The following is a 144,179-nucleotide window of genomic DNA, read 5'->3' on the forward strand; positions in this document are numbered from 1 at the left end:
TCTATCAACTTCCATGCCCTTCGATGAAACAATATGTCCTAGGACAATTCCCTTTGGCACCATGAAGTGGCATTTCTCCCAATTCAGTATCAGATTCTTTTTCATGCATTGAGCTAAGACTGCTTGTAAATGTGACAGGCAATCATCAAAAGAGTCGCCAAAAATAGAGAAATCATCCATAAACACTTCTAAAAACTTCTCGTTCATGTCTTCAAAAATACTGAGCATGCATCTTTGGAATGTTGCAGGTGCATTACACAACCCGAATGGCATCCGACGGAAAGCAAATGTGCCAAAAGGACAAGTGAAGGTAGTCTTCTCTTGATCTTCTGGTGAAATCTCGATTTGGTAGTATCCGAAATAGCCATCGAGAAAACAATAAAAATCGTGTCCTGCAACTCTTTCCAAAACTTGGTCTAGAAAGGGTAGGGGAAAGTGATCTTTCCTAGTGACCAAATTCAATTTTCTGTAGTCAACACACATGCGCCAACTCGTCGGAACACGAGTTGGGACTAGTTCACCCTGCTCATTTTTGACTACTGTCAGACCCGCTTTCTTGGGCACGACTTGAGTAGGACTTACCCACTTGCTGTCGGAAATTGGGTAAATAATACCCACGTCAAGCAACTTGAGAACTTCTGCTTTAACCATATCTCTCATTGTCGGATTCAGCCTACGCTGTATTTGCCTTGTGGTTTTGGCATTGTCCTCCAAATATATCCGGTGCGCGCAAATTAAAGGGCTAATCCCCTTCAAGTCGGCAATAGACCATCCTAAAGCTTCTTTATGATTCTTTAGAACACCAAGTAATTTTCTTTCTTAGGCATGATCAAGATCAGATGAGATGATTATAGGAAAAGTGTCCTTGGGTCCAAGAAAGGCATACTTGAGTTCCTTCGGTAAAGATTTCAACTTGAGCTTAGGTGCTTGTTCATGGGATGGTACTATCTTTGTTTCTCGAGGTGGCAACTGTTCAAATTCCTCTATTCTCGGTCTCCACCCATTGACCATCATGACATCCGAATTATCTAAAACAGGTGGGACCACATCATCAGCAGTACCTTCAGAACACCAATCTATTAAATCATCGTCGGCCGATTCAGTAAATGTTTCTTTTAACAGATATTCTTCCGCAATGGTTTCAACCCATTCAACCTCTTTACTTTCTTCATGATCACTGGGTTGTTTGCCTATACTAAAGATGTTCAGTTCCAAGGTCATATTGCCAAAAGAAAGCTTCATGACACCATTCCTACAATTGATCAATGCATTAGAAGTTGCAAGGAATGGACGTCCTAAGATGACCGGAATCTGAGATGGTGAATTGGAAGCAGGATGTGTGTCCAGTACGATAAAGTCAACAGGAAAATAAAACTTGTCTACTTGGACCAACACATCTTCGATAATCCCTCTAGGGACCTTCACTGACCTGTCAGCTAATTGTAAGGTCACAGTTGTTGGCTTTAACTCACCCAAACCGAGTTGCTCATATACCGTATATGGCAACAAGTTCACACTCGCTCCCAAATCAAGCAATGCTCGCTCAATCCTAAAATAGCCAATGATGCACGAGATAGTTGGGCAACCTGGATCCTTATATTTAGGGAAAATGTTATGCTGTAAAATCGCACTCACATTTTCAGCCAGAAATGCCTTCTTCTTGACATTTAAACGACGCTTAACAGTGCACAAATCCTTCAAAAATTTTGCATATGAAGGCACTTATTTGATTGCATCAAGAAGAGGTACATTGATTTTTACTTGCTTAAAAAGCTCAAGAATTTCAGAGTTTGGTTCAAGCTTTTGCAAGGGCTTTAATCTTTGTGGAAATGGTGCAGGAAAAGGACATTTGATTTTTTCAGTAGATGTTGGTGCTTCAGTTTCTTCGTTATCCTTTTCTTTTGTCTTGGGAGGGTCGGAATCAGGTATGACTTGTGTTTGTTCTGGGACTGGTCGGTCAATAACCTTTCCACTTCGCAAAGTGATTATACTCTTCGCTTGTTCTTTATGCAAAGTTGAAGATGATGCATTGCTACCGCCATAGACTTGAGGATTAGGTTGTGGTTGAGCTGGTAGCTTACCTTTCTCTTGAGCACTTAAAGCAGTGGTCAGCGTTGTCAGTTGATTTCTTAATTCATCATTGATTTTAGCTTGACCTTGCATGAAAGATTGCAAAGTTTCTTCGAGACTGGGTTTTTGAGGGGATGTGTGTGCATAATGAGGTTGCGGAGGTGGAGGAGTTGGGTTATATACTTGTTCAGGTTGGTCATTCCTCCACCTGAAATTTGGATGGTTCTTCCATCCAGGGTTGTAAGTACCCGAAAAAGGATTATTAAAAGATTTTTAATAGGTATTCATAACATTGGCCTGATCGTGCAAGACTTCCTTGAATGCGGGTATTGTGGGGCAATCAGTGGTGAGATGGCCAGGCATCTCGCAAATCCTACAACGCTCGCTGTTATGTTCTACGGTCTTGACGGGTTCAATCCTTTAAGTTCAATTTCCTCTACCTTCCTAGTAAGGGCTGCCATTTTAGCCTGAATATCATCCTGAGTACTAAGGTTGTAAAGGCCCCCATGTCCAACGCTAGTAGGCTTAGGTAAAGGTTTATTCACTCTATCCCCTGTATCCCATAATTGTGCAGTCTCTGCGAGAGAGTCTAAATAGTCCCATGCCTCATCGGGTTGCTTTTCCAGAAATAGACCATTGCACATAGTTTCTATAAATTGTTTTAACTGTGGAGACAACCCTTCGTAAAAGAAACTAATGGTTCTCCATGTTTCAAACCCGTGATGAGGACAAGAGAGGAGCAACTCTTTAAATCTCTCCCAGCATTCATAAAATGTTTCATGGTCTTTTTGTTGGAAATTACTAATGTGCCTTTTCAAAAAGTTAGTCCTTTGTGCGGGAAAAAATTTTTTCAGGAATTCTCTTTGCATATCATGCCATGTTCCTAGCGATCTAGGTCTCAAGGAGTTCAGCCACGTTTTGGCTTTATCCTTTAAGGAAAAAGGAAACAAGGTCAATTTAAGGACATCTTTCGGTACGTTTGGCACTCTAAATGTGATGCTAATTTCCTCAAAATCCTTAAGATGAAGATAAGGGTTCTCGGATTCCATCCCATGATACTTGGGCAGCAATTGAATTACTCCTGGTTTGATTTCAAAGTGTCCTACATTTTTAGGAATAATCATGCATGAAGGTTGACTAGTCCTAGTGGGATGTAAGTATTGTCGAAGTGTCATAACTGGGGGTCTACCTTCATCACCATGGTGACTTCCTACATCATCAGAAAAATTTGCCATCTCACAAGGTGTGAGATACTGCGAAGGAATTTCAAGGATGTGTCCTAAGGGATGATCTAAAGTTGTACGACTTAATCGACCGGTGTCATCCCTATTCCAACCTAGCATACAAAATTTAATTAAATTTTTTTATATTTTTTTAAAATAAATATAAATATAAGTACCAACTAAAGATACCCTAAAACGACATCCTAAAACAATAATCTATTCACAATCAAACATGCAACTAAACATTACACCTCAATTTCTAATATTTTTCTTAAATTTCTAGACAGCTCCTAACTGGTTTGAAGAGGGCACCTAAGCCTCCAATCCGGTCTAATGAACCGAGTTGACCAGGTAAGCTTCCAGGTAAGTGGAGGGGTCACGATGCGTTCGCAAAGGTCCCACTTAAAACCCACTTGCCTCGAACAGATGAACTGTCTCCCTTATAGGGACAAAGCTTGCCTAGACATCAACTAAGCCACAGAGCGAAATTGGTGCAACTTTCGGTGGTCTTCGTCCTATTGAGCTCGAATGTCCTTAGGGGCCAACGTCTAGTTGATTTTAGTTAAGCTTAGGATATTTATGCAATGGGGTGATTTTGGGCTAAGGACGAGTGATGAAATTCTGACCTTATCTTTTTAAATGGGTTCAGCCCTTAGAATATTTTATGCTGATGCCTTATATTATATGCAACAATCAAGAGATTTTTTTTTTAATGTTTTATGACATGACATTAAATTTCATTGAATAGGTGATCAAGCAAATTATTTATTTTTTTTTTAAATTTTATGAGTTGAAGTTTGAAATTTGAATTCTGAAATTTGAAATTTTAGGTCTTTCCTCTCTTTTTTTTTTAATTTTTGAATAATCACCCTTGATCTTTTATTCAAGTTTTTTTCTTAAATTTTCAATTAGCAACAAGGGTTAATGAGATATGATAACAATAAAATTCTGATTCTAAAATAATTAAATGCAGAAAATTTAAAACAAAAAGCAGCAAGGTTTTGTATTAATCTAATAGTCTTAAAAGTTTCATAATGTCAATCAAACCGTTCAGATGAAAGAAACACAGGTTCTTCACTTGAAGACTAAAATTGAGTTCAATCAGACGGTTAATTACTCTGATATCAGAGTTTGATGCAGACTATGCAGGGAAAAAAAGAAAAAAAAAGCAATAAAGATTCAATTTTTTTTTCGAAAGAAAAAGACTAACTACTAAAGTACTAATTAAATCTAAAATTATACTAATAACTCAGCCGTTCCCCGGCAACGACGCCAAAAACTTGACGCGTCATAGAAATGCTCTCCCAAGTGCAGGAGAATCGCACAAGTAGTATAACTCGGAAGTCCGAGGTCGAATCCTCAGGGAACGTTCTATGGATTATTAGCGTAATTTTTAGATGTAATTTTTAGTTGATTTTTAGAAATTAAAAACAAAGAATGATATGCAACTAAACAAAGTTCAATGAAATAGATAAATGGTAGGGATCTGGAATTCCTCTTGATAATATTGCATCCAAGAAATAAACTCTAAGGTTCTTGATTAAAGATTAATGGTAGGATAGATCTAATCATGGTATATGTTTCATGAACAAATGAACTAAATTTCTAAGCATTCATCGTGCTTTCTACGTCTACGACAAATCAAATACTAAAGCAATCCATATATCAATAATCTTAATCCATTAAAGAGCTATCTACGAAATAACAATGCATGGATCAAGAATATATCAGTAAATATAAGTCATTCAAAGCAAAAGTTTAGAGTTTACTTCAAAGAGCAATACCTCAAAGGTTCCTCCATCACCCTCCCTAAGAAATTAGCCCTCCATAAAAGACATTAGCCACTTTTCTCTTTTTTTTTCTTTTTCTTTTCGGAAACAAGGCATTCCCTGTTCCCCTTTTCATTTTTTTTTTGAATAACAGGGGCTCCTCTGTTTTTTCGAATGAACTATCCCCCCCCCCCGTTTGCCAGCCGAGAGCCCCCCTATATCTCCCGATGGGTCACCTGATCACACGGGATGCTCCTCTCCTGCTGGCTTCCGAGTATCCCAGACGCTGAGGTGTAGATCTGGGAACGGAAGATGCTTCGCGGATGGCTGAGCTTGAGCACGAATCCGGAAGACGAGCGGATGGATCGGAAGGAAGCACGGACGCGGGTGATGCCTCGCGGGATGCTGGAACGTTCACTGGAAGGCTGGGATCTGTTGGAATGCATGGGAGATGAACCGTGGAAGGCTGCAACGCTTCATAGGATGCTGGGATCATGGTGTAAACGCGCGGATGAAGCGGATGCGGAAGACTGGGAGACTGCGGATTATGTGGCCCGATCGAAGGGGATCAGGATCTCTTCCACACGGGCGGATCGCTGATGTGGCTGGAACTTGGACTTGTGGAAGAAGCTGGGATGTTTGAAGAATCGGATGCGGACGAGATGCTTCATGGGATGCTGATGCTGAAATCACGGGGTCAAGTCAGGGTGACGGCTGGGAGGAAGCTTGAACGCAGATGGATGAGGCTTGGGTGCTGCTGGGAGGATCCAATGCTGAGAGCTGGACGATTGCACGCGGGATAAGCGGACTCGGACGGACGTGGCATGCTGGGAGGGTGCACGGACACTGGATGAGGGGTGACACGTTGGGCTGCTTGGGAGAAGCAGACGTGGAGAATGCTTCGCGATTCTTCCACGCGGGCGGATGGGCTGCACGCGGCTTAGATGCTTGGGCTCATAGAAGACTGAAGCTGCGATGAAGTGGACAGCTGAACTTGACCTCCTTCTAGTGTGCAACTGGGGTTGACACAAGCAGTTGGCTGATCACCTGTAGTGATGCATATTTTTGGACCCAATGTGCATTTTAGCTTTGATTTCCGATCACCTGTGTCACGACCCCCACCCCGTTCCCCGCGGGCCGCCGCGACGGTCCTAGGGTGCGGGTAGGCATAAGGCCACCAGCCACCGCATAGAACCCTACTACCTATCAATCATCAATAAATCTTGGAAAATTTGGCATGATACATGCACAAAATGATCACTTTTCCTATAGTGACCTGTCAGGATTATTTCAATACATACAACAACACTACCTGTCAGAGCAGCAATCACATAATCTGTCACATAATGAACCTGGACAATATATATCAATACTTTATCTCAGGCATATAACTCATCTGTATAAAAATCTGGTTCCCATTCCATCCATGGTCAAACCCATATCCACAACAGGATCTATGACTGTAACTATACACTAAATACAACAGAAGGCTTATAATGCACCAAAAGGGGATAAACCTCTATCTACATTATACTATACTATGGAGCAGCACAGCGAGCATGCAATCTCTAACCCTGCTCCTCTCTATACAATACCTGCCCTGCAATCAAAAACACCAAACTGGGGAGTGAGTATATGAATACTCAGTGAGTGGAGTAGAGAGTACTATGCACATGAGATAGAATATAATCATGGCTCGAGATGAAATCTCAAGATCAATAACAACATGAACATGAACTCAACATAGAGAATATGGAGTAAATCATCAATATCACCACAATCAATATCAACTCATCTGAAGCATATATGGAATAATCACGTAAACATATATGCCACTCATGAATATGCTCAACAGATCATAATGCTGGAACATACAAATCAGGTGTCAATATGCTGAAATCATCACTAGACAGCTGTCGGGAGGTGGGTTTTACGCCCCAGGCGAACCAGCAACAACTCCATACTGTCACATGCTTATGCAGGATAAGACACCATATCGATAATATAAATGCTAGACAGCTGTCGGAAGGTGGATTTTACGCCCCAGGCGAACCAGCAACAACTCCTTACTGTCACATGCATATGCAGGATAAGACACCACACTAATCATGTAAATGCCGGCCAGTATCCAGAACAGAAATCCATCTCACATCTCCATACTAAACGGCACCTCGCGGAAATTCTACATCTGCGGAAAGCCATACTGCACCTCGCGGGGTCTTACTATGCCCGGCGGCAAGCAGAATATAAGTCGTAGGACCGGCCGATCCTATGCCTAGGGCCGTGTCCCCCCTAGGAAGGGACTGGGCTCCGCCCACCCAGAAGGCTACTATGTGCACAAAGGCCGATGTTCAACCCCATCGACTATAGGTGTCCTGCAGATACTGCCAAGCCATGCATAAATGCCATAATGCACCCTCCCAATACTCTACTAAAAAGGAGCATAATCAAGATTACCACTCACTCGGCCACGACCCAATTATAACTAACATCAGGGTTGGGAGTGAGGAATCACGGAAGTACAATGCAACTCAATATACCATGAGAAGGGCTCTACAAATCTTTGAAATAGAGGAAATGAAATCAATTTACAAAAGAAGTCATTTCACAATTCAGATCCAATTTAATTACTCATAAAGGAGTATAATCAAAGCTACCACTCACAAGTCTTTGAAATAGAGAAAATGAAATCAATTTACAAAAGAAGTTATTTCATAATTCGGAATCAATTTGGTTACTCATCAACCCCTCGTAATTCCTCTCAATGTTCCCTCAAATGCATGTACAAAATAATCAAGCATAGAGAATCAAGATTATAGAGGAATCTACTACAACAATTAATCAATAAGCTCAGGTAGAATCAAGTCACACTTGGCAACATTCATGAAAATGAATAAGGAATGTGCTCATGGTGCAAAGTACAAGCTCCCACTCACCTGTCAATCTGGCACAACCCTGATACGCCTCCAAAAATCTACAGCTGGCAGTGGGGAACTTCTTTCTCTTGTTCCCTAGCTTCTTGCCCAACTGATACATGCATTTACAATATATTTAGTTTTGTATCAAGGGCTATAATCTACGTGCCAATTATAATATAGGGGGCTTTAATTGATTCAACTCCTCCGTTCCCTAAATCTTTTCTTTTCTTTCCCTTTTCTTTTTCTATTAATTAACTCATCATTTATGTATACTAGGGATTCCCTTGCATGAGTACAAGGTCCCTTTTAGCTTGATCTAGGCTTAATACTCTATTATAGCATGAAATCCCTTATTTTCCACCCGGATGAACAGTAACCCGGACCGACAGCCGGTTACTTCATCCCGGGTTTGATCCACTTTCCAGACTCCAAATTTGATGAAATTTTTACCTAACATTCTACCCTCATAGGAGATTCCAAAGAGGTAAAATGCATTGCTATCGGAGGTCGTTTGACCCCCTAAATAATTCGCCGAAGTTGGGACTTCGACACAGTTTTTCCGTAGTGCCGGAAAAATTTGTTAAAATCCGATTCTTCCTCTTTTAACCGCCTCTACAACCCTTATCCGGCCCCTCTAGACTATATCCACCCTTTGTATAGCCTAATGTCATCAAAAGACTAGATAGGAACGGATATTTACCTTTTTCTTTTTGGAAATCGAGGTCCTTGCGTAGAGGGGAAGGAGATCTACGTTTTTCTCTTCAGCTGGAAGTGCAACCGGAATTCCTTTCCCTTTCTTTTTCTTCTTCTTCTTCCTCTTCCTTTCTTCCTTTCCTTTCCTCTCCTTCTTTTTCTTCCTCTCTGTCCGTTTGAGACTCCCTCTGTGACTCTCTCTCGGTTTCCATCCAAAAGCACAGCAAACCCCTAATTAAATCACATCAAAACACTATTCACCCTTTGTTTAATATTATTAAATTTCCATTTTGCCCCTAACACTTCAACATAGGGTGGTTCTATATACACCCCCCCTATTGCTCAGGACACCCCCCAAAAATTAAAAAAAAATTAAATACTCTCTACACCCCCCCATTTGCTAAGGACACCCCTAAAAAATTAAAAATTCCTAAATTACCCCCCACCCTCCCCACCCCCTCACCTAAATTGCTCTCTACACCCCCCAAACCCCCCCTCCCACCCCGCTCTTCCCCTCCAAAACACCCGCCGGCTTCTCCCTTCCGCCCAAAAAACCTCGCCTCAAGCACCTCGCCGGCGGCCAAACCCCCTCCGTCTCCCTTTGAACTGTTCCGCCCAAAGCACCTCGCCAACGCCCAAAACCCCCCCGTTCCCCCTTCTCTCTCTCGTCGTCGGCATTCTGTTCGGCTGCACAGAGCCGGACAGAACCCTTCTGTTCGGCTGCACAGTGCCGGACAGAAGCCTTCTGTTCGGCACTGTGCAGCCGAACAGAAGAGTTCGGTTGAGGGTTGCCGAACAGAAGCCTTTTGTTCGGCGATCCAGTGCCGAACGGAGCACGAACCGTGAAAAAAAAAAATTTCGAAACAAGGTGGAACACGTACCTTTGCGGCCGATTCTTCGTCCCAAATCACTAGCTGCTTGTCCATGCTTCGAATGGGGCTTAAATCTCCTTCAAAGATCGCCTAAACGATGTAAATGGATCGAGAGGTTTAAGGGGGGTTTGAGGGGTGTTTTTTTTTTTTCTTTTCAAAACGAAACGGAGGAGGAGGAAGGGGGGGTGTACTGAAAAAATTTCAAGGGCAATATGGTAATTACACTAAAGGTTAGTTTGGGTATTTTTTTTTTGGTTTTTGGGGGGTGTCCTTAGCAATAGGGGGGTGTATATAGAACCACCCTTCAACATATCTACCGTTATGCCATTAACTTTTGATTCCTTCCAATTTTACCCTTACCACTTCAACGTATCTACAACTATGCCATTATCTTCTGATTCCTTCCAATTTTACCCCTATATCAATTTTAAAGGACTATTCTATCCCTTTTTTATATAAAAAAATATTTTGGGGTTATTACATCCTCCCCCCTTATATAAAATTCGTCCTCGAATTTAAAAGAGTAAATTACCTGATTACTCAAAGGGATGAGTATATCTACTCTTCATATTCTGCTCGGTGTGGTATTGGGAATCAAATAAATTGGAAGTGTTTTACCTTCTATTTCTACCACACAGGTAGGATACACATACTTCGCTTTTATACTATCCCCTACAGGTGTACTAATAGCTAAGAGAATATGCATTAATATCTTATCCTTAGCTAACTTTTTAGCAAAATAAGGGGATACAAATGAATGGGTAGCTCCAGAATCAAATAACACTCTAGCTTTAATCTTATCAGTGAGGAGTATACCTGTCATAGCTGCATTCGATGCCTGTGCCTCCTGTGGATTTACCGTGAACACCCTTCCTTGCCCTCTGCCTACTGGAGCTGACAGTTGAGATGGTCCAGCACTCTGCTGTGATGTTTGTGCTTGACCTCTACCTCTGCCTACAGGCTCCCTACTACTAGGCCTGTCCATCTGCACAGAAGGATAGGATGCCAAAGGCACAAACTGCTGGGTGGCACCCTGCGGGCATTCTCTGACAAAATGACCCGGCTGTCCACATCTGTAGCACACTCCCTGACCCATTCTGCATCTGCCAGGGTGCTGCTTCCCACATATGCCACATACTGGCCATGATTGGAACCTAGATTCAGTTCTGGCCATAGTGACTGGAGGACGAGGTACTGATGGTAGAAAAGTATCTTGTGATTGACCTCTTTCCCTCCACTTCCTCTTACGTGGGGTAGGTGGAGCTGAGCGTACAGACTGCACCGTCGGGCCCTCCGAGAGATCTACTCCCTCAGATCTATTTCTACTGCTTTGCCCTTTCCCCATACTCATTTTCCTCTGTTCTCTTTCAGCTCTTTCCTCTTTGTTTCTGGTCTCCCACTATTTTGCTTTATCTATCAGCCTAGACAAAGTGGGGACCTCTACTGCCAGTACTGCATTATACAGCGGGGAAATCAGACCTCGTCTGAACCTTTCTATCCTGGCAGCTTCAGTGGGGATGATGTAAGGAGCATACTTCCCCAATCTAGTGAACTCACGAGCGTACTCAGATACGCTCATTCCGGGCATCTGCTTCAGCCTCTCAAACTGAAGAGCTCGATTCTGCCTCTCAGCCGGAGACAAAAACTCATCCATCACTGCTTGCCTGAACTCTTCCCAGGTTGGAGGATTCCTACTGTACAATCTGTCCTCCACGTGCCTCTGGTACCAGCCCCAGGCATCTTCTTTCATTGTGAGCCCTACAAGTTCTATTGCCCTTGCATCAGAACAGGGCAGTCTCCGTATCATCTTTTCAGTCTCCTCCAGGAATCTCTGAGGATCTTCACCTTCTTCTCCCTTAAACTCTGGGGTTCTAAGCCTCAGAAATTCCTGTACAGTAATCCCCTCATCATCTAGAGCTCGCCTGGCCAAACTTCTTGGCACAGGTACAGAAGGTGAGATGGATACTACTGACGGGGCAGGAGGTTTCCCCCGAGCAATCTGCTCCCTCAGAGCCTGATTCTCCGCCAGTAACCGTTCCATCAATGCATCTCTACTTCCTACCTCTCCTTGATCATCAACCCCCCGTCTATCAGCAGGAGGAGATTTTTCTCTTTGGGGCTCGACATGTGCGGAACCCGCATCCAATGCTAACTGGCTCCATCCTCTTTCCAGGACGAGCAGGTCCTCTCCTTGGAGGTATTCTTTATATGTCTCTAAAGGAGTCAAAAAGAGAGGGCAGTCGTTACACAGAGCCATAATATATTTTACTGAATTGTAAATGACTCATAAAATAACATACAGAAAAATCCTACGCTCCATAGTATAATCCTATACTTAATCCTAACTCATCCTATTGCTCTGACAGGACTCTTCTTAACCTTTGCTCTGATACCACCTCTGTCACGACCCCCACCCCGTTCCCCGCGGGCCGCCGCGACGGTCCTAGGGTGCGGGTAGGCATAAGGCCACCAGCCACCGCGTAGAACCCTACTACCTATCAATCATCAGTAAATCTTGGAAAATTTGGCATGATACATGCACAAAATGATCACTTTTCCTATAGTGACCTGTCAGGATTATTTCAATACATACAACAACACTACCTGTCAGAGCAGCAATCACATAATCTGTCACATAATGAACCTGGACAATATATATCAATACTTTATCTCAGGCATATAACTCATCTGTATAAAAATCTGATTCCCATTCCATCCATGGTCAAACCCATATCCACAACAGGATCTATGACTGTAACTATACACTAAATACAACAGAAGGTTTATAATGCACCAAAAGGAGATAAACCTCTATCCACATTATACTATACTATGGAGCAGCACAGCTAGCAGGCAATCTCTAACCCTGCTCCTCTCTATACAATACCTGCCCTGCAATCAAAAACACCAAACTGGGGAGTGAGTATATGAATACTCAGTGAGTGGAGTAGAGAGTACTATGCACATGAGACAGAATATAATCATGGCTCGAGATGAAATCTCAAGATCAATAACAACATGAACATGAACTCAACATAGAGAATATAGAGTAAATCATCAATATCACCACAATCAATATCAACTCATCTGAAGCATATATGGAATAATCACGTAAACATATATGCTACTCATGAATATGCTCAACAGATCATAATGCTGGAACATACAAATCAGGTGTCAATATGCTGAAATCATCACTAGACAGCTGTCGGGAGGTGGGTTTCATGCCCCAGGCGAACCAGCAACAACTCCCTACTGTCACATGCTTATGCAGGATAAGACACCATATCGATAATATAAATGCTAGACAGCTGTCGGAAGGTGGGTTTTACGCCCCAGGCGAACCAGCAACAACTCCCTACTGTCACATGCATATGCAGGATAAGACACCACACTAATCATGTAAATGCCGGCCAATATCCAGAACAGAAATCCATCTCACATCTACATACTAAACGGCACCTCGTGGGAATTCTACATCCGCGGAAAGCCATACTGCACCTCGCGGGGTCTTACTATGCCCGGCGGCAAGCAGAATATAAGTCGTAGGACCGGCCGATCCTACGCCTAGGGCCGTGTCCCCCCTAGGAAGGGACTGGGCTCCGCCCACCCAGAAGGCTACTATGTGCACAAAGGCCGATGTTCAACCCCATCGACTATAGGTGTCCTGCAGATACTGCCAAGCCATGCATAAATGTCATAATGCACCCTCCCAATACTCTACTAAAAAGGAGCATAATCAAGATTACCACTCACTCGGCCACGACCCAATTATAACTAACATCAGGGTTGGGAGTGAGGAATCACGGGAGTACAATGCAACTCAATATACCATGAGAAGGGCTCTACAAGTCTTTGAAATAGAGGAAATGAAATCAATTTACAAAAGAAGTTATTTCACAATTCGGAATCAATTTGGTTACTCATCAATCCCTCGTAATTCCTCTCAATGTTCCCTCAAATGCATGTACAAAATAATCAAGCATAGAGAATCAAGATTATAGAGGAATCTACTACAACAATTAATCAATAAGCTCAGGTAGAATCAAGTCACACTTGGCAACATTCATGAAAATGAATAAGGAATGTGCTCATGGTGCAAAGTACAAGCTCCCACTCACCTGTCAATCTGGCACAGCCCTGATACGCCTCCAAAAATCTACAGCTGGCAGTGGGGAACTTCTTTCTCTTGTTTCCTAGCTTCTTGCCCAACTGATACATGCATTTACAATATATTTAGTTTTGTATCAAGGGCTATAATCTACGTGCCAATTATAATATAGGGGATTTTAATTGATTCAACTCCTCCGTTCCCTAAATCTTTTCTTTTCTTTCCCTTTTTCTTTTTCTATTAATTAACTCATCATTTATGTATACTAGGAATTCCCTTGCATGAGTATAAGGTCCCTTTTAGCTTGATCTAGGCTTAATACTCTATTATAGCATGAAATCCCTTATTTTCCACCCGGATGAACAGTAACCCGGACCAACAGCCGGTTACTTCATCCCGGGTTTGATCCACTTTTCAGACTCCAAATTTGATGAAATTTTTACCTAACATTCTACACTCATAGGAGATTCCAAAGAGGTAAAATGCATTGCTATCGGAGGTCGTTTGACCCCCTAAATAATTCGCCGAAGTTGGGACTTCGACACAGTTTTTCCGTAGTGCCGGAAAAATTTGTCAAAATCCGATTCTTCCTCTTTTAACCGCCTCTACAACCCTTATCCGACCCCTCTAGACTATATCCACCCTTTGTATAGCCTAATGTTATCAAAAGACTAGATAGGAACGGATATTTACCTTTTTCTTTTTGGAAATCGAGGTCCTTGCGTAGAGGGGAAGGAGATCTACGTTTTTTCCTTCAGCTGGAAGTGCAACCGGAATTCCTTTCTCTTTCTTTTTCTTCTTCTTCTTCCTCTTCCTTTCTTCCTTTCCTTTCCTCTCCTTCTTTTTCTTCCTCTCTGTCCGTCTGAGACTCCCTCTGTGACTCTTTCTCGGTTTCCATCCAAAAGCCACAGCAAACCTCTAATTAAATCACATCAAAACACTATTCACCCTTTGTTTAATATTATTAAATTCCCATTTTGCCCCTAACACTTCAACATATCTACCGTTATGCCATTAACTTTTGATTCCTTCCAATTTTACCCTTACCACTTCAACGTATCTACAACTATGCCATTATCTTCTGATTCCTTCCAATTTTACCCTTATATCAATTTTAAAGGACTATTCTATCCCTTTTTTATATAAAAAAATATTTTGGGGTTATTACAACCTGCACCCCACAAAAATATAATATTAATACAGCACTTCTATCATTATTTGTTAGCAATAATACTAATTTAAGTGATGTATAGATCGCACTTTTGTGCTCTCATCACAAGATTTCCAAACCCTTGTGCAATCTTCTTGCCAAGGACACTCCCTTTGTCTTTGATAAAGCATGCGAGGAGGCATTTAAAAATCTTCGCTTGAAATTAACCACTGCACCTATCATATGGCCCCCTAATTGGATCCTTCCATTTGAACTGATGTGTGACGCATCCGACTATGCCATTGGGGCAGTTTTAGGGCAACGACTAGATAAGGTACCTCATGTCATCTACTACGCTAGTAAAGCACTCTCAGATGCACAATTGAACTACACCACCACTGAGAAAGAATTGTTAGCTGTAGTATTTGCGCTAGACAAGTTTCAATCTTACCTATTAGGATCCAAGGTTACCGTATTCACTGATCATGCTGCCCTTCGACACCTTCTTGCAAAGAAGGACACCAAACCCCGTTTGATTCGATGGATTCTTTTACTACAAGAATTTGACCTAGAAATTCGTGACAAGAAAGGAACTGCAAATGTCGTAGCAGACCACTTATCTAGGATTCTTCTTGAACCCTCTAAGAATACCTCATCCTTACATGATGCTTTTCCAGATGAACAATTATTTGGGGTACAAGGAATGAAAATGCCATGGTTTGCAAACATAGTAAATTACCTTGCCATAGGACGAATTTCTGATGATTGGTCAACTTAAGACAAGAACCGATTCTTTTCACAAGTAAAGTTCTATTATTGGGATGATCCCAATCTATTCAAGTATTATCCCGATCAAGTAATCCGTCGATGTGTCCCCGAATGCGAATTTCAAAGTATTCTTTCATTCTGCCATTCACAAGCTTGTGGGGGACATTTTGGGGTAGAAAAACTGCAGCAAAAGTTTTACAGAGTGGATTTTATTGGCCCACACTTTTCAAAGATGCCCATAACTTTTCCCAAACTTGTGAACGGTGCCAACAGATGGGTACCATCTCCCGTAGAGATATGATGCCTCTCAATCCTATTTTAATCGTAGAAATCTTTGATGTATGGGGTATTGACATCATGGGCCCTTTCCCACCATCCTTTGGTTTCGAATATATTCTTGTGGGGGTTGATTATGTTTCAAAATGGGTAGAAGCTGTCGCCACTAAAACTAATGACCACAAGGTTATGATTAAATTTTTACATGAAAACATCTTTTGTCGTTTTGGCACACCCCGAGCCATCATCAGTGATGGGGGATCTCATTTTTGCAACTAATCTTTCGAGGCTTTGGCTCGCAAATATAACATCACCCACAAAGTTGCTACCCCATACCATCCCCAAACGAGTGGACAAGTCGAGGTGTCCAATAGGGAGTTAAAAGACATCTTAGAAAAAACGGTACGTCCCGATTGGAAAGATTGATCTCAAAGGATAAATGATGCACTCTGGGCCTATCGTACTGCCTACAAAACTCCTATTGGCATGTCTCCCTACCGATTAGTTTTTGGAAAAGCTTGTCACTTACCGGTAGAACAATGCAATAATTATGTGGACTATGTTGCCGATGGGCAATTGATCGAATCCCTTAATTTGACGAACCCTGTTTATCAAAATAATTAAGAATGCACTGTGTCTGGCTGAAGACAATAAACTTAGCGCTTAATGGGAGGCAACCCAATTCTTTTAGTTTTCTTTAACATTGAGGACAATGTTAGGTTTAGGTTTGGAGGTATTTTTAAGTATTTCTAATCATTTTTTGTTTTGTTTGCATCTCTTGCATTCGTTTTCACTTCATAATGTCAGGTTTATCGAAAGAAATAAAAAATAAAAAATAAAAATATCTTTTAAAAAATTGTGTTCATTTTTATAAATTAAAAAAAATTATAAAAAAATAAATAATAAAAATAATAATAAAAATTAAAATATATATATATATACATATATTTTTTTTTACCTAATTTCTATACATGAATGCGAGAATGATAAACACACAGGGTATATAAAATCTAAAAAGCCCAATGACTAGTCGGAAGTAATACAAATTTAAGTTCTTTTTATTAAGTCTCTCTTAGGGAATTGTAAGCTAATTAATACTTTAAAATTTCACTACACACTGGCCGACCTTTCTAAGGTTTAGGCTCGACATTATGTTGATAGTATAGTAGCAACCTTGGACCCTGATGAATCATACTTATCTAATCCAAAAAAAAAAATCAATAAAAATGGATTTAGTCAGGAACATCGAAAAGGGCTACCTATTGTCAAAGATCAAGTGGGCTTGTGATGAGGACTTCGAGCATAAGTCCGTAGGGGAGTCTTGATGCCCGACACCTTATGCCAACTGGTGTGAGAGTTGTTGACTGATTGCTCGTTACACGGAGAAATCACCACAAGAGTAAAAGTGCATAATTTATATATCTTTCTTGAAAAAAATTCTTATCTTCAATGAAAAAAAATTAAAAATTATTAAGAAAAAAATGCTGTATTGACCTTGAAAAAGACAATAGTGTGAAAGCCGTCGTTGTAAAAATTCGAGTAAACTGGAATATTACAGATAAAGCCCATGAGGTACTAAAGTAAATATCCACAACTCTCGAAATCCTGCAGATAAGATGATTTTGAATAAATGAGTAGGTCCCTTCGACCAATCCTTGGAAACTATTAGTCTTTGCAATATTTTGAAGATCCGAACCCTTAGCTTGTGTACGGTCCAGATTTCACCGAGCACTCCAGTATAAATGAGTCTTACAACTCCCTAAACGGAAGCTTAATGACTTTAACCTAGATTGCATACTAACCTAGAATTTGGGCTGACTTAGTAAATAAAACCGTGTGTGCTTTGAAATTCTTATCATTTATGTATCTTAAATTAGATTTTAACAATAATAATAAAAAAGAGTTTTTGAAATTCTTAGCTAGTATGCATTTGGAATTTGATTTCACTTTATAGATCAATCGATCTAATAATAATAATAATAATAATAATAAATAAAAATAAAAATAAAAATAATTATAAAAAATAAAAAATAAAAAATAAAAAAAAATAATAATAATAACAATAATAAATGATTTATTTTAAGATTGAAGTTTGTGGGTATCTTCACTGGAAACCCTCACGAGACTATAACTCGTCCACTAGGGATAACCTATGGGTTTAAAGCCTTGTTGCATATGGTAAATGCAATCGCGATGCCTGTGAAAGTGAGCTAGAGTTTCTTCTTTTCTAATTTTATTTTGCTCGAGGACTAGCAAAATGTAGGTTTGGGGGTGTGATAAGTGCTAAATAATGTATAAATTTATCTATTTTACATGGCACTTATTATTATTGTTATGCACATATTTTAAATTTAAACATTGAAAAATGTGTTTCCTTCATCATTTCATTTTAAATAAATTATTCAAGTTTGATTGATTTTCTATATTGATCTAGTCTAATGTGTGCAGGTCCAGTCACCCCAACCACGAATTAATCCTAATTTGTTACATGTGTGGAATACTTTCTTCCACATGTGCGTAAAACCACCCTTCTAAAAATAATAAAATTCATTCACGCCCGTATTCATCTCCCGCATCATTCTTCTCCTCTTCTCTTTCCCTGTTTCGGATCATCTCCCATCTATTCCCATCCTTCCCAAATCATCTCCAAGCATCCGAGCCGTCCGAGCCCACTCCGTTCATCGCGCCCCAGCGCATCCCCTGCTCCACGGATTCCTCCCATCCGCGATGCAATCTCCCCCAACAGCCCGCGATTCAAAGCTCAACTTCCAGCCTCCCATCAACCGTATCCACGTCCGCAGCCCTCCCATAATCCTCAACCATTCCTCTCCTACCCACGGAATCACCGCGCCCAGAAAGCCTTCCGCATCAGCGCGTATCCCCTGTTTCCGGATTCTTCCCATTCGCAAGGGCCTTCAATCACCAACGAATCAGTCTTCAACATCCGAACTATGGCAGAGATCACCCTCCCAGATTTCTTGCTCCAGACTTGATTTCCTCCCAGCCGATCACGTCCAAAAAAAAAATGGAATCCCCTGTTTCAAGATCAGATCGCGTCCCAGCACATCCGCAGCCTTCCTCTCGGCCGCATCCTCTGTGCATCTCAGCGTGATCAATTGTTATTCACCTTCCACCAAATCCAGATCCTTTTCCGCATTGAAGAAGCATCGGATCACGTCCCCTGCCCGCAAGGATCCAGCCTTCAGCTCTTCTTCGCGATCAACAATTCAGCTGCCGGATCAACACCTTCCGTCTCTGCTCCCATCCGCAAAGCCAAGATCCAGTTTTTTTCCCCATATGAATTAACTTCATATCCCCCGGATCCAGTCACCCAGCTGGAGCAAGTCAGCTCTGCGGGGAATTGAATTTATTTTGAATGAAATCGTGAGGAAAAGGGGGCTATAAAAAGGACCTTCAGACCGAACCAAGGGAGGAGGCTCTGTTCGGGAGAGAAGAAAAGAAAAGGAGGGGGGAAAGAGAATATTTTGTGATATTTTGGGAATAATGGGAGGTGAAGGCTTTCATTTGGAGATGGGAGGTCGTCCGGAAGCCATGCTCGGCTAAACGTCTAGTCTAGGGCTGGATGAAGCCCTAGCAATGTATCAGGGCATTGTAGTTCTTATTTTCTTTATTATTTTGGAGCTTGTTTAAATTCTTATCATCAATAAAAATTTCTTTTATGATGTTTAAACTTTGAGCATGCTTTTTACGATTCATGTTTGCTGAAGTAGTCTAAGATGATCTATGCATAGGAAGATGAGGTGTTCTGCACTCTAGGTTAGTATAATTAGGTAGACACTTCATGCTATACCTAAGATGGATCTTCCTAAAACTCTTTATGCTTTCATTTTAAAAGGCTTGTAGCCAATTTGCATGCCTCTCCAAAAGATAAAAAATTAAGAGCACAGACCCTGATGCAATGCTATGCGGCGGACTCCAAACCCTAGATCCATTTACTTTGATAAATTCTAATTCATACTCATAGTTTAATTTAGTTAATTCGAGTTAGCAAATTCTTCTTTTTGATTTATTTTTTTTAAAAAAATAACTTATTCTTCAATTCCTGTGGACCGACACCCGTAATCACTATCCTGCAGGATACGTGCTATTGCATGGTTTATGTTCAAAATTGAAAGAACCGATCAGGAATAAAATCATATCTTCCCCGATTTTGGGCGTGGGGATGGAAGGGAAGGAGCTGGACGCGCTGAATCTTGGATCTCGCTCGAAATGGCAGCTGTGAGGAGGCGGGGATGCAGGCGGACGCCTGATGCAGAAGTCGTCCGGCTGGCTGGAGACGTTGCTGGATGATACGCACGGTGATCGCGGAAGCTGGGAAGATGTGAGGCGTGCCGGCACGATTTCTGCTGATCTGGTCACGATTAGGAGCTGAAATCTGGGACGCCTCGGCTGTGTTCGAAACGGAAGGATGGCCGGAGATGCGCTACAGCCTTGAATCGTGCCATGGACGCGTTGAAGATGCTTCGGACGAACACCTGATTCGTTGGCTGCACCGTGGGATGAGAGGAGATCTGGGAGGATCTGGAAAATGGCTGGATGCACGGAAGGTGGGCTGGTTCACTGCGTGATACGCTGGGAGAAGAGATCTTTTCCTTGCTTCGCAATGGATCGCAGCCTGTTTTGGAAGTTTGGGGGAGGAGGGGATGCGCTGGAATGGGCTGATGGCGGAGGAGCTGGATCTCGGATGAAGACGAACGGCCGTGATGCACTTCGGGAGGAAGAAGATAAACAGTGCAATGAGTCGAGTTTTCGTAACACTGTTCATTTGAACAGTGTCATCACGGAACACTGTTCATATGAACAATGTCATCTCAGAACACTATTCATATGAACAGTGTTTTCAGCATTTCGGAAAAAACTCTTTTTCTTACTCTATTTTAACGTGAAAATGGGCATATATGGATTTAAAACAAAGGTCTCCCCTATTTTGCTTAGTTTGGAAACATGATGTGGAGATGAAAGTTTCTGAACCGTTGGATCACTTGGGGAGTGTGTCAGGATCAAGCGCTACCATTACACCAAAACCGACCGGTGTTAGTGAAGGCGCAACTCTATTTTCTTAAACCCCACCAAAGGCAGCGCCACGAGTCGACTCCGACCAAGGCCTCACCCAACCTCGGACTCCGACCTGGCCTCGCCATGGGTTCAGAGACCCTCGGTATGAGCCACCTACTAACCAGGCCATCGCCGTTGGCAGGCGGCAGGACATGCTGACAGTGACCCTCCCTGTGCTGCTCAGGGACCCCGCGGGTATGGCCCGCACAGCGGCCGAGTATGTCCAACATTCCCCCCCCAACGCGATGCCTGGGTTTCGAACTCGAGACCTCTGGCTCTGATACCAATTGTCAGGATCAAGCGCTACCATTACACCAAAACCGACCGGTGTTAGTGAAGGCGCAACTCTATTTCCTTAAACCCCACCAAAGGCAGCGCCACGAGTCGACTCCGACCAAGGCCTCGCCCAACCCCGGACTCCGACCTGGCCTCGCCATGGGTTCAGGGACCCTCGGTATGACCCACCTACTAACCAGGCCATCGCCGTTGGCAGGCGGCAGGACATGCTGACAGTGACCCTCCCTGTGCTGCTCAGAGACCCCGCGGGTATGGCCCGCACAGCGGCCGAGTATGTCCAACAGAGTGGTCACGGGAAAGGAATGGGATTGGTTTGGGAATTGGCTTTGGATTTGAGGTGGGTTATGATCGTTGATTTGCTTGAACTTGTTCTCGAGCCCAATGTCATTTAAATTTAATTCTTGCTAAACTGCTTCAGACCGAACTCGACCAGATAAAATAAACAAGACTAAAAACAGGACCGTGACATAATAAAAAGGGTCAATCAAATCTTTTTCCCATACAAAAATAATTAATTATAACTTTCAATCTAATCAGAACCAAAACCCATTTAATTATAACCTTAGCTTGATTACAACTCCATCAGGTTACTAAACCGGGTCAATATAATCTCCTCCTTATATGTTTTCCTGTAGTTTTCATGAAAGATTGCAACCAAGAGAGAGACAAGTTCAGAGTCTGGTTTAAGAAAAGAATTATTTACTTCTTACCATATTTTAAATTTATTTCAATGATTATTCAATTTTATGGTAAAATACGTATTCATCAGTTTAAGAACATTGATAAGTGCTATGGAAAGATAACTAAATTATAAATTATTCAGCACTTATCAAATAATAATCAAGTCAAGTACAATACTATGTTTCAGAATAAATTATGTGTCAACCAAATTGGTTTATAGGGCATACATCTAACACTGGACACAAGGGATGAGTTGAAGGAGCAGTGAGGTGAATCGACCGAAGAGTTGGTGCAGGTCCCCTTATGAGAAGAAGAGCCCGACCGAACCATCTAGATCGGCTCCAGCTTAAGTGATAAGCACCGAGACAAAGTGATCAACTTCCTCACCGTCAACAGAAACATCTTCACCTAGTCGGTTGCAAACATGCTGGGCAGAAGCTCTGAGGTGATGGTTCACGAGCTCAATATGGACCTAACCCACCGACCTGTGCAGTAGAAAAAAAGAAACTTCGCCACAGAAAGACAATAGATCATAAACTAGGAGGTCGACAAACTTCTGGAAGTCGGCTTTGTTCGTGGGGTAAGCTACCCTGACTGGCTAACTAATGTTGTGTTTGTTAGAAATTTTAATGGAAAGTGGCAAGTCTGCACCGACTACATCAACCAGAATAAAATCTGCCCAAAAGACAGCTTTCCACTCCTGAGGATAGACTACCTTATAAATTCTACCTCAGGGCACCAGCTTCTGACCTTCATGGATGCCTTCTCCAAGTACAACTAGATCCCAATGATGCTCGAGGACGAGAAGAAGACAATCTTTCTTACTGACGAAGGCCTCTACTGCTACAAAATAATGCTCTTCGGCTTAAAGAATGTAGGGGCAACCAACCAGTACCTCGCCAATAAGATGTCCAAGGAGCAGATCGGCCTCTACATGAAGGTGTATATGGATAACATGCTCAAAAGCCAAGCAGCAGAGTAACACATTACCAACCTAGAAGAGATCTTTGCCACCCTCAAAAAGTACCAGATGAAGCTCAACCCGACGAAGTGCACCTTCGAAGTCATCTTAGAGAAATTTTTGGGGTTTATGGTGACATAGCACATCATTGAAGTAAACTCGGAGAAGATCCGAGTAGTGCAAGACATGCAACCCCCAAAAACCATCAAAGTATCGGTTTACCCTCACACGCGTTGCGACGATCGCAGCGGAAAGACGCGCGCGGGGTCGTTCATCTCATGAACGTCTAGAGGAACGTAGATTTCAAAAAAATTCTGAGTTCTCTAACTCAGAAGATCATGAAATCTGAAGGAAAGGATTAAAATTAGATACTTGATTAATTTTCAGATCTACAATTAAAATTATAAAGATCAAATCTTTACCTTTGAGCGGGTAGATCTTCACCGCTATTTGATGATCGTGGAAATCAGGTTCGCTTGAAGCCGCACAAGTGTCCGGCCTCTACGGGTATCCACACGAAGATCTGGATTGATCGAGGTTGCGATCTCACCGGGGTGCTAGCTCCCTTGCAGAGATCCCTTTTGATGGTTGGAACTTCTCTAAGCAATCAACTCTTGATTGTTTCCAAGAGGAGAAAGAAGGAGAAGGAAGAAACGCTTTCTTTTCTTTTCTTTACCATGGAAGAAGAAGGAGGAAGAGAGAAACACCTTTCTCTCTTTGTTTTCTTCCATGCATCTGATGAAGAGGAGGAAGAATCAAACATCCTTGCTGCTCCTCTTTTACCTTGCAGATGGAAGAAGGAAGAGAGGGAGAGATGGAGGCCGCTCGCCTAAAAAGAACCACCAAGAATTATCCCAAAGGGGGCTGCCCCCTTTTTTATTCTTTTTCTTTGAAGCCCTAGGTGTGGACTCCTCCTAGAAGTTAGGAGGAGCCGCACCAATGTTTGGCCAAAACGGGTCTCGCGTCCCGGGCATCCGGGACGCGAGTCCCGTCCATCCGGGTGGCGCATCCCGGTCATCCGGGATGCGGATCCCGGGAGCATCCGAGGAAGGGAGGGGCTCTTGCCCCTCCCTTCTAATCCTAATCAAATTAGGAATTAGGTGGCCCTTGGTTCATTGAATCTTAATCTAAGTAGAACCCAATTAGTCTCCCTATTTGATTCACATGAATCCTAATCTAATTAGGAGTCATCTTTATCTATTGGACCAAAATTAATTAGGACTCTAGGAATCCTAATCCAATTAGGACTCATATAATTTTAGTCCTAATCCAATTAGGACTTTTATAATTTTAGTCCTAATCCAATTAGAATTTTAGCAATCCTACTCCAAGTAGGACTCTAATAATTTGAAGTCCTAATCTAATTAGAACTCTAGGTGTCCTACTCCAAGTAGGACTCTTGAACCTTATCATATAAGATCGAGCCCAATTAATTAAGTCCAATTGATTCAATCAAATTGCAATCCAATTACAATTAATTCCTTCTTCAACTCACTAACTCTTAGTGGGTTAAACTAATTATCAATCAAATTGACAATTACAAACTATTGTGATTCCAAATCACAATCCAACCATTAGATCGATCAGATCCTCTATTGTGTGTGACCCCATAGGTTCTATTCTGTCTGGTAGTGAGATATGTTGTGATCCCTATCACAATATCATTGAAACTCCTTTCAATGGGTTGGAACAATTCCAACTCTTCTTATTCGGGTTCACTGATCATCAAGTGAATGCCTCTGAGTCTCACAATCCACCAGTGACACCTAGCAGCATGTAGTGGCAACCCAGCAGAGTAGAATAGATGAACCTCTAGGTGCGGTTAGCGTATGATACAGTCTCTCTATCGTGGATCCGAACAGGATGGAGGTCATGGATAACTCGTCAAACCCCATCATCTGTCATATGTAAAATTTATTCGACTCCAGTTCGAGATTGGAAAACTCTTTTTCCAAAAACTACCTTGGCCAAGGATTTACGAACTCAGTCTCATAAATCACATAGGATCTCTCCTAATCTATCAAGGTCGATAGATTCCATTTAGATGCACCCCTACTCCTGCAATGAACCTACTGCAGCCAATCTGCACCACAAGGACCCAAATGGATAGGGCCCATGTTTATGTGCTCGTCAAACTACAGCAACCTCACTGTGAATAGCCGAGGCATTGCAGGTCAAAGGACCAGTCATACAACTGCAGCATCAAGTAAGTCACTGACGAGTGGATAGACATCCAAGTGACTACTTGCTTTGGTCACGCTCAGTACCCTTGTTCTCTAACAAGTACTTACACAATCACTCCAGTATCCCTACACTGTGGACTCAAGACTCATCCATCTGACTAAGTGATCTGTGCACTAATCTCAGCGGATCGATCACCGTCCCTCATGATGGATCCATCGATCAGGGGCAATTCAGGAATTAATCAGCAATGACACATGCCTCAAATTCTCAACTCTTGAGAATATGCGTCATCATCTTATTAATTCCTTGGACGATTCATGGACGCATAAGAACATGAATGAAAAGAATGCCCATCCTAATAAATTCATTATTAGGTCAAGTACAAATTTATGTCCCAAAACAAAATAATGCGTCAGCCAAATTGGCTTCTAGGGCATATTTCTAACAATCTCCCACTTGCACTAAAGGGTATCCTGATAATCAATGCCTTCGTATTGATTATAACCTTTTGCTACTAGCCTTGCCTTATAGGTCTCTACCTAGCCATTCAAACCCTTTTGTCCTTTTGTAAATCTAATTACAACGAATAGGTACTATACCTTCTGGTAGATCTACTAAGGTCCAGACTTGGTTGGAATGCATGGAGTCCATCTCTGACTTCATTGCTTCCAACCATTGCTCAGAATCGATGTCTAACATCGCCTCATTGTAGGTATTGGGATCCTTACCTTGATCCCTATCTCCCATGGAACACTTCCTCTTCATCCTCTGTAAGCATACCTAAGTACCTTTCAGGAGGATGGAAGATCCTACTAAACTTACGAGGTGGAGGAGATACAACATGTACTGGCTCACTACGAATAGGTTCTATAGGCACAATGACTCGTTGCTCTTCAGAGACTTTCTCTTCGAGCTCAATTTTTCTCCCACTGCCTCTATCAAGGATAAACTATTTTTCAATGTAGATTGCATGTCGGCTCACAAACACTTTGTGATCCATTGGGACGAAAAAATCGTATCCTAATGACTCTTTAGGATATCCAATAAAACGAGTATTAATTGTCTTATCCTCTAACTTGTCCGCCTGTTGTCGCTTGATGTGGGCCGGACATCCCCAAATCTTGAGATAACTAAGACTTGGCTTCTTACCATGTCATATCTCATACGGTATGGTAGGAACAGATTTAGAGGAAATTCTATTCAATAAGTAAATAGCTGAAAATAGGGTATCTCTCTAATGAAACAAGGGTAAATCAGTGAAGCTCATCATGGACCTGACCATATCCAATAGGGTCTGATTCCCCTTCTCAGACACCCCGTTGAGCTGAGATGTACCAGGAGGGGTCCATTGTGAAACTATACCATTCTTCTTGAGATAATCTCGGAACTCTCCACTAAGGTGTTTACCTTCTCGATCCGATCGAAGAACCTTAATGAGTTTTCCTATTTGTTTTTCTACTTCATATCCGAACTCTTTGAACTTTTCAAAAGCTTCAGATTTGTGTCTCATACACATATCAATACCGTGAGTAATCATCGGTAAATGAAGTAAACAATTATTTTTCCTAGCTTGCACATCGAATGGGCTACACACGTCAGTGTGTACTAGGGTAAGTATTTCAGTGGACCTCTTCCCGTGTCCTACAAAGGGTAATTTGGCCATCTTTCCTTGAAGGTAGGATTCACAAATCGGATATGACTTGGAAGTCAATGAGTCGAAAGCCCATGTTTCTCTATCTTCTCCTATATGGCCAAGCCTGAGGAGCCACAAATACTTTAGATTTATCTCATCTCTAGATCTTTTGGATCCTATGGTACTCACTATTTGCTCAGATAATTTTACAGGTACATCCAAATGTAAGTGATAGAGACTGTCAATCATAAACCACGTGGAACCAATTTATTTCTCAAATAAATGGAACAGCAGTCTTATAAAAATCTTTTTGTGCTAAACAAGATACAGAAATCAAATTTCTGCTAGCAGTAGGTAACAGTTCCTAAGTATCCTGAGCATATCTGACATACCTTCTTAAGGTGTGTCACCCTTTCTTGCTTTTTATGCTTCCCATGTATGTAGGACAGTTCCTCTTGCAATGGCCGTCCACAATGCAATGAAAATACTTTCCCTTGCAATCGGCCCTTTTCTTGGAACTTTTTTACTTGGCCTTTTCCTGGTCTTCTGCTTCTTCGCAGGCTTCTTCTTCTTCGCAGGCTTCTTCTTCTTCCAGGTAGACTCTCTCTTAGAAGTAGAAGCCAACTCGACAGCGAAAACTATGCCCCTTGAACTCTTCAAGGTTCCTAAGGTAGTTACCAATTTATTTAACAATTCTGTTTTGGTGCATACAGTCTTGTTCATATGATAGTTTACTATAAACTGTTCATATGAAGCTGGAAGGGATTGCGGGATCAAATCCGTTTGCAATTCCTTGTGCATGGTCATGCCGAGCTTCTCAAGCTCCTCAAAATCCTTTATCATGGTCAAACTATGATTATGGACGAACTGCCCTTCGCGTATCTTGGCCTTGAAGAGCCTTTTAGACACTCAAACCATGCTGCGCGACTCTGTTCACCCTACAACTCTTGCATGTGATTCAATATATCCCCGGCAGTCTTCATGTTCTCATGCTGGCATTAAAGTTCATTGGACATTGATGCCATTATATAGTACCTAATTTTATTGTCATTGTTCGTCCACTTGACATGCATCTTATGCTGATCAGTGATCAGACGGACTGGTAACGCAGAAAATTCATGGTCTAGCACACACCCTAATTTCACACAATTCAAAACTATTTTGAAATTGCAGAGCCAGTCTTTATAATTGGGTTTGGTCAAACGGTGGTTCTTTAGGATATGAGTTAAGAGTCTGGAAGCTGACTTTATAATCCTCAGAGAGTAAAGATTCTAGTTAGAATTTTGTACTTGAACTCTATTTGTTTTAAGGACATTTAAAACAAACACCTCCCACTATTTTCTCGAATCTCTTACACTCCTCCGGTAGAGAAATGGAAACCTGCGACTCTAGATTTCAAGTGGGGTGCTATGGTCCCACCAATTTACATGCCACCTCACCTAACAGTTATTGATGACACATAAATGATAAGTGTACAACTCTTTGTACAATGCTTCTCAAGCAAGTTGTAGCCTACTTGGTCTCCAAGTCATAAGAACCTCACCTAACAGTTATTGGTCCCGTTCCCTGGTTAAGTCAGACCCACCGTAATTCCCGCAGAAGTAAAGTCGTCATTGGGCCCTCACCTAACAGTTATTGGTACCCAACCCCACCTCTACCCCACAACATCTCATGCCAATAGAGAGGTCCAGTCCCCCGATGCAACTTGCCCACTGTATCCAGCCGAGACAAATCAACGCCGGAAAGACCTTAGCAACTCTACTACGGTGGAAGACCTTAAGACTTAATATTAGGTAATCTAGTCTTAGTGATTCCAACTTTGAGCTATTCATAGGAGGTAATCGATCAATTGGCCAGGTAAGCAGGTGGGAGGCTCCCCTTACTCAGAGAGTAAGGTCCTAATTAAGTAACCACCTTTAATGCTTTCCTAGACACCAATTAGATCAATTAATCAAATATGGCTAGCTCAATGCATCGTTCACTCTCGACTGATTGAGGAGGTTTTAGGTCTCAAAGAATTTGCATTTAATGTAACAATCTATCCCAAACCAAATGTTATATAATTACATCTTATGTAAATGTCACATTGGTTCAAGTTTACATCCTATGTAAATATGAAACTCTTTCATATATTATGTGATTACATCTTATGTAAATGACATAATTGTTTCAGTTTACATCTTATGTAAATGTCCTATTTTTAAGAATTTTATTTACATCTCATGCAAATAAATTTTGTTTAACTAATACATACATCAAACACATCCTCAAACAGGGGTCGACTCATGTATGCTTGGAGTCAACTCGAGTTAACCTTAAGTCGACTCGAGTTGACATCCTTTAATTATCATGAATCCATGATTTGATCATATCTTATTCATCTCATGCATATATAATTTTCCTTTTAAGCATAGGCATAAACAGAAAAATATATTTTTATGATCATGAATCCATGATTGATTCTTATCACATGCATCTCATGCATATAATTTCAGATCTGATAATTTTAATTTTAATCATGCTACCAACTGAATCTCTGATTATACAAGACATGATTTTTAATTGTTTCAATCTCATTGTAATTTAAAATCAACATGCAACATCATAAGAATAAAAATCAGCATGCTAAAATTTCTGAAATCTGAAATTTCAGCACGCAGAAAATTTCAGCAAGCATGAATATTAAAATTCAGATCTAATAAAATCCTAATCAAGTCTATTAATGTTAATCTTAATCCTAAAAAAAAAACTTGGCTCTGATACCACTATCGGTTTACCCTCACACGCGTTGCGACGATCGCAGCGGAAAGACGCGCGCGGGGTCGTTCATCTCATGAACGTCCAGAGGAACGTAGATTTCAAAAAAATTCTGAGTTCTCTAACTCAGAAGATCATGAAATCTGAAGGAAAGGATTAAAATTAGATACTTGATAAATTTTCAGATCTACAATTAAAATTATAAAGATCAAATCTTTACCTTTGAGCGGGTAGATCTTCACCGCTATTTGATGATCGTGGAAATCAGGTTCGCTTGAAGCCGCACAAGTGTCCGGCCTCTACGGGTATCCACACGAAGATCTGGATTGATCGAGGTTGCGATCTCACCGGGGTGCTAGCTCCCTTGCAGAGATCCCTTTTGATGGTTGGAACTTCTCTAAGCAATCAACTCTTGATTGTTTCCAAGAGGAGAAAGAAGGAGAAGGAAGAAACGCTTTCTTTTCTTTTCTTTACCATGGAAGAAGAAGGAGGAAGAGAGAAACACCTTTCTCTCTTTGTTTTCTTCCATGCATCTGATGAAGAGGAGGAAGAATCAAACATCCTTGCTGCTCCTCTTTTACCTTGCAGATGGAAGAAGGAAGAGAGGGAGAGATGGAGGCCGCTCGCCTAAAAAGAACCACCAAGAATTATCCCAAAGGGGGCTGCCCCCTTTTTTATTCTTTTTCTTTGAAGCCCTAGGTGTGGACTCCTCCTAGAAGTTAGGAGGAGCCGCACCAATGTTTGGCCAAAACGGGTCTCGCGTCCCGGGCATCCGGGACGCGAGTCCCGTCCATCCGGGTGGCGCATCCCGGTCATCCGGGATGCGGATCCCGGGAGCATCCGAGGAAGGGAGGGGCTCTTGCCCCTCCCTTCTAATCCTAATCAAATTAGGAATTAGGTGGCCCTTGGTTCATTGAATCTTAATCTAAGTAGAACCCAATTAGTCTCCCTATTTGATTCACATGAATCCTAATCTAATTAGGAGTCATCTTTATCTATTGGACCAAAATTAATTAGGACTCTAGGAATCCTAATCCAATTAGGACTCATATAATTTTAGTCCTAATCCAATTAGGACTTTTATAATTTTAGTCCTAATCCAATTAGAATTTTAGCAATCCTACTCCAAGTAGGACTCTAATAATTTGAAGTCCTAATCTAATTAGAACTCTAGGTGTCCTACTCCAAGTAGGACTCTTGAACCTTATCATATAAGATCGAGCCCAATTAATTAAGTCCAATTGATTCAATCAAATTGCAATCCAATTACAATTAATTCCTTCTTCAACTCACTAACTCTTAGTGGGTTAAACTAATTATCAATCAAATTGACAATTACAAACTATTGTGATTCCAAATCACAATCCAACCATTAGATCGATCAGATCCTCTATTGTGTGTGACCCCATAGGTTCTATTCTGTCTGGTAGTGAGATATGTTGTGATCCCTATCACAATATCATTGAAACTCCTTTCAATGGGTTGGAACAATTCCAACTCTTCTCATTCGGGTTCACTGATCATCAAGTGAATGCCTATGAGTCTCACAATCCACCAGTGACACCTAGCAGCATGTAGTGGCAACCCAGCAGAGTAGAATAGATGAACCTCTAGGTGCAGTTAGCGTATGATACAGTCCCTCTATCGTGGATCCGAACAGGATGGAGGTCATGGATAACTCGTCAAACCCCATCATCTGTCATATGTAAAATTTATTCGACTCCAGTTCGAGATTGGAAAACTCTTTTTCCAAAAACTACCTTGGCCAAGGATTTACGAACTCAGTCTCATAAATCACATAGGATCTCTCCTAATCTATCAAGGTCGATAGATTCCATCTAGATGCACCCCTACTCCTGCAATGAACCTACTGCAGCCAATCTGCACCACAAGGACCCAAATGGATAGGGCCCATGTTTATGTGCTCGTCAAACTACAGCAACCTCACTGTGAATAGTCGAGGCATTGCAGGTCAAAGGACCAGTCATACAACTGCAGCATCAAGTAAGTCACTGACGAGTGGATAGACATCCAAGTGACTACTTGCTTTGGTTATGCTCAGTACCCTTGTTCTCTAACAAGTACTTACACAATCACTCCAGTATCCCTACACTGTGGACTCAAGACTCATCCATCTGACTAAGTGATCTGTGCACTAATCTCAGCGGATCGATCACCGTCCCTCATGATGGATCCATCGATCAGGAGCAATTCAGGAATTAATCAGCAATGACACATGCCTCAAATTCTCAACTCTTGAGAATATGCATCATCATCTTATTAATTTTTTGGACGATTCATGGACGCATAAGAACATGAATGAAAAGAATGCCCATCCTAATAAATTCATTATTAGGTCAAGTACAAATTTATGTCCCAAAACAAAATAATGCGTCAGCCAAATTGGCTTCTAGGGCATATTTCTAACACAAAGAGGTTCAATGCCAGACAGGTCAGGTCGCTACATTGGCAAGGTTTGTCTCCAGGTCAGTGGAACACTGCCTTCTATTCTTCAAGACCCCAATTGAAGGAGTATGTCAACTCATCGCCTTTTCTCACAAAATCGTAGGTCGGAGAAATGCTCTACTCGTACTTGGCTATTTCTCCATCTTCTGTGACTTTAGTCCTGCTAGAGGAAGAAAAGTGCCAGAAGCAGGCCTACTAAATAAGCTAGATTCTGCACGATGCCAAGACCAGGTACTCCAAGTTGGAGAAGACGGTCTATGCCCTCATCATCTTGGCTCGAAAGCTCCGGCCATAATTTTAGGCCCATTCTATCATGGTTCTAACCGACCAACCACTACAAAAAGTCTTGCAAAAGCCTGCAAATGTAGGTTGGCTGGCTAAGTGGGCAGTGGATCTCGGTGAATTTGACCTAAAGTACCGACCTCAACCATCGATCAAGGCGCAAGTGCTAGCAGAATTTCTAGTGGAGTGCACATAGACTTTCTACGGAGCCCCCCAAAAAGATGAAGATCACAGAACAACCATGGATCCTACACGTAGACGGGGCATCAAACCTAGAGGGCAGCAGGGCTGGACTCATACTTACCAGTCTGGATGGAGTAATCATGGAGTATGCTTTGCAGAGTTCGAGTTTTCGGCCTCAAATAATGAGGTCGAGTATAAAGCACTCATCATAAAGCTCAAGGTCTCCAAAGAACTCGGAGTTCAGCAATTGAAGGCCTTCAGTGGCACAACTTATGGTCGGCTAAGTTCGGAGATAATTTGAGGCTCGAGGCCCATCGATGATCAAATGCCTGTAGAAGGTAAGAGCACCTCGGCCTTTCATAATTTTGACAAACAACAAATCCTCTGAAATGAGAATGCAAGGGCTAACCTGCTGTCAAGGTTGGCCACCTTGGGGACTGCCGTGCTAACTAAGACCACCTACCTCGAAGTCCTAGAGACACCAAGCATCAACGAGCCCAAAGTAGTGCTAAATACTAATGTCGAGCCGAGTTGGATGGATCCCCTCATCGACTTCTTGAAGGATGGAAAAGTGCTTGCAGATCAAGTTGCAGCTCGTTGGATAAAGCAACAAGCCTCCCACTACAACCCCCTCGATGATAAGTTATATCGAAGGTCATTTTCGCTGCCGCTTTTTTGGTGCCTCCGTCCAACCAAAGCAAATTATTTACTTTGAGAGGTGCACGAGGGCATCTGTGGCAACCATCTAGGGGGTAGATCCTTGGCCTACAAGGTCCTACGGTAGGGGTACTACTGGCCGACCTTGCAAAAGGATGCGGCCAACCTCGTCAAGAAGTACGATTGATTTCAACGGCATGCAAGCTTCCAACGACGATCGGCTGTGCCGTTGACACTGATCAGCGTCCCTTGGCCATTTACACAGTGGGGGATTGACATCTTTGGTCCTTTTCCACTGGCTATAGGACAACGCAAATTTCTCTTCGTGGTGATCAACTACTTCGCCAAATGGGCAAAAGTCGAACCGATGGCTCAGATTATTGAAGCAAAGCTAGAGACTTTGTCTGAAAAGCCATAATCTGCAGGTTTAAGCTTTCTTGTACCATCATTATAGACAAGAGCGTCAGTTCAAAGAGAATAATCAGCACATATGAACAAAGACTGATAGCCCTAATAACCAACAGTTTTGGTAGCCCGCAGTCATGGCAGCACCACAGTCTGCACCCCACCAGCGCTGCTTGCCACCTATATGGACTGACACCTGCACCTCGATCACACTATCGGCCGTTATCTAGCCATTATTGCACGTCACGCTAGACCAGATAATGATAAGATGGGTCACGTGACTTTTATCTGTTTTACTTAATCTAATATTAGTCCATGTGACTTTCATCCATTATGCACCAACTAGGTTGTTAATATGAGGCGTAAATAGGACTTAGTGCAAATCCTTAGTATAAACCTATTGTGATTAGAAATTTATTAGTTTTACCATCAATAGTTCTCACACTAGTAACTGCTCCATCATACATATCTTCATCGTATTAATATATCTAATTGAAACTTCTTTCTTTTTTAATACTACTACCATAAAACTTCTCTAGAGATTTCATTGTATGCTTTTTCTAAATCAATTAAAACTACATGAAGATTTTGTCTCTTTTCTCTGTATTTATCCACCAACCTTTGAAAGAGAAAATAGCTCCAATGGTCAACCTTTTTGGCATAAAACCAAATTAATTCTCTAATGTTTTTTGTATTAGACCTAATCTATACCCTCTCCCTACATTTCATGGTGTAGTTTATGAGTTTAATACCATAATAGAATAACTCTGAATATCATTATTATTCTTATAAATCAGTATTACAATGCTCTTCCTCCATTCATCAAGCATCTTCTTGGTCTTTACAATTTTATTATTTCTGAATCTTGTGAACATTCTCAAATATCAATAGAGATTCAATCATACTCAATCATTTTTCCTATTTTAGCTTTTCATAGCATCCTTTTTTTAGATACTCTAATTTTAAGTGCATGTTTAACATTTTAGATGTTCTAAATTGTTTACATGATTTCCATTGAATAGCTTGTCAAGATAACTTCTCCATCTTTCTTTGATTTCTTCCTCCCTTACTTTTGATCTTCATTTTCGATGGATTTGACCCAAGTATCTTGTTTCCTTTCTCATAATCTTATAATTTTAAATTATCTTTCTCTTTATCCTTAGTATCTATCTTGTAATATAATTCTTCATCCACATTAAATTTAGTATCTTTTATCACCTTCTCAACTTTTTTCTTAGTCCTCATGTAGCTTTTATATGTCCTTATTCTTACATTCTGGTAGTCTTATATTGCACTCTGTTTTAGCCTTAAGTATCAATTGAACTTTCTTATTCCACTACCTACTTTTTTTACTAGATATCCATTTTCCCGTTGTTCTCCTAAAACCTCCATAACCACTTTCTTAATACTATTAGCCATCTCTTCTTATTGGCACTATGTCTTAACTGATGATGACATCCAAAGAATAAATACATACCTAGCCGCATGGCAGCACTGGGACAAAGCAAGGATGAAGGGGTCTTAAGCCAAGCACCCAAAATTGACAAAATGAGATGATAGCATAGAGGCCAAGCTTTGCCATCCTCAAATTCCATCCGGGGAATAGACCGAGTAAGCTGCTACCAAAAAATTCAGGTTTTTAGCAACAAAAAATTTTGAGACAAAATTTTTTACTGTAATAACTAAAAGGCTTTAGTGGCCCATCATATTTCATCGCTAGGTGGTCATTAAAGGTCCCATCATTAAAAGATTTAATGACTAAAATATAAAATCATCAAAAAAAATCATTTCACTTAATGACGTAACACAAATGGTCATTAAGTAATTTTCATTTTTTATATATTTTAATATAACTCAAGTTGGATTAGTATCCAAATCCTTGGTTAAGTCTATCTCTATGTAATTTTTTAATAATTACATTTTTGACCATTATCTGGTTATGGTGCATCGCTTGTAGTAGATTTCGTGCTGAAAACTATGCTCTTCTACTTGTTAAACTATCCCAATTCATGAAACTTGTTCATTAAATAGATCAGATCAAATCAAGTTGAAAATAACATATTTAACCCATCAAAATATTTCAAGTAAAAATTCTAAGTATTAAAGATTCCTTTTTGACAAGAGTAGGTAAAAGATATTATACACCCCCCATATTAATAAATGATTTATAATACATCTTTAATTAATTAATAGGCTCTAATGTATATAAAACTATTACAAAATAGATTACAAATCCTAAGCTAAACCTAACTCACACTTCTCCAACTATTTACTTGACTAGAGTGATCATGTATAACTTTTAATAACACTCCTGACAAACCACTGAAAGAAGTGTTCTTTTGGGCAATAGCATTAAGCATGGTATCCAGATTCATGTTGGTCTCAAAGAACAAACTGGTAAGAGAAAGGATAAAAGAGAAGACTACCTTTAGAATTGAATTCTAAAGAAGTGATGTGGATGAAAGGAGGAATCTAATTTTAAAAAAAGACCGACATACTACAACAAGGTGCACCTGGAAAAGATCCTAATTGATTGCGAAATCTCAAGGCAATCCAATCTCACTAGTTATTTTGGAAATAACCCATGCAATGCATATATATGGCCACTTTCTATGGTTGGGAGATGTATTGGGTTGTACTTTAAATAAAAATTAGGGTTAATCCTGATGGGGTGCATGAATTTTGATTAGTTTGATGCATTTAAAAAATCCATCAAGTGTCTAATCAAAATTATATGGTGTTTAGTACATCTCATCATTCTTTCAATCTCCACTTGAATTCTCACGACGGTTGGCTTTATTTTAACATCACGCCAATATAAGTTTAGGATCCACACTTTATTTTAGTGATTAGAACATGCACCATTTAAATGTTATTAATATTTAAACATTTTTTGATGATATCATCATTTCATCACTAATATATAATTTTTTAATGTCGATATAATGCATCATCACTAAATATATAGACTATTAAGGACCACTCTATAAGCTCATCATTAACAACATAAACCTATAGTGAATATTTCAAAATGTTATCATTAAAGACATATATTTTAGTGATGAATTATAAAATTATCATTAATGTGTTGGCTAACATCGATTTTGGTGCCAAAAATTATGACAACATACATATCATAACTAAAGATATAGACTTTTGTTGACCATTTTATCAGCTCATTATTAAAAGGATATAGACTAAAGATAGAGACTTTTGTTGACCTATAGTGACTATATTAAAATATCATCACTAAATATATAAGTTTTAGTGATGAATCATAAAATTATCATTAGTAAGTTGTATCATGACTAAGGATATAGACTTTTAATAACCATTCTATAACTTTATCATTAAAGGTATATACCTACAATGACCATTTTAAATTATCATCACTAAAGTCTTAAGTTTTAATGGTGCATCATAAAATCATCATTTGTGAGTTGACTAAAATCAATTTTGGTACCCAAATTATTTTAGGCAGATTAACACTAGAACGATATGATGCCTCACAAGTCGAATAAGAAAACATAAGCTAAGAAAACTGAATAGATGTTGAAGATAAACCGAATAAAGACTAACCATATCGAGCTTGAGGTTAATCAAACATAGTGAATTATAGGGATTTCCCCTGTTAGCCTAGTAGAGAAATCATGATATGGTACCGGGTATAATAGTTATCAGAACATGGAGAGTGGAGAGCTATTAGCTCCAATCACTAGAATTATTAGAGAAGTGGAGGTCATGCATGAACAGGTGTTGCCACCAGAAGTAGACCATTACTAGACTATTTACAATGTGATATATAAATATCGAAATATAATTCTAGAAAGAAATCTTTGGCAAATAAAATACCTATATTTTGTTTATCTTTATCTTTATCTTTGCATTTACCTTTAACTATCTTGCTTTATCCTAGTTTATCTCTAGCCCATAGTTGTTCATAGCCTCGGTTACTATTTTCCTTATTCTCTTTTAGTAAGTTGTTTCTTGATGGTAAAAGTTCTTGAAGCTTAAGGCATCATGACCTATAGTACCAACCTTTTACTCTCTTTCCAATTTTTGACGCCAGTGGCATGTCCCTGCACTTGTAGGATTCAACTAGGGACACACGCCATTCCACTCGATGAAGAATCTAATGAAAAGATGTCCTTTCTATTTATAGAAATACAACTACAGAAGAGAAATCATGCTCGGTTATCAAAACTACCAAGGAGTCCATTACACTATGTCAAAGAACCTCAGAGTTCCTAGGCTAGGTCAACTAGACCAGCTTCTTAAGCTTGATAGGAAATTGAAGTTTTGGTGATTAAACTAGCTCTACTCCTCCTTGGGGGCCTGGCTTCAAAAGTCATATTTCTTAGATGAAATTGATTCATTTGCTAGCTAGTCATTTTGCAAGATTTGTCATGTAGTTCAAATCTATATAAATGAGAGATATGTTGGTGAAATCGCGTTACCGCAAGCCTCTACTATTAGAGTTAGTCATCTTCTACTGGCAATAGATGGGGGCAGCAATACTATCACCTTACAATATTGTCCACCTCCTTACAACCTTCCTCGTTTCTATCTTAAAATAGTAACCTCCATGCACCCTTTCTAAATCTAAATTATAATTCTCTAGTGCTTATTCAAATCTTTTCCAATAAATATCTTTTCTTAATTAGAAATTTTATGAATTTGTCCATCTATGTGTTTCCAAAAGTATTAGCTTATAGCGTAATCCATTCCTATTTGAGTGGCATAAGTACTAATAAAGTTAATAGATTCTGCTCCTAATAGTTATTTTTTTTATGACCATGTTATTTTCTACATTTTTAATATTTGTAACCTCATCTTTAGACTATGATCCACAATCATCCCTACTCATTTTTTATTCCTATTTTTCTCAATATACTAAAGTTTTCAACTGATCTTACTAACTTACTTAATTTTTTCTCTTATTTATTTCTTACAGGCAAGCTATGTTAACTTTTTCCTTAATCATCGTATCTTTTAGTTCCATCTATTTTGATTAACAACTCTTTATTCCAAAACTTTCTTGGACTAACTTTTTTTTTTTTTTATCTCGAGAAGCTTTATCTACTTTTCATCGTATTCGGATATGGATATAGTGCGGCATCTAAAGAACATTTTACTTAACTTTTGTTTATTTTTCATTAATTTTTGTTGCTGATACAAACTCATTGGTAGGAATGTCGCCAATGATTTATATGGAGGGAGTCAATTTACCGCAACTTTTCTCTATTAGTGTAAATTGGAGTATGTACGGCAAAATTAGGCTATAATAAATAATAAATAATATAATACATAATATCTTAATAATTATTTTTATTTAGAAAAACGCAAGCCTCATGCGTGGCAACAATTAGAAAGACATTCACATCCCCTTTGACGCGGCACTGCTCGGGCTTCTCCAGCTGACGTCAAGGACTCTGTTCGATTGACGGAACTGCATCCTTTTAACCAGCCGCAAGGGTCCATCGCACCGTTGTTTAATCAGTCCTTGGAAGGAGTCAGCACCACGAGCCCAAAGTACAACCCCTGCGGCCAAGCCGCCTTCCGTCTATTGATGGACTACAAGCGAGCGCAGCCGGAGGGGAAGGCGCGGGTCCCACGGCTGGACCGCCGCAACGCCATTAAGTACGTGGACTCCGAGCCGGCGTCCGGGGAGCCCTGGTCCGCCAGCGGCGACGCGCCAGCCGTCTACATCGCCCGCTCCCCCGCCGCCTACTCCGCCCAGACCAGCTTCCGTAGCGGCGATGCGATGATTGCTATTTCAACCAAAGTGAAGTTCAAGAGGAACATCAGGGCATGGATACAAGGAGAGCGGCTCGGAAGTGGATCATTTGGGACTGTGTATGAGGCTATCAGTGAGTAAGTTGCATAACAAGTCTTTATTTTAATTCAACTGCTTTTGTTTCCTTCAGTGCTATGCACAAATTACTATAATTTCATTTTTTTGTTAGATAAAATTCTCTCAAGTTTGGACTTTTTCTGAAATCTAACAATTAAACAGTATTTGTGTGAGGCCCAATAGTCCCACATCGGAAAGACTCGTTCCAGAGTCTGGGCATATGAGGCGAGTGTCTCCAAATCCTGCAGACGCGTTTTGGGAGGAAAATAAAACCGGGGAGAGGTGAAGGACGCTTGCGTGAAGCCCTGAAATCGGACAATATCTGATAGGAGATCCTCGTGTTTTTCTCCTTATGTGGCCCCCATGTGGGCACTGGGTGCCTCATGTGCCCCGCGGAGGCGGGGGAGTAACATTTGGTATCAGAGCCGAGGACGACTCTTGTCCGATGGTGGGAATAGTGTGAGACCCAATAGTCCCACATTGGAAAGACTCGTTCTAGAGCCTGGGCATATGAGGCGGGTGTCTCCAAATCCTGCAGACGCATTTTGGAAGGAAAATAAAATCGGGAAGGGGTGAAGGTCGCTTGCGTGAAGCTCCAGAACCGGACAATATCTGACAGGGGAGCCCCGTGTTTCTCCCCTTATGTGGCTCCCACGTGGGCACTGGGTGCCTCAAATGCCCCGCAGAGGCGGGGGTGTGATATTTGGTATCAGAGCCGAGAACGACTCTTATCCGATGGTGGAAAGGGTGTGAGGTCGAATAGTCCCACATCGGAAAGACTCTTTCTAGAGCCTGGGCATATGAGGCGGGTGTCTCTAAATCCTACAGACGTGTTTTGGGTGAAAAAATAAAATCGGAGAGGGGTGAAGGACGCTTGCGTGAAGCCCCGAAACCGGACAATATCTGGCAGGGGAGCCCCATGTTTCTCCCTCATGTGGCTCCCACGTAGGCACTAGGTGCCTCACGTGCCCCGCGTAGGCGGGGGCGTGACAATTTGATTTCCCACTCTTCTTCTAGGATATCTTTCTCATACTTCCCACATGCTCCTATACTATTTTTGTTATGTGCTTACCACTTTGACTCGATTAATTTATAATGTTTGCCCTTCTGCTAATTTTATTGGTAATAATTGTATTTCTGGCAGAAGTACTGGTACAATTACAAAATTTTTATGTTTCTTATGGTTTTCTGAAAAAATGAATCATAAGAATAGGTTTCTGGGATCTGTTATAATAATAGTTGAAATTGTTAAAACTTGCAAATATGAAAGTACTTATTATGAGCAAAATTTTAATAATTCACAATTTTTGCCACCTTGTACCTTATGATTCAAAGTACCAAGGTCTTAGTACCATTAGGAATGTTTTGAACAAGACATCACATCTTGATGGTACGACCTTCAATTAATCACTAAAGCGTGCATCAAGTCTTATCTATTATCATAAAGCAGCGAATATTTAAAAGTCTTTATCTCTTTTAGAGAATAGAAACTTAATTTCCCTTCACAAGATTCTCCCCATTATGGATCTTTTTGGCATGACACTCAATAGTCTATTCCTTATTCACATGATTGATATATTATTATATAAATACCTATCTCTCAAATATATAATTCTTCCTATCTTGTCCTCTACACCACTTTAGATTTCATGTTAAATATGATATAATGTCTCTTTAATTCACACTTGTTCTTTATCTTTCTTGCTTCCTACTTTCCCCCAAAGCATTTATGTTTAATACACAAGTTACCATTTTGAATGGGCCTACAAGATCCACTCTTTCTTTCTCCAACACATATGAATGTCATAGGATACAGAAATATATAAAATGATTTAGTTATGAACTCAGCATTAGTTTCTTGTATCTAGGAGTTGTGATTCCCAAGCCTCCATCATTATTCATGTGAAAAGCAATGGTAAATGGTGATTCACCTCTTGACATCCTCATATGAAGACTCCTTTTCAATGATAAGACATCAAGCTCCTCCACACTCTTGCCTACCCTAATAGCCCCTAATTAAGGCATTAGGGTTTCAGGATATTTAAAGGATTAGATAACAAGGTTGCCAAAACTCTCTCTTTATACTAAAAAATTAGCAAAATCTATTCAAATTGCCGCGCATGAGCTTAAATCACTTCTTGAGTTTCGAATGTTCATGGCATTGATAGTAACTCTTCCATGATATTGACAATGTTCTCTTATACTAACTACTTGTTTTTAATATTTTTATTTATTTAAAATATATATGCGCTTTCTTTCCTTCACAACATGGATACTGTAGCCACCTTTTAGTACATTGTGACCATTACATAGATGCAGTACAATTTTTTAAAGAGAATGTAGAATTTTCTAAAGAATGACTTTTCTCATAATAGCGAAGTTTATCTTCATAAAAGGTAGCATCTGAAGCAAGGTTTGTTGGATCGATACTGAGGCTTGTATCAATCGGTGACTGGTTCGATATGATACCAGTATGTATCATATCGAGCCTCGGCATAACAAACCATGGAGAGAGAGAGAGAGGGAGAAGGAGGGGGAGGAAGAGAGAGAGAGAGGAGGGAGGGAGAGGGAGGGAGAGAAAGAGAGAGCGAGGGATGGGACTTACCCTTAAGGTGGTCAACAGCATCACAAGGTCGAAGGTGAGGGAGAGAGAGCAAACGAACGAGCATCCGCTGAAGAGAGAGAGAGAGGGGGAGAGAAAGGCTTACCTCAAGGGGTGTCACGACATTGAAGAGGGGGGAGAGAGCAAGTGAGTGAGCACTTGTTGGAGAGAGAGGGAGGGGGAGAGAGAAAAAGAGAGAGAGGGGGAAGCTTACCTTGAGGGTAGCTAATGGCGTCGCGACTTTGAAAAGGGGTAGAGAGAGAGCGAGCATTTCGGGGGGGGGGGGAGTTGGGGGGTTGGGGGGAGTGGGGTGGGCTGGGTGGTGGGGGGAGGGAGGGTTTTTATAAACCGAACCGACCTGATAAACAAAATCATCCCAATTTGATATTGGTTTGGTTCGATACGACCCCAACCATTCGGCTTGGGTTGGTTCGATGAATGTTGATCTAAAGACATATGCTTTCTCAATAGTAAAACAGACATTTGTACCCATTTAAAGAATGAGAGTATTGTGATAGAATGCACTTAAAGGTTTGTGGATCTAAATTTATAATAAATGGTGTCAAATTATGCACCAAGAAAAATAGTTGTAACCAAAGACATAGGATTATTGGCAAATATATTGTCATAGAAACAACACTTTAGTGGGACCTCTGTTGAAATTTTACTAGGCCAACCTCATGGTCTATTGGAAAAAGGTGGTCAACCTCATGTCTCATACAAACATCCGACCATGCTCAAGAGCATGGTCTGCCGTACTGCCTGGAACGAGGCATACCATCTGTATCAGAAGGAAACTGATATAAAACTTAACTTCAAGTTGGTACAAGCCTTGTACCGCCCCGTACCGAGATATACCTTCCTGTACCGAGTCTACCGACCGGTACCAAGGCATATCGAGGTGTGTACCGGCCCGTACTGAGGTGTACCGATCTATATCAAGGTGTACCAAGATAAAAATTGAGAAAAATGACTAAGGGGTTGTTTCGAAACAGAGGTGCACCGTACCATACTGTACCGAACCGATAGGATACCGATACAGTATCTGACCCGTACTGAGGCATACTGATCTCTTAAGGGGTTTGTGTTATACATAATAAAGAAATATGGAAGTTGTTTACTCCACTCTACTCTGGTGTACTATAGTTGGTTTTTGAAGGATGGTATCACGTGTCCTTTTTGATCATTCTAAAACATGTAAGCCTCGTTGCAATGCACTTAAGGATTCAATCCAAAGGATTCAGTGCCTATTGAAACAAAATGAAATCTAGCTAATGCACCTACACTTTACTAGAACATCAACAAATAAAATCTATTCTAAGCTATGATATGGTAGAATCAAGTTCCAATAGAATCAAGTTCTTCAAGGAATGGCAATTGATTTTTGTCGTAAGGCTGACATTTGTACTAATAAGACTGTTTTGAGTGCCAGTTGAATTGGCACGGTGTTGGCTACATGCCAATACTTATCATGCTGCCACGCCAGTAACTAGAAGAATGCCAAGCATTGGTATAGCTCGCACAACATGAAACTATGCCGGTTCTAGGTTGACATGTCACCAGTAAACAATACTTAACTCCTCCAAGAAACCTAGAGATATTCTATATGTCAATTTGTAATTAGACACTGTATGCATGGCCACAAATTTATGCATTGTAATCAGTATAGTCTCTTGGTATTAACTACCAAATTACATATTTAACTTGTCAAAATCCTTTGCCTATCTATTTTCTTTTCATTGTTAACTAAAGAAAAGTTGCATTTCAGTTGTACTAGAGGTTGATGGTAGGTCCATTCCTACTAAGTCCTTTGAGTTCTTGGGGAATTGCCTCCCTAGTTGTGTCTCTTAGTAGATGCCCCCATCCTCTTCCCAAGTCAATCTGCCAAGTCATTGCATGTCATGACCTGAAATTGGATCTTGATCGAATGCCAAGTTGTGACCATCATAATCAATTAAAACTTCATTAAAATTTAAATCCTCAAAAGAAACTATGACATCCAACAATGTATAACTAAAATATAACTCAAAATATTAAAACAAAATCCACTCAAACTATGACATCCAACAAAATATTAAAACAAAATTCAGAATATGATACCTTCAATGATATTAACACAAGATGAAAACTGTTTCTGGTGTCGCTTCGATAATCACTAGATCTAATTATCCAAATATTAATTTTGAAATATCAAGTCTACCTCCTCAAGTAGGTTTGCTTAGGCTTTTACTAGTCACTTTGAAAAATTTATATAAAAGAAAAGGTAAGCTACAAAGCTCAGCAAGTAAAATTCTATCATGGTCATGGTATGCTAAACCGGCCCGGTACAGCACGTATTGGACCGGTCCACGCCATGTACCGGTGCAACCCGGATTGGTTCGGATCGGTACCGCATTGTACTGGTGCGAACCGGCCGGTTCGTACCGGTACGCGTGGGGAAGAAGAAGAGGAAGAAGAGGAAAGAAGAGGAAGAAAGAGGAAGAAAGAAGAAGAGGAAGAAGAAGAGAGAGGAGAAGAGAAGGGAAGTCGGGCCTCAGGCCGATCCCCTCCCGAGCACCCCGACGAGGATCACCTTCCTCCCAAGCATGGTTTGCCGTACTGGTCGGTACGGATCGGTACCGGCCGGTACATACTGGTACCGGACTTTACCGGTACGGTACAGCTACATATTTCGGTACCGGCGCGTACCGGCCTGGTACCGGCGCGTACCGGCCTGGTACCGGCGCGTACCGGCGCGTACCGGCCCATACCGACCCGTCCGTACCGGCTTCAAATTTTTTTTGACTTTTAGCCCCATCGGTACAGTACCGGTTCGGCTCGGTTTGATTCGGTACCGTACCGGTACCGATGCCCACCGGTACGTCGGTACAATCGGTACCGCGTAACTTGCTCCCAAGAGCTTCGTTCACCCTTCCTTGCTCGCGGGAGGAGGAAAGAGAGGAGAAAAGAGGAGGAGAGAGGAGAAGAAAGGAGAAGGAAGGAGAAGCTTCGAGAAGAAGGAAGAAGAGAAGGAAATGAAAAAGAAAAGAAGAAAAGAAAAAGAAAGGCGGCAGCGCGTGGGGAATCGCGCCCATGCGCAAAGAAATGAGCGTAAAAATTTACCCGTGTGCAGGAAAACGCGCAGGGAAGTGCCCCCACGCGCTGGGCAGCACGCCTGCGTGCGTGTGGGGAACGCGCGGCCTCGCCCGTGGAAGCGATGGAAACGCGTCCCGCGCCCGCGTGCGCTGGCAACCGTGCGGGCGCGCTTTCTCGCGGCGGACCGGATCGGTACCGGTTCGGTACGGCCCGAAGTGGTACCGACTCTATCCGGATCGCCAGTGGTACGCCGACCGGTACCGGTTCGGCGTACCTTGATCATGGTCCAGAATTTTTCACTTAAAAATGCATGAATCTTAAATCATAATACAAATCAAATTATTTGTAAGAATCCAAGTGTGGGTTTATTGAAATAAAGTGAAATCAAAAGTTTCGTTAAGAAATGTGATGAAAGAGTCAAAACGTGTGATTGTCAAGAAGAGTTTAGAATTCACACTAGATCACGAACTGTAATTTTTTGAAAGTTCAGGTGGTTCATTTAATTGCTTTGATAATGAAAATTCCAGAAATTAAAATCCACTAATAAGGAAGAAACAAGGAAACAATCAAAACACATTGAATCAAATTCTAATATTTTGTATAGTTTCACATTATTTTATCAAGTTTCACTTATACCCTTGAGGTCACTCATATCCTCAGTGCGAATGCAAGCGAGACCACTTATCCTTATTGATAATTCAGCTAAGGCCAGTCATTAACCTCATTGCTAGTGCAAATGAGACCACTCATATCCTTGAGGCTTACTCATACCACATAGCCGAGGGTCCATAGATCTGACATAACCAATGGAACGTTCCCCAACAATGATTCGAGTGAGGCCACTCATAAACCACTTGGTTGGTGGTTACTAAGATCCTTATTGGTAATCAAATGAAATACCACCTAAACAGTGGTTCCTGACTGAAAGTCAAGTGGGGCCACTCATATACCTCTTGGCTAAGGGTCCACTTTTTAATTTATGATAATGTCAGGTTTTCATGCTTAACAAAATTCATCAAATTCCATATTGAACATTTAACAAAAGCTCCAAAAAGAACATGCACTTTCAAAATTGGCATTTAGAAGATTCCGTACATGATTTCAGTTCAGCAGAGATATTCTTGTTCAAAATATAACAATTTAAAAACATACATGATTCCAAAAGTTTCAAATTAAATAAATTTAAAATTAAATTAATTCCATATTTTCAAGTAAGAATAGGTAAGTGTCAAATCAACTTTAAAATTGAATTCAATGGAAGTGTTAGAATTTCAAAGACCGCAGGCTTTAAAAACAGCAGTAATGTTTAGATTTTAGAACTTCAAAATGACAATTTTGATATTGACTACATTTCAAAAAAACAAGTGGAATTTGGTTCCAAATCACATGGAAGAATTACTTTCAAAGTATCCATTAATTTTTGAGAAAATACTAAGATTTTGAATTTGTACGAGCACACAAACCTAGAAGTGACTAAGAGATTCAAAATCAGAAAACAGATCATAAAACCTTAATTTCTGAGGGCATGAAAGAGTCCCTTACAAGGAAATCCATAGTTTTGAAAAAGACTTCATGACTTGGAGTATCAAAACACAAAATCTTCAAATTGATTTCAAAATATATGTTGCCCAAGGTGACAACCCAAGAGGGAGAGGGGTGAATTAGATTTTCTAAATTTTTAGCTTATGTTAATTAGATACGTATAATGAAATTGAAAAGCACACAACACAAACACACAAGAAGTCTAGTGGTTTGGTGCTCTCCTAAGTACCTACGTCCACTCCCCAAGCGTCTCCTTGGAAATTCACTATAATATCGCGAATTACAGTTGGATTGTTTTTCGGGCTCACAATCCAAAACCTTTACAACTTGGTTTTTCGGGATCATCAATAATCTACGTTGGTTTTGCAGGCTCACCAACAACCTACAATGTTGGTTTTACGGGCTTACCAACAAACCTTTACAACAAGATTAACAAGTAAAGGAAGAGAGCTCCTAAGAGAGCAAATAAAGCAATTATGAACAATAAAGAAGAGTTTAGAAATGTTTATCGCTTTGGAGGAGCTATTCTCTTCTTTGTCAGGCTTGCTTCACTTCACAAGGGTTGGTGGAGCTATTGATGATACTTTGAAGCTGCTCAACCACTTTCTTTTAGCTTTATTGATGAAGCAATTAAATGAGGCTTTCTTTTCTTGGGTTTTTTCTTGAGTGAGCTTCTTGTTTTTCAAAAAGATGTCTTCCTCTGATGAATAGTGCCTCTTAAATGCTTTTCCAACCTCAGATGTTCACTCCCTAGGTGTTGAATTTGAGAAACTAGCCGTTTCTAGCTGTTGGAGACTCAAAAAGTACATTTGCAGAACTAATCGTTGGGCTGTCTCCCATGTTGGGGTCGACTCAAGCTTTTCTGGGGTCGAAAGGCTCAAGTCACTGTTCATTTGTCTTGGGGTCAGCTCAAACTTTTCTGGGGTCGGCCCCTGCTACAGTGGGGTCGGCCCCTGCTAAGTGGGGTCGGCCTTCTCAGGAAACACAGAACCTCATTTTTCTGGCTCTTCACGCTGGGGTCGACTCATGCTTTCTCGGGGTCGACCCATTCTACAGTGGGGTCGACCCAAGCTACAGCGGAGTCGGCCCTCTCAGGAATTCCAGAGACATGGTTTTTGAGTTCTTATCCTGGGGTCGGCTCATGCTCTCTTGGGGTCGGCTCCACCTGGGGTTGGCTCAAGGAAACATGGGGTCGGCCCTCTCAGTAATTTTCAGAGAGTTGTTTTCTTTGAGTTCACAAGTTGGGGTCAGCTCATGGTTCTTTGGGGTCGGCTTCTCTTGGGGTCGGCTCAAGGATTCTTGGGGTCGGCCGTATTTACTATTCATCTATGCCATATTTGCAAGGTTGTGCTAGTTCGTGCCAAAACGTGCCAGGGTCGACTCCACCTCTTTTGGGGTCGACTCCTATTCTATGCCATGTGTTCCAAAGACGTGCCACATGTGTCGGGATCGACTCCAAACTAGTTGGGGTCGATTCTAAATATGATTATCTGCATCTTAGAGTTAGACTAGCACATAGGATCAATAACACATATTTCAAATAAATTTGAGTGTATGGCACAATAGAGTTCATACCCTTAAAAATAAAAATTACAGTTTTGCCCTTTAGAGTATACTCAACTTGAAACTTTGTCGAAATGAATTGAAAGGCTTTCTATCATTCTCTACTATACATTTTATCTCGTTGTTAATCTTTGAGAGTTGTTTTGACCGCATTTTCTTAATGTATCGTGAATGTATTGGGGGTGTGCCATTCCTTAATGATGTATCGAGTTAATTTGCATTTCTAATTTGATATGGCTCAATTGTTGTGTTAATCATCAAAATAACATTATCATCCTCAATATAAATAAATAATACTTAAGCTCAAGATATATAGGGACGTCACATACAAGAATAATCTTAATTTTGGAAAGGATCATGTCATTTAGAATTTTAAAACCATGAATGAGCTCAAAACTGGTTATGAGATTTAAAGGTAGCACTAATAAAATAAAAACTAAATCCAAAGCAATGGAGAAAGTTACCTAATGATTGCAGATTTGAAACCCTCATCATCAACATCTTCATCATCATCATCATCATTTTCTTCTTTATCATCATCATCATCATCGTCTTCTTCTTTCCTTCCTCCTAGCTAGGCTACCCTTCCTCCTTCCCTTGACTTGCCCTCCTTGGCTTGAGTTATAAGCTGACATGCGGTTCAGGTTTACGTTGGGCCCACTTCGCTTGGTCGGTTCCTCTGGCACCTTGGTAGTTCATTTACAAGCAGGGCCCACAAGTACAAGTATTTAGGTTTCGTTGGGCAAGGAGGTCCAGTTAGTAGGTGCCTCAGCAAGCAGATTAAGACAGACAGATAGACAAAGACAATTAAATATAATTAAAGTCCTCTCCTTTTATTTTCATTTCTACTTTCAGTTACTTTAGACAGTACACATAATTAAGGAAATAACCCTATTTGAACTAAAAAATATTTAAAATTCCAATTACTCAAGAATTAAAAGTTGATTTCCTAACTTTAGTTCGAAACCCCAATTTTTGGTTCTAAGTCAATTTTTAAACTTCCAAATGCTAAAGTATTTCTCAAATCTTAAGGTTTCATAAATTTCCTTAAATCTAAAAACAATACTAAAATCCAAATGTCTGATAGAAAGGTCTTATGAATTAGTATTCAAAGTATGTGTTCTAAAATGATACTTACAACACTTATGCCTTAGTAAAATGGTTCACTTTTCATATTTTGTACACATCCATAGTCGTACTGGTCGGTATTGTACCGTACGTACCAAACTAATATGTACTCGTACTGTATTGACACTCGATATACCTCATCGTCTCATATCGTACCATGCACCTATAGTTTAATAGGATGGTATTGGTATGGGGTCAGTACCGAGACTGTGAACCTTGCATCCATATGTATACTAAAATCCAAAAGTCCAATGAAAAGTCTTATGGTTTAATCTTCAAAGCATGGTGTGCTGAATCGGCCTGTATTGAACCGGTTCGGCAGCAGTGAAAAACGGTTTCGACTCCTTTGGAGCCGGAATCGAGCGGTACAAAGACGTACCGGTGCGAACCGGACATGTTTGCACTGGTATGCAGGCGCGTGGGGTAGCGCGCCCACATGCGGGGCAGCATGTTGAGGACCCCCGCAAGCAACACCGCCGGGGCCCTCGGCCAAAGAAGACTCGGGAGCATGATGAGGTAGAGGGAGGTCACTTGGCATGGATGGAAGGTTGCCCAACCTCGGCCAAGCTCACTGCGCGTCCATGCATGCATGCCTCGGCCGAGCACGCCGCATGCCCATGCATGCCTTGGCTGAGCATGCCCAGCCTCGGCCGAGCACGCCAGCCCTGCCACACCCATGTTGGGCGCCTGCCAGGGCCATGCCGACCTGGCCAGCGCCCTGTCAGGCCCTGCGGCCAGCCATTCCGCCCTGCCAGGACCTGCACCCAGCCAGTCAAGGCCATGCCTGGTCTGGCCAGCGCCAGGACATGGCCAGCCCCTGCCCAGCCATGCCCTGCAGCCACACCAGGCCATGCCTATGGCTTGCCAGCCACTGCAGACCCTCACCATCAGCCAGTAGCCTGCCAGCCATGCCTTAGCCACTCCTTTGGGGCAGCCACATAAGGACTTGGAAGGCTATAAATAAGCCTTGGAGAGGCACCTTTGGATATCTTAGAACCTTGTATCCACTTGTATTTTCGGCCTTGAAGGCTTGGGAGGGACTTAGTCTCTATTATATTCGGTCTTGGGGTTTGTCCAAGACTTGGGCTAGCCGGAGCCAATCATAGCTCTTGTTAGATTGTTCTTGTATCTTGATCTTTTGGGAACAGAATCCATCAACAAGCTTTCCTTTACATATCTTCTTGTGTTGATTGTTCTTCTTCAAGCCAAGTGACGGGTCAAGATGCAACCAGTAGACCCGCCTCTTGTCTTGGATCCCACGGCCATTTGAAGAAGCATGTCAAGTGTTTCCAACAAGCCAAGGGTCGGGCCAAGCTGCAGCCAGTAGACTTCGCCCCTTGACTTGTTCTCCACGGCCTTCCGAAGAGGCGAATAGCATCCGACGTTACCCGTTCGGCCTGTGTTCGTACATTTCAAGGCATCTGCAAGGAGCTTAAGGCAAGAAGCTTGGTGTGGTGGCTTAGGGCCGAAAGCCGCCCTCCAACATTGGTGCTTTCATTGAGATCTTCAGTGGAAAGATCTCTTCCAAGAGGTAATGCCTACAATCCCAAGAAAATTTCAAATTTTATATTAGGTTGAGATTAGGTGCTTTACTTTCCGTTGCATGCTTAGAAGTGAAGATTACTTTTCAATACCTTCATATTACTTGTTGCAATCAAGGGGGGTACACTAGAAGTTTATTTTGCATGCAATAGTGCTTAAAATTCTGCGACATACTTTGATATTTGCAAAAAAGGAGTGAGCATTTTTTTTGTGAAAGGGAACGGGTTGATCTCTATATTGCTCATTATAGGGATAGTGCCAATGGGGAGGCTAATGGTAGCACCCGGCACTATTTGACCCAACTATTCGGTGTAGGGTATATTAGGAACGACACAAGAGGGAGGCTAGTGGTAGTACCTCGTGCCCTTTTCCCAACTACATCGGGTAGGGAGTAAATAAAACTTCAAAACGTCTCTCTTGGGGGAACGAGTGATCCTTACTTTGTAAACCTTTGTTGTAATTGGTGGAGATTGAGTGGTGTTCATTACAAAATTTTATAAAAGAGGAGGGTCAGATCATTCCTTGGGTGACGGCCAAAGGAGGGTTGGGTGGTGATTTGGAGTTAAAAAAATCATGGAGTCCGGAGGAAATTCGAATACCCACCAAGCAAGGCTTGAGGCTTTAGAAAGAAGTTCACAACAACTAAGCCGAGCCTTAGAAAACATATCCACCACCCTAGCCAGAGTAAATGCCCATCTAGAGAGATTAGATAGGAGAGTTAGTAAAAATGAAAGAGAAAAGGAGCTTAGAAGATCCAATGAGGGAGAACGTTGGTCGCACGCATCATGGCGGGGCCAAGGAAGAGGAAAGAGGGGGAGTGAAGTTGGGAGCTTGAGGGCTAACCAACCTGATGAGCTTGACCATCGGAGCCCTTGGAGGAGAGGAGGAAGAGTAGAAGCCTGGGGTGTTGAAATAGAAAGATGGCTAGATGATGAAGGGCCTAGCTTAAGAGGAGGAAGCCATGGGGAAGAAGAGAGTGAGCCCGAGGAAGACCCATTCCATGCCCAAAGGCCTATTGGACGGAGGAATTTAATGGAAGGAAGGAGAAGAGTGAGGGTAGAAGAAGATTTTGGTGAAGAAGCTAGGGGACCATGGCAACAAGAAAGAGGAGTGAGAAAACCTAAGATTGACTTTCCAAAATTTAGTGGTGGAGACCCCTATGAGTGGATGGATAAGACGGAGCAATACTTTGATGTGTATGAGGTGCCGAGAGGAGACTGGGTCACACTTGCTAGCTTCCATCTTGAAGGAAGAGCTAGCTAGTTGTGGAGGTGGATCCGAGACCTTTATGTGAAAGATGGAAAGAGACTTGGGTGGACGGCCTTCGTCAAGGAGTTCATGTCACAATGAGGTTCCTCTCTCGTTGTGAACCACCACGGCCAACTCGCCAAGTTGAAGCAAGAAGGAAAGGTGCAAGCTTACATTGATGAGTTTTGGCTACTCCAAACCATGGTGAGTGGGTGGTCCGAAGAAGCATTATTGGGCACTTTTCTTGATGGTTTGAAGCCTTGGTTAGCCAAGGAGTTGAAGCTTAAGCAACCAACAAGGCTTCAAGAAGCAATGAGAATGGCAGAGATCTTGGACCAAAGCTATGGTCCGGAGAGAAGAATGACAAAGAAAGGTTTCCATGCCAAGGCCACTATATCATTGCTACCAAAAGGGCTTTGGAAGGAAAACGAAGAAACCGGTAGAAGCAACAAAGAGCGGCCTCAATAAGTTAAGAAGCTTTCTCGAGACGAGCTCCAAGACTACATCAAGAAGGGGCTATGTTTTAAATGTGGTGATAAATGGAGACGGGGCCATCAATGCAAAACTGGCAAAGCCTTCCTACTTGATGTGGGCTCCGAGGAGGGGGGAGCTACTTCGGATGCTTCGGAGGATGATGAGGAGGAGGAGCATAGAAATGGGGCTGATTTTAGCCCGGAAGAGGAGGCCGAGCTATCCTTGCATGCTATGTCCGGGGTGCAAAGACCGTCCACCATGCGTTTGATGGCATGGGTGGGCAAACATGAAGTATCACTTTTGGTGGATAGCGGTTCTTCCCACGATTTTATCAACTCCAAAATTGTGAAGAAGGTTGGCTTGAAAGGGGCGGCCGTGGAGCCCTTTGAAGTCAAAGTAGCTAGTGGAGAAAAGCTCAAATGTGAAGAAGTTGTGAGGGACGTTCGCTTGAATGTCCAAAGGGTGAGGATCAAGGCCGATTTGCATGTTCTCCAACTAGTCGGCTTGGATGTTGTATTGGGGAATGCATGGTTGAAAGGCTTGGGCAAGGTGCTAACCGACTATAGCACCATGACTATGGAATTCAAACTTGGAGGCCAAAAGAAGAAATGGACCACCATGAGCAACAAGGAGGTGTGGTCTTGTGAAGCTAATATGATTGAAAAGTTGTGCAAAGGAGGGGCCTCTTGTTTTGCCATTGTGGTGACTGGCCGACATCATGAAGAAGGCAAGAAGGAGGATGAGTTGGAGGGAATTTCTCCAAAGATTCGGAGCTTGTTGGAGGATCATCAACATGTCATGAAGATACCCACATCTCTTCCACCTCCAAGAAGTTTTGATCGTTCTATCCGATTGAGGAATGAGGCCACACCGGTAAATGTCCCACCCTACTGGCATGCACATTTTCAAAAAGAAGAGATAGAAAGGCAAGTAGAAGAGATATTGAAGCAAGGGTTGATACGCCATAGCACTAGTCCCTTCTCATCTCCGGTTCTACTTGTGAAGAAGGATGGTACTTGGAGATTTTGCACCGACTACTGAGCCTTGAATGAAGCTACCATCAAGGATAGATTCTCTATTCCTACGGTGGATGAAATGCTTGATGAACTACATGGTGCAAGAATCTTCACCATGTTGGACCTAAGGGTGGGATACCACCAAATCCGGATGAAGCAAGAAGACATCCACAAAACGGCATTCCGGACACACTCGGGGCATTATGAGTACCTTGTGATGCCCTTTGGCCTTTGCAATGCCCCATCTACTTTCCGAGCATCCATGAATGAGGTATTCCAGCCTTACTTGAGGAAGTTTATGTTGGTTTTTTTTATGATATCTTGGTTTACTCCTGATCAATGGAAGAGCACTTCAAGCACTTAGAGGTTGTATTATCCATCTTGGAGAAGCACCACTTCTATATCAAACCTTTCAAGTATGCATTTGTCCAACCGGAGTTGGAGTACTTGCGTCATATTATTTCGGGGAAAGGAGTGAAGGTGGATCAAAGAAAGATTGAGGCTATGGTGGATTGGCCTCTACCCATGAATATCTCGGCTCTAAGAGGTTTTTTGGGATTAACCGGCTACTATCGGAGGTTTGTGAAGAACTATGGATTGATTGCCAAGCCTCTAACCTCCATGTTGAAGAAAGGGAAGTTTGAATGGACTCCGGAATCAAGGGAAGCTTTTGACAATTTGAAGAGGGCCATGACTCAAACACTAATCCTAGCTCTTCCGAATTTTTTTATCCCCTTTGAAGTCTACACCGATGCAAGTGGAGATAGCATCAGAGCGGTCCTTGTGCAACAAAAAGACCCCAGCCTTTCTTTCAAAAGCCTTGGGACCCATGAAGAAGGCTTGGGGGACATATGCAAGAGAACTATTGGCATTGGTGCATGCCGTCAAGGTATGGAGGCCTTACTTGCTTGGGAAGAAGTTTACTATTGTCACCGATCAACAAGCACTAAGGCACCTCTTGGAGCAAAAGATTGTGACCCCGGAGCCACAAAAGTTTTTAGTCAAGTTACTTGACTTTGAGTATGACATTGTGTATCAACCGTGGAAGGAGAACAAGGTGGCGGATGCACTATCAAGAAAAGAGGGGAGCCTATTGCTTTGGGCGGCCGAAGGAGAAGAACCCACTTCTATGGCTCTTAGTGGGATTGTATGGCAGATTTGGGACCAAATTTGGGAGGCAAACAAGCTTGATGCTCGGGCCTTGGAGATCAAAGAGAAGATTGAAGCATCAACCGAGGGGGTGGCCAACTACAAGCTTAAGAAGGGATTCATCATCTACAAAGGGTATGTCTATGTGCCTAATGTCCTTAATTTAAGAAGCATCCTTGATCATTTTCACAATAGCAAGGAGGGTGGACACTCGGGTTGGCTTTGCACTTACATCCGAGTGAAACACTTCTTTTATTAGGAGAGGCTTAAAGCCGAATCAAGGCATTAGTGGCCGGTTGTGAGGTTTGCCAAGAGATTAAATATGATCCAAGCGCACCTATGGGTCTTCTACAACCACTCCCCATCCCGAGCATGATTTGGAAAGATATCTCCATAGATTTTGTTGAAGGTTTGCCTACTAGCAAGAGCTTTGAAGTCATATTAGTGGTGGTGGACCGACTAAGCAAGTATGCTTATTTCATCCCCATCAAGCATCCATACACAACCAAATCGGTGGCTACATCATTTGTGGAGTCAGTGGTCAAATTGCATGGCATTTCAAAGAGCATAGTATCTGACCAAGATAGGGTATCATGAGCACATTTTGGTAGGAGCTATTCACACTTCAAGGGAGCACATTAAAGGCAAGCTCATCCTATCATCCTCAAACGGATGGGCGAACGGAGGTAACTAATCGAACCCTTGAACGATACTTAAGATGCTTTTGCCACAACCAACAATCAAAGTGGGGGAATTTCATTGTTTGGGCGGAATATTGGTACAATACTACTTATCATGCTTCCATCAAGACAAGCCCATTTGAGTTGGTCTATGGTAGACCCCCACCCAGGTTGTACCGACATGAGAAGGGAACGGCCAAGAATGAAGAGGTTGAACAAGCATTGGCTGGAAGAGATGAAGCTCTAACCAATGCAAGGAGGGAGCTCAAGAAGGCCTAAGAAAGAATGAAGAGGTATTATGACAAGAACCGAAGGGAGGTAACCTTCAATCCTGGGGATTTTGTTTATTTGAAGTTACAACCCTACACTCAAAAATTCCTCGAGAAGAATTTCAGCTACAAACTCTCTCAAAGGTTCTATGGACCTTCAAAGTGATGGAAAAGATTGGAGAAGTAGCATACCGGTTAGACCTTCCAAACAATTCATTATTACATCCGGTCTTCCATGTTTCCTTACTCAAAAAAGTAGTGGGTAACCCTTCATTGATGGCAGTTTCTTCTTCGTGCTTTGGAGGGAAGTACGAGCACCTCTTAGCCTAATCCTAGCTTTCCCATAGACTTGAATCTTAGAAACCTAGCTCGAGAGACCTTTTCTCAACTTTCATTGATTGAGCAAGACCTACCCACTATTGATCATGATGGAAGAGTGCTACTACGTCCCAAGGAAGCTATCAATTACTGCATATGGAGAAAGAGGAGAGAGAAGAAAGACATGGCAAGTTTTGATTCATTAGAGCGGTATGCCAGAAAAAGAAGCTTGGGAGGATTATGATGATGTGAGCCGGCGGTATCCATATTTTATCCTTAAGGACAAGGATAGTCTTCAAGAAAGGGAGAATGTTGAGGACTCCCGCGAGCAACACCGCCGGGGCCCTCGGCCATGGAAGACTCGGAAGCATGATGAGGTCGAGGGAGGTCACTTGGCATGGATGGAAGGTTGCCCAACCTTGGCTGAGCACGCCTAGCCTCGGCCGAGCTCACCGCGCATCCACGCAAGCCAGCCTCTGCCGAGCGCGCCCAACCTCTGCCGAGCGCATGCCCAATCTCGGCCGAGCATGCCGCACGCCCATGCATGTCTCGGCCGAGCACATCCAGCCTTGGCCGAGCCCACTGCACGCCCATGCATGCCTCGGCCGAGCACGCCCAGCCGAGCATGCCCAGCCTCGGCCGAGCACACCCAGCCTTGGCCGAGCACCCATTTTTTAACTTTAAAATAGTCTTTAAATATTAATATATTAAAAAATTAATTTTAGCTTAGATTCATGTAGAATCTAACAATGGATGCTACATATATTTTTTTGGACCCTTGGGCATGCATCAAAGACTGCTTATTTCTTAATTTTTTTCAAATTTAGGCCTAGGCTACTGTGGGCGTGATCGCATCAAAACTTGAATAAATGGACATCAAATTTTTATGGAGAGTAGCTTGCATGCTTCTAAATATGTTTTTAATTTTACATTTTTTGTAATTTTTATTTATTTTAAAAATTCTTTCATTTTTAATCCAAAAATATATTTCTAATTTTAAAAATTATATATAATCCAAAAATTAAAATTTTTTATTGGATTGTGTAGATCGTCCATAAATCTATAATACATAATAAAATAAAGCCGAAATCAAAAATTTTGGCACGATCTCTCCTTATTTTGCAATTTTCGAGCTATTTTTTGAAACCCCTCAAAAAAATAAGAGAATAAGATAGGAAAGAGGAAGCACATCTTATTTAGGCTTGGATCTTCTTTCTGAACTATTGAATTGGTAGGATTTTTAAGTTTTTGGGAAAGAGCGGTGAAGACCTCTCCGCCGGTTTCACCTGTTGTTGGGAAGGCTTTCTTAAAGCTTTCCAACGATAAATATAACCTTTATACTACTCAAAAGAGGAGGCCTAGTTCGGAATCAGGTCAACTCAGTGCGAATCGGTTGGTTAGCACTGAGTTTGAGCAAAACTGACCAGTTCTAGGCCGGTTTGCACTGGTTCTGGCCGGTACGGACCCTTACCGGCCGATTTTGGATGGTTTGGGGCTGGAACCGAAAATTAAAAGCAAACTGACCCAGTTCGGTCCGGTTCGGCAGACCATGCTTGCACCACTTAGCACCTCAATAGAATGGTTCACTTTTCATATTTTGTATCCATATATATAAGTAGTTTTCTCTATATAGGTTGGGGTCATCATGTTGCACTCTCTAAAAGCATGAAAAAATTCTTGTTTTGGGCCTTGTTGTGGGAAAAAGACAATGTTCATAAGTTTCTTCCCCGGCCAATCTGTGATAGTTCTGCATACCTCAGGACCACCCTATCTTAGGTTGCTTTAAGCTCCACAAACACAGTGAGGTTAGCCTAACAAGGAATAGATCTTCGCTATAATATTCTTCCAAAGTCATTTCTCACCAAGAAACCAATTTGTGAATTCCTTGCCACCTTATCAAGCACCCATCAAAGTTATTCTTGAGACGGCATGCTTGTGCAAGGCCAAGGTAATATAGAAAGTTTTTGGAATTGTTAAATTTTCTTTTTCTATCAACAATTGTGAATTCATACTAGGAGTTGCCTTGGTTACTCTCATTATAAGCAAGTCTATCATTCTAATTCTGAATTTGGTTGAACTATATCTGTTTCGTTTTCCAAACTGCATTACTAATATTATTTATTAATTTTTTTTTGAAATACCTCTACTATACCTCATTGTATGATACTGCTCTGCTTAGGTATTGAAAGAGTCTAGGATATCTGCCTACAATAATTGCTTGAATCTTATGTATTGTCCTTAAGATTTGCCCTAGATTATTGCTAAGGACCCATGCGGGCATTCCCGCATCATCAGTTATGCATTGGATTAGATCTTGGTTATTTACATAGGGCCAAGGAATCCAGATTTACCTTCTGGCTAGCCTTTTTGGATGAGGTCTTATAGGCGTGTTATAGTCCCACACCAATTATGAGTTGGATATATCTTGGATACTTATACTGGGCCAAGTAACTCAAACAATATCTATCGGCTAGCCTTTTTGCTTAAGGCTCTGGATCATTACAAATAGTAGGAGAGCAAATTTAGCCCATAGCCATGTGGACTTGGAGATATTGTAGCACGAGCCCATTTAGGACTGACCATAGGCAGATTGAAGTATTTGTGATTGGATTTGGACCTTTAGTGTAGCAAGGTCACTAGGGCTTAAATAGGTGGAGTGTGTGAGGATCCATGTGGATGTTTGTTTTGTCTTATATTGGTTATGTGCTAGATAGATCTTGGGTACAAGTTTGAGGAACCTAAATAATACTTTCTGGTTAGCGTTTTTGGATAAGGTCTTGGGTTGTTAAAACTTTGCTTTTATATAATACTTGAGTTGATTCAAAGGTTGTTCTTTCTGCTCAATTCATAACTGTCTTGATATGGTTACATTGGCAGGAACATATTGTTTTTCCCTGCGTTCACAATGCTTATATTGTCATCTTGTGCAGTGACGGATTTTTCTTTGCGGTCAAAGAAGTATCCTTGCTTGACCAAGGGAGCAATGCCAAGCAGTGCATTTTACAACTGGAACAGGTGAGACTATGTGAAGTCGTACTCTATACAGTGGCTCTTGAAAAAATTGTATACATATTATGTTCCATGTGGTGACAGTCTATCATCCTGTGATCCTGATTTTTGAACCTGAAAATGTTGCTAAGTTCTGTCTAATTTGTTTGGGAATGAACCTGTTTCTTTATAGTTTCTGAGGTTGCTCTATCTGATCCCAAACTTGTGCTTCCAGGAGATTGCGCTCTTTAGTCGTTTTGAACATGAGAACATAGTTCAGTATTTTGGAACAGACAAGGTATTCTCTGCTGTGACTTGAATTTTGTTCTCAGTTTGTTTGCTTTGTGCTCTTCAATAGATACACGATCATAATGGAAAAATTTATCTAATTTTGCATTCTCAAGTGCTGAGTCTTCTTTTGAAGATTTTTTTTCCATATATTTTTTTAAGACCTAAGCTGTAATGCCTGGTTTTTTAGCTTCCAAGATGATGAGCTTAAAATGCTCTGTTAACTATTTTCTTGCAACCTTAACATTGTTAGCTTAATTGTACAAGTAAGAAGAACTTCTAATACTATTATCTCCTTCTACTTCTTTCATTTCCCTGTTTTCATTAGGCAACCTGACTGTTGTTCTCAGTCCAAAGAGTTGATTGTAAATTTTATACTTCTTTTGGATGAAACTTTGCAACTGAATTTTGGTTGAAACAGGCCTGGTTTCAGAGCTTCCCTTTAAGCTAACTTGTTGTGCCAGTTATCATTTATCTAAGTTTTAATAATTTCTTTAATTCCTTGAATCATAGTAGTAGTAACATTTTCTCAAGATTTAACTCAGATTTAAGAGTTTTGGAACTAGAACCATCATAAATGGGTTCCATGTTTTGATTTAGAAGCATTTTCTTAAGTCATATGTTTGGCAACTAGGAGCTCTTATGTCAAGACATGTAGGTCATCATTTAGGTTACATGTAAACTTCAAATTGCATGCTATGATCATATGCGATAATTATCAGACATTGATATGTATTGGATTTGACTAGATTACATGTTAGATACTGTTCCTGAGTATCCTATTTTAAATTTAAAAAAAGCTCTAGATAGCTCATAAATGCTTTTAGGTGATACTTACTGGATATGTTTTGGGTTGAGAGAGAGGATTTTTTTCCTTCCCTTTGAAAAGTGTGAACTTTTGACGATGAAAATGATGAATGGTTAATTTTAGAATTTGTAATGTTGATCTAGTAAATGGAGAACAGAGCACAGTCTATGGATTTGAATGATGAATAAATGGAGTTCTTGGATGTTTATGCTATTATGAAGTAGGAACTACGTTGTTGTCATAATCCATCATCTTTATGAATACTTTTTCACATAGAAGTAATATGTATATTTGTTTATTTATCTATTTACATTGATGTCCTAAGTAGGATATTCTATTTGTTCTAAACTTGCTTTATTGGCATATGTATGTTTTATTGTATTTGTATCTTGTTTCATCTATCTCCATGTTTCATGGGTAATTAAAAATCAAAATGTGAAGCTATCACACTCCAAAATAATGGGAAACGTGGTTTTTAATTTCTATAAATTTATTTCTTTGATACCAAAATGACACACCATGTGATGACGAATAATACAAGAAAATCTATGATAATCCATGTTTTCTTTTTCCTTGTTCTATTTTGTGGCATTTTGGAACTTTTAGCCTTTGGATGAATTTATTTTGCCAAATTTACTTGAGTCAAATGTCATCTGGCTCGGTCCACACTGTATTCAAAATTGAACTTTTGACCAAGATTTAGAGCACTTGAGACTTGAACTCATGTTGGTTTGAGTTTAGGGCCTGAAATTTAAACTTGCTTGACTCTCAAGGAGTGACTATAATGATTGCTCAAAACATCATTGAAATTTTAATATCCTCAAAATAATCCATATGAATCACCAATATATAAGTAAACATATATTATAACCCAAGATATTAAAGATAAAACTTAATTTTCAATTCAAATATGTCCTTTAATACACAATACTATACCTTTAATGATATTAATACAGCACGAAAGAATGATGTTGTTTGGTGTTGCTTCAATAGCCAGTAGATCCGAAAAGGCAACTCCCAGTCACCAAGTCCACTTATGCGAAAGGCTCATTACAATCACTTACTTGACTGACTTAAGACCTGTATAGTAGCTAAATTGAGCTAGAAAGTTCAGTAAAATTCTACAACAATCAAGAATTCTAGTTATCAATGAGAAACACAAGACTTTTATACCATGACATAAATCAAATTATCATTGATGTAAAATCAAAGTTTCATTGAGAAAACATGGTTATGGTGAAGGATCAAGGATTCAAGATACATGATTTTCAATAGCGGTTCCGATAATTTCACTAGATCATAGGCCAAATAATGTAATTTTGTCAAACTAGAAACAATTTCCCCAAAAAATATATAAAAAATGAAGGTTCCTTGTTGAATATCTTACAGGACCTCCGTGAAAGTCTTGCACACCTAATAGGACATTATAGATAGACTTTTTAGCAAGGTTCGTCGTCTCGGTATCGAACCCCGTACTGGTGTCATACTTGGTACGCCACCCATACGTTCAGTATGCACCCGCACCGAGTACCAATAGCGAACTGCTATGGTACGGTATGCCTCATGCTGTCCGGTTCGGGCCGGTATGGCATATCTTACTTCTTAGTCTACGTTACTCCACCCATACACTTGGTACGCCACCTGCATCGAGTACCAGTACCAAACCGGTACGATATGTCCCGTGCCACTTGGTTTGGGATGGTACGGCATATCTTGCTTCTTAGTCTACATTGCTCTACCATGAAAGTGACTTGCTAGTGCTTGTTCACGTAGATATCTTTTGTCAGGAGACATGTTAAGATTATAACACAATGATAATATTGTCCATCTTGATAATATGGTTTCAACTAATTGTGCCCTTATGTCAGCCTATCAATATGATGTGATCCACAAAGTGTTGGAGCAAGGTTGGCGGAACCGTCCCAAACTATCCGGTTCAGAGCGTCTCGAGCTGTACCGGCGGCTTATCGGGATGGTTCTGAGAAAGAAACTGAAACGTCGTCACCGAAGAAGGAAAGAGAAGAAAAAAGAGAGCAAGCGAGAGAGGGAGGGAGAGGGTGGTGGAGGCCGGCGGAGGCCGATGTTGGTGCGGGTAGTGGAGGCCGTGGCTAAACCCCTGTTTTGTTTGAAACAAGGGTACAATCGTAAAAAAATTGCGATTTTTAAGCGATTTGCCGGCTTCACTTAAAATTGTGAAATTTTTTACGGCCTCCGCCACCCGCACCAGCGCCGGCCTCCCTCTCCCTCTCCCTCCCTCTCCCGCTTACTCTCTCTTTTCCTCTCTCCCACGGTCTTCTGTGTCGGTACATGCCCCACACGGTATGGCGTGGGCCTGTATCAACTCGTGCCGCTGGACAACCGATATGGTGCCCGATACTGGCATAGCAGACCCTGTGTTGGAGTCACTATTTTCACTACTTATAGAAGTTGCCACTATCTTGTAGTCATTATTCGTAGTTGTCAACCGTACGAATGAAGCCTCCAATTTCATTCTTTTCTATGATGTACTTAAAGAATGAGCAAAGAAACATGATTCTTAATTCTCCTTTGATTTCCCTAATTAATGACTAAATCTCCTATAATTTTCTCATGGATCTTAGGTATCTAGTATCACATAGAAAACTCATTCCAAGATAAATACATCAAAATATGCTTGTATAAGGTAAGGATAATTTCACTAATGCCTCAAATAGTTCATCTCATACAAAAATGTCTTTATGAGGGCACTATCTTCAGAAAAGCATTTGGAAGCATGGCATTAGCTAATTGACTAAGACTAGATAATTATTGTTATTAGTTTTTGAACTTTTAGTGAATGACAACTTCACCATGATTAGCACATTTATGCAAGTGATGTGTCTGAACTTTTAAGCTCTGTAATGGTATTTAAATCTTCTAGGCAAGGTCAGTTGAACCGGTACTAGAATCCATACCGGTCGGCGAGCGGGTCAGTATGGTATCGGTTCGGTACCGTACCGACGCAGTATGCTTGGTCGTGCCGGTTTTGGTACTATATTGACACACGGTACTGACACACCAATTTTTTGACTTTTCAAATTTAATTAATTGGTAATCAATTATTTTCAACTTTTTAAATAATTTTAAGTCTAATTTGATATTTTTTTGATGTTTTTTTGATCTCGGTTTAACCTAAATGGTGCATCTTGTTGTTTTAAAAGGATACAAAATATAAAATGATTAGTGAGATGTTGCATGCTACAATAAGCAATATGAAATATCCTAAAATTAACTATAAAATAATACAATCAATTACATATATTTACGTACAGCATACATACCGATATCTGAAATCTCGTCGAGTGGTGATGCCTCCTGTAGATATCTAGATCATTAGCATAATTAGGTGGCACATCAGCCCACTCCTCTAACCAAGTAGCATTGTAGTCTTGTATATTCATCCCATAAGGATCGTGCTCTAGATTATAAGCACCCTCAGATCTCTACGAGAAGTATCCTCTAGTTGATAAAACGACTGTGAAGGGGCCTATCCGAATAAGCTGGCAGCAAAATTCGATTTATAAAATGTTTCGGGCTGCGTAGGATAGTAGCCACTGGAAGTTGCCTCAGACGCACTATATCTATATCTGTATTTGTATGGATCATAGGCTACTTGTAGTTTTGGGTAATAGGATCCAATATACAACTCAGAACGTGATACGTCTATGTATCCTACTCCACATGCGAGGTCATCTGCAACTGCATCGTGTTCTAAATAATGTCGAGAAGCCTGTCTCTTATATGCAATCATATTCTCACGGGCTCTACCAGATCGTGCACCGTGGTCCCTATCTTATGTAGCATGCGTAAACTAGGACTCATTGGTGAATCGAAGACTACCTTATGGCTGTCTCATAAATGGTGGTCTCTTGCCTTCCACTCTCTCTAGCCAGCAAATCCATGGCCACCAGAACTGTTTCTTCTAGTATCTGAATCTGAGTAAACTGGCTCCTTTACACTCTTCACGGGGGCTACGGGTGCTTTTTATTTTTTTTGGTGTGTTGAGCAGCTACCTTCTTATCTTTCGTGCCTCTCTTTGCCTGGCTATGTTGGATGTATGTCGCCCCACTGACCGAGTCGACCTGATAGCGTAGTAGCCTTGTCAAAGCATCTCTTGATCATATCTCTGAGAGAATGTCTCAGATAATGAGTCATATGGTGATCGGCTCCCTAGTGACCAAGGATTGCTGAATTGGTTCGGTACCGGTTCAGACCGGTTCGAATCGATACCGAACCGGGCAACCGGTTTGGCAATTCTTGGCCCTTAATTTTTAATTTTTTGGGAGTTTTCTTTCTTTTCAAACTTTTTCTATAAATTTAAGTATAATTTGATTTTTTTTTATATTTTCTAATTTTTTTATGTTTTTCGATGTTTCTATGATCTCGATTTAAGCTAGATGATGCATCTTATTTTTTTTTAAAAAGTCCAAAAAGGCCACAGCGCATGCACGCTATAGTCAAATCAGAAAGCCACAGCACATGCATGCTATGGTCAAATCAAAAAGCCACAGCACATGCGTGCTGTGGCTTTGGGCCAAAAGCCCAAATTAAAGTGGAATCGGTGCGAATCGACTAGTTCGCACCGATTCCTAGCCAAATCGGATCCGGTATGTTTCTAGTACCGGCCGGTTTCGGCTCGTTACCATTGTAGTTCCAGACCCATAGGGGCCGAAACCGTTTTCTAACGCCGAACAGACCCGGTCGGAGATCGGGTCGGTTCGGTACGAGCTGAATCGGGCGGTACGGCTTGATTCAACATTCCTTGCCAGTGACCTTGTGGTTGTGGTTGATCAGCTAAAAGAATGCATGGGATATTGCTCTTTGCCCATTGCCCTGCATTGATCTTAGCCTCGCTGGCTACGAAACTAGCCGGTCGTGGAGGCGATCCTCACTCATCAAGCTCCGGCTCCTGCTGTTGGCCCATAAGCTATCCGATCATCGAATCATCCTCATCATCAACGAAAGTATTATGGATCAGATCTATGTACTTTAGCTCCACTTCGTCCTGAATACACTTCAGCCTCAATGTCAGATTGTTGTGAACATTTATAAGGTCGATGAAGCGCTTCTATGTCAAATGGTTTTTATATTTGCTGTGGATGAGGGCGAAGGTGGACAAGTTGTGCTCACTTCTACTTGAGGCTACCATCTCTCGCTTAAGATTTTCGCGGACAAATCAAAATAAATTGACCATTCAGTTGCAAAAATATTGAAGAAAATTACATATAAGATAGTATCCAAGGCCTGCCTAACCGGTACCGCCCTGAACCGGTACCGGATCAGCGCGGAATTCGGTACCGGGATCTTATCGTTGGAGAACCGGTACGGAACCAGTACGAGACCGGTACGAGACCCATACGGCCGGTATGGGACTGGTACGGGCCGGTACGGGATCGATATGGGACTAGTATGTGGAACCCCAAAACTCGGCCATTCAACGGAACCGGTACGAGACCGGTACAGACCGGTACGGGACCGGTACAGGACCGGTACCGTACCGGTCCGGGACGCCATCGGTACGCCGACTGGTACCAGTACGGTGGACCTTGATAGTATCATATTAGCAACCAACTAACACCAAGTAAATGTCCTCCTGGTGTATAATATTCCCGGATTCATATTTTTCTTACGATGGCTGCCGAGACTCTAAAGCTGTCAGTGCCCTCTCTAAATATTTTGGTCTATAAAAAAAACTGTGTTGTAATATGTTAATAATTAAAGATACCAGTTAACTTACATATGTCACTTAAGTTAACTTATCTCTTCTAAATATGGAGCCACGACTTCTAGATTAGACTCCATCTTGTAAATCACATTACATAGAGCAGCTAGAAGTTTGTCATACATATTGATTCCAGCTACGGTGTACTAAAACCTTAGGTTCAGATAGTATGCTATAGATAGAGTTCGTTATTGTCTTAGTAACAATGTACAAGTACAGAAGTAGTTTAATATTTAATATTCTTGCTTATCTTCTAGATGCAGGTCTCTATCCATCTAGTATTCCCACCACCAGTCAATGATGTCGATGTATTATTGGGCATACGTTGGATCTGCCTCTATTTATATCTTTGCCCTCTTCATCATATGATACAAGAAACCCGTCTAGGGGTACCTCTCACTGTCCATGGCCCGAAGCATTTCATACAATAGTCTGATAGCCTTCACTATCTTCTCGGCCCGCTGCTAGAATGTCTGCCTGATCGCCAAGTCCTCGATAATGCTCTCGTCAGTGTCGGCCATAGCTAATCTACTTTTCTACCATCCGGGACTGACAAATATTTGACATAGGACTTTTTTCTCTCAAGAAGGCTATCAAGTGCAACATAGTTAGCAGCAAACCGTGTCACTCTTAGTCTCAAGATTTCTCTTTCTACATATCTCCTTGAGGATGATAGTGTTATTTTGATTATTAACACAATCATTGAGGAAATATCTAATTAAATACTACAAGTTAACATGATACATCATTACTGAGTTCGACACTCTCGATACATTAGAAGAATGAGATCAAGATGTCTTTCAATGATTAATAATGAGATAAAATTTGCAATAGAAAAGGGATAGTGAATTCTAAATTCTAATTCAGCAAAGTTTCAAGTGAAACGTACTCATAAGGGCACAATAGTAATTTTCATTGTTAAGAGTATGTAGCACTACTATGGCATATATTCAAAATTGCTTGAAGTATATTTCATTGATTGTATGGATGAATCTAACCTTAAGATGCAGCAAAGTGTGGAATGAGTCGACCCCAAGAAAAGTGGAGTCGACCCCGGCACATCATGGAACCATCAGGCACACCTCTGCGAAAATGGCACGGATGAACAGTAGTGAGTCGACCCCAAGTATGCTTGAGTCGACCCCATCTTCAGGCCTCAAGAAAACAAGTCTCTGGAATTTACTAAGAGGGCCGACCCCAACCTTCCTTGAGCCGACCCCAAATGGAGCCGACCCCAGGAATGCTTGAGTCGACCCCAACTGAACATGAGTCGACCCCAAGGCTGTGTCGTTCAAAACTGTCTCTGGAATTCCTGAGAGGGTCGACCCCAATGGAACTTGAGTCGACCCCACTGTATCTTGAGTTGACCCCAAAAAGAGTTGAGTCGACCCCAGTGAAAAACAGCTGAAATATAAGATTTTGTGTTTCCTGAGAAGGCCGACCCCAATGTAGCAGGAGTCGACCCCAGTGAAAGTTGGGTCGACCTCAGTGAAAGTTGAGTCGACCCCAAGTATGATGAACAGTGGTTTGAGTCGAACATAGGAAAGTTTGGGTCGACCCCAGCACGGGCAGAAGCATAACAGCTAGTTTTGCAGAAGTACTTTTTGACCTCCCAACAGCAAGTAACGGCTAGTTTTTGAAATCTAACCAATGGGAGGTGTCCAATGGATGAGGAAAACTATTTAAAGTGACACTATTCATCAGAGAAATGATCTTTTTTGAAAAATATCAAAGCTTACGCAAGAAAGACAAGTGCCCTAATCTTCTTCATCCAAGTGCTTCATTCAAGAGTCAAAAGAAAGTGGTTGAGCAGATTCCAAGAGATATTAAGAGCTCCATCCACCCTTGAAGAGTGAAGCATTCCTGACAAAGAAGAGAGAAGTTTCATCAAGCGATAACTATTATCTAAACTCTTCTTTGTAGCTTATAAATGTTATATTTGCTCATTTAGGAGTTTCAACATTCTTCTTTCTTTTTAATCACCTTGTAAAGGTTTGTTGGTGAGCCCGTAAAACCAACGGTGTAGGTTTATTGGTGAACCCGTAAAACCAATTGTGAAGGTTCGTTGGTGAGCCCGTAAAACCAACATAGATTCTTGGTGATCCCGGAAAACCAAAGTGTAAAGGATTTTGGATTATGAGCCTGGAAAACAATCCAATTGTAATCCGCGGGATTATAGTGAATTTCCAAGGGGTCGCTTGGGGAGTGGACGTAGGTGCTTAGGAGAGCATCGAACCACTATACTTCTTGTGTGTTTGCATTGTGTATTGTTTTTAACTTCACTCACTCATCAATTGACTCAATTAAGGTAGTAAAAATTTAGAGAAACCAATTCATCCCCCCTCTTGGCTTGTTACCTTGGGCAACAAGTGGTATCAGAGCAAGATGCTCTCATAGTATTTATTGATCTCATAATCAAGAGACAAAGATCATGACAACCCAAGTAGGATGTTCTATGAGCGAGGGGCAATCCACAAATAGACCTCCTCTGTTTAATGGCACTAATTACACATACTGAAAAGCTAGGATGAGGATATTCATTCAAGCTCTAGACTATGACTTGTGGAATATCATAACTAAAGGACCACACACACCCACAATTAGTATAGAGGGTACAATCATTCCCAAACCAGAAATGAATTGGAATGAGAGTGATAGAAGACTAGCATAACTAAATGCTAAAGCAATTAATGTACTTTACTGTTCACTAGATGTAAGTGAATTCAATAGAATATCTACATGCATCTCCGCGAAAGAAATTTGGGATAAACTGTAGGTCACACATGAAGGAACTAATCAAGTCAAGGAGTCAAAAATAAATATATTAGTACATAAGTATGAGTTGTTTAAAATGGAATCCACTGAGTCCATAACTGAAATGTTTACTCGATTCACGGAAATCATAAATGGGCTAAAGAGCTTAGGAAAGTCTTATACTAACTCTGAACTAGTGCAAAAAATTCTCAGGTCTCTACCAAGAGTTTGGGAGGCTAAGGTAACTGCAATTCAAGAAGCAAAGGACCTCAATACACTGCAATTGGAAGAACTTCTAGGATCACTCATGACCCATGAGTTGACCATGAGGCAAAATTCAGAAGATGAGGTCAAGAAAAGGAAGACCATTGCCTTGAAGTCTACCACTCTAAAACAGGAAACTGAATTAGAAGAATCTGATGATGAGGAGGAATATGATGAAGAAGGAATGGCTATGCTTGCAAGAAAATTCAGAAAATTTATGAGAGGAAATAAAGAAATTTCATAAAAGGAAGCCCTTCCTCAAAGGAAGATGAAGCAAGGAAAAGGGTAAGGACAAAGAAAAGGAAAGGAAAACACCAATTTGCTATGAGTGAAACAAGCCCGGGCATTTCAAGATAGATTGTCTGGAATTGAAATGGATGGCAAGAAAACTTAAGAAGAGGAACCTCATGGCTGAATGGAGTGAAAGTGAGGAGTTGATAAGTGCTAAATAATACATAAATTAATATCTTATTCATAGCACTTATCATTATTTTAATTCATATATTTTATAAATTCAACTAAAAAATGTGTTACCTTCATCATTGCATTTTAATAAATTATTAAAGGTAATTCAAGTTTTACTTATTTACTGATTGAGTCTAATATATGCAGGTTGAGTCAAGTTCATTAGGGATTATTCCTGGACCTAAACCACATGCACCCCGCAAATCAAGACCCTCTGATTCAGTCACCCAACTCTTTTCCCACATGATCCTATTTTAATAAAATTCCTTCGATCATTTGTCTCATAGATCTCAAAGCATACCATCTATCGTCGCACGGATCCCAAAGCTCAACCTATCTCCTCCAATCACACGTCCTCCCTCACGCCCGAGTTCATTTTCTGTTTTCCTTGTTAGAGCCGCAACCGTCACAATCCAACTCCCCTGTTTCCACAACAAAACCAAGCACAGCTCCCAGCTTCTCCCGCTAGATCCCCTCCATGTTGATTCTCCCACGCCCAGCCGAGATCTCCTCAACATCTTCATCTCCACCTCGTTGAAGCAACATCAGCTCATTCTTCCGGATTACTCGCACTTCTCCGCGATTTGGCTTCATCTTCCCGAGTCTTCTCATCTTTATCCACCCAGCCATCCCGTGCATCATCCAATACAACCACTTCCTCCCAACTTTCGTTACCAAACTTCATCCCAACTTCATCTACATCTTTCCAAGCTCTCAATAACGTCACCAGATCATCATCTCCCCTGTCCAAGATCCTCGTCCGCATCCTCATCCCATGTTTCATAACAGAACCAATCCCAGCCGAATCCTCTTCACCCGAATTCGTTCTAGAGAGCTCCCCAACATCCGCAGCCTTCCTCCCAGCTCACGAATCCGTCCGAGTTCATCCTTATCCCACAACCAGCTAGGATTCAACGTCACTCTATCCAAGCTTCACGGAACAGAGCATCCTCTCCCGGATAAGCTCAAGTCCCAGCTGCCAGCCGCCCGCATCTTGCATCACTCCCCTGTTCCGAGATCTTCTCACATAACCATCAAACAGACTCCCAGCTCTCATCTCATTCCGGATTAACTCCATTTTCATCCCACGTTATCCATAGCACGCCCGGAGATCAAGCAAGAATCTTTCAGCCTTATCCCGCTGCCGTTGATCCATCTTTATCTCAACTTGGAACAGGGGAGAGAGGGGGAGAAACGCAGCCTATAAAAGGCCCAGGCGTGAACCGAGAAGGCCATTCCTCCTTCCCCACCGGGGGGCATTCCCTCTTCCCCCACTGGGGGCTGCATCTATCAATCTCTCAGAGGCAAGTCCCACGGGAAGAAGAAGAGGAAACAGGGGAGGGAGTGAGCCACGGGAACATGACAGAATAAAAAAATAAGAGGAGAGAGAAGAGTTTTGTTATTTTGGGAATATTTCAAAGAAAGAAATCATGAAGGAAGAGATGGGAGCCTGCTGCTGTGCTGCTGCTACCGTCTCCAACTCCATGCAGGGCTGATCTCTTCTCCAGGGCCGGATGTAGCCCTAACAAAGGGCCAAGGGTTTTTATATTTTTAATTTCTATTCTTGGAGTTGTATAAACCTTATTCTGCTTCTAATGAATATCTTATTTCATCTCATATTTAACTCATATTTAATTTTTGTGATTTTAAATATAAAGTTTATACAACTGCTCTTCATGATCATTGAAGTAAAATTAAGATAGTTCATGCTTAAGGAAGATGCGATGTGCTACCATCTTAGATTAGGGTAGACATTTCATGCTAAACTAAAGATGGATTATGCCTAAATTACTTCTGTGAAATTTTATTCGAATGCTTATTAGGCTTGTAGCCAATTTGCATGTTAATCCAAGAATAAATTAAAAATATAATTAATCCTTGTTCCGATGTTAATGGTGAATTCCTTGCCCTAGGTTCCCTTAAACTGATATCCTTTTAATTGCATTTTCTTTTATTAAATTGCTTAGTTTAATAGTCTTCACAAATTCATCCTTTTAAATATTTTTATTTTAAGAAAACAACTATACCCCAATCCCTGTGGATCGATACCCGTAATCACTATCCTACAAGATACGTGCTATTGCGTGTTCTTTAAAGTTGACTATCAGGAGTCAAGTTCGGAAGAGGAAGATCAACAAGAGACGGCCCAAATCTGCTACATAGCCAATGACGATGAGGTAGATTCTGAACTTGAATGTGATTTTACAGTAGAAGAGTTTGTTGCCCAAGGTGACAAGCCAAGAGGGGGGGTGAATTGGTTTCTCTTAATTTTTACTATCTTACTTTAGTCAATTGATGAGTGAGTGAAATTAGAATAATGCACAATACAAACACACAAGAAGTATAGTGGTTCGGTGCTCTCCTAAGCACCTACGAGAGAAGAGGTTTCTAGGCACAAAGCTACTCCAGGACCACTCTCCAAGCGACCCCTTGGGAATTCACTATAATCCCGCGGATTACAATTGGATTGTTTTCCAGGCTCACAATCCAAAAATCTTTACACTTTGGTTTTCCGGGATCACCAAGAACCTATGTTGGTTTTACGGGCTCACCAACGAACCTTCACAATTGGTTTTACGGGTTCACCAATAAACCTACACCGTTGGTTTTACGGGCTCACCAACAAACCTTTACAAGGTGATTAAAAAGAAAGAAGAATGTTGAAACTCCTAGATGAGCAAATATAACATTTATAAGCTACAAAGAAGAGTTTAGAGAATAGTTATCGCTTGATGAAACTTCTCTCTTCTTTGTCAGGAATGCTTCACTCTTTAAGGGTGGATGGAGCTCTTAATATCTCTTGAAATCTGCTCAACCACTTTCTTTTGACTCTTGAATGAAGCACTTGGATTAAGAAGATTAGGGCACTTGTCTTTCTTGTGTAAGCTTTGATATTTTGCAAAAGGATGTTTTCTCTGATGAATAGTGTCACTTTAAATAGTTTCCTTCATCCATTGGACAAGCCCCAATGGTTAGAATTCAAAAACTAGCCGTTACTCACTGTTGGGAGGTCTGAAAGTACTTCTGCAGAACTAGCCGTTATGCTTCTGCCCGTGCTTGGGTCGACCCAACTTTTACTGGGGTCGACCCAACTTTCACTTGGGTCGACTCAAGCAACATTGGGGTCGACCCTCTCAGAAACCACAGAACCTTGTATTTCAGCCTTCCTTCACTTGGGTCGACTCAACACTTTTTGGGTCGACTCAAGGTTCAGTTGGGTCGACTCAACTTTCACTTGGGTCGACCCTCTCAGGGTTTTCAGAGAACCTATTTTTGAATGTCATTGCCTTTGGGTCGACTCATGTTAACTCGGGGTCGACTCAAGTTTGGGTCGACTCAAGTTTCATTTGGGTCGACCCTCTCAGGGTTTCCAGAGAACTGTTTTCTTGAGGCTTGAGGATTGGGTCGACTCATCCTTTGCTTGGGTCGACCCAAGTACTGTTCATCCGTGCCATTTTTGCAGAAGTGTGCCAGATGGTTTCTTGATGTGCCGGGATCGACTCAATCAATCTTGGGGTCGACTCAATCCACACTTTGCTGCAACTTAAGGTTAGATTCATCCATATAATCAATGAAATAAACTTTAAACAATTTTGAATATATGTCATGGTAGTGCTCCATACTCCAAACAATGAAAATTACTATTGTCCACTTAAGAGTATGTTTCACTTGAAACTTTGCCGAATTAGAATTTAGAATTCATTATCCCTTTCCTATCGCAAATTTTATCTCATTAATAATCATTGAAATACATCTTAATCTCATTATACTAATGTATCGAGAGTGACGGACTTATTAATGATGTATCGAATTAACTTGTAACATACTCTTAATCATTGTATTAATCATCAAAATACCACTATCATCCTCAATCTCTCCCTTTTTGATGATTACAAAATATTGAGTATGAGCCTATTGATACTTATCTTAAAATTAGTTTTAGAAGGGCTCAAGTTGCTGAATTTCAGCTTTTCAAATTTGAGAGTGAAGTCTCCCCCTATTTCATCCAAATGTTTCCAATTTGACCTTTGAATTACTCTCCCTTTCTTTTATATTTCATTAAAGATGAAACTTCAAAAATTTGAGATAAAGCATGAGTTTCAGATTATGTATCGAGGTGTGAAAGGTATGTGCCAAATTCTGAAATTCTATATGCCAAATTCTGAAATTCGATTTAAATCTTAGACTTTAACATTTTCATTGTTACAGATTACTCCCCCTTAAATGTACAGTCTTTCCTAATATAATGTTCAACCTTGTTTGTCAACTTATTTCTCTTTCCTTGCTTCTCCCCCTTTTTGTTATCATCAAATAGACACAATAAGTAGACACAATAAATAATAAACAATTCAATTTCATTGATCAAAATGGAACATTGTAATACATTAATGCCAAAACAAAACAATGTTCCTCAATCAAAGTACAAAGTACATGATCAACACAAAATACATATGAGAACTAGGTAAATCCTAGGTACTAATACCAAAGGTGCTAACATCAGCCTAGGGGGTATCTAATGGCTGTGATCTAGTCCTCATCCTCCTAGCATAAGTGGCGAGGGAAGGTCGAGCCTGATGGGACTGAGTCTGGCGTGGAGCTCGGTGAGCTGGATGACTCTGTGCCGAAATCTCTGACTCAGCTGCCTGGGGCATAGATGGTCCATGAACCTCTCTCTCTCCGTAGAGCTCCTACCTGCTCTTTAAGATCGCTAATCTCAGCAGTCATAATATCCAATCTGCTCGTCAGTCCATCAGTGATAGTCCTCGCCTGAGCTGACATAAGCTCAGTCATCCTACTCCAAAACTCATCTGTGTATCCCGCAGGAACAGATGACGAAGGTCCAGCCTCTGAAGGTGCTGTAGGATGATCTGTAGGCTCCTCATCCTCAGGGATGGGGTCTCCAATCTCTGGTGCATCACCCTCTGGTGCATCACCCTGAATCTCAGCTCCTGCACGTACCCACTGCCCGTTCACCTGCTCATAACCCATGCGAATAAGGGATCGTGCAGTGTATGTGTCAGTGAATAGTAGATGCCTGGAGATCTCTCCCTCTACTGATTTGTCATGCTGTCGGAAGATCAGGGTGAGTATCATACCATAAGGCAGGGAGACTCTCGAATTGCATATGACCTTTCTCATCTGCCTAAGTATCATAGCTGGGAGGTTCAGGGAAATGCCCTGAATAATGTGCTCCATGACGACCAAGTCTCGCTCAGAAATGAGATCAAATCTCCCGCTTTTCGGAAACAAAATCCGACCTATGAAGTTGTGCAACAACCTCATTTCAGCTGAAAGAGAGCTTGTTATTACATTTTCGGAATAGTCAAAATCATCATCCTCAAGAATCAACTGTAGAGCTCTCAACTTATTTTCAGGCTTTTCTGGAGTTGCTCCTTCGCAGGGGAGATGAAGCAACTTGTTGACCCCCTAATGGATTTTGATGAATACAAAACACTAGAGCATAATTCCATTATATCTTAACAATTTAATTAAGGAATTCATGTGTTTTATCTAGAATATTGTTGAGAAATGTCTAGGCAAGTTCCCATAATTTTTATGAATTGATTGAAGAACATTTTGAGTTAATGAAAAAGTTCAGGGACAGCCGAGACGTCTCCTGATGGTTTCAGAGACGTCTCTGGGACAAACAGGAAGAACTGGCACACTTGGAGACGTCCCCGGCACCAGCCGAGTCGTCCCCGCGTTAGCGGAGTCGACTCTCTCAGTAGCGGAGTCGACTCTCTCAGTGGCGGCAGAAAGGCAGTTTTCAAGAGATATGCGCGAGACGTCCCCACTGTACGCCGAGTCGTCCCCGCAGGTAAAAAGGAGAGTTCCCGAGTCGTCCCCAAGATAGCCGAGACGACTCTCTCAGGGAATTCCAGAGGACATGTCTTTCGGAGATAAAGAAGCGGAGTCGTCCCCAAGGCAGCGGAGTCGTCTCCACTCAAAAAGTGCAGACAAGCCGAGACGTCCCCGTAAAGTGCCGAGTCGACCCCAGACAACATAAAAAGTAAAATCCTGTAGGCGAGACGTCCCTCGTTGTAGCGGAGACGTCCCCGGAGCGCCTGGGACGCGACTGACAGCTTTTCAGGTTTGGTTTGAATTTCAAATCCTTCTCTTTTTGTTTCTAACGGCTATATTTGCTTTTTGGGCTATAAAAAGGGACCTCTTAAGTGGTTCTCAACAACTCTTCACCAACCAAAAAAGCTAGATCATTCAAGAGAGAAGTTAGAAAGAAAAGCTCAAGGGAGTGAGTGCATTCAAGAAAGGAAATCAAGTATTCTCAAATCTCCCAAGCGATTTCAAGCTCAACCACTCTTGTGCGCTCGGGATTCGAAGCTCACACTCAACCCTACGCGCTCCACCTCGGAAGAATCAACATTTCCCACGCTTCCAACGGCAAAAGGATTCTTCCGGGTTACATTATTCATAATTGTTATATTTGCTTCTTAGAGCTTTTATTTCCTTTTGTAAACTCTTTTATTGTGGTGCTTGTTCCAGTCAAGGGACTTGGAACAAGGGAAAGGCGTCCCAAGCCTAAGAGAAATTGGGGGTTTTAGGGTTTGTTGTGAGCCCGGTGTAAAACAACGAGTTGGGTAGTGAACTCGCAAAACTACCGTACTGTAATCTTGGATTATAGTGGAAATTCCCAAAGGCGCTTTGGGGAGTGGATGTAGGAGCGGTGAAGGCTCCGAACCACTATAAAACCGTGTTTGTGGTTGTCTCTTCTTATCTCTTTATCTTTATTTTAGTTCATATATTTGTGTGTTTTATCTTTAATTAGGCAAAAAGTTTTTTAAAAACACCCAATTCACCCCCCTCTTGGGTGACCATCTCTGGGCAACACAACTCACTTAAACTTTCTTCGGAAACCCTAACCCTCACTCCTCAGACTTCAGATATAAGCCCTCTCATTCCAGTTTTCAGGAAGGCATAGAACTCACGAACCAATCCTGGGTAGATCACCACATCTAGGGAGCAAAGATACTCCCATCCTTGCCTTCGGATCCAATCATCCAACCGAAACCCTTCTTGATCCAAAAACTCGGAGTGGATCCTTCTTCCCGTGGTAACCAGTCTCCCCGCAAATTTCGCAAGTTGGACTGAAGGGGAGGGAGGAGGAGGAGGCTCTACACGTGTCTCACTTTGTGGAGACACTGTAGAAGGCTCTGTAGCATCTCTTTCAACACGGGTGGTCTGTGAAACCCTCCCGGATCGCTTGGCTACGGTTTTCTTGGGTCCCATTTCTTCAAGATCTTGATCTAACGGCTTGGGGAAGCTTCCTTCTACTATTTGGAGATGATTGGAAGAGATTTGAGAGTGGGAAATAGGATTTTTGGAAGAGGACAAAGTGAAAACAGTGCCCTAGATTGCTCACGGGTCCCCCTTTTAACAGTGGGGTCCCGTCGTTGGGTCGACCCTTGATTTTTCTTGGGTCGACTCAACGTTGGGTCGACCCCATTCTGGGTTGGGTCGACCCTAGTTCAGAAATTTTTCTTTCTCTTCCTTTTTCCTTTTAAAAATTTTTCTTTCTTCCAATCCTTACAAATTCTTACTAGGACAATGATACATGAGTAAGGAATCTATAGATGACTAGTTTGACTAATGTTTCATGGGTTTTTAGAAATGGGAGGAGAGTATCATGAGACAGCTTGCTCCTTTTTATATCTCCTCAATCAAAAGGATCACATATGCCTAATTCCCTCCTAAGCATGCAAAATCTATCTTCACTCAAAGGTTTTGTGAATATGTCAGCTAATTGTTTCTCAGTACATACATGCTCAATACATATGTTTCTATTTTGCACATGATCTCTAATAAAATGATATCTTATTTCAATGTGTTTGGCTTTAGAGTGCTGAACCGGATTTTTAGTAAGGTTGATGGCACTAGAATTATCACACTTTAGAGGAATGTTATCTAGTTAAACTCCATAGTCCTCTAGTTGTTGCTTAAGCCATGGTACTTGAGCACAACAACTGCCGACAGCTATATATTCAGCTTCAGCCGTTGACAGTGCTACTGAATTCTGCTTTTTGCTAAACCATGATACTAAGTTATTTTCTAAAAATTGACATGTTCCACTAGTGCTCTTCCTATCTAATTTGCATCCAGCAAAATCTGCATCTGAGTAGGCAAGCAAATCTAGACAGGAGTCTTTTGAGTACCATAATCCTATGTTTGTAGTTCCTCTTAAATATCTAAGGATTCTTTTAACAGCACTTAAATGTGATTTCTTAGGATCTGATTGGTATCTAGCACATATTCCCACACTAAACACTATGTCTGGTCTACTAGCAGTAAGGTAGAGCAAAGATCCAATTAAGCCTCTATAAAGCTTCATATGTATACTTTTTCCTTTCTCATCTTTGTCTAGCTTACTAGTGGGATTCATTGGGGTGCCTATTCCCTTGTGATTTTCATTCCCAAACTTCTTTAATATTTCCTTTGTATACTTAGTTTGATGAATGAAAATACCTTCTTTGGTTTGCTTGATTTGTAATCCGAGAAAGAAACTTAGTTCTCCCATCAAACTCATCTCGAATTCTCCGTGCATTAAATTAGCAAACTCTTTGCAAAGATTATCATTTGTGGCACCAAAGATTATGTCATCTACATATATTTGTACCACTAGCAGATTTTTGTCTTTTCTTTTGAGAAAAAGTGTTTTATCTACATTTCCTCTACTGAAGTCATTATTTAGTAGAAATTTGCTTAGTCGATTATACCAAGCCCTAGGTGCTTGCTTCAATCCATATAATGCCTTATGTAGTCTAAACACATGATTTGGCAATTCATGATTCTCAAAACTAGGAGGTTGCTCTACATATACTTCTTCCTCTATAAAACCGTTTAAGAAGGCACTTTTTACATCCATTTGATACAATTTGAAATCCATGAAACATGTAAAAGCTAGAAGTAATCTAATAGCCTCTAATCTAGCTACGGGAGCAAATGTTTCCTCAAAATCTATCCCTTCTTCTTGATTGTATCCCTTAGCTACAAGTCTAGCTTTATTTCTTATAACTATCCCATTTTCATCTAATTTATTTCTAAAGATCCATTTTGTTCCAATTACAGAGTTATGCTTTGGTCTCTCAGTTAATGTCCATACATTACTTCTTTTGAATTGATTTAATTCTTCTTGCATAGCATTTATCCAATTGGTATCTTTTTCAGCTTTTTCATAAGTCTTAGGTTCTAACCGTGAAACAAAAGTAAGATAATCATTTAAATTTCTAAGAGAGGATCGAGTTCTTACCCCTTGAGATGGATCACCAATGATTTAGTCTTTAGGGTGTCCATATGCATACCTCCATTCCTTTGGCAAGTCTTGAGATTGTGGTGGCACGCGATCATTTTCCTTATCTTGATTTGGCATGTCATCAAGATTCAATTTTTCAAAGTTAATAATTTCTGCATCATCATCAAGGATATTTTCTTTCCTAGCAGACTCACTATCAGACTAATCAAATATGATATTAACTGACTCTTCGACTACAAGAGTTCTTTTATTAAACACTCTGTATGCCCTGCTAGATGTGGAGTTTCCTAAGAAGATACCTTCATCTGACTTGGCATCAAATTTACTTAGATCCTCCTTGCCATTGTTTAAAATGAAACATCTACATCCAAATACTCCAAGATATTTAGCGGTTGGTTTCTCATTCTTCCAAAGTTCATAAGGAGTTTTCTTGGTTATAGGTCGTATTAAAACCCGATTTAGAATATGGCAAGCAGTGCTTATAGCTTCAGCCCAAAAGTACTTTGGAAGATTTGACTCGCACAACATCGTGCGTGCCATTTCTGCCAAGGTCCTATTTTTTCTTTCAACAACCCCATTTTGTTGAGGCGTTCTAGGTGCTGAAAATGATACCATTTTCATTACAAAATTCTTCAAAGTGTTGATTTTCAAATTCAGTTCCATGATCACTTTGAATTGCTATTAAGGTGAGCTTCTTTTCATTTATGATATTATTATAATATTTTAAGAATGCTGAAAATGCTTCATTCTTATGTGCCAAAAATGAAACTTATGTATATCTTGAAAAATCTACTATAACTAGTCCATACTTCTTCCCTCCTAGACTCGCAGTTCTAGTGGGTCCAAATAGATCCATATGTATGAGTTCAAAAGGCCTAGTTGTTGATACTATATTCTTTGATTTGAAGGATGATTTTGTTTGTTTTCCTAATGAGCATGGTCCACAAATTTTGTCCTTTTCAAAGATCAATTTTGGCACATCTTTTATTAATTCCTTCTTGACTAGTTTTGATATTAAATCCATACTAGCATGTCCTAGTCTACGATGCCAAAGCCAACTTGTTTCATTTTTCTTTTCTTCATTAGTAATTAAACATAATCCATTTTTCTTGCCTAATTCATGAAGATCTACCATGTAAATATTTCTTTGCCTTTGTCCTATAAGTACAATGCTATTATCTTTAGGATTTGTGATTATGCATACTGATGCTTCAAATGTGACTTTAAATCCTTTATCACAAAATTGACTTATGCTAAGTAGGTTATGTTTCAAACCATTAACTAATAAGACATTTTCTATGAAGGTAGATGGAGTAATGAAAATTTTACCCTTTCCAATGATATACCCTTTTTCATTGTCTCCATAGGTTACTACTCCACCCTTCTTAGACTCCAAGGTGACAAATTGGTCTACGTCACCGGTCATGTGTCTTGAACAGCCGCTATCTAGATACCATCGTTTATCCATCTTATTAGCTGCAAGACACCCCTGCAATCAAGATCAAGAATGAGCTTTAGGTACCCAAACTATGTTGGGTCCTTTAGGGTTAGTACTTGATGTTCCTTTTGGAACCCAAACTTTCTTGAATTTAATCTTATAATTATTACTCAATTTGTTTTGACTGGACTTTCTATAGTTACATTCATATGCTTTATGTCCTAATTTATTGCAACAATGACAAGTTATATTTTCATTTTTAGCTTTTACAAATATGTTCTTTAAGTATTTTTGTTTTCTATTTATTTTATATCCTAATCCAGCTTTATCATATACAGCTTTTTGACTATCAAGAATCATATTTAATTTGGTTGAGCTAAGTGTAAACTTATCTACTAAGGATTTATATTTTTCAGCATCTTCTTTTAACTTGACATTTTCAGCAATTAGATTCTTGGTTTCATTTGTGAGTCTCCTACTTAATGTTTCATAGTTATTAGATAGTTTCAGCTTATCTTTGATAAGAGATTGATTTTCTTCTTTTAGAACTTTATTTTTATTGATTAGTTTTTTGTGTTCTTCCATGAGTTCTAAAAATGCATCATGTAATTCATCAACAGTAAAATCACATTCAAGTTCAGAATCTACCTCATCGTCATTGGCCATATGGCAGATTTGGGCCGTCTCTTGATGATCTTCCTCTTCCGAATTTGACTCCTCACTTTCACTCCATTTAGTTTCTTGTTTTGGAGTGGTAGACTTTAGGGCAATGGTCTTTCTTCTCTTGACCTCATCTTCTGAATTTTGCCTCATGGTCAACTCATGGATCATGAGTGATCCTAAAAGTTCCTCCAATTGCAGTGTATTGAGGTCCTTTGCTTTCTGAATTGCGGTTACCTTGGCCTCCCAAACTCTTGGTAGAGATCTGAGAATTTTTCGCACCAATTCAGAGTTAGTATAAGACTTTCCTAGACTCTTTAGCCCATTTATTATTTCCGTGAAACGAGTAAACATTTCAGTTATGGACTCAGTGGATTTCATTTTAAACAACTCATACTTATGTACTAATATGTTTATTTTTGACTCCTTAACTTGATTAGTTCCTTCATGTGTGACCTCAAGTTATCCCAAATTTCTTTTGCAGAGATGCATGTAGATATTCTATTGAATTCACTTACATCTAGTGAACAGTAAAGTACATTTATTGTTTTAGCATTTAATTGTGCTAGTCTTCTATCATTCTCATTCTAATCCATTTCTGGTTTGGAAATGATAGTGCCCTCTATACTAATTGTGGGTGTGTTAGGTCCTCTAGTTATAATATACCACAATTCATAGTCTAGAGCTTGAATGAATATCTTCATCCTAGCTTTCCAGTATGTGTAATTAGTGCCATTAAATAGAGGAGGTCTATTTGTGGATTGCCCCTCACTCATAGAACATCCCACTTGGGTTGTCATGATCTTTGCCTCTTGATTGTGAGATCAACAAATACTATATGAGCACCTAGCTCTGATACCACTTGCTGCCCAAGGTGACAAGCCAAGAGGGGGGTGAATTGGTTTCTCTTAATTTTTACTATCTTACTTTAATCAATTGATGAGTGAGTGAAATTAGAACAATGCACAATACAAACACACAAGAAGTATAGTGGTTCGGTGCTCTCCTAAGCACCTACGTCCACTCTCCAAGCGACCCCTTGGAAATTCACTATAATCCCGCGGATTACAGTTGGATTGTTTTCCGGGCTCACAATCCAAAAATCTTTACACTTTGGTTTTTCGGGATCACCAAGAACCTATGTTGGTTTTACGGGCTCACCAACGAACCTTCACAATTGGTTTTACGGGTTCACCAATAAACCTACACCGTTGGTTTTACGGGCTCACCAACAAACCTTTACAAGGTGATTAAAAAGAAAGAAGAATGTTGAAACTCCTAGATGAGCAAATATAACATTTATAAGCTACAAAGAAGAGTTTAGAGAATAGTTATCGCTTGATGAAACTTCTCTCTTCTTTGTCAGGAATGCTTCACTCTTCAAGGGTGGATGGAGCTCTTAATATCTCTTGGAATCTGCTCAACCACTTTCTTTTGACTCTTGAATGAAGCACTTGGATGAAGAAGATTAGGGCACTTGTCTTTCTTGTGTAAGCTTTGATATTTTGCAAAAGGATGTTTTCTCTGATGAATAGTGTCACTTTAAATAGTTTCCTTCATCCATTGGACAAGCCCCAATGGTTAGAATTCAAAAACTAGCCGTTACTCACTGTTGGGAGGTCTGAAAGTACTTCTGCAGAACTAGCCGTTATGCTTCTGCCCGTGCTTGGGTCGACCCAACTTTTACTGGGGTCGACCCAACTTTCACTTGGGTCGACTCAAGCAACATTGGGGTCGACCCTCTCAGAAACCACAGAACCTTGTATTTCAGCCTTCCTTCACTTGGGTCGACTCAACACTTTTTGGGTCGACTCAAGGTTCAGTTGGGTCGACTCAACTTTCACTTGGGTCGACCCTCTCAGGGTTTTCAGAGAACCTATTTTTGAATGTCATTGCCTTTGGGTCGACTCATGTTAACTCGGGGTCGACTCTAGTTTGGGTCGACCCTCTAGGGTTTCCAGAGAACTGTTTTCTTGAGGCTTGAGGATTGGATCGACTCATCTTTTGCTTGGGTCGACCCAAGTACTGTTCATCCGTGCCATTTTTGCAGAAGTGTGCCAGATGGTTTCTTGATGTGCCGGGGTCGACTCAATCAATCTTGGGGTCGACTCAATCAATCTTGGGGTCGACTCAATCCATACTTTGCTGCAACTTAAGGTGAGATTCATCCATATAATCAATGAAATAAACTCTAAACAATTTTGAATATATGTCATGGTAGTGCTCCATACTCCAAACAATGAAAATTACTATTGTCCACTTAAGAGTATGTTTCACTTGAAACTTTGCCGAATTAGAATTTAGAATTCACTATCCCTTTCCTATCGCAAATTTTATCTCATTAATAATCATTGAAATACATCTTAATCTCATTAAACTAATGTATCGAGAGTGACGGACTTATTAATGATGTATCGAATTAACTTGTAACATACTCTTAATCATTATATTAATCATCAAAATACCACTATCATCCTCAGAGTTACATGATGCATTTTTAGAACTCATGAAAGAACACAAGAAATTTATCAATAAAAATAAAGTTCTAAAAGATGAAAATCAATCTCTTATCAAAGAAAAGCTAAAACTATCTAATGACTATGAAACATTAAGTAGGAGATTCACCAATGAAACCAAAAGTCAAATTGCTGAAAATGTCAAGTTAAAAGAAGATGCAGAAAAATACAAATCCTTAGTGGACAATTTTACACTTAGCTCAACTAAATTAAATATAATTCTTGATAGTCAAAAAGTTGTATATGATAAAGCTGGGTTAGGATATAAAACAAATAGAAAACAAAAATACTTAAAGAACATATCTGTGAAAACCAAAAATGAAAATATAATTTGTCATTGCTGCAATAAAGTAGGACATAAAGCATATGAATGTAATTATAGAAAGTCTAGCTACAACAAATTGAGTGATAATTATAAGCTAAAATTCAAGAAAATTTGGGTTCCAAAAGGAACATCAAGTACTAATCCTAAAGGACCCAACATAGTTTGGATACCTAAAGCATATTCTTGATCTTGATTGCAGGGGTGTCTTGCAGTAATAAGGGGGATAAACGATGGTATCTAGATAGCAGCTGTTCAAGACACATGACAGGTGACGTAGAATAATTTGTCATCTTGGAATCTAAGAAGGGTGGTGTGGTAACCTATGGAGACAATGGAAAAAGGACTTATCATTGGAAAGGGTAAAATTTATATTACTCCATCCACTTTTATAGAAAATGTTTTATTAGTTAATGGTCTAAAACATAACCTACTTAGCATAAGTCAATTTTGTGATAAAGATCTTAAAGTCACATTTGAAGCCTTAGTATGCATAATCACAAATCCTAAAGATAATAACATTGTACTTATAGGACAAAGGCATGGAAATATTTACATGGTAGATCTTCATGATTTAGGCAAAAAAAATGGATTATGTTTAATTACTAATGAAGAAAGGAAAAATGAAACAAGTTGGCTTTGGCATCGTAGACTAGGACATGCTAGTATGGACTTAATATCAAAACTAGTCAAGAAGGATTTGATAAAAGATGTGCCAAAATTGATCTTTGAAAAGGACAAAATCTGTGACCATGCTCATTAGGAAAGCAAACAAAATCATCCTTCAAATCAAAGAATATAGTATCAACCACTAGGCCTTTTGAACTCATACACATGGATCTATTTGGACCTACTAGAACCGCGAGTTTAGGAGGGAAGAAGTATGGACTAGTTATAGTAGATGATTTTTCAAGATATACATGGGTTTCATTTCTTGCACATAAGAATGAAGCATTTTCAGCATTTTTGAAATATTATAAAAATATCATAACTGAAAAGAAGCTCACCTTAATAGCAATTCGAAGTGATCATGGAACTGAATTTGAAAATCAACACTTTGAAGAATTTTGTAATGAAAATGGTATCTCACATCAATTTTCAGCACCTAGAACGCCTCAACAAAATGGGGTTATTGAAAGGAAAAATAGGACTTTGGCAGAAATGGCACGCACAATGTTGTGCGAGTCAAATCTTCCAAAGTACTTTTGGGCTGAAGCTATAAGTACTGCTTGCCATATTCTAAATCGAATTTTAATACGACCTATAACTAGGAAAACTCCTTATGAACTTTGGAAGAATAATAAACCAACTGCTAAATATCTTAGAGTATTTGGATGTAGGTGTTTCATTTTAAACAATGGCAAGGAGGATCTAAGTAAATTTGATGCCAAATCAGATGAAGGTATCTTCTTAGGATACTCTACATGTAGCAGGGCATACAGAGTGTTCCACAAAAGAACTCTTGTAGTTGAAGAGTCAATTAATATCATTTTTGATGAGTCTGATAGTGAGTCTCCTAGGAGAGAAAATACTCTTGATGATGTGCAGGAATTATTGACTTTGAAAAATTGAATCTTGATGACGTGCCAAATCAAGAAAAGAAAAATGATCGCGTGCCACCACAATCTCAAGACTTGCCAAAGGAATGAAGGTATGCACATGGATACCCTAAAGACTTAATCATTGGTGATCCATCTCAAGGGGTAAGAACTTGATCCTCTCTTAGAAATTTAAATGACTATCTTGCTTTTGTTTCACAAATAGAACCTAAGACTTATGAATAAGCTGAAAAAGACATAAATTGGATAAATGCTATGCAAGAAGAATTAAAACAATTCAAAAGAAACAATGTATGGACATTAACTGAGAGACCAAAGCATAACTCTGTAATTGGAACAAAATGAATCTTTAGAAATAAATTAGATGAAAATGGGGTAGTTATAAGAAATAAAGCTAAACTTGTAGCTAAGGGATACAATCAAGAAGAAGGGATAGATTTTGAGGAAACATTTGCTCCCGTGGCCAAATTAGAAGCTATTAGATTACTTCTAGCTTTTGCATGCTTCATGGATTTCAAATTGTATCAAATGGATGTAAAAAGTGCCTTCTTAAACTATTTTATAGAGGAAGAAATATATGTAGAGCAACTTTCTGGTTTTGAGAATCATGAATTGCCAAATCATGTGTTTAGATTACATAAGGTATTATATGGATTGAAACAAGCACTTAGGGCTTGGTATGATCGACTAAGCAAATTTCTACTGAATAATGATTTCAGTAGAGGAAATGTAGATAAAACACTTTTTCTCAAAAGAAAAAATAAAAATCTGCTAGTAGTACAAATATATGTAGATGACATAATCTTTGGTGCCACTAATGATAATCTTTGCAAAGAGTTTGCTAAATTAATGCAAGGAGAATTCGAGATGAGTATGATGGGAGAACTAAATTTCTTTCTCGGATTACAAATCAAGCAAACTAAGAAAGGTATCTTTATTCATCAAACTAAGTACATAAAGGAAATATTAAAGAAGTTTGGAAATAAAAATCACAAGGAAATAGGCACCTCAATGAATCCCACTAGTAAGCTAGACAAAGATGAAAAAGGAAAAAGTATAGATATGAAGCTTTATAGAGGCTTAATTGGATCTTTGCTTTACCTTACTGCTAGTAGGCCAAACATAGTGTTTAGTGTGGGAATATGTGCTAGATACCAATCAGATCCTAAGGAGTCACATCTAAGTGCTGTCAAAAGAATCCTTAGATATTTGAGAGCAACCACAAACATAGGTTTATGGTACTCTAGAGACTCCTATCTAGATTTACTTGCATATTCTGATGCAGATTTTGCTGGTTGCAAATTAGATAGGAAGAGCACTAGTGGAACATGTCAATTTTTAGGAAATAACTTAGTATCATGGTTTAGCAAAAAGCAGAATTCAGTAGCATTGTCAACGGCTGAGGCCGAATATATAGCTGCCGAGAGTTGCTGTGCTCAAGTACTATAGCTCAAGCAACAACTAGAGGACTATGGAATTAAACTAGATAACATTCTATAAAGTGTGATAACACTAGTGCCATTAACCTTACCAAAAATTCGGTTCAGCACTCTAAAGCCAAACATATTGAAATAATATATCATTTCATTAGAGATCATGTGCAAAATGGGAACATATGTATTGAGCATGTATGTACTGAGAAACAATTAGCTGACATATTCACAAAACCTTTAAGTGAAGATAGATTTTGCATGCTTAGAAGGGAATTAGGTATATGTGATCCTTTTGATTGAAGAGATATAAAAGGAACAAGTTGTCTCATGATACTCTCCTCCCATTTCGAAAAACCCATGAAACATTAGTCAAACTAGCCATTTATAGACTCCTTACTCATGAATCATTGTCCCATAAAGAATTTGTAAGGATTGGAGGAAAGGAAAAATTTTTTTAAAAAAAAGAAAGAAAATTTTTCTGAACTGGGGCCGACCCGAGCCAGAATGGGGTCGACCCCACGTTGAGTCGACCCAAAAAAAATTTGATGTCAACCCAACGGCGGGACCCTATTTTTAAAGAGGGACCCGTGAGCTATTATAGGGCACTGTTTCATCTTGTCCTCTTCCTAAAATCCTATTTTCCACTTTCCAATCCCTTCCAATCATCTCCAAACAGTGCTAGATTGCTTCTCTACGCCGTTAGATCAAGACCTAAGGAAGGATTTGGTGAAAATGGGACCCAAGCGAGCCGTTGCTAAGAGATCCGGAAGAGTCTCATGCCCAACCATTGTAGATAGACATGCTAGAGATTCCTCTATAGTTTCTCCACAAGGTGAGACACGTGTTGAGCCTCCTCCACCTCCTTCCCCTTCAGTTCAACTTGCTAAATATGCGGGAAGACCGGTAACCACGGGGAGAAGGATGCACTCCGAATTTTTGGATCAAGAAGGGTTCCGTTTGGGGGATTGGATCCGAAGGCAAGGATGGGAGTATCTTTGCTCTCTAGATTTGGTGACCTACCCGGGCTTGGTTCGTGAGTTCTATGCCTTCCTAAAAGTTGGAATGGGAGGGCTTGTGTCTGAGGTCCGAGGTGTACGAGTTAGAGTTTCAGAAGAAAGTTTGAGTGAGTTGCTCCATCTCCCCTGCGAAGGTGCAACTCCAGAAAGGCCGAAAAGCAAGTTGAGAGCTCTACAGTTGATCTTTGAGAACGATGATTTTGACTATTTCGAAAATGTGATAGCTAGCTCTCTATCAGCTGAGATGAGGTTGTTGCACAACTTCATAGGTCGGATTTTGTTTCTGAAAAGTGGGAGATTTGATCACATATCTGAGCGAGATTTGGTCATTATGGAGCACGTCATTCAGGGCATTCCCCTGAACCTCCCAGCTATGATGATCAGGCAGATGAGAAAGGCTATATGCAAGTTGAGAGTTTTTCTGCCCTATGGTATGATACTCATCCTGGTCTTCCGACAGCATGACATATCAGTGGAGGGAGAGATCTTCAGGCATCTATTATTTACCGACACTTATACTGCACGGTCCCTAGTTCGCATGGGTTATGAGAAGGTGAACGGGCAGTGGGTGCGTGGAGGAGCAGGGATACATGCACCGGAGGGTAATGCACCAGAGGTTGGAGACCCCATCCCTGAGGCTGAGGTACCTGAGGATCATCCTACGGCACCTTCAGAGGCTGGCCCATCGTCATCCGTACCCACGGGGTGCACAGAGGAGTTTTGGAGTAGGATGACTGAGCTTGTGTCAGCTCAGATGAGGACTCTCTCTGACGGATTGACGAGCAGGATGGACATTATGACTGTTGAGATTAGAGACCTCAGAGAGCAGGTGGGAGCATTACAGAGAGAGAGAAGCTCATGGTCCATCTGTGCCCCGAGCAGCTGAGTCGGAGGTTTCGGCATAGAGTCATCCAGCTCCGCGAGGTCCACGCCAGACTCAGTCTCATCAGGCTCGACCTCCCCTCGCCACTTACACTAGGAGAATGAGGACTAGATCACAGCCCTTAGATACCCTCTAGGCTGATGTTAGCATTATGATTAGTGCCTAGGATTTATCTAGCTCTCATATGTATTTTGCCTTGTTGATGTACTTTGCACTTTGATTGAAGAACATTGTATTTTTGGTATTAATGTACTACAATGTTCCATTTTGATCAATAAAATTTGATTATTTATTATTTACTGCTTCTACTTATCTATTGCTATGCACCTATTTGATGATAACAAAAAGGGGGAGAAGTAAGGAAAGAAAGAAGTCACAATAAGTTGACAAATAAGTTTGAAAATTATAATAGGAGATAATATACACTTAAGGGGGAGCAATATGTAACAATGAAAATGTTAAAGTCTAAACTTTTTATCAAATTTCAGAATTTGGCACATACCTCTCATACCTCGATACATAATCTGAAACTCTTGCTTTATCTCAAATTTTTGAAGTTTCATCCTTAACCAAATATAAAAGAAAGGGGAAGAAAATCAAAAGTTCAAATTGGCAATATTTGGATGAAAAAGGGGAAGACTTCACTCTCAAATTTGAAAAGCTGAAATTCAGCAACTTGAGCTCTTCTAAAACAAATTTTCTAATTTTAAGATAAGTATCAATCTGCTCATACTCAATATTTTGTAATCATCAAAAAGGGGGAGATTGAGGATGATAGTGTTATTTTGATGATTAACACAATCATTGAGAAAATATCTAATTAAATACTACAAGTTAACATGATACATAATTACTAAGTTCGACACTCTCGATACATTAGAAGAATAAGATCAAGATGTCTTTCAATGATTAATAATGAGATAAAATTTGCAATAGAAAAGGGATAGTGAATTCTAAATTCTAATTCAGCAAAGTTTCAAGTGAAACGTACTCATAAGGGCACAATAGTAATTTTCATTGTTAAGAGTATGTAGCACTACCATGACATACATTCAAAATTGCTTGAAGTATATTTCATTGATTGTATGGATGAATCTAACCTTAAGATGCAGCAAAGTCTGGAATGAGTCGACCCCAAGAAAGGTGGAGTCGACCCCGGCACATCATGGAACCATCAGGCACACCTCTGCGAAAATGGCACGGATGAACAGTAGTGGAGTCGACCCCAAGTATGCTTGAGTCGACTCCATCTTCAAGCCTCAAGAAAACAAGTCTCTAGAATTTACTGAGAGGGCCGACCCCAACCTTCCTTGAGCCGACCCCAGATGGAGCCGACCTCAGGAATGCTTGAGTCGACCCCAACTGAACATGAGTCGACCCGAAGGCTGTGTCGTTCAAAACTGTCTCTGGAATTCCTGAGAGGGTTGACCCCAGTGGAACTTGAGTCGACCCTACTGTACCTTGTGTCGACCCCAAAAAAAGTTGAGTCGACCCCAGTGAAAAATAGCTGAAATATAAGGTTCTGTGTTTCCTGAGAGGGCCGACCCCAATGTAGCAGGAGTCGACCCCAGTGAAAGTTGGGTCGACCCCAGTGAAAGTTGAGTCGACCCCAAGTATGATGAACAGTGGTTTGAGTCGACCCCAGGAAAGTTTGGGTCGACTCTAGCACGGGCAGAAGCATAACTGCTAGTTCTGCAGAAGTACTTTTTGACCTCCCAACAGCAAGTAACGGCTAGTTTTTGAAATCTAACCAATGGGAGGTGTCCAATGGATGAGGAAAACTATTTAAAGTGACACTATTCATCAGAGAAGTGATCCTTTTTGAAAAATATCAAAGCTTACACAAGAAAGACAAGAGCCCTAATTTTCTTCATCCAAGTGCTTCATTCAAAGAACCAAAAGGAAGTGATTGAGCAGATTCTAAAAAACATTAAGAGCTCCATCAACCCTTGAAGAGTGAAGCAATCTTGACAAAGAAGAGAGAAGTCTCATCAAAGCGATAACTATATTCTAAACTCTTCTTTGTAGCTCATAGTTGTTATATTTGCTCATCTAGGAGTTTCAACTTTCTTCTTCTTCTTAATCACCTTGTAAAGGTTTGTTGGTGAGCCCGTAAAACCAATGGTGTAGGTTTGTTGGTGAACCCGTAAAACCAACTGTGAAGGTTTGTTGGTGAGCTCGTAAAACCAACATAGGTTTTTGGTGATCCCGGAAAACCAAAGTGTAAAGGTTTTTGGATTGTGAGCCCGGAAAACAATCCAACTGTAATCCGCGGGATTATAGTGAATTCCCAAGGGGTCGCTTGGGGAGTGGACGTAGGTGCTTAGGAGAGCACCGAACCACTATACTTCTTGTGTGTTTGTATTGTATATTGTTTTTAACTTCACTCACTCATCAATTTACTCAATTAAGGTAGTAAAAATTTAGAGAAACCAATTCACCCCCCCCTCTTGGCTTGTCACCTTGGGCAACACTCCTCATAGTGAAAGGACCCATGTATATTTATAAATATATCTGGTGATGGTTTGGGTTGTCCATCAACATGAGGTTGATACAATGTGCAGCATATGGGATCCAAAAAATATGTGACCATCGCTCCATCAAGATATCCTTGACGGTCTTATATTGTAGCCCATTATTAGTGATGACCTGCACGACATTCTTCTCTCATACCTGATCAATCACCTCCTCGATCAATCTGAGGATGTACATAGCGTCGTGCACCTGATCGGAAGCATCAACCAACTTAAGAAAGAAAGTCTTCGTATCATAATATATCAAGAAGTTGATAATGCTCCGCTTGGTAGGACCGATCCAACCATCACACATCAATATTAGTCTATACATTGGCCACTTGCTCTTGTATGAGGCAATCCACTTCTCTAGCTCCTCATTATTATTGTCAAGAAGCTCACCGTAGATGTCTTTCGGTCTTGGAGGATATACACTAAGATCGACAATCTACATGCAGTAAATGGCAGACTATAGTAAGAATTGTCTGCCACATTTGCTGGGATGTGGCTGAAGTGGAACTTTGATCGAATAGCTCGCCATATATTTTTCTTCTTATTCTTTTTCGGCATTGTATCAACCCTATGCTGCTTTGAATCTATGCTGGGGAAGCCATTTGGATCTAAATCATGGATGGTGGCTTCTAGTGGAATCTCTCTAGGTGATTTTTTTTTTTGTTACTAAAAACTTCCAGCATAGATGCAATACAACCACCGCCTCTGCTGACGGCCTCTTTGATTGAGGAGGTTCTCCTGAACTCTGGATTTGCCCTGTTGCTCGCAGAATCGGTACCCGACTCGTCGTATGAGGGCCCAAACGAGCCCTATGCCTGGCCACCTTATCCTGCTGCTACTGATCATCCAGGCTCGCCTGAATGGCAGCCTGAATCTATGCCTCCTTGTCATCTGAAGCGGAGGCCTCCTCTAACTTTCTAGAGTGATAGGAAAGTGGCCCTACCGCTCGACGGCCTATCTCTACCTTCTTCTTGGCAACCCTCTTCTTTGCTGCTTTGAAATCAGAAAAGTGCTTTTTCATCAGCTGCTGAACCTCCTGTGGGCATTTTCGATATATAGATACGTCGACGTAACCACCAGCTAAGTGCTACTTCATTTTGGTTACCTCTCCTCTCTTGAACTCTGTGTTGCACCAGTTGCATTTCGAATAGTGCCGACCCGAGAGTATTTGCTCATGATTTTAACCAATGTCACGCTTTAGCTTCTTTTTCTTTTATGGTTCCATTCTTGCACGTTTATTAAGTACGTCAATTTATCAATTATTTAAAAATAGCAAAATTTCATTACGATAGAGATAATTTTATTACCTCAAAAAATATATCTAATTTATCTAATACGTAATACTAATTTTTTATATTATTTATTTATTTATTTATATATTTTAGTAATTTTTAAATTTAAAAATATGTTTAAATATCATAAATTCAAGAAAAGATATGTTTTTTACTTCAAAAAATACTTTTGAAATATGTATTATGTACTACTAATTTTTCATAATTTTTGGTATTAATTATATATTTTTATTTTTTAAATTAATTTTTTTCAAATATAAATATTTTAAAAAAATAATTTCAGTTCAGATTCATGTAGAATCCAATAATGGATGCTACATATATTTTTCTAGGCTTGTGGGCATGCAATAAATGTTATTACTTATTTTTTAATTTTTTCTAAATTTAGGCATAGGCCATTGTGCGTATGATCGCATCAAAATTTGAATAAATGGACACCAAATTTTGGTGAAGAGTAGCTTGTATGCCCCTAAAAATGCTTCTTGTTAGATGTATGCCCTAGAAGCCAATTTTGGCTGACACATTATTAATTCTAGGACATAATTTTGTACTTGACTGTTTATTATTGAATAAATAAAAGGCATCTTTTTCATTCATATTGTTTGTGTCTATGAATCGTCCAAGAAATTAATAAGATGATGATACATATTCTTAAGAGTTAAGAATTTGAGCCATGTATCATTGGTGGTTAATTTCTGAATGCTCCTGATCGATGGATCATCACGAGGACGGTGATCGATCCGATGAGATCAGTGCACACATCACTTTCCTTATGGATGGATGAGACTCGAGTCCACAGTGTAGGGACACTGAAGTGATAGTGCAGGTGCTTGTTAGAGAACAAGGGTACTGAGCATGACCAACACAAGAAGTCACTTGGATGTCTATCCACTCGTCAGTGACTTGCTTGATGTTGCAGTAGTGTGACTGGTCCTTTGACCTGCGATGCTTCGGCTACTCACAGTGAGGTTATTGTAGTTTGACTGCACAAATACATGGTCTCTAGCCATATGGGTCCATGCAGTGTAGATTGGCTGCAGTAAGTTCACTGTAGGAGTAGGGTATGCATCTACAAGGAATCTATCGACCTTGATAGATAAGGAGAGATCCTATATGATTTATAAGACTGAGTTCGTAAGACCTCGGCCGGGGCAGATTGCACAGTGGAGAAAGAGTTCTCCGCTCTCGAACTTAAGTCGAATAAATCTTGACATATGACAGACGAAGGGGTTTGACGAGTTATCCATGACCTCCATCCTGTAGGGATCCACGATAGAAAGACTGTATCACATGATAACTGCACCTAGAGGTTCATAATTCTATTCTGCTGGGTAGCCACTACATGCTGCTAGGTGTCACTAGTGGATAGTGGGACTCATAGGGATTATCTTGATGATCGATAAACCCTAATGAGTAGATTTGGAATCGATGCCTTAGACTATATAAGGCATTATATGGATTGAAGCAAGCACCTAGGGCTTGGTATGATCGATTAAGCAAATTTCTACTAAATAATGACTTTAGTAGAGGAAATGTAGATAAAACACTGTTTCTCAAAAGAAAGGACGAAAATCTATTAGTGGTACAAATATATGTAGATGACATAATCTTTGGTGCCACAAATGATACTCTTTGCAAAGAATTTGCTGATTTAATGCACGAAGAATTCGAAATGAGTTTGATGGAAGAACTAAGTTTCTTTCTAGGATTACAAATCAAACAAACTAAAGAAGGTATCTTTATTCATTAAACTAAGTATACAAAGGAAATACTAAAGAAGTTTGGGAATGAAAATCATAAGGGAGTAGGCACTCCAATGAATCCTACTAGTAAGCTTGACAAAGATGAGAAAGGAAAGAGTATTGATATTAAGCTTTATAGAGGACTAATTGGATCCTTGCTCTACCTTACTGCTAGTAGACCAGACATCGTGTTTAGTGTAGGAATATGTGCTAGATACCAATCAGATCCTAAGGAGTCACATTTAAGTGTTGTTAAAAGAATCCTTAGATATTTAAGCGGAACTACGAACATAGGATTATGGTACTCAAGAGACTCCTGTCTAGATTTGCTTGCATACTCAGATGCTGATTTTGCTGGATGCAAATTAGATAGGAAGAGCACTAGTGGAACATGTCAATTCTTAGGAAATAACTTAGTATTATAGTTTAGCAAAAAGCAGAATTCAGTGGCACTGTCAACAGCTGAAGCTGAATATATAGCTGCTGGCAGTTATTGTGCTCAAGTACTATGGCTTAAGCAACAACTAGAGGACTATGGAGTTAAGCTAGATAACATTCCTATTAAGTGTGATAATACTAGTGCCATCAACCTCACTAAAACTCCGGTTCAGCATTCTAAAGCCAAACACATAGAAATAAGATATCATTTTATTAGGGATCATGTGCAAAATGGAAACATATGTATTGAGCATATATGCACTGAAAAACAATTAGCCGACATATTCACAAAACCCTTGAGTGAAGATAGATTCTGCACGCTAAGGAGGGAATTAGGCATATGTGATCCTTTTTATTGAAGAGACATAAAAGGGAGCAAGCAGTCTCATGATACATTCCTCCCATTTCTAAAAACCCATGAAACATGAGTCAAACTTGTCATCTATAGATTTCCAACTCATGTATCATTGTCCCAGAAAGAATTCATAAGGATTGGAAGCAAGAAAAATTTTTAGAAGCAAAAAGGAAGAGAAAAAAAAAAATTCTGAACTTGGGTCGACCCAACGTTGAGTCGACCCAAGAAAATTCTTGAGTCGACCCAACGTCGGGACCCCACTGTTAAAAGGGGGACCCGAGAGCTTTTTTTATGGCACTGTTTGCCCTTGTCCTCTTCTGAAAACTCTATTCCCCACACTCCAAACTCCTCCAATCAACTCCAAACGCTAGATTACTTCAAGATCTTAGAGAAATGGGACCCAAAAGAGCCGTAGCCAAGAGATCCGGGAGAGTCTCACGGATCCAATGTGAGGAAAGAGAAGCTACGGAGCCATCTACAGTGTCTCCACAACGTGAGGCACGTGCAGAGCCACCTCCTCCTCCTTCCCCCTTAGTACAACTTGCAAGGTTTGCGGGGAGACCGGTTACAACGGGGAGAAGGATCCATTCCGAGTTCTTTGATCAAGAAGGGTTCCGTTTGAGGGAATGGATCCAAAGGCAAGGTTGGGAGTATCTTTGCTCCCTAGATGTGATGATCTACCCTGGACTAGTTCGGGAGTTCTATGCCTTCCTCAAAACTGGAATGGGAGGGCTCATTTCGGAAGTTCGAGGAGTTAGGGTTCGAGTTTCCGAGGAGAGTTTGAGTGAGTTGCTTCATCTTCCCTGCGAAGGAGCCACTCCAGAAAAGCCTGAAAACAAGATGAGAGCCCTGCAGTTGATAATGGAGAATGAAGACTTCGACTTTTCGGAGAAGGTAATAGCAAGCTCTCTTTCTGCAGAAATGAGGTTATTGCTCAGCATCATAAATAGGATTTTATTTCCGAAGAGCGGGAGATTCGATCTCATCACAGAGCGAGATCTAGTAGTGATGGAGCATATTATTCAGGGTATTCCCTTGAATCTCCCGGCCATGATCCTGAGGCAGATGAGGAAGGTGATCTGCAACTCCAGAGTATCCCTGCCTTATGGTATGATACTCACCTTGATCTTCCGACAGCACGACATATCTGTCGAGGGGGAGATCTCCAGGCAGCTACTTCATACTGATACATACACTGCACGATCACTTATACGCATGGGCTATGAGAAAGTGAACGGGCAGTGGGTTCATACTGGAGCAGGGATTCAGGGTGATGCACCAGAGGGTGATGCACCAGATATTGGAGACCCTATCCCTGAGGATGAGGAGCATATGGATCATCCTACTGCACCTTCAAAGGCTGGACCATCGTCATCTGTTCCTGCGGGAGATACAGATGAGTTCTGGAGTAGGATGACAGAGCTTATGTCAGCTCAGGCGAGGACTATCACTGATGGGCTGACGAGCAGATTAGACATCATGTCTGCTGAGATCAGTGATCTGAGGGAGCAGATAGGAGCTCTACGGAGAGAGAGAGACTCATGGACCATCTGTGCCACAGGCTGCTGAGTCAGAGATTTCGGCACAGAGTCATCCAGCTCATCGTGCTCCACGCCAGACTCAGTCTCATCAGGCTCGACCTCCCCTCGCCTCGTACACTAGGAGGATGAGGATTAGATCCCAGCCATTAGATACTCCCTAGGCTGATATTAGTATTTCTATTTAGAGCCTAGGATAGGTATCTAATTCTCATATGTATTTTGTGTTTATCATGTATTTTGAACTTTGATTGAGGAACATTGTATTTGTTTTTGTTTTTGGCATTATTGTACTAAAATGTTCCTATTTTGATCAATGAAGTTTGAATGTTTGTTACTTATTGTATCTATTCCCATACACCTATTTGATGATAACAAAAAGGGGGAGAAGTAAAGAAAGAGAAATAAGTTGTGTAAGAAAAGAGAAATAAGTTGTAAAACAAATTGAAAATTATAATGGGAAAGCATATACATTTAAGGGGGAGCAATTTGTAACAATGAAAATGATCAAATCTAAAATTTCTATTGAATTTCAGAATTTGGCACATAGAATTTCAGAATTTGGCACGCATCTTTCACACCTCGATACATAACCTGAAACTCATGCTTTATCTCAAATTTTTGGAGTTTCATCTTTAATAAAATATAAATGAAAGGGGGAGCAATTCAAAAAGTCAAATTGGAAACATTTGAATGATATAGGGGGAGACTTCACTCTCATATTTGAAAAGCTGAAATTCAGCAACTTGAGCCCTTTTAAAAACTGATTTTAAGATAAGTATCAATAGGCTCATACTCTATATTTTGTAATCATCAAAAAGGGGAAGATTGAGGATGATAGTGTTATTTTGATGATTAACAAGCAATAATCAAGAGTATGCTACAAGTTAATTCGATACTTCATTTATAAGTCTGTTACTCTCAGTATATTTGTATAAATGCATTTCATTGTTTACTTGGATGAATCTAACCTTGAGTTGCAGCAAAGTATGGATTGAGTCGACCCCAAGGTTGATTGGGTCGACCCCGGCACATCAAGAAAGCATTTGGCACACTTCTGCAAAAATGGCACAGATGAACAGTAAGTTGGGTCGACCCAAGGAAAGCATGAGTCGACCCAAACTTCAAGCTTCTCAACAACTCAGAAAATGGTTCTCTGGAAATACTGAGAGGGTCGACCCAAGATGAAGTTGAGTCGACCCAAGCTTGAGTCGACCCAAACCCTGAGAGGGTCGACCCAAAGGCAAGACAGAACAGATGATAGAAAAGGTTCTCTGGAAACCCTGAGAGGGTCGACCCAAGAAGAAGTTGAGTCGACCCAACTGAACCTTGAGTCGACCCAAAGAAATGTTGGGTCGACCCAAGTGAAGGAAGGCTGAATTGCAAGTTTCTGTGGTTCTGAGAGGGTCGACCCAAGAAAAGGTTGAGTCGACCCAAGTGAAAGTTGGGTCGACCCAAGGACAGGTTGAGCCGACCCAAACACGGGCAGAAGCATAACGGCTAGTTCTGCAGAAGTACTTTTTGTCCTTCCAACAGTGAGTAACGGCTAGTTTTTGAATTCTAACCATTGGGGCTTGTCCAATGGATGAAGGAAACTATTTAAAGTGGCACTATTCATCAGAGAGAACATCCTTTCCAAAGAATATCAAAGTGTACACAAGAAAGAGAAAGTGCCCTAATCTTCTTCATCCAAGTGCTTCATTCAAGAGTCAAAAGAAAGTGGTTGAGCAGATTCAAAGAGTCATTAAGAGCTCCATCCACCCTTGAAGAGTGAAGCATCCTTGACAAATAAGAGAGAAGTCACATAAAGCGATAACTATTCTCTAAACTCTTCTTTGTAGATTATATTGTTATATTTGCTCATCTAGGAGCTTAAATCTTCTTTCTTTGTTTATTAAACTCCTTGTAAAGGTTAGTTGGTTAGCCCGCAAAACCAACGGAATAGGTTGATTGGTGAACCCGTAAAACCAATTGTAAAGGTTCGTTGGTGAGCCCGTAAAACCAACATAGGTTCGTTGGTGAGCCCGTAAAACCAACATAGGTTTTTGGTGAACCCGAAAAACCAAAGTGTAAAGGTTTTCGGATTGTGAGCCCGGAAAACAATCCAACTGTAATCCGCGGGATTATAGTGAATTCCCAAGGGGTCGCTTGGAGAGTGGACGTAGGTGCTAAAAAGAGCACCGAACCACTATACTTCTTGTTGTTTGTATTGTGATTTGTTTATTTTACTAACTCATCAATTAACATAAGTAAGATAGTTAAAATTAAGAGAAACCAATTCACCCCCCCCCCTCTTGGCTTGTCACCTTGGGCAACAGGAAGGAAGAGAAAGGGAGGCGGAGGCCAGCCGGCGAGCTACATGGAGGAGACTCCTCTGGGCACCATGATCGGGTCTCTTGTTTCGTTAGAAATAGGGGTCCGGCCAATTTTTTAATTTTGTAATATTTAAGTGAAGTTGGCAAATCACTTGTCGACTTTACTTAAAAGTTGTAAAAGTAAAAAAACGGTTGGACCCTTGTTTCGAACGAAACAGGAGATCTGGTTGCGGAGCCCTTCTCCATCTCCTCCACCCGAGTCGCCGACCTCCGCTGGCCCTCCGCCGCCCTCCTCTCTCCCTCCCTCTCTGCCCCTTCTCTCTTTTTGTCTCTCCCGCTCACCCTCTACCCTGCCTCTACTATATCGGTACAGGCCCGGCACGGCACTGCGCAGGCCCGTACCGACCTGTGCCGCTGAACAACCGGTTCGGGGCCCGGTATCTGCACAGTAGACACTAGTTATAGTCGATGTCAAAAAGTACCTAGATTCATATTATCATTGTTTGCCATAGGTACCCTCTCACCAAAACTATAGGAGCCCTCTCTAAAAGTTTGTCTGTAAAACACATATGATATATGATGTCGATGATTTGCTTGAATTGACAAAATAATGATCTCGCATCCTCTTAACTTCGGACATTTGGTAGCAATGATCGAATTAGGCTCTATATTGTAAATGGCATGGTGCAGGGAGGCCAATTATTCCTCATCCATATCTATTCTTGGAACATTGTATTGGAACTTTGGGTTGAGATGGTATGCTGCCAAGATATGTAATTAATTTAATTAAGAAATAAATGATTGTATTTAAATTTTATTTTATAAAAATAAACAAGTATTGAGGATTGCATTTGGATTACTGCTAAATAGAACTTCTTGCTCATCTACTAATCAAACCTTTGCTCCAATAAGTCAATATACACTACCTGATCTTTAGACTTGGCATTCATCATCATATGATATAAGAAACCCATTTGACGATACCTCTCACCATCCACGGCTCTGAGTACATAATAGAGTGTTGTGATTGCCTCGACTATTCCCTTGACCTACTTCTAGAACTGCTAATTTGTCAGTAAGGCCTCAACATGACTACCTTCCATGCCACTCTATTCTCCTGCGGCCCAGCACTATGAACATCTGATGTAGGCTTTCCTTTTTTATAGGGCTATCGAGTGCAATATAGTGCATGCATCTTGCCAACATTCATTAGCATCAAATCTATGCAATGAGCAGCATGTGGGCTTGAACGAAAATGGATCTTTTGGAATCATATTGAATATTTGACAATATATTCCATACCTTGCTAAAAAACCGATTTTTGTATACTAACCACACATTGTCTAACCAAATCAAGTTCTCTCTCAATACATTCCTCAAAAAAAAATCCGATTTGTGCTGATTATTCTCCTAACTAACGAAGAGATCTTGGTGGAATTGCCACATATGAAACTGAGCACAATTTTGCAAATAAATACCCCTCTTGTTTCTCGAGAAGAGATGGGAAACATGCTCAATGTCATTTGACTGAATAGTTGCCTTAGCTCGTTGTTGTTTGAAGAAAACCTCCCCTTCAATTGGTCCTTTTTCACAAAAAGCAGACATGAGATAACAGAAAATATATGGCCTCCTAATCATTAAAATATCCTCGTGATCTTGTACAATGATCTATTATTCATAACCATCTACACAACATGGTGCTCTCTTATCCAATTTGAGGATGTATTGGGCATCGTGTAGTTTATTAGAAGCATCAATTGACTTATGGAAGAATAGCTTCTTATCACAATATGTCAAGAAATTAATGGTGAAAGCATGCTAGTTCCCATCCAACAATCACATGTCAAAATCACACCATAGGTGTCCTACTTGCTCTAGTAGGAGGTTGTCTATCTCTTTATCTCTTTGTTACTATCAAGTACTTTTCCTTATATGTCTTCTGTCCAGGAGGTTCTATGTCTGGTCAGTTCTTTGGATGGAGCTGATATAGACCGATCATGGTATGCCGTACTGGTCTGAACTGGATGGTACAGAGTGTACCATACCATACTGGTTCGGTATCGGTACCTGGTACAGGTGACGTACTAACACTCGGTACGTCAAAAAGTTTCGTACCGTACTGTACCGTACCAATACTGTGCTAGTGTGGCACTGGTACGGGGTCTGGTATCGAGACGACGAACCTTGAGATCGATAGTAAATGTTGTTTGTGGCTTTTGGAGGGATGTGGTTGAAGTGGAACTAGGAAGTTATAGCTCACCGCATATCCTTTTTCTTATTCTTAATAAGTGCAGAATCAATCCTTTGCTACTTCTAATCTTTGTTGTGAAGGGAATGTAGATCTGGGTCATGAACGATGGCTCTTGTTGGTATATCTCTAGGCTTCCTTCCCTTCATGCTAGTAAAGACCTCAAACATGGAGGCTATCTAACTGCTACCTTTATCAATAGTCTCTCCGACTGACCGGTTCCTCTCGGAGCATAGATCTCCCCAGGCGGATTTGGGACCAGAATCCATCTCATACTGTGAGGGCCCAAAGTGAGTCTTATGCCTAGCAACCTCGTTCTAATACTAGTCATGCAGACTGTTCTGTATGGCAGCTGAACTCTGAGCTGCCTCTATGTCATCTAGATCCAACATCTCCTTGTCCTCTAAACCCCTCCAGTGATATGAAGGTGGTTTACTTTCCTGATGCTTAATCTCGACATCGACACTTTTTTTTCTTGCTCTCCCTAAAATTGGCAGAGTGCTTCTTCATCAATTGCCAAGTCTCTTAATATATTTCTTACAAGTAGGCATGTTAGGGTAATCATTGGCAAATGTTGCTTCAATTTTATCATGCCTTCTCCCTCTACCTTGTGTTGCATTGATTGCACCTCTAATGGTGTTGGCTTGAAAACATCATACGTTGATGCTAACCTGTCAGTCTCCTTCCTTCTTGGATCCCTTTCTGCAAGTTAAATCAACACACGTCATAAATTGCATCTATCATCACCATAAATTATGTAAAGTAAATCTGCACTTTTTTAAAAAAATAAACAAAATTTTATATTTTAGAAAAAATATTTACTTATAATTTAACTTCTCTTAAAATATGTGATAATTGATAATATTATGTAAAAGCTATGCTCATTATCCTAGAAAATATACCTTGATTACCAACATTGACTTCAAATTTCATGCGGCTTTCATTTTTTCTCTTATATTGCTTGAGAGGATGGAACAGCTATTTCAGCATATAAGAGAATGTTGGTTCTAGTAATTCTAGTCCTATATTATTGGCAGACCCAAGCTTTTTTCAGAATTGGTCGCGGTGAACCACCACCTATTCCTGGCTCTCTGTCAAAAGAGGCTTGTGATTTCATCCACCAATGTGTACAGCAAAATCCAGATGATCGGCCCTCTGCTGCTCAGCTATTGAAGCACCCATTCGTGAGTAGATTACTTCCAGCATCTGCTAGCTCTGGTCAACCTTCTGATATTATTGGAAGAGGAAGCTAGACATCTTTCATCAAGAATTAGAAGGTAAAGCATTGTATTTTTAATCTTTTCTTTTGTTTTCAATAAGATTATCATCTATTACAGAAACAAAAAAGTAAAATGGAGGATCATGGAAGGATAAAGTGCTTCACAGTGCAGCATTTGCCTTCTTGTTTGACTTGTTATAGAAGAAATGCATGGTTAGATATGTCCATGTTCATCTTGCAGATTTCATATAATTTTGCTTTCAAAAATATAATTTGAAAACATTTCTGAGGTATGTTTCAGCAGAACGTCCTCTAATATTTCATGCCTGGAGTGGTGGTTTGCCTGGGTCTCTGTTGTTTTCATCTGAGATTCAAAATAACATCTCATGCAGCAACAAACCATGTTGGATTTTGCCTTCAGCAGCACCACATTTCATTTTTGTTGCTAAGTGTTGGTAAAAGCTAATTATGCTGAATTGAGGCAAAAGCCCCATCTATTTAGTTGCTTACTGAAAAGTGTTCCGCGCAAAGATCACTTCAGTGAGATGAATGTATGTATATGTGTAGCTTTACTTCTGCACAATCAGCATATAGACGTTCTTATGATTAAGATGGAGATGCAGAGTCCTGCTCAGCCATGCTGAGGAGGATAGAGAAGTTTCATTACTGCCTTGTTAGACTGAACTGGTGAACGGTGAGCAGACTGTTGTTATCAATGGTGTAAATGATACCTGCCTAATTGGGCTGCATTTAGAATGTGACTTATATATGAAATGTCATGGTTCTAGCTTTTGAATTTGATTCCTTCATGGTTATAAGCTTGTCGGACAGTTTTGATAGTTCAATTCGTAGGCTATGGTGGGCTATACAACCGGGCACACAAAGCCGCCAGGTCGAAGCGCACCAGACTGCCTTCAGCACCTAATTACCAGGTTTCTCTATATTGGTTGCCCAAATTTCAAGCAATATTTATGTGGACAAAATGATAGATGCTGGAGGAAATATTAGAAGAGTGTATTAAAGAAGTAAGGTTACATGTTGGAAGAATTGAATGAAATTATCTTCTTTAATGAGATCCTCTTCCTCTTCTTCTTTATTTTATTTTCTTTTACTCCTGAAACAAGTCTTCACTCCTGTGAGGCATATTGACGTCATTTAAAATTCAAAAAAAAAATGATATAAATAATGGGGCTTAAATTGGAAAAGATCACGACAGAGAAGAAATCAGATGTGGAAATCTTGGCAGGCTTATCATGTTTGGCTTAGATTTTGAAATTTATATTTTATCTTTTTTATCTTTGAAGATTTTACTGAAGCCACGCATCTTGTTTGTTTTGAAAGAAAGGTACCATTTACTTTTAGGAGCCTATTTAAACGAGTGGGCTGAAAATTCTATAAGATTGAGCTGGATTAGTACTCTAGCAAAATTACAGAATTACAGGCAGGGTGGGGCAAATAAATTTCAGCAGATTTTTTTTTCCCCTCCGAGATTCAGGCCGCCCACAGGTTCTAATTGATTTTTTTCTTCTTTTTTTTCATGGAATGTGCTTCTGATTGATCCAATGTTTTTTAAAGGCATACTTTAGTACAAAATTATTATAGTATGCACTTCCATTACAAGATATACAAAAAGCGGTTAGTACGCCAACCCGGTGTTATCAGGTAACCAGCTCTGTCAGCTTGCAGTTTGGCCCAGAAAACTTGAGCTTGGGTTGAAAAAATTAGAGCCTAGTTAATTCTTATGGGGATAGATTGTAAACATATGTCGGTGCAAATGGGTCGGATCTTGGGTGATTCGGATTCAATCCGATTTTTTGTTCGGATCTTAATTTTGGACCTAGATCCGATTCGGTTGAAGATTGGATCGGGTCCAAGTCGGTCCGGATCCAATTTTTTTATGCTTTTAGGAAAAGATTTGGGCAAATCTAATTTGGTCATATCATAATTATGAGGGGCTGGGTGACCCGTGACTTGAAAGACTTGCAATTGACCTCCGGTCAGAACAGATGACCCATGACTGCTAACTAAGTCGGTCTACAAGCCAAATTTCATATCACACTATTTTTTGTCCATATGACTGATTGGACGGAACTTGGTGTCTCCCAGCTCCCCTCTCACGAGGACAAATAAAATCCCAGACCGTCTTCCAAAATCCAATTCCATTGCAGAAAACTGGCACATGACCCATATTCAGTTCAGTGTTCCCTCACTTCCTCCCTGCAAAAGTTAAAAAAAACAGAAGCCAAAAAATAGAAGGAAAAAAAAAAGCCAGCTACCGAGACACCAGAGGTATCAACAGTGTAATAGATCGAGAGAGAATCCTGATGGACCAATAGTGCTATGACCCACACAAAAAAAAAACTCCCTTTTGCTCCCCCCCCCTCTCTCTCTCTTCGGGTCCATTCGGGTCGGGTCGGATCCGTTAGGTAAACCCAGACCCGACTCAGAAAATGATTTGGATCCAACTTTAAGATCCGACCCGGACCCGCGGGTCCTAAAATTCGGATTGGGTCGGGTCTACGCGGGTCGGGTCGGGTCTCGGTTCGACCCGACCCATTTGCAGCCTTACATATGTGATATAAGATTTAGCTAGATATTTAAGGACCAATTTAAAATGATCAATCAACAAAAAGTTTGGTTAGTTACAAGGTTTTTATTGGTAAGCACTTCCAATACAAGATATGCCAAAAAAAACTCCCGCTAGTATTGGCTTATCATATCCCAATAAAATCCAGCTGATACAATAGACTGACATTTTTAATTATTTTTCCACTTTCCTAAACAGACTTTCTTCAATAAATTTATTGGCTTATCATATCCCAATAAATTGCTCTTCAATAATTTTTCAAGCTATAAAACTTCCAAATTAAGTTGGAGAAAGTATGGATTAAGGAGATTAAGTGGATGAGGTAAAATGAAAGAAATATAAGCCAATTATCACTTCTAGAGCTTCAACTTGAGCATCAATTTGAGAAGTGACTATTCAAATCCTCCACCCACTTCAAAGAGAACTTCCAAAAATCTATTAAGGGTGTGCTTCAACTTTCAATTATTTAGTTCCACCATAAGTTAAGAGCAAGCAAGAAAAGAAAAATAGAAAAGGGCTAAATTTCATTCACGTCAAGATTCCAACATTTGGAGCATTTAAACTCGAGCTGCAATGACATTTATTCAAACTTTGTAGAACCTATATTATATTTATTTATCTTTCTTTCTTTTATGCATGAGATTAAAAAATCTCTCTTCTTCTTTACAATTGGATCCATCCTCTCTTTCCTCCTCCTGAAGGAAAGGGGAAGCAAACCGATTTAAAAGCGCCAGACGAATGGCAGTGGGTCGTTAAAAACAGATGGAGCCTTGGAAAGGAAAGAAGGCTCTGGAAGAATAGCGTTGAGAATAATTTGAGATCCGTATGTGTGATCCAATGGTTGATTTGCAAGAAGGAAGGGGAATCCTTCTTTCGTGCGAAATATACAATCCATGCCTTATATTTCCTGCCAAATATATTTTTGTCTTAAACTATGGGACTGGTAGCTTCAAATAATATATGGTCAACATCCTTTTTCACTCTCTCCACTTCAAAATAATTTTTCCTACAAAATCTAGAAAGAAGTTAGTATTCCAAAAATAAAAAAAATAGAGTGAGCAATTCACTTACCATGTTTTCTTACCATATGAGGATGAAATAATTCGTAAAATTCCTATGAGCATTTGACTACCTGAGGACCACACGTTCAAATATTTCATTTATAAAAGATATTTTAAAGTTGAGTACTTATCATGTATCTTGAAATTTGTAGAGTGTTTCAGCTATCGTGATATCAAGTCTGGGTGGGTGCAAAATTCCTTTCGAACTTGGCAACTTATGTGGATGCAGAGAGTCTAAATAAAATTATTTCTTTGAAAATTTTGCGCTCACGTATTGCTAACACATCTAAACTTTGTAAAAAAGAAAATAAATGTAGAAGAACATTTGAATTACATGGTTTTCCAATCAAATACCACTTTGTGTATATTCAAGGAGTGATGCCTTGCATCTAAAATATGGTTCCTTAGTCCTTCATGGTGAAGATCGTTGCAAGAAAAGCCTTATCATTCAACTGGATGTGCATGTACAGATAAAACAGAAAAGGTTAGGCCTTTTTGTTAACATCTTGCGCTATTCCAAAAGGTTGAAAAAACCTAGTATTCAAAGGGAAGCTCAGGGCCCCTTTAGTTTTTTGAATGACTTCATCAACTCTCAAGAATAAATAAAGTGACCCAACAAAATATTTCGGTTGTGAATTGGAAGCCACCTACCAACATCTTTTCAAAGGTAAACATTGAAGGTTTTATATTCAAAAAGGAGGCATTTTCACACACGAGGGTTGTCATTTGAAATTAGAAGGGCGAGTTCATTGCTTGCATGTCTAAAAGACTGGAAATTCTGGGCTCTGCCGGGCATATTGAAGCACTAGCTGCTAAAGAGGACCTCCAATTTGAACAAGATTTAGGAATCTCTGATATTGTGCTGAAAGGGGATGCACAGGAAATCTTGAATGCAATTGCAAACAATGGAGCTGATTTTTTTGGTGTGAGCCATCACAATAGATAGAATAACCTTCACAAGCTAGAATAACCTTTGACTTCCTTCACTTCTTCCATCAGGTATAGTAATGAAATCATATGCAGGTTACAAAAGATTGTGATAATAGCCAGCAAATCTTAACTTTTCTAAGTGTTGGCTTTATGACTACATATAAGTTTAAGAATGTCTTATAACTGGTTCTCATCTTGAAGCACCTTCACAGGCTGCAATTAATTACTTGGGCAATGCAAATTATGCACCTTAGGCAAAACAGGAGCTATATAAAACATAAAACATAGAAGAGTAAATGTTAAGCAAGAAATATACATAATCAGTTATGTATATTAGTTCCCATAAACCTTATCAAAATTCTCTAAATCTTGATAGGCCTATTATTGTATAATATGAGAAGTAGAAGAAGAAAGAAACATTGAAACGTCATATTTGGGATGGCAGGCTCGTCTCTCTTTCTACCATCATTCTAAAACTTCCTAAGTACTTCAGCCCTTAAGAACTCATCTAGTACAGAAATTTGATAGCCTAGAAAGCATTCACTGAAAATTATGACAAGAAACTCAATCCTCTTTCTCCTTGATACACCTTTTTTCCTTTGAGCCTTATCTAAACTATTTTCCCCCTACCACTTATTGTGGCAATTAAATTAGCATTTTAACATCTGCCTTAACTATTGCCTCAAATGTATTTCTGCTGATGAACTGATAAATCATACTATCACGTCCCCGACCCGAGATCACGAACCGGGGGTCCACACCAACCGCCGCACACCTATTGGAAACTCTTCCCATGAGCATGCAAGGCATCTTAACTAAATATCTCAAATATATAAAATAATTTAACTAAATAAAAATGTAATCTTATTTCATTAACTAACTCAAATTATAAAGTCCCACAGTTCTAAATATGCAGCGAAACAATAAATTTAGCAAAATGCAAAATTTAGTTCTTTACATAACAAAACATTGCAATGTCTAATGATCATAATAAATGTCCAAGATGACAGTTCAACCTAAATAAATTCTAATTCAAAAATAGCTTAGGCTACTATCCTTCTAGTCGCTCTTCTATTTTGTAAAATTCCGGATCGAGCTAATTTTTCGGATCTGTAAAAATAGTAAGAAATCGTATAATGAGCTAGACAGCTCAGTAAGTAATAAATACTTTAACTAGACAATTCATATAATAACATAAAATATAAATACAATTTATGACGAATCAGCATAATGACATAATCAATTTCTTTTCAAACACAAGTCTACTGAAATTTGTATCTTTCAAATATCCATATATATAATCATAAATCCGATTTGAAACAATCACATTCAACTCAACAGCTTTTAACTACGACCACACTTATACCTTATGGAGGGGCTAAAAATAGAACCGCACTTATACTCGGCAGAGTCGGCCAAAATACCACACTTATATCCTATGGAGTGGGTCAGAATACCGTACTTATACCTTACGGAGTGGGCCAGAATACCACACTTATACCCTATGGTGGGGTCAGAATTGCCAATGCATAATCCCTAATTGGCAGGATCTAGAACATAGTCAGGCGGAGAGTTCCAAATCTGATGCACATCAAAATATTTTTTGTAACATAATAGATATATTATAATCTGATCTAAATATGCATATACGATGTAAGGACAGTAAATATAACAATAGTCCGAAAAATATTATTCTAATTCACATATCTATTTTTTCATTCAAATCATCATCTTGTAAAATTCATAAATCACATATGAATTCATTAACAATTTATTCGATGCAAAAATAATATTATATAAATGAAAACTCTAGAAAAGATAGTTCATTACTTACGTTGAACGCGATACACCATAAATCTAATTAATCTCATAAATTCCTCGCAGAACCTAATATCCAAAAATCATATTCTTCTTTTAAAATTCATCACAATATATAAAAAACTTAAATTTTAATGTTCCCCTATGGCTGACCCTGCAGAAGTGCCTAGTACCTCGAGTTCGGATTCATACCCGTAAACACCCCCTTTCTCCCTTTTTCTTTCTTCTTTTCTTTTTCTTTTTTCTTCTTATTTTCTTTTTCTTTTTCCTTCTTCTCCCGAAGCTTCCTTTCCTCCCTTTTTTTTTTCTTCTTCTCCCCTTCCCTTCCTCTCCCGTGACCATAGAGGGGGAGGCGTGACCCCATGCTGATGTTGGGAACCCTAGTGGTCTTATGTGTATATTTTTAAAATTTAACAGCGGAAGCAATTGAAATTAACATCTTAATTTCTACGCATGCAAGAGATCATATCTCAATAATAAAATAGATCCAGAATTTTAAACATCTATCATAAACAAGTATGCATGATTCTATGTCTAACATGTAATCATGCAGATTTCAGCAACCTAGTTGAGTTCTAATCCTAATTTCTAATGAGATCAGATCCCATACGTTTTTGCTTTGAGAACTTTGATGATGCCTTGATCACCTAATGTAGCCGCATATACATCCGACCTCTACGGATAGTCTACGCGAAGCTCTAGGATGATCCACAACTACAGGAGTGCTAGCTCGTGCAGAGGTATTACAGCGGCTGAATGTTTTTCCTTCGAAGTACTCAACTTTTTGATTCTTCTTCAAGAGGATAAAGAATGGAGATGAAGGAGAAGAAGGTGAAGAGAAGAGACGGCAGGTTTCAGAATTTTTCAGAGTACCTAGGTCTCTCAAAAATTCTCTATCCTAAACCCTAGGCGTGGGGGTCTTTGTATAGCCAAAAGACCCTCCACTCCTCACACCTATTTTAGCCAATTTGTTTGGCTGATAAAAATCCCAAAAAATTATGGTGAACCAGCAGGTAAGAGGAGATGATTATGCCTCTTTTTTGTGTGCTTTGAATCCCAACAAACTAGGGATTCATGCGCCCAAATTTCAACCGTATGCCACCCTTCTTCATGCACATTGTATTCCCTACAAATTGGGGATTTCATCCTAATCTTTTTAGAAAGGTTTGAGGCGCCATATTTATTGAGAAACTAGTCCCACGCCTCCTATTTTCTCACGCCAAAAATTGGCCAAAAATAAAGAGGGAGGGGCCATGAATTTAGAGGATAAGTTAAGGTGTCAATTTTCTTCTTCAAGAAGGAAAGTTAGGATTCTAAAATTTAAGAATTCTTCTCCTTATCAATTTCTGAATTTTTGAACTTAGAATCCTTATCAAATAAGGACTTCTAATAGACTCGGGTCAAGCCCAATCCAATTGGGTCAAGTTCCATCAATTGGGTCGAGCCCAATCCAATTAGGTCAAACCCTGATGAAGCTCAAATTGAGTCTTCAATTTGGCTCAACCTAAGCTCAATTATTCAATCAAATTGAGTTCATTAGCAATATAATTGCTAATTAATCCTTCAATAATTCAATAATTATTTTACTGCAACTTTTGCTTAGGGTAATTTGTCAATCGAATTGACCGATGTGCCCCTAGACGATTCTTAATCGTCGATCAGCCATTTGATCAACCTAAAAACTTCTATGCATGTGACCCTATAGGTCCAAACATAAGCCGATAGCACAAGAACAACTTCATATACTAATCAAAATGACCATCTAACAATGGTGCCTGACGTCCGAATAGGCCGAATGATTGCAAAGCAACATTCAAGAATCCTTGGACTATGGTTACTGTATAATTAATCCCTATGACTCCAAATGCCTAGGATGACTTCAGAATTCTGTCAACTCTTTAATCAGTGCATACAAAATGTGTTTCAACTTTACAAATCCTATGACTCCTCACAAGAATTATCCTGACCAAGGTTTTGCTAAACTGAACACAAGGGCATTATCTTCTGTCACCAGAAGGGGTCAATTTCATCTTGACTCACGCACCGAGTTCGCAAGTACTTGATTGCACCCAGTAGCCTTCCATCACTAAATTAGAAATTCAGATAGTCCGACACCAAAGTACAGTGAGTTGCTTGTAAGTCACCATGGTGATCTCAGGTCTGAGGGATACTTATACCCATATCCACTCGGAGCATTTTAGAACTGGTCACGTTCAATGAAATATACTCCTATACTTCACCTGTGTGGCATATTAGTGTCTCTACACTCCTTGGTTAAGAGGACAAGCAATGATATGGCACACAACAACCTATTCTTGATAATACTATTGTCCTAGTAATAGCATATCGGTTGGTCGCGAACAGTTTAAGGATCATAGACAAATCCTTCTTTATCTTTTAGAAGAGTCCTAAGGACTTCATCACATTACAAGAGTTCAAGAAGATTTACAAAATATATGCGATGAATAATGCTAAATAATCTTTTATTATTTCATTAATTCATATACAATTCAATCATCAACAGGCTGACGATTGACTTTTAGGATATAATTCTTAACAACTCCCACTTGGACTAAAGCCAATCAGTACAGTATCGTATACCCATTTTCGATTTATAATCGTTGAACTCTTTGATGCCGAGGACTTTAGTAAATGGGTCGGCCAGATTTTTCTTTCCATCGATCTTCTGATGATCTATATCACCTCGTTCTACTATCTCTCGAACAAGATGATATCGCCGCAGAATGTGCTTGGTCCGCTGATGTGTTTTTGGTTTCTTCGCTTGAGCAATGGCTCCAGTGTTATCACAGAATAGTGGAACTGGACCATCAATGGAGGGTGCTACTCTAAGCTCGGTGATGAACTTTCGCATCCATACAGCTTTCTTGGTAGCATCGGATGCAGCAATGTACTCTGCCTCACACACTGAATCAGCCACAGTATGCTGCTTAAAACTTTTCCAACAGACAACACCACCTTTAAGGGTAAATATGTAACCCGATACACTTTTGCTGTCATCTTGATCTGACTGGAAACTAGAATCAGTGTATCCTACTAATTTCAAGTCAGTATCTCCATAGAGAAGCCACTGGTCCTTAGTATTTCTTAAATACTTAAGAATGGTTTTTACAATCTTCCAGTTGCTACCTGGATCAGACTGGTATCTACTCACTACCCCTAGTGAGTGTGCCACGTCTGATCTGGTACATATCATTGCATACATAATAGATCCCACTAATGAAGCATATGAAATTCTATTCATAGTTTCTCTTTCTTAAGGAGTTGTCGGACAATCCTTTTTAGAGAGCTGAATTCCATGGCCCATCAGAAGATAGCCTTTCTTGGAATTCATCATGCTGAACCTTTTCAGCACGGTATCAATATACATGGATTGGGACAACCGAAGCAACTTTTTAGATCTATCTCTATAGATCTTCATCCCTAGGATGTAGGATGCTTCTTCCAAATTCTTCATAGAGAATTGTGATGATAGCCAAACTTTTATTCCTTGTAATGCAGGGATGTTATTCCCGATTAAGAGAATATCATCCACATACAAACAAGAAATACAATCACTAAACCATTAGCCCATTTATATATAGAAGGTTCTTCTTCATTTTTAATGAAGCCATACGTTCTGATCACTTTATCAAAACGTATGCTCCAACTCCGAGAAGCTTGCTTTAATCCATATATGGATCTCTGAAGCTTGCACACTTTTGATTCATCTGCGGATGTAAAATCTTCAGGTTGTATCATATACATCTTTTCTTCCAAATCTCCATTTAAGAAGGCGATTTTCACATCCACCTGCCAGATTTCATAATCAAAATGTGCTGCTATCGCAAGCATAATCCGAATAGATTTGAGCATTGTCGCGGAAGAAAACGTTTCGTCATAGTCAATACCATAACATTAACGATATTTCTTAGCAACCAGATGGGCTTTGTAGGTGTCCACCTTTCCGTCTGCGCCCCTTTTTCTTTCGAAATCTATTCGCACCCTATGGGTTTTATTCCTTCGGGTGGGTCAACCAATGTCCATACATTATTGACCTCCATGGATTCCATTTCGGAATGCATGGCTTCCAGCCATTTATCGGAGTCGTTCCTCTGCATTGCATCCATATAGGTGATCGGATCCTCATCATTTTCATTAAGCTCAACAAGATCCTCGTCCCGGACCAAGAAACCATAGTATATGTCTGGATGACGTGGTACTCTACTAGATCGCCTTAAGGATGTTTTTATAATGGGTTCTAGGCTTGATTTAATCAAATCAGGTTCTAATGGTTCAGTGGGTGCTGTCGGTTCTTCTACATGTTAAATTTCTTCAAGTCCAACATTAGGGCTATTAGTTCTTCTCCAAAAAATTCTTTCTCCAAGAAGACAACTCTATTGCTGACGAACAACTTTTGTTCTTCAGCAAGGTAGAAATAATAACCTTTAGTTTCTTTTGGATAGCCAACAAAAGAACATCTATTTAGACCTAGCTTCGAGTTTGTCTGCTTTCAAATATTTGACGTAGGCTGGACACCCCCAGACCCTAAGGTGAGTGAGCACCAGTTTACGCCCTGTCCACATCTCATTGTGTGTTTTAGTCACAGACTTACACCCCCAGACCCTAAGGTGAGTGAGCACCGGTTTATGCCCTGTCCACATCTCATGTAGTGTTTTAGTCACAGACTTACTTGGAACTTTATTAAGAATATAAGAAGCTGTTTCAAGCGCATATCCCCAGAAGGATATTGGCAGACTAGCATACCCCATCATGGATCGAACCATGTCTAACAAGATTTGATTCCTCCTTTCTGACACTCCATTATATTGAGGTGTACCAGGAGGAGTCCACTGAGAGAGGATCCCATTCCCTTCTAGATGTGTCACAAACTCACTGGTGAGGTATTCACCTTGTTGACCCCCTAATGGATTTGATGAATACAAAACACTAGAGCATAATTCCATTATATTCTTAACAATTTAATTAAGGAATTCATGTGTTTTATCTAGAATATTGTTGAGAAATGTCTAGGCAAGTTCCCATAATTTTTATGAATTCATTGAAGAACATTTTGAGTTAATGAAAAAGTTCAGGGACAGCCGAGACGTCTCCTGATGGTTTCAGAGACGTCTCTGGCACAAACTGGAAGAACTGGCACACTTGGAGACGTCCCCGGCACCTGCCGAGTCGTCCCCGCGTTAGCGGAGTCGACTCTCTCAGTAGCGGAGTCGACTCTCTCAGTGGCGGCAGAAAGGCAGTTTTCAAGAGATATGCGCAAGACGTCCCCACTGTACGCCGAGTCGTCCCCGCAGGTAAAAAGGAGAGTTCCCGAGTCGTCCCCAAGATAGCCGAGACGGCTCTCTCAGGGTTTTCCAGAGAATGTTTTTTCGGTGATAAGGCAGCGGAGTCGACCCTGAGACAGCGGAGCCGTCCCCATGCATAAAGTACAGACGAGCCGAGACGTCCCCTGAAAGAGCGGAGTCGACTCTCTCAGGGAATTCCAGAGGACATGTCTTTCGGAGATAAAGAAGCGGAGTCGTCCCCAAGGCAGCGGAGTCGTCCCCACTCAGAAAGTGCAGACAAGCCGAGACGTCCCCGTAAAGTGCCGAGTCGACCCCAGACAACATAAAAAGTAAAATTCTGTAGGCGAGACGTCCCTCGTTGTAGCGGAGACGTCCCCGGAGCGCCTGGGACGCGACTGACAGCTTTTCAGGTTTGGTTTGAATTCAAATCCTTCTCTTTTGTTTCTAACGGCTATATTTGCTTTTTGGGCTATAAAAAGGGACCTCTTAAGTGGTTCTCAACAACTCTTCACCAACCAAAAAGCTAGATCATTCAAGAGAGAAGTTAGAAAGAAAAGCTCAAGGGAGTGAGTGCATTCAAGGAAGGAAATCAAGTATTCTCAAGTCTCCCAAGCGATTTCAAGCTCAACCACTCTCATGCGCTCGGGATTCGAAGCTCACACTCAACCCTACGCGCTCCACCTCGGAAGAATCAACATCTCCCACGCTTCCAACGGCAAAAGGATTCTTCCGGGTTACATTATTCATAATTGTTATATTTGCTTCTTAGAGCTTTTATTTCCTTTTGTAAACTCTTTTATTGTGGTGCTTGTTCCAGTCAAGGGACTTGGAACAAGGGAAAGGCATCCCAAGCCTAAGAGAAATTGGGGGTTTTAGGGTTTGTTGTGAGCCCGGTGTAAAACAACGAGTTGGGTAGTGAACTCGCAAAACTACCGTACTGTAATTTTGGATTATAGTGAAAATTCCCAAAGGCACTTTGGGGAGTGGATGTAGGAGCGGTGAAGGCTCCGAACCACTATAAAACCGTGTGTTTGTGGTTGTCTCTTCTTATCTCTTTATCCTTATTTTAGTTCATATATTTTGTGTGTTTTATTTTTAATTAGGCAAAAAGTTTTTAAAACACCCAATTCACCCCCCTCTTGGGTGACCATCTCTGGGCAACAAGTGGTATCAGAGCGGGTGCTCTGTATATTTCTTGAAAGACCTAACCGTCTTAGCCAAAGATCTAGATGGCAACACCCTTTAACAATGTTCCTGCCGAGGGGCAAGCAACCAATAGACCTCCACTCTTCAATGGGACAAATTATACCTATTGGAAGACGAGAATGAGAATTTTCATTCAAGCACAAGACTATGCCTTGTGGAGGGTTATAGTCAAGGGACCACAAGAACCATCACACGTGGTGAATGGCATTCGAGTTCCCAAACCTGAGGAGGATTGGAATGAGAATGATGATAGGATGGCTCAACTCAATTCTAGAGCCATGAACTCATTATTTTGTTCTCTAGATGTAAATGAGTTCAATAGAGTCTCTACATGCAGTTCCGCTAAGGAAATATGGGATAGGCTTGAAGTTACCCACGAGGGTACAAATCAAGTCAAAGAGTCCAAAGTGAACATTCTAGTTCACAAGTATGAATTGTTTAAGATGGAACCTAATGAAACCATCACATGCATGTTTACACGTTTTACCGAAATTATTAATGGTCTAAAAGCTTGGGCAAATCTTACACTAACCCCGAACTTGTGAGTAAAATTCTCAGGTCACTGCCAAAAGCATGGGAAGGAAAGGTCACGACGATTGTAGAAGCCAAAGACCTCAACACCTTGGGGCTAGAACAACTCTTGGGCTCATTGATGACGCATGAGCTCACAATGAAGCAGCATGAAGAAGAGTTGCCAAAGAAAAAGACAATCGCACTCAAGGCTACCTCAAGTGTATGTGAAGAAGAGAGCAGTGAGAGTGAAGAAGAAAGTCAAGATGAGGACTTGGGTTTGATAGTAAGGAAATTTAAAAAGTTCATGAGAAGAAAGAAACCATTTCCAAGAAAGAAATTTGGAGGGAGAAATGATTGGGAAAAAGAAAAAAAAAGAAAGAGACCCAATCGTATGCTATGACTGCAAGAGACCGGGACATATTCGTTCCGAATGCCCACAACAAAAGAAGCATTTTGGAAAGAAGAAGAAAAAGGCATTGAAGGCAACATGGGATGACAGTGACACATCATCCTCGGAGGAAGAGAAGGAAGAGACCGCCAATCTATGCTTCATGGCGCTCGAAGATGACGAGGTATGTCAAAACCCAACTATAAATTTTACTTTAGAAGAATTATATGATGCTTTTCAAGAACTTATGGGTGATTGTAGTATGTTAGGAGCAAAGAATAAAGAATTAAAAGCCTCAAATCAAAAACTAAAGGAAAATATTGAAAACCTATTAATTGAAAAGGAGAGCATTAAAAATATGAACACTACTAACCTAAAAATCGAAAATTCAAGACTTAGCACTGAAAATGAAAAGGCAAAAACACTAATCAAGGAATTAAATCTAAAAGTAAATTCCCTACTCAATAGTAATACCTCACTTGCGCAAACTGTTGAATCTCTTAAAAAGGATATGAAAGAACTAGTTAAAGAAATTTGAATCTTAAGAATGAGGTACATAAGTACAAGCCAATTGTTGAAAAATTCACACAAAGCTCTGAAAAATTAAATCTTATTCTTTCAAATCAAAGAGCTGTTTTCAATAAAGCCGGATTAGGATATAAAACTAATAAGCAACAAAAGTATCTAAAGAATTTCTTTGTAAAAGCAAAAGACGTAAAAACTGAAAAACCAACATGCTTTCTTTGTGGAAAGAACGGACATAAAGCCTACTCTTGTATTCAAAGAAAAATCCAAACTAACAAGGGTACATTTGTAAAAGCTAAAAACATAACTAAAGTATGGGTGCCTAAGGGAGTCAACTACACTAACCACGAAGGACCCAAAAAAACTTGGGTACCTAAGAGCTTCACATGATCATTCTGCAGATATGCCTTGCAGCCGGAAATAAAAAGAGAATGTGGTATCTTGATAGTGGTTGCTCAAGGCATATGACCGGTGACAAGAGTCTCTTCGTCACCTTGGAATCAAAAGAAGGAGGAGTAGTCACATTTGGAGACAATGCTAAAGGTCGAATTATTGGTGTTGGTAAAATCTCCATATCACCCTCCTCATTTATAGACAATGTATTGTTAGTTAATAGACTAAAACATAATTTATTAAGTATAAGTCAATTTTGTGACAAGGGCTTTAAAGTGTCATTTGAATCATCACTATGCATAATTAATAGTCCAATTGATAATGAGATCATACTCACAGGACATAGGCATGGAAACGTTTACATGGTAGATCTTGATGATCTCACCATGAGGGATGGCCAATGTCTTGTAGCCATGAATCCCAAAGTCAATGAGACTAGTTGGTTATGGCATCGTAGGTTAGGGCATGCTAGCATAGATTTAATCTCTAAATTGATCACAAAGGATCTAGTCAAAGGACTACCACAAATAGACTTTGAAAAGAATAAAATTTGTGCGGCATGTCAATTAGGGAAACAAACAAGAAGTTCTTTCAAGTCTAAGAACATAGTCTCAACATCAAAAACCCTTAGAACTAATTCACATGGATTTGTTTGGACCCACTAGAACTGCTAGTCTAGGGGGTAAGAAATTTGGTCTTGTCATTGTTGATGATTTTTCACGTTTTACATGGGTTTCATTTCTTGCACACAAAGATGAGTCCTTTCTCGCTTTTGCCAAGTTTCATAATAAGGTTTCGAATGAACTCAATCTTAAACTAAAAGCAATTAGGAGTGATCATGGTACCGAGTTTGAAAATCAACACTTTGAAAAGTTTTGTGACGAAAATGGTATCAATCACAGTTTCTCGGCACCTAGGACACCCCAACAAAATGGGGTGGTAGAAAGGAAGAATCGCACACTAGCAGATATGGCTCGTACCATGTTGTGCGAATCGGATCTACCAAAGTATTTCTGGGCTGAAGCAATAAATACCTCATGTTATATCTTAAATCGTGCTTTAGTTAGATCCATCTTAAAGAAAACACCGTATGAATTGATAAAAGGTAAGAAACCAAATATAAGTTATTTTCATGTTTTCGGTTGTCGATGCTTTATTTTGAATAATGGAAAGGACAATCTCAGTAAATTTAGTGCTAAATCAGATGAGGGGATCTTCTTAGGTTATTCCTCATCTAGTAGAGCATTCAGGGTCTTCAACAAGAGAACTCTCGTTGTTGAAGAATCCATTCATGTTGTTTTTGATGAAACTAATGGAGATTCTTCTAGAAAAGAAGAAGATGGTGATGCAGGTATACTTGAAGACCGAATAAAGGAATTCTCCATACAAGACAAACAACATGAGGATGAGGTCAAGGAAGATACCAATCAGCAAGATGAAGAAGGTCAACCTCCATAAAAAATTCAAGATTTTCCTAAAGAATGGAGGTATGCACATGGTCATCCAAAGGATCTAATCCTTGGTGATCCTTCACAAGGTATAAGAACTAGATCCTCTTTAAGAAACACTAGTAATTACCTTGCTTTCGTATCACAAATAGAGCCTAAATCACTAGAAGAAGTTGAAAAAGATGATAATTGGATGAATGCTATGCAAGAGGAATTAAATCAATTCGAAAGAAATGAAGTTTGGACTCTAATGAAAAGACTCCCTAATGTTTCAATTATAGGTACCAAGTGGGTGTATAGAAATAAACTAGATGAAGATGGAATAGTAATAAGAAACAAAGCTAGGCTAGTGGCCAAAGGATATAATCAGGAGGAAGGAATAGATTTTGACGAAACTTTTGCTCCTGTTGCTAGATTAGAGGCTATTAGACTACTTTTAGCATATGCATGCTTCATGGATTTTAAACTTTATCAAATGGATGTAAAAAGTGCATTTTTAAATGGCTATATAATGGAGGAAGTTTATGTAGGACAACCTCCAGGTTTTGAAAATCACTTACATCCAGATTATGTTTATAAATTGCATAAAGCATTGTATGGACTTAAGCAAGCCCCTAGGGCATGGTATGAAAGGTTAAGTAATTTCCTAATTGAGAACAAATTCAAGAGAGGAAATGTAGACAAAACCCTCTTTATTAAAAGAAAAGAAAATGACTTATTGCTTGTACAAATTTATGTGGATGATATAATTTTTGGTGCTACTATAGTCTGTGTCAAGAGTTTGGCAAGCTTATGCAGGGAGAATTTGAAATGAGCATGATGGGTGAGCTCAACTTCTTCCTTGGGTTACAAATAAAACAATCAGAGGAAGGCATCTTCATCAGTCAGTCCAAATACATCAAGGAAATGCTGGAAAAATTCAAGATGAAGGATGCAAAGGAAATCAGCACACCCATGGGCTCAAGTTGCAAGCTAGACAAAGATGAAAAAGGTAAAAGTATAGACTGCAAATTATACAGAGGTATGATAGGCTCTCTACTTTATCTTACTGCTAGTAGACCAGATATATTATTCAGTGTTTGTATGTGTGCTAGATACCAAGCATGTCCTAAGGAATCACACTTTTAAGTTGTTAAGAGAATTTTTAGATATCTAGTAGGGACATCTAATGTAGGCTTATGGTATTCTAAACAATCTGACATAAACTTAATTGCTTATTCCGATGCTGATTTTGCCGGGTGCAAACTCGACAGAAAAAGCACAAGTGGCACATGTCAATTCTTGGGTGCCAATTTGGTTTCTTGGTTTAGCAAGAAACAAAATTCAGTTGCTTTGTCCACAGCTGAGGCTGAGTACATTGCAGCTGGAAGCTGTTGTGCCCAAGTTCTTTGGATTAAGCAACAACTTGAAGACTTCGGTATCAAAATGGATAATATACCAATTAAATGTGATAATACAAGTGCAATTAATTTAACAAAAAATCCTGTCCAACACTCTAAGTCAAAGCATATAGAGATTAGGCATCATTTTATTAGGGATCATGTGCTGAAAAATGATGTGATGATTGAATATGTATGTACAGAAAATCAATTAGCTGATATCTTTACAAAGCCCCTTTGTAAAGAAAGATTCAATTTCTTAAGGAATGCCTTGAGCTTGTATGATCCTAGCAAATGAGTTGAATTTGTATTGGATTACTTTGCTACTCAAACTAGTAATCAACCTCAAGGTAGACATAAGTGAAAACATGAATTCATCTAAGCTAAATGACGAACTGTTTGACTTTCCGGAGGATGGTTACCCTCCCTTGGACTCTTCATGGAGATATTTTCAGAACCTATTTCATAGGTATTCGAAATTTGGTCAAACATTCCTCATTTCAATATTAATAATTCAAAAAAAAAAATTATCAAATTATTATAGGTTGTATCATTAAGGGGGAGGATCACAAACAAATTCACTCTAAGTTTATCAAAAGAGATCATGTCGATTAGGGTAATTAACCAAAATTGGGAGAAGATAGAATACAGTTTGAAATTTTTCAGTGCCGGAGACGTCTCTGGCAAATCGCAGAGACGTCCCCCCAAGGGGAGACGTCTCGCCTTAGTCGCGGAGACGTCTCGGGGACCGAATGAGGGCTTTTTAAATAGGTCGAAATCGCTCGAGCCGACTCGAGCTTTCTCCCTCATTCCCGACCAAAACGGAAAACCCTAGCCTCCATTTGCTCTCCACCTCAAATCCCAGCCTCCGTTTGCTCTAAATCACAAACCCTAGCATCCATGGCACCAAAGAAAGCTAGGACAACCCGTGGGAGGCGACCTAGAGTAGCGGCCGACGGTGAGGAACGGCGGGAAGAACCCTCCGCGCCTTCTCCTCCGGTTGCTCCGCCGACCACGACGATTTCCTGTGCAAATCGCACAGTCACGACTGGTAGGTACATCGATTTCTCCTTTTTAGATCATGAGGGGTTCTCTATTGGAGAGAGACTCCGAGCTCAAGGGTGGGAGCACCTTTGCACACTAAATACCTCGACCTATCCCGGCCTAGTTAGAGAGTTTTTTAGCAATATGGCATTAGGGGACCAAGGGTACACTGGATGTGTCCGGGGGACATTAGTGGAAGTAAATGAAGATGTCCTATCCACTGTCCTACAAATCCCTAAGGACGGTGAGGCTCCAACCTCACTTCCCCAAAGGGAATTAGCCCTAAATCTGCTGTTAGGACAAGAGGACTGCGGCCCTCTTGATGTTATCAACTCCCAAGACCTAAACGCCGAAATGAGATTACTTTTAAGTATTGTCAACCGGGTCTTGTTTTCCAAAACCGGTCGCTTCGATTTTGTTTCCGAGCGAGACTTAGCTATTATGCATCATATCCTACAAGGGATCCCTCTAAACCTTCCTAGACTCATGCTAAATTACATTGCCCTATGTCATAGGTATTCTAGATTTAGTATACCCTATGGCATGATCTTTACCTTAATCTTTAAACACTTCAAGGTTCCCATTCCAACAAATGAACCTGCAAAGGCCTTGAGAAACACCGACTACTATAATGAGGGCACAATGAGAAGAATGGAGTTTCATAAGATAGATGGGTCGTGGGTCAAGGTTCCAAAAAGAAAAGCACAAACCATAGAGCCTGAAATTCCACATCATGAGTCTGACCATCACTCTCCTCCACCTAGCCACATGAACATCCCTGATATTCCCTCCAGCTCAGCTGGACCTTCCACGTCCATGCCACCACCTCCTCCAGTCAGTGGGCCCTCCTTCCTATCAGAGGATCAGATGCACACCTTAGCATCTGCCATTTGCCAGCAGATAAGGGAGGAGATGAGATCCATGATCTCCACAGAGTTGGCCCCCATCAGAGCTTCACATGAAGGGCTTCTACAAGAGATGAAGGATATTAGAAGTCAAATTGAAGCTACAACACAAGAAATAATTGGTGTGGGTGCCACCCAAACCATCAGATCATTAGAGCTCAAGGACAGCTTGAAGAGCATTTCCAAGAGTCTTAAAGAGCTAACAAAGCCAGATGGCAATGTGAGCACCTTAGTTGCCCAACTCAGAGGAAGAATTGAAATGGCAACTATAGAGTTTGAGGCACTTGTGGCAGGTTTCCACAAGTCACAAGGAGATCAATTTAAGACCCTCATGGATTCTATCAATGCATTCATAGATGCAGCTTGTAAGGCTTATGCACAAAGTACAACTAGTAGGCCCCATGAGCAACGTCGCCGATGATGGATATCTTGTAGGATCTTCTTTTTGTAAATCCTAGGCTATTTTGAAACACCTTTTGTATTAGAAATCAATACTTGTAATGATTTCTTCTTTTGACTATGTACTGACTTCAAAGGTTTATGATGACATATGAATGAATACAATCTCTTTTGAACACTTTGTGTACATTGCCAATTCTGCGTATGTGTTTCTGTGATTGTGTATGTGATTGTATGATATGCCATAAAAATCTTACCACATACCTTGAGTGTTCAAGTTTGATACAAAGAAACAATGCACATAAAACAGGGGGAGCACAACTTAATAGAAATGAATACATTAATAGAAATGACTTGGACAGGGGGAGCACAACTTGAATATCCTTGAGTAAAATGAATGCTGAATTCCACTATAAATTGAGTCTTAAGCACCTAAGGATAATTTGTCCCCTTCATGTTGCTGACAAAAAGGGGGAGTAGATAGTATATGTGTGGAGTGATCGATTAAAACCCCGTTTGATTTTGATGAGCTCAAAGCATTTGAGTATATCTTGTGATTACTAATGAATTCAATTGAGTGTTTCAGTGAAAATCCTGTCCAAGTGTCTCTAGACTTGGTTCATAGCATTTTGGATAAGTTAAGAAGTCTGCATGAACCAATGTCTGAGATACGAGTCGACTCCCGAGTTTCACGAGTCGACTCCAAGCGTATCAAGGTCACTAGCACGAGCTCGAGTCGACTCCTGATCAGTACGAGTCGACTCCGACTGAAAACAGACAGAAGGACAGAAGAGCAGTTTTTCAGGTCTGAGATTCGAGTCGACTCCAGTGGAATGCGAGTCGACTCCCAGCGGTACACACAGAAAAAGTCAGAGAGCATTTTATGGACTCTGAGATTCGAGTTGACTCCAGTGGAACGCGAGTCGACTCCCAGCGGTACACAAAGAAAAAGTCAGAGAGCGTTTTATGGACTCTGAGATTCGAGTCGACTCCCGCAGTACGCGAGTCGACTCCAAGACTGTGCGACCATCGACAGACAGAAGACCATGTTACTGCCTCTGAGATTCGAGTCGACTCCCAGACAGCTCGAGTCGACTCCCAGACAGCTCGAGTCGACTCCAAGACAAGCTTCACGTCAAAAGGCAGAAGACCAACTTTCGGAAACTGAGAGCCGAGTCGACTCCAAGGAAGTTTGAGTCGACTCCAAGACTGGATGAGCCAAAAGACAGAGAATCGAGAGTTCGGGCTCTGAGATTCGAGTCGGCTCCCAGGACAGTCGAGTCGACTCGAGTGGACAAAATTCAAATTTGGATCCACGGACTACAGAGGATGAGCCGACTCCAAAATTGCCAGGTCAGCGCCAGAAGTTGGCGAGTCGACTCCGGGTCAAGACGAGTCGACTCCCAGTCAAGACGGCAACTTTAATTCAAACTGGGAACAGTTGCCGAGTCGACTCCGGAAAAGCTCGAGTCGACTCCTGCTACAGCCGAGTCGACTCCTGATCGCGCGAGTCGACTCCAACCCACCAACGGTCACATTGTCAGGCTGCGCAGAGTGTGCAGAACGGCCAGAAAAAGCAGAGTAACGGCTAGTTTCCGTGGGGGTTGGCTTAAATAGCCACAGAAGACTGTAGCAAGGTAGAGAACACACATTCCACTCCTAGCATTCAAGTCTTCAAGCTCTCTAAGTGCTCTTCAACGAGAAAAAGGGAAGATCTGCATTTACTGCTCCACCAACATCTTCCCAGCATTCAAAGCTTCCTCCTCCTGCTTTCAAGTCGATCACTCTTTCAAGAGGAGACCGGAGTTCCAGAAGCCACACCTCTTCACCATCTTAAAAGCGTTTGAGGGCTTCTAACTCCTTTACGATTATATTGTTTTAAATCTGCTTTTTGAGAAGCTATTTTCTGTTTTCTTCTATCTCGTGTATTTACTTGATTCAATCGGGGGATTGAATCAAGGGGATTAAGGTTGGTTGGTGAGCCGGTTTAAAACCAACGAGTGTAAGGGTTTGATTGTGAGCCCGAGAAAACAATCGGGGTTGGTTCTAGTCGGTGAGCCTGGGAAAACCGACCGAGTTCGTTGTGAGCTCGTAAAACAACAAGTTCGGTTGTGAGCTTGCAAAACAACCGGCTGTAATCCAAGGCGGTTATAGTGAAATTCCCAAGTGAGACTTGGGGAGTGGACGTAGGAGCAAGGGTTATCTCCGAACCACTATAAAACTTTGTGTTTGTAGTGCATTGTCTCTCATCTTCTTCCCCACACATTACTCACAGCACTTAGCTTTAATTAAATAACTGGCTATAGTATTTAGTTAATCATCCACAAAGTTTTAATTAGCTAAGTTAATTTAAAAACCCAATTCACCCCCCCCCCTCTTGGGTTGTCTATCTGGGCAACAATATGGAATGCAAAATTTATAATAGATATTGAATATGGAGATATTGAAAGGGGGAGTATGAAAGGGGGAGTAGACATGGATATTGAATATGGAATGCAAAATTTTTAATCATACTCCAAAGTTGAATTAGGAAAGATAAAATTGAAGAATATTGATTTTAAGATAATTGTCCTTCTGGAAAAGAAAGGGGGAGTCAAAAAGAATCTAGCTTTCAATTATCTTCAGCATCAATATTTCATTTTAACTTGATTCAAACTCAGTTCATATGCCAAAATCATTTAAGAACTATAAAGATCAATCTTATGCACAAGGAAAGAACTGAATTGAGTGATGCACATTGTATCTAGGCCAAAATATTATACTTGTACATCCGATCAAATACTGTGTATATGTTTAAATTTCAAATTTTGCATATACTCAGTGTTTTGTCATCATCAAAAAGGGGGAGATTGTTGACCCCCTAATGGATTTTGATGAATACAAAACACTAGAGCATAATTCCATTATATCTTAACAATTTAATTAAGGAATTCATGTGTTTTATCTAGAATATTGTTGAGAAATGTCTAGGCAAGTTTCCATAATTTTTATGAATTCATTGAAGAACATTTTGAGTTAATGAAAAAGTTCAGGGACAGCCGAGACGTCTCCTGATGGTTTCAGAGACGTCTCTGGCACAAACAGGAAGAACTGGCACACTTGGAGACGTCCCCGGCACCTGCCGAGTCGTCCCCGCGTTAGCGGAGTCGACTCTCTCAGTAGCGGAGTCGACTCTCTCAGTGGCGGCAGAAAGGCAGTTTTCAAGAGATATGCGCGAGATGTCCCCACTGTACGCCGAGTCGTCCCCGCAGGTAAAAAGGAGAGTTCCCGAGTCGTCCCCAAGATAGCCGAGACGGCTCTCTCAGGGTTTTCCAGAGAATGGTTTTTTCGGTGATAAGGCAGCGGAGTCGACCCTGAGACAGCGGAGCCGTCCCCATGCATAAAGTGCAGACGAGCCGAGACGTCCCCTGAAAGAGCGGAGTCGACTCTCTCAGGGAATTCCAGAGGATATGTCTTTCGGAGATAAAGAAGCGGAGTCGTCCCCAAGGCAGCGGAGTCGTCCCCACTCAGAAAGTGCAGACAAGCCGAGACGTCCCCGTAAAGTGCCGAGTCGACCCCAGACAACATAAAAAGTAAAATCCTGTAGGCGAGACGTCCCTCGTTGTAGCGGAGACGTCCCCGGAGCGCCTGGGACGCGACTGACAGCTTTTCAGGTTTGGTTTGAATTTCAAATCCTTCTCTTTTTGTTTCTAACGGCTATATTTGCTTTTTGGGCTATAAAAAGGGACCTCTTAAGTGGTTCTCAACAACTCTTCACCAACCAAAAAGCTAGATCATTCAAGAGAGAAGTTAGAAAGAAAAGCTCAAGGGAGTGAGTGCATTCAAGGAAGGAAATCAAGTATTCTCAAGTCTCCCAAGCGATTTCAAGCTCAACCACTCTCGTGTGCTCGGGATTCGAAGCTCACACTCAACCCTACGCGCTCCACCTCGGAAGAATCAACATCTCCCACGCTTCCAACGGCAAAAGGATTCTTCCGGGTTACATTATTCATAATTGTTATATTTGCTTCTTAGAGCTTTTATTTCCTTTTGTAAACTCTTTTATTGTGGTGCTTGTTCCAGTCAAGGGACTTGGAATAAGGGAAAGGCGTCCCAAGCCTAAGAGAAATTGGGGGTTTTAGGGTTTGTTGTGAGCCCGGTGTAAAACAACGAGTTGGGTAGTGAACTCGCAAAACTACCGTACTGTAATCTTGGATTATAGTGGAAATTCCCAAAGGCGCTTTGGGGAGTGGATGTAGGAGCGGTGAAGGCTCCGAACCACTATAAAACCGTGTGTTTGTGGTTGTCTCTTCTTATCTCTTTATCCTTATTTTAGTTCATATATTTGTGTGTTTTATTTTTAATTAGGCAAAAAGTTTTTAAAACACCCAATTCACCCCCCTCTTGGGTGACCATCTCTGGGCAACACACCTCCTCGATCTGACCGAAGAGTTTTAATACTCTTCCCAGTTTGTTTCTCTACTTCATTACGGAATAGTTTGAACATTTCAAACGATTCAGATTTATGTCTTATAAGATAGACATACCCATACCTAGATAGGTTGTCTGTAAATGTAATGAAATAAGAATATTCACCTCTAGCTTTTGTGCTCATTGGCCCACATACATCAGAATGTACAAGGCTTAATATATCATTGGCTTGTTCACCTTTTTCAGTAAAAGGTAACTTGGTCATCTTTCTAAGAAGACAGGATGCGCAGATGGTCAATGATTCACAATCATCAACATTAAGGATACCCTCTTAAGCTAACTTGTTTATACTTTTCTTGTTAATGTGACCTAGCCTACAATGCCAAAGATAGACATCGGAGACACTATCTATTCTAGAGCGCTTACTTGACGTGTACATTACATTAATAGATTACGATAATATGTAAATGCCATTACTCAATTGTCCATTCATTATAGTAACACCATTCATAATGGTAACACAATAACTCTTCTTTATTGAAATTTCATAACCATTCTCGGCCAAAAGGCCTATAGAAATTACATTCAATAAAAATATCGGATAAAAGTGACAATCACTCAAGACAATTACATGAGAATTGAAAACTAATTTGAGAGTTACTAAAGCTAGAACTGAAACTGATCTTCCATCTCCAACGTTTAGGAATCTTTCGCTGTCTCTAAATCTCTCGCTGACCTAAAGTCCCTGTAAATTGTAAATGTTAAACGGACTTCTAGTATCCAAAACCTAGGTCGACTTATCACAAATAGAGATATTACAAGATGTTATCATATAAGTACCTTGATCTGCAACTGTTTGCACTTTTCTCTTGCTCGGTATGTTCGGATCAAGTGAGGCAATGTACTGAGGATAGTTCCTCTTCCAGTACCTATGCTTCTTGTAATAGAAGCATTCTGCCTGACTTTGGTCAGTTTTTTTTTGGTCTGACTCTGCTTAAATGTCTTAGCATGTTGCACTTTATTGTTCTTATTTTTCTTCTTCTTCCCTTTCTTAAAGGGACGATGCCCTCCCGATAATCCTCCCACCACATGTACTGACTCCTTTTGGAGCTGATGGTCCTTCTCAAAGGTCTGCAGTAATCCCAGTGGTAATTAACTGCAGGCTTTGTCATTCTATAATGAGTAAAGAACGGCCGGTAAGATCCTGGGAGGGAATTCAAAATCACATCCTTCCCCAGTTGATCATGCAGGGGAAATCCGAGAGTATTCAGGTGCTCAATTAACTCGATCATGTACAGTACGTGATCAGTAACTGAAGCCCCATCTTTCATTCGGGCACTGAAAATGGCACAACTCGTCTTATGCCTTTCAACATTGTCAGAAATGCCAAAAGACTCGTTCAACATTTGAAGCACGTCTTCGGGCTGAGCGTTCTGGATTCTACGACTGAACTCATCGCTCATCACAGCCAGCATAATGCACCGAACTGTAACTCGGTCACTGAAACATTTCTGATAAATTTCTTGGACTGTTCCCCGGGCATTGGGTGCGGGCTGCTTAGGTGCCGAATCTGTCAAAACGTATAGAGTCCGTTCGTGCTCTAAGACTATCTTAAGTTTTCTAAGCCAGTTGTTAAAATTTGGTCGTGTCAGCTTGTCGCTATCTAACAGGGATCAGAGCGACAAATTTGTGGCCATTTCTGCATAAAGAAAAATTATGAACCTTTTTAGTATATAACTTAATTAGACCCAAAGATTTGGACTTTAGTCTAAAGGTTCAAAATTAACACTAGATCCACTCGGCTAACCCATGTGCATCAATGGGTAGGTTCTTAACCAATTGTTTCATCTAAATAATTTCTAGTGTTAATTTTGCCCCAGGCACCTCTTCAGCAGACGTGTGGCGCCTCCACTGAAAGTCCTGGTTAGGTCCAACCATTAACATGACAGAATTCAATGTAACCCACTAACAAATAGCCAGGCCCGAGTGTGGCTCGGCTAACTTGATTACCTATCAGAGAGCACATTTGGATCATCATATTATGGATGATAATTTTAATGGCCGATAAGCACCAGGCTTGTGGCGCCTCCAATGATTATCGAACCATTGGACCTATTAACATTCAACTTAATGGGAGGCTTTGAGCTAGTTATCTCTATAACTATTTCATTTTAGAGACCTAATAATTTTAGAGAATTTAAATTAATAGAGAGAAAAGAAGAGAAGAACCAGTTAATCTTGATCCTCCCACTGACTTTACCAAGTTAGATTAAAAAAGAACTAGATTCAACCCGGTTCTTAGGCACCTAAATCAGTCACACTGATTTTTCTTACAGGCATGGGTCAACTCGAATCATTAAGTGATCTAATAAAAAATGATTGACCAAGTCGGCCAAGTAAGTAAGATCGGTGGAAGGGATGTGCCATTAACTCAAAACCGCGAATCAGTGCGAGTAGCATCCAATTAAAAACCACCGGTCAAAGCTGCCAAACTTACCTTAGACATCGACTGGTTAATCAATTTTGATTTTGACCATCCTAATGACTCGAGCTCAACCACTGAGCCTCAATCAAGTTCCATTTGGTCTAATCAAATACATGGATTTGATCAAGTGCAACTATTGTATTTGATTGAGTATCCTTGACCTAATCTAATTACTACTTAGTTAGATTTGATCAATTACTCCAATTACCATCTTTGATTTTAACCCTAGGTCTAACCCAGTTTATTAAAACTTGATTTGAGCTAACCCAAAAAATCCCCAAGATTTATGCAATGTCAATTAGATTTCAATTCACAATTCTAAATCACTTAATTCTCAATTAAGTGTAGGTTTATGAAAAATTTTAGATCATTGCATAAGTCTTGAATCACATGTTAATTACAAACTTTTAGTTCTTAAGACTTATTTTCAGATCTGAGTTTGTTAATTAAACATGCTGATTTCAGATTTAATTCATGTTTAAATCTTATTTGATTTATGTTCATACATTATATATACAAACTAACATGAATTTAATCTAAAAAACATATGTCATATGCATCTGATTTTCAGATCTAATTTATCATGTAAAAATAGCAATTAAATCAATCATAAATCTCTTTTAGATATGATCTAAACATATCTATGATTTTAGATTTAATTACAAAGATTAAAACTACTTTAATCTTCTTTTCGTGGTTCATCTTCAAGGATTGGATCACAGTGGCATCCCTACATGCCATAAGAGATTCCATTGAATGGGAAGAGAGGGTTATAAATCCTTCTTTCTCCTATGACCGGGCAGCCTGGTGATCATTCCAATCGAATTATTTGACTACTAGGATTAGAAAACTTGTTTTAGGCATAAATGTTTAAACTACTTTGAACTTATGGCTCTGATACCACTGTTGAGAATCCTAGTGGTCGCATGCGCATATTTTTAAAATCTTACAGTGAAAGCAATTGAAATTAACACCTTAATTTGTACACATGCAAGAGTTCATATCTCAATAATAAAATAGATCCAAGATTTTAAACATCTGTCCTAAATAAATATGCATGATTCGATGTCTAACATGTAATCATGCATATTTCAGCAACCTAGTTGAGTTCTAATCCTAATTTCTAACGAGATCAGATCTCATACCTTTTTGTTTTGAGGACTTTGATGATGCCTTGATCACTTTCTGTAGCCGCACATGCGTCTGGCCTCTACGGATAGTCCATGTGAATCTCTAGGATGATCCACAACTGCGGGAGTGCTAGCTCGCGTAGAGGTGCTGCAGTGCCTGAACTTTTCTCCTTCGAAGCACTCAACTTTTGATTCTTCTTCGAGAGGATGAAGGATGGAGATGAAGTAAAAGAAGGTGAAGAGAAGAGGCGGCAGGTTTCAAAATTTTTTAGAGTCCCTAGGTCTCTCAAAAATTCTCTCTCCTAAACCCTAGGCGTGGGGGTCTTTATATAGCCAAAAGACCCCCCACGCCTCACACCTATTTTAGCCAACTTGTTTGGCTGATACAAATCCCAAAAAATTATGGTGAATCAGCAGCTAAGAAGGGATGATTATGCCTCTTTTTTGTGTGCTTTGAATCCCAAAAAATCAAAGATTCATGCGCCCAAAGTTCAGCTGCATGCCACCCTTCTTCATGCGCCATGTATTTCTTACAAATTAGGGATTTCATCCAAATCTTTTTAGGAAGGTTTGAGGCACCATATTTATTGAGAAACCAGCCCCACGCCTTCTCTTTTCTCATGCCAAAAATTGTCCAAAAATAAAGAGGGAGGTGTGATGAATTTAGGGGATAAGTCAAGGTGTCAATTTTCTTCTCCAAGAAGAAAAGCTAGGGTCCTAAAATTTAGAAATTTTTCTCCTTATCAATTTCTGAATTTTTAAACTTAGAATCCTTATCAAATAAAGACTTCTAATAGACTCGAATCAAGTCCAATCCAATTGGGTCAAGTTCCATCAATTGGGTCGAACCCAATCCAATTAGATCAAACCCTGATGAATCCCAAATTGAATCTTATTCAATTTGGCTCAACCTAAGCTCCATCATTTAATCAAATTGAGTTCATTAGCAATCTAATTGCTAATTAATCCTTCAATAATTTAATAATTATTTTACTGCAACTTTTGTTTAGGGTAATTTATCAATCGAATTGACCGATGTATCCCTGGACGATTCTTAATCGTCGATCAGCAATTTGATCAACCTAGAAACTTCTATGCATGTGACCCCATAGGTTTGAACCTAAGCTGGTAGTACAAAAATAACTTTCTATACTAATCAAAATGACCATTTAGTAATGGTACCTAATATCCGGATAGGCCGAATGATTGCAAAGCAACATTCAAGAACCCTTGGACTATGGTTACCATATAATTAATCCCTATGACTCCAAATGCATAGGATGACTTCAGATTTCATCAACCCTTAATCAGTTCATCCAAAATGTGTTTCAACTTTACAAATCCTGTGACTCCTCACAAGGATTGTCCTGGCTAAGATTTTGCTAAATTGAACACAAGGGCATTATCTCATATCACCAGAAGGGATCAATTCCATCTTGACTCACGCACCGACTTCGCAAGTACTTGACTGCACCCAGTAGCCTTCCATCACTGAATTAGAAATTCTGATAGTTCGGTACCAAAGTATAGTGAGTTGCTTGCAAGTCACCGTAGTGATCTCAGATCTGAGGGACTCTTATACCCATATCTACTGGAACATCTCTTGACAGCAGAGCATTCCAGAACTGGTCACATTTAGTAAAATGTACTCCTACACTTTACCTGTATAGCATATCAGTGTCTCTACACTCCTTAGTTAAGAGGACAACCAACAATATAGCACACAACGACCTATTCTTGATAATGATATTGTCCTAATAATAGCATATCGTTTGGTTGCGAATAGTTTAAGGACTCATAAACAAATTCTCCTTTATCTTTTAAAAGAGTCCTAAGAACTTCAGCACATTATAAGAGTTCAAGAAGATGTACAAAATATATGCGATGAATAATACCAAATAATCTTTTTTTAATTCATTAATTCATATACAATTCAATAATCAACAGGCTGACGATTGACTTTTAGGACACAATTCCTAACAGCCGAGGCTCGAGAGGGGGGGCGGCCTGAGGTCGGCGATACCGATTGCGCCTGCAGCCGGCCGGCTTGCAGTGGCTAGCCCTCTCACCATCCCATGGAGAAGAGAGGGCTTGGGAGGACGGCACTCGACCCTCTCTTCTTCCCATGGAGGAGAGAGAGAGCTCAAGAGAGAAAGAGCCCGCGATGGGGACCAGCAGCATCGGCGACGCTCGTGGCCGCACACGGGTAAATCCCCTCTTCCCTCTCTTCTTCTTTCTTTCTTTCTCTTTTTTTTCCATCAAATGGTATAACAAAGAGGTGAAGGCTGAGAACCCTTACCTCAGCCCCAGCGAAGATCCGGCGGCTTTCTTCCTCTCTAGCGGTAATGGAAGGAGAGGACCACCCGGATCTAAGAAGACCAGCTTCAACGGCTCCCTCTCTCTCTCTCTCTCTTGGGCGGCTGCACGAGGAAGAAGATCGCAAACTAGAGGCAGGGTTTGGTGGCTCCTCGTCGGATGGCTTCAATAGGAGGAAGAAGCCCTAGAAAACCAGGGGGCCAGCTTCTTCGGAACAATTTCTCCCCTTCATCACGCGCCCTCACGTGCATCACATGTGAGGCCGGATGTTTGGGGTTGGGCCAGTCAAGTGGGCCGGGCCCAATTCCAGGGTCTCACACATACTTAAGTATATCTTTTCTCATGCTGAACTTCGATGCCACGTGCAGTTCTCCAACTGACCATTTCTTCAATTTCTCAAAAAAGTCTGTCATTTTTTGTATTACTTTTAGCCAAATTATCTTTTAGAGCAGTGGACTTTTTTTTATATAAAAAAAGGATGCTTCTATGACTAACTTCGGTTAATCTGGAACTAAAAGTATATTGAGTTAAATTTATGACAAAAAAGGACACCATATTAACCTAAAGCATGCACATAGTTATACTATTGTACAATGCTGACAATCCACAGGAAATACTACAGCCAAGAAAATGTAAAGAACCTATTTTGATAGCATACATGTCTAAAGTTTATAAGCATTGAATACAAACTTAAACCATCGCCTGTCAGATTGCAAAACTTGAATCCTCACTTTCAGACTCAGGAGATTTTTCTCGAGACTTTGTTCAGTTACAGTGTCATGATTAGGATCTGCAGTAGGTCATCAAAGTTGACCCCTCTGCTAAAGACTTTGTTCTTGATTGCATCCATATTTCTGCAATTTCTTCATCTTATTATCTAGCATCTAACGGCTTTGCAGTTTTGTATCAAGATTTTTCCACAACCAAAGCATTCAATTGATTTCCAAGCCACTTAATGATCTCCAAAAACTCTATTCCCTTCCTTTGAAACACACTATAGAAAAAGAGGGCTTTCCCAACCCTTTTATGCCGACGCTAGGTGAAAGCATCGGCAAGTTTGGCACATGCGCCAATTTTTGCCGACGCTTTTAATAAGCATCGGCAAATTCTCGGTGTGGACGACGCTTCTTAAGCGTCGTCCAAGGCCTGAAGCAATGACGACGCTTATAAGCATCGGAGGCCACCTCCCCCAAACAGGGCCGGCCTGAGCCTTAGGCGATCGAGGCGGTCGCCTAAGGCCTCGGGCCAATAGAAGGCCTCCAGGAGGCGAAGGAAGCTAAGAGATTGAGAGAGGGAGAGAGAGGGAAGTTTCTGTGTCTGACCGTGACCAAAAAGAAGCAAAGGCCCCATGTAAAATGGGAACAGGAGCCGGCTACGAGTCTTCCCCCTTGATGGAAGGGAGGTGGAGAGTTCCCTGGCCTGCAGAGGGGCAATTTGGGAAGTTGGGGACAGTAGTTTTGTTTTGGGTGGAGAGAGAGAGAGAGAGAGAGAGAGAGAGAGAGGAGGGATTTGGTTGGCTTGATACACGCCTGAAGCCACTCTTATCTTTCATCCCTTCTCTTTTTTGGTTTTGGTCTTGGTTTTCCTTCCCTCACATTACTCCTGATCCAGCTGGGCCATCGGGAAGAAAGATAGGGGGATTGGAGATGGACTTCTTGGAGGGTGGAGATTCTTTTAATTTTCTCCTCTCGGTTTCTTGTCCCCTCTTGGGTTGTAGAGAGAGAAAAGGAGGGAGGGGGTTGAATGGCTGCTATGCTGTGATGTTGGAGTTGCTGCTTGGGTACTCACTTGAAGGGGAGATGGTGGGATGGGACTTTTATTAATTAGATGGAGTGAATTTCCCATAATGCCCCTACTTTCTCTTATAGAGAGGTTCCTTTCTGAACAAATTCTTTTCTTTACCTTGACCATGAAGTGCCATGGGATGACCTTTTCCTATTCGGCTCTTGCTTGACATGGTAAACAGTATTGCCAAGCATTATCTCAGTTATTTAATCAGTTTCATGGCCCCTTTTTTAGAGAAATTACTTTTATGTGCTTTCATTTAAGAATTATATTAAATTGAAAAGGCTTCTTATCTATCTTTGTTAGATTCATGTATCTTTGTTGAAATAGTGTACTTGATAGCTATCCATTCCCATATCATTTTTTTAAGTATTTTATATTTATTATAAAAATTTATTATTAAAAAAAAAGAGGCCTCATTCATTGGATTCGCCTTAGGCCCCCAAATGTATTGGGCCGCCCCTGCCCCCAAATACCCAGCCCGATCGACCTGAAGGCCTCTTTTATCTCCTCTCTCAGCCCAATCGACCGACCTAGCCCTAGCCCTCCTTCGATCTCCTCCTCTCCGGCGCGAAGCCCTGATCGATCGAGGTCCCCCTTCTCTCCGGCGCGAACTTCGCCTCCGCCCTCCTCTCTGGCGTCGACCGACCGTCCTTCAAGCCTCGATCGAGTTTCGCCTCTATCCGAGGATCTTCTCCTCCTCCCTCTTCTCTGGCTCCGACCGATCGAGCCTCAAGCCTTGATCGAGCTTCACCTCCGCTCGAGGATCTTCTCCTCCTCCCTCCTCTCTGGTGTTGACCGACCGGCCTCAAACCCCAATCGATCGAGGCCCGCCTCCGCACAAGGTTTTGCACTATATTCCTTTAAATTTTCCACTGAACTAAGATTTGTTAGATCGTTAATCCGCATGTCTCAAATTTCCATATGTGTCTTGAGAGTACTCAAAAGTGCTTCATCTGGTTTGATCTGGCTGCCACTAGCTGCCGGACCGAGCCACCCTAGGGTGATATCCTTTCCCTTCGTCGCTCGCCTGTAAATATCCTTCCCTCTGCTCTTCAACTCCTAACTGAATCATGCTATTCTTCTTCTTCCCCTATTCAAGACCTAGCTGCCACTGCGGTTGGGTGGCTGTCGACCTCCTGCCACCCAGGCCGGCTGTCGTTGGATCCTCTCTTCTCCTGTCTTCCCTCTTTCCTATTTCCTCTTCCTTTTCTTTCTCCTTCCTTCTTGTTTCTTAAGCTCCATTTGGGGGAGCTTTTGGAGGGCCAAAAAGGAATAAAAAAAAATTGGTAAAAATTTCGAAAAGATGTTTCAACTTTTTCAGAAAGCTAAAAACAGCTTTTTGGAAGAAGCTCCAATTTGGAGCTTTCTGAAAAAGTTGTTTTTAGCTTTGTCGGAAAGCTATTTTCTTGGCCAAAATACTTCCATTTAAAAGACCCTTTTTTCTCCCAAAACACTTCATCGCCGCCTCTTCCTCTCCCACCCATCCCCCTCCCTCCCCCTCTTCAATGCCACCCTCTCCCTCTCCCCCCCACCCGCCGCTATGCCCTCCGCCTCTCTCCCTCCTCTACCGCTCCCTCTCTCCCGCTACTGCCCCTAATGCCCTCTTCCTCTTCTCCCTCCTCCTCTGCCGCTCCCTCTCGCCCGCCGCCACCCCCGACTCCCTCCACCTCTTCTCCCTCCTCCTCTACCATTCCCTCTCCCCCGACCGCGTCTTCCTCGAAGCTTCTCCCTTCGGCTTCGCCGCCCACCCTCCTGTTGTCACGCCGCCAGGAGCTTGATCGCCCCTTCCATGACCGTGCGGGAGAAGTGAGGCAAAGGAGGAAGAAGGGAGAGGGGAAGGGAAGAAAGAAAGAAGCAAAGAGGAGAGAAGCTTTGGGAAGGAAGAAGAAGAAAGAAAAGAAGGAAAAAAAAGAAAAAGAAAAAAAATAAATAAAAGAAAAAAAGAAAAAGAAAGAACAAGAAAAAATAGAGAAAATAAATAAATAAATAAATAAATATAAATATTATTAATTAGTTAACCAAGTTTATCATCTAGCTAGAAAATTTGTTGAAGAGATATATAGTCATTAGAAGAGTGAAAATTTAATTTACACTAATAATTAAAATATTTTATATCTTTATTATTGTATTATACTATAAATATAATATTATATTACATTATATCATAATACATTTGTTGCTGGTGGTCCAAACCGAGAACGATTGGCACAGCGGTGTGAACGGGGTTCCGTTTGGGTTGCCTTGGTTGGTGTTGATTGCGCTCCACTTTCCACCGGAAAACCTGCAAGCAAGCCTCGCACCACCACTGGGGTAGTGGGGGCCCTCCGACGATCAAGTCAGAGGAGATCGGAGGAGAAGGAAAGATAATAGTAGCAAGTAGGAGAATGCTCTGGAGGTTCTTGCTTACCCCCCCTTCTCCCCCCAGCCGCATATATACCAGGCTGGGGGGTCTTTCAGGGGGGTTCGTCATCGTGGGGCACGATGGAACTGCCACTGACACGGCCGTTACAGGGCGTCGTGGAGCAGCGCTGGGTACGGCCGTGACAGGGCGTAGTGGAGCTCCGCCTTGTACTGCTGTTACAGGGGATCGTGGAGCAGCGCCAGATACAACCGTTGCAGGGAGTAGTGGAGCAGGAGGCTGCGGCGTGAAGGGAGTGATGCTTCGTGATTGCCGCCATCCCTCGGAGAGGCGCGCGCGCTTCGAGCTCCCCGCCTTCTTTATGGCGTATGGCGGTTGTTGCTGACCTGGCAGTCTGAGGATTTCAGCGGACATCCCTCCTTAATGGCGTCGATTCGCCTTTGGGGCGCGAGCGACCCTTCGGCAGCCAGGCGTCCTCACCGTGGCGTCACCCACCTTTCCGCCTATTTAACCGGGGGCCCTCCTCCGTCCGCCTCTCTCTTTACAGACATCTCCAAGTTTCTCCTTTGCGCTGCCGTCATTGCCGTCGGACTGTTCGCTTGCTCCTCCTTTGACGCTCTCGGAGCCGTTCTTCCTTTTCTTCCGGTGAGTTGCCCCATTCTTCAATTTAAGGCTCTCCATACTTTCTCCTTTTGTATTAGGGTACTCCAGTCGTTCCGGTCCTTTCTCCCTTCTTGACCCCGTCCTGACCGTAGATTCACTGGCCATTAGGGATGGGCGAAGTGAGAGCAGACCGCATTAAGTCGGAGCTGGTCGCTGAAGACCTAGATAGGTTCGTGGCTCGATACCACCTTCCCGAGGCCTGCAATGTTACGCTTCCAGGGCCTGAGGAGAGGATGTCCCATCCTCCTCCAGGGAAGGTCGCCATCAATGAGGGCATTCTTCAGGCCGGGTTTCGCTTTCCCCCCTCGGACTTAGTTGTGCAGGTGCTTCGGGGTTTAAGAGTGGCGCCGACGCAACTGGTGCCGAACTCATGGCGCGCCCTGACGGCCTTCCAGGTTCTCTGCCGCATGCACGAGGTTCCCGCCACCCTGAATGTCTTTTGGGAATGCTACGGCCTGAGCGGCCACCCCCAGGACAAAGGGTGGTGGTGCTTTGCGGCGCGGCGAGGGTGCGGCCTCGTCAAGGAGGCTCCTTCCTCCATTCACGGCTGGAAGGAGCGTTTCTTTTTCATTGACGTAGATCCCTCTTGGGGAATCAGGGCAACCTGGGAGACGCCGATGAAGTCCCCGATTGGCCTATCGAGGTTGTCGAGGGAGGAATCCGATGGCGTCGCCGTCTTGAAGGGGTTGGTTGCCGAGGGCCGGCTCCCCCCGGTGGCTTGCCTTATTTTCGAGGATACCTTGGTGAACGTTGGTCTGAGCTCGGTCCCCACTGACCGTGAGCCCGCCACCATTTCTTTTTTAGCTCTTTTCTCCTCTTTCGTCTCGTTCTTTCCTTCAGTTTCTCAACCTCCGACCACCTCGTCCTTTTTGCAGAGATCGACGACGTCATGCGGTCGGACAAGGCAACGGCTGTTGGTAGGACGTCCCTACTGGAAGCAGTCCGGAGGAAGAAACGAGCTCCTCCGAGCGGGGCCCCACCGGCGAAGAAGTCCCGCCGGCAGGCGACTCCGACGCCGACAGACGGGTCCGGACCCACCGATCAGGGGGACGCCGCGGGCGCGGACTGGGAGTTGACGCTGTATCAGCCCTCCGATGCCGAAACTACCGTTTCTCCGGAGGCATCACCCGGGCGCGCCCGAGATGGACGGGTCGGACGTGATCGGTCCCCAGCCCCGCCTTCGACTCGGTCGGCTCCGGATGATACGAGGAGGGACGCGCCGAGGCCCCGGCCGAGCGGGACCCTGTCAATTCCAGGGGCGGTCCCCGCCCCGAGCATGGTCAACATAACTCTTCCCCAAGCGATGGGTAAGGGTAAGGCTGCAGAACCACCGTCCGACTCCGGGGAGAAGTCGGGGTCGGCCTTCACTTTCGCCGGCGGCCGAAACCTCATCGAGACGGTACTGCTGGAGAAGGACCGCAGGCAGGTTCGGGAGATGAGGGTCCCTGACGTTGGGGCTGCCAGCTGCGTCTGTCTCATGTCGGTGAGTGTTCTTTTGGTCGCTTTCATCATTTATAGGCTCTGTTGATCCCCGCCTGACGCCCTCGTTTTTCTTATCTCTTAGCTCGCCCAGTACATGATCCGCCTGGAGGAGTGCTACGAGGAACAGGCGAGGCTTCTGGCGAGGGCCGAGAGCCAACTGAAGGCAGTAGAGGAGGGAGGTCAGGCTGCGGCGGGGAGGACGACCAGGGACCTCGAGACGAGGCTCCAGGTGGCCGAAGAGCGGGCACTCGGCTTCGTCACCCTCGAGAAGCAACTGTTGGAGGCTCAGGAGCAACTCAAGGTTGCCTCGGGTCTCGAGGGCGAGATCAAGAAGGCGGAGGAGCGGGCCGAGAAGCAGTCCCGGAAGGCTGCCGACTACCGGGAGAGGTGGGAGAAGGCCCAGCGGTCAGCCGACAACGCCCGCAACCGAACCCGGTCTCTTGAAGCCAAGCTGGGCGAATTGGAGTCGGCCTTGGAGAAGTTCCGCGCGAGCGACCAGGAGCTTCATTCGCGCCTGGAGGAGGCTGAGGCTGCTCGCATTGCTGCCGAGGCGAAGCACAAGGAGGCTCAGGCTGATCTGCTGAGGGTCTCCTCCGAGGCGGATGACCGGATTGTGGCGAAGGTCTTGGAGGCGAAGGCTCAGATTATGGAGCAGGCAGAGGCGGCGCTGGCCGAGAAGAGTGCGGAGATCGGGCGTCAGGCGGTACAGGCTTATCGTCAGTCCGCCGAGTTCACCCGGGATATGTCGGAGGCGGTACAGGCCTATCGTCAGTCCGACGAGTTCGTCCGTGACATGTCGGACGCGGGGTCCGACTCCTTTGTCTTAGGCTTCGAGGAAGGCCTGGCAAGGGTGTCGGCTAAGTACCCAGAAATTGACCTGAGTGGGATCTCCCTTCTCGACTCCCCTCCAGCGCCATTGCCTGCTGCTTCTCCAACCGTCTCCCTACCCCCTGCGGACGTGCCCGGCGTTCCCGACCCGGGGGTTCCTCCAAGCTGACCTTCTGTATTTTTGTTCTTTCCTTTGTGTGTTGGCGTTTTGCCAAGTTGTATGGGTCTCGGCCCTGAAACAATGAAAGTTAATGCAAATAGAGTTTCTTCATTTCACTTTCGTCCTTCTTCTTTTTAACTCTTGGTAGCGTCTCGTTGACTCCCGACTCTTGAAATTCTTCTGGCGCTAGGCCAGGTATCCGAGGGTTAGGCCTCAGGAACTTCTTCCGGCGCTAAGCCAGGCATCCGAGGGTTAGGCCTCAGGAACTTCTTCCGGCGCTAAGCCAGGCATCCGAGGGTTAGGCCTCAGGAACTTCTTCCGGCGCTAAGCCAGGCATCCGAGGGTTAGGCCTCAGGAACTTCTTCCGGCGCTAAGCCAGGCATCCGAGGGTTAGGCCTCAGGAACTTCTTCCGGCGCTAAGCCAGGCATCCGAGGGTTAGGCCTCAGGAACTTCTTCCGGCGCTAAGCCAGGCATCCGAGGGTTAGGCCTCAGGAACTTCTTCCGGCGCTAAGCCAGGCATCCGAGGGTTAGGCCTCAGGAAATTCTTCCGGCGCTAAGCCAGGCATCCGAGGGTTAGGCCTCAGGAACTTCTTCCGGCGCTAAGCCAGGCATCTGAGGGTTAGGCCTCAGGAAATTCTTCCGGCGCTAAGCCAGGCATCCGAGGGTTAGGCCTCAGAAAATTTCCCTCGTTGGTCGGCCAAGGCTGGCGCAAGCCGAGGCGACCGGTCGGGGCTTCAGGCTAGTCTGCTCTCGGAATGATCATCGGGTTAGCCTGGCATCCGAGGGCCGAGCCTCGGGAGATTCCGCTCGTTGGTCGGCCAAGGCTGGCGCAAGCCGAGGCGACCGGTCGGGGCTTCAGGCTAGTCTGCTCCCGGGATGACCATCGGGTTAGCCTGGCATCCGAGGGCCGAGCCTCGGGAGATTCCGCTCGTTGGTCGGCCAAGGCTGGCGCAAGCCGAGGCGACCGGTCGGGGCTTCAGGCTAGTCTGCTCCCGGGATGATCATCGGGTTAGCCTGGCATCCGAGGGCCGAGCCTCGGAAAATTCCGCTCGTTGGTCGGCCAAGGCTGGCGCAAGCCGAGGCGACCGGTCGGGGCTTCAGGCTAGTCTGCTCCCGGGATGATCATCGGGTTAGCCTGGCATCCGAGGGCCGAGCCTCGGGAAATTCCGCTCGTTGGTCGGCCAAGGCTGGCGCAAGCCGAGGCGACCGGTCGGGGCTTCAGGCTAGTCTGCTCCCGGGATGATCATCGGGTTAGCCTGGCATCCGAGGGCCGAGCCTCGGGAAATTCCGCTCGTTGGTCGGCCAAGGCTGGCGCAAGCCGAGGCGACCGGTCGGGGGCTTCAGGCTAGTCTGCTCCCGGGATGATCATCGGGTTAGCCTGGCATCCGAGGGCCGAGCCTCGGGAAATTCCGCTCGTTGGTCGGCCAAGGCTGGCGCAAGCCGAGGCGACCGGTCGGGGCTTCAGGCTAGTCTGCTCCCGGGATGATCATCGGGTTAGCCTGGCATCCGAGGGCCGAGCCTCGGGAAATTCCGCTCGTTGGTCGGCCAAGGCTGGCGCAAGCCGAGACGACCGGTCGGGGCTTCAGGCTAGTCTGCTCCCGGGATGATCATCGGGTTAGCCTGGCATCCGAGGGCCGAGCCTCGGGAAATTCCGCTCGTTGGTCGGCCAAGGCTGGCGCAAGCCGAGGCGACCGGTCGGGGCTTCAGGCTAGTCTACTCCCGGGATGATCATCGGGTTAGCCTGGCATCCGAGGGCCGAGCCTCGGGAAATTCCGCTCGTTGGTCGGCCAAGGCTGGCGCAAGCCGAGGCGACCGGTCGGGGCTTCAGGCTAGTCTGCTCCCGGGATGATCATCGGGTTAGCCTGGCATCCGAGGGCCGAGCCTCGGGAAAATTCCGCTCGCTGGTCGTGCGCCTGTCGCTTGCCGCCCGACGGGATTTCTCCGTGGCCAGCTGCGATCGTGTTTCTCCTCCTCTCCAAGCGTCGCCTGGGGAACACCAGATGGGCATTAAATGCTAATTGAGGGGTTACCTGGGAAATCGGATCGCCAGTTGCTGCTTGCGAGGAGTGTCAGTTAAGCGGCCGCGATACGCGCGTTCTTCGAGGCGGATGCGGCCTGGGCGCGAGCAGAGATATGTGGACCTAGGGGTACAGGCCACCCGGAGTGTCCTGCACAAAGAATGCGATTAAGGAGAATAACGCTTAGGAAATCGCGGGAAGATACGCCTCGAGAGCCGGATCGGCTCCGGATTCAATGCGCCCGCATTTATTGGAGCCACCCGCATCGGAACGACCGGGGGGCCGCAGTTTGGCTATAAATATAGGTGCAGGTGCGATGGAGCCTGCCAAGCCGGAGCTGTTCAGGTTGCCATGGATCGTGGGCCTCCTCTCCGGCGCATGGTTGAGAGACCCCTACCGAAGGAACGGGAGGCGCGCCCTTCGCGACTTCCGCCAACTAGCCGTTTCATCTGGGATCAACAAGGAGGTTCTCCCCGGCGGAACTCCGCTCTAGGCGTTTCATCCGGGATCACGTCTCCCCTCCTTGAAGTTCGGCCTCCCGATTGAGCTCCGCACCAGGCGCTTGATCCGGGACCGCGCCTCCATATGCTCTTCTCCCTTGTATTCCTTCTCTCCCCTAACACTGGGGAGGACCGGAATATCCCTTGGAGGTGGCGTTCCCCTGGAGGCAGCGGGAGCTTCGTCTGCGGCGGCTCCTCGTCTTTTTCGTGAGGCGTGGATGGCGCCTCTGGGTAGGAGCAGTGTGGACTTCTCCTTCGTCCGCTTCTTCTTCATCCGCGCTGGCTCTTCGTCTTTTTCGTGAGACGTCGATGGCGCCTCCGGTTGGAGGCACCCACTTCCGGTGGGATTGCAGCCGCTTCGGATGGAGGTTTCGGGATCCCAGATCTCCAGCTCCTCGGAGTCTCCACCTCTTCTTTACTTTCTTTACACCCTAATTCCCCTCTGGGAATTCCTTGTAATCACACGAGCACGCCGTTGTAACCAGAAATTATTGAAATGAAAAGTGTTATACATTTTTGAACTGTCTTTCTGGCACTGTCGTTCTACTGGTAATACATCCGCAGGTTAGCGGAATTCCAGCTTCTTGGAATTTCTCGACCATCTAGGGCCTCCAACTGGTAGGAGCCAGGTCGGTTTACCCAGCGAACCCTATACGGGCCTTCCCAATTTGGCGCTAGCTTCCCACCTTCCGCAGGTTGAGATGCTTTAGCTCGCCTTAGCACCAGATCTCCGATTCTGAAAAGCTTCGGTCGGACCTTGGAGTTGTAATATCGGGCCACCCTCCGCTAATACATCGCCATCCGAACCTGCGCCATTTCCCTCGCTTCTTCCAAGAGATCCAGGTTTCCTCGGAGTTGCTCCGAATTGGCCTCGGGTCGGTGCGCGGCCACCCGAGGTGAGGGGAGTCCGAGCTCCACGGGGACAACGGCTTCCGTGCCATAGGTTAGGCTGAAAGGCGTCTCCCCGGTAGGGGTCCGATGCGTGGTCCGATACGCCCAAAGGACATTCTCGAGTTCTTCGACCCAAGCTTGCCCCGTCCGACCGATTCGCGCTTTGATTCCTTGGAGGATTGTCCGATTTGTGACCTCGGCCTCGCCGTTGGTTTGGGGATGCGACACAGATGTGAACCGATGCTCGATCCCGAACTCCTCGCAGAAGTCACGAAAATGCTTGTTGTCGAACTGTCGGCCATTATCCGAGATGAGGACCCGAGGTACCCCAAATCGGACAATGATGTTCTTCTTCACGAACTTCCGGACTTGCGCCTCCGTGATAGTGGCCAGCAGCTCTGCCTCCACCCACTTGGTGAAGTAGTCGATTGCAACAATCAAAAATTTCCGCTGAGCTGAAGCGACGGGGAATGGTCCGAGGATATCCATTCCCCACTGGGCGAAGGGCCAGGGTGCAGTGATTGGTGCCAAGGGGACAGAAGGGACTCTCTGGACGTTGGCGTGGCGCTGGCAGGCGTCACATTTCCGTACATGATCCTTTGAGTCCTCCAACAAGGTAGGCCAATAATAGCCTTGCCTCATGATCTTGTGCGCCAAGGACCTAGCCCCCAAGTGTGATCCGCAAACGCCTTCGTGGACTTCGCCGAGGACGTAGGCCGCTTCCGAGGGGCGGAGGCACTTTAAGAGGGGGGCGGTGAACGAGGTCCGATACAGCCTCCCTTCATAGAGTACGTAGTGGGCGGACTTCATAACAAGTCGCCGAGCTTGATCTTCGTCTTCAGGAAGGATCCCTTCGGCGAGGTAGGCGACAAGCGGGTCCATCCAAGACGGCTCCGGATCAATCGCCATCACCGCTCCAGCCTCGCCGATGCTCGGGGCATCTAGGGTCTCCAGGTAGATCGCCCTCGACAAGTTGTGCGCGTCTGCGCTCACTAAGCGGGACAACCTGTCGGCCCTGGCATTTTCACTTCTTGGGACCTGCTGGATGTCGACACTGCCGAGGTCGGGAATGAGTGCTTGCACCTTCCGGACGTAATTCTGCATGGTCGGGTTCCGGGCTTCGAACTCCCCACGGACCTGCCCGACCACCAGCTGGGAGTCGGTGAAGACCTTCAGGCGCCGGATGCCGAGCTCCTTGGTGAGTTTGAGTCCCGTGACTAGGGCCTCGTACTCCGCCTCGTTGTTGGTCACTGGAAATCCGAACCTCAAGGCATACTCGGCTATCA

The 144,179-nt window shown here is 41.5% G+C and overlaps 2 protein-coding genes and 1 pseudogene across 2 annotated transcripts; 2 read left to right on the top strand and 1 right to left on the bottom strand.

Annotated features, from left to right (window-relative positions):
• The first annotated feature begins 2,784 nt into the window (after positions 1–2,784).
• On the top strand, positions 2,785–2,882 carry LOC120111245 (annotated as a pseudogene).
• A 7,143-nt stretch (positions 2,883–10,025) lies between these two features.
• On the bottom strand, positions 10,026–10,769 carry LOC120111226. Its single transcript, XM_039127786.1, has 2 exons — positions 10,362–10,769; positions 10,026–10,077 (listed from the first exon to the last, which is right to left on the bottom strand). The coding sequence occupies exons 1-2, from the start codon at positions 10,717–10,719 to the stop codon at positions 10,061–10,063; spliced, it is 375 nt and encodes a 124-aa protein (XP_038983714.1). The 5' UTR covers positions 10,720–10,769; the 3' UTR covers positions 10,026–10,060.
• Positions 10,770–38,937: 28,168 nt separating this feature from the next.
• LOC103697029 (mitogen-activated protein kinase kinase kinase 1-like) lies at positions 38,938–102,263 on the top strand. The gene is made up of 4 exons (XM_039127367.1): positions 38,938–39,306; positions 58,823–58,907; positions 59,116–59,178; positions 101,782–102,263. Exons 1-4 carry the CDS (start codon positions 39,002–39,004, stop codon positions 101,995–101,997), a joined length of 669 nt encoding a protein of 222 aa, XP_038983295.1. The 5' UTR covers positions 38,938–39,001; the 3' UTR covers positions 101,998–102,263.
• The last annotated feature ends 41,916 nt before the right edge of the window (positions 102,264–144,179 follow it).

The sequence above is a fragment of the Phoenix dactylifera genome, chromosome 6 (genome assembly GCF_009389715.1).
Source record: "Phoenix dactylifera cultivar Barhee BC4 chromosome 6, palm_55x_up_171113_PBpolish2nd_filt_p, whole genome shotgun sequence".
Lineage (NCBI taxonomy): Eukaryota > Viridiplantae > Streptophyta > Magnoliopsida > Arecales > Arecaceae > Phoenix > Phoenix dactylifera.

Bases quoted from the DNA above. Each gene is read 5' to 3' on its own strand.
- LOC120111226 (XM_039127786.1), bottom strand. From the start codon at position 10,719: ATGGCCAGAACTGAATCTAGGTTCCAATCATGGCCAGTATGTGGCATA.
- LOC103697029 (XM_039127367.1), top strand. From the start codon at position 39,002: ATGGACTACAAGCGAGCGCAGCCGGAGGGGAAGGCGCGGGTCCCACGG. The intron at 39,307-58,822 runs GTAAGTTGCATA...CATCTTGTGCAG, and splicing joins GTGTATGAGGCTATCAGTGA to TGACGGATTTTTCTTTGCGG. The intron at 58,908-59,115 runs GTGAGACTATGT...TTGTGCTTCCAG, and splicing joins GCATTTTACAACTGGAACAG to GAGATTGCGCTCTTTAGTCG.